This window comes from Pleurodeles waltl, chromosome 9, assembly GCF_031143425.1.
Source record: "Pleurodeles waltl isolate 20211129_DDA chromosome 9, aPleWal1.hap1.20221129, whole genome shotgun sequence".
In the NCBI taxonomy this organism is placed as follows: Eukaryota; Metazoa; Chordata; class Amphibia; order Caudata; family Salamandridae; genus Pleurodeles; species Pleurodeles waltl.
Genome location: NC_090448.1, coordinates 585,538,604 through 585,682,782, shown reverse-complemented (window position 1 = coordinate 585,682,782; position 144,179 = coordinate 585,538,604). Strand labels below are relative to the sequence as shown.

Here is a 144,179-nt window from a genome sequence, read left to right as displayed (position 1 = left end):
ATAAAAGACCTTGGGAAGAGGAAGATGATTCAGACAATGAGGAATTTATGGACAGGTTACTACATGATCGCCCGCTACCTTATGCGGTGAGCGATGGTGCTCATAGCACCAGCATGGATCATGGGAACCAGACGCAGGAAAAGGGAGTTGCTGATACGGTACAGACTAGTGATACAGCTTTGATACAGAATGGTGTCAGTGTACCCACTGCACCAGATATACCGATACAGTTGCAACTTCCACCGCAGATACAGAGAATCTACTCAGACGTTCCAGTACTTGAGACTACTACAAATCTGATAGTGCCGCCAGACCCGATATACACGAAAACAAAGTTAGTACAGATTGAGTCAACTCCAAAATTATTGTCCCAACCGCAACCACAGCTGATACCAGGGTATAACCCAGTAGCGGGTTCACCATTAGTACCTGTCCCGGGTACCTTGGAACAGACTTATGTAGTTACTGCTCCGCGGAGTCTGGGACCAGGTCAGACACCTGCTGCCATATCATTGCCAATCACCGTTGGTCCACCAGTGCCATTGTATGCGCAGGGTAAAACTGGTGTATGTGATCAGGGAGTGATGACTCAAGACGTGATAAGAGGAGGGTCTATGGGAACCCCCCAGGTAATGGCACCAGGAGAACAAGCAGTTGAACAGCCGAGGTCTTTAATGGACCTTAGTCCAGTGGGAGCACCCATCGAAGCAATGCGTTAAGCAGGGTTAGGAGTTTTAACCCCACAGACAAACACCTCACATTCCCCAATGATACATGCAGGGAACATTTCGCTACAGGGTTTCACAGTCCAACAGCTAAATGAATGGTTAGAAAAGACTTATACTTCACAAAAGGCTGCAGTGGTTACAGTCGAACCAGAAAAAGAAAAGCAAGACGAACACCTGAACTTTGTAAGACTAGGGACAGAAGCTGCTGAATTAGTGGAAGGTACAATGGGAGTAAATAGATTGGAGTCATATGCGGAAGCAGAATTAAGATTCTTATGCCCCAAGATTACCAAAGAAGTAGGCAAGGTGCATCAGAAATTAGGGAACCTGGCAGATAAATACATAATTGATATCGGAAATACTAAACATCTGAAAAGAAGTTACAAATTGGATTTTGACTCTAAAGACTTTGAGCACATGAGGTCTGCGGGAATGAAGGCACATTTGAAAGAATTGTTGCAAAGTGCGCAAATTTGGGGTGCACTGGAGAAATGGGAAGGCAGGTGGGCAAAGAAAAGAGATAAGGAAAAGGGTGACAGTCCCGGGTCTAATCAAGCCAAGGCCTCACCCGATCTGGAATCAGTAAAAATATTACCTATGAGAGAGACAGCAGGTGGTGTCTTAGTCCATGTACCGTGGTCCAGAGGAGACATCCTATCTTTTACTAATGATTATCCCAGTTTAAGAGAGAAACGATCGAGTGGTATCAACAAACAGATAGGTTTGTGAAACTTACAAAGTGTCTCTGGGAAGACTTGAATACCTTGTTTGAGATCATTGTTCCGCCTGATTTGTGGCTCGAGTGCAAGAGAGGGGTAGATTGGCCGACGAAGGAGCCGGCAAGAGATAAGGTGACCGGGGCACCCTCTGAAGAGGTGATGAAGTATTATCATAAGGTGATTGAGTTTTTGAAGCAAAAGGTGTCGCCGAAGGTGACTGATTGGCAGAAAATTGACCGGACCTCTCAAAAGGTTAAGGAATCAATACATGCTTACTATGAGAGACTGCTAAAGGCATTCAAACACTATAGTGGTACTGAGACAATTGAACCGAAGGACATGAATCATCTTGTATTTAGGATCGTCGAAGGATTGAGACCAGAAGTTAGCCATATGATTAAGAATCATTTGATTTGTTGGCAAGCAAAGCTGATTGATGAGGTATTGCAGTATGCGAAATACTGTAGTGGTGAGATTGAACTGAAGCAAAAGAAGCTGAAAGAGAAAGTGATGGTGATGCAGATAAGGGCTGCACAGGCAGGAATACAGGGAAACGGAGTTCAACAGATGATACAGCAACAACCGCAAACGAATGGTGTGTTTCAGACACAGCTGAGGGGTCGAGGTCGAGGGTTTGTAAAGTGCGGTCCAGACTTGAATACTGTTGTGGTTCAAAATGACGTACAAGGAGCGAAAAAGATGTCACCATGTCACGCGTGCGGGGGCGTGGGGCACTGGAAACGGGAGTGCCCGAATATGGTGCAGGATGGTGTTGTTCAGCAAAGTGCTAATGTCGATACACTACAAAATGTGCGGGGCCTGAAAATGAGACATCAAAACCCAAATTTTCAGAACAATCTAGTACAAATGCAAGGGGTACAGCCCATGCAACAGATACAAATGCAGCATTTTCAATCAGTGCAAATACAACCAGTACAACAGCAGGTTACTATGGTACCTAGACAGCAAATGCAATTACCAATGGCTCCGATGGGACAGCAACAGGTGATGCTTCCTCAACAGGTCACAGGTCAGGTAACGAGTCAAAATAATACAGTACAACAATTCCCATTACGAGGTGAAAATGGAATGAATGGGGAATGGTCAGACGATTGCTCAGGCAGTGAAGAATGCAGGCTTGCAGCATCCTTAGAGGTGGATCAAAGGGGTCCATATGTGGAAGGGAAGGTGATGGGTTACAAGGTTTCATTTCCGGTTGACACTGGAGCCACATGTTCTACAGTCAGAAGTGCAGAGGTTCCAAAATTGCCCCTTTCAGGGAGTACCATAAGAGTGGTCGGAGTAGCAAACCAGTATCTGACAAACCCGATTACAGATCCAGTGCAGGTTGAGATCGGCAACTTTCAGGGGCTACATAGGTTTGTAGTTTGTGACTCGAGTCCGGTATCCCTACTGGGAAGGGACTTACTGTGCAAGACAAAATGTTCAATTACCTGTTCCAATGACGGAATCGAAGTGCAGACAAATAGTGATGATGAGGGAGATGAAGGACAGTTCTCAGAAGAGAACACAGGAACAGCTAATAAAGATTACCCTTTTTTTACTCTGTTCCCGATGCTTACCTTGATTGATTTACCTGTCGAGTTACAGGGGACGGTAACAGAGAAAGTATGGGACCTGACCGGAAAGGAAGTAGGACTAATAAAAGGGGTAGAACCAGTTAAGGTCCAGATAAAGCCAAATGCGGTATTTCCTCAGGTGCCACGATATCATATGACCCAAGACGTTCTCATCGAAGTGTCACAAATAATTGCAGATTTTCTCAGACAGGGAGTCCTGAAAGAGGTTTTGAGCAGTCCATGTAACTCTCCCATAATGGGTTTAAAGAAGCCCTGTGGGAAAGTTCGAATTGTGCAGGATTTGAGAAAAATAAATGAAATTGTGGTAAAGTGTTGCCCTGTGGTGCTCAATCCAGCAGTAATAATGTTCCAGGTTCCCTGTGATGCTGAATGGTTTACTGTCATAGATCTGTCACAGGCCTTCTTTTCGACACCTCTCCATGAGGATAGCCAATTTTTATTCAGTTTCAAATTCCTGGATAAGGTGTACAGTTGGTGCAGAATTCCTCAAGGGTTTTCTGAGTCACCGTCCATCTTCAATCGATATTGAAAAAGGATTTGGAGTCCCTGGTACTGCCTTTTAATTCGACTCTTGTGCAGTACATTGACGATTTGCTGATTGCATCCAAAACTAGGGACAGTTGTAAATACGATACCATTGCATTACTGAATCATCTGGGAAAAAATGGACATAAGGTGTCACCCAGGAAGCTACAATACTGTCAGAAAGAGGTGAAATACTTAGGGCATTGAATGGAAAGAGGTTCCAGGAGAATATCAAAGGAACGAATAACAGCCATCTTGCCTCCAACGACAAAAAGAGATGTCAGGATGTTTTTGGGAATGGTGGGCTACTGCCGCCAGTGGATACCCAACTTCTCGATCATTTCAAAACCTTTGATAAAACTGACAGGCAAAGAGATCAAGGATGAGCCATATATCATAGCTTTGTCTAAGGAAGAACTTGAGTCATTTATGGAGTTAAGAGAATGCATGTGCAGGGCACCAGCATTAGGAATGCCTGATTATACGAAACCTTTTCTGTTGTTCTGTCATGAACGTGATGCTTGTTCTTTGTCTGTCTTAACACAGGTCCATGGAGATGCAAATCGCCCTGTAGCATATTTTTCAGCTACCTTGGACCCCGTCGCAGCAGCCTTACCGGGTTGTTTGCGCGCAGTTGCAGCAGTTGGTCAGAGCCTTACACAATGTGAAGGCATAGTCATGGAATACCCCCTAACAGTAATGGTTCCGCATTCAGTTGAAATTCTGTTGACTCGAACTAAAACTCAGCACATGACAAATGCTCGTCTCACTAGGTATGAGACAATCATATTGGGGTCACCAAATGTCTCACTCAAGCGGTGTACTGTATTGAACCCGGCAACTTTACTTCCTGTTGAAAACACTGAAATCAACAATGAGGAAGAATTTGAACATGACTGTCTTGAGGTAACTGAGCTATGTACCAAAAGAGATTCTGCTGGAACACTGAGAGCTGGCTATGCGGTATGCACCATAGCTGGTATCATTGAAGCCTCCTGGCTCGAGAGAGTGTTTTCCGCTCAAGTGGCAGAATTAATTGCCCTTACTAAAGCATGCCACGCAGCTGTGAATCTAAGGGTCACTATCTATACCGATAGCAGATACGGATTCGGAATCGTACATGATTTTGTCCAACTTTGGTCACAGAGAGGTTTCATGACCTCTTCTGGTTCTCCTGTGAAAAATGGTGAACAAATAAAGGATTTGTTACATGCAATTCAGTTACATCTTGAAATTGCCGTGGTGAAATGCAATGCTCATATTAGATCACAAGACTTTGTGTCCATGGGAAACGGTTATGCAGATCAAGTCGCAAGGTTTTGCGCACTGAACTGTATATCGTTCAAGGAGCAGTGGGAATTGTTACCGCAAACTGAAAATGACACATGTCTGAACCCTGCATTATGGGTGGTTGACACGTTAGATGAGTTAAAAACATTACAGAGTCATGCAAGCAAAGAGGAAAAACGCTCTTGGCAAAGAATGCAATGTGTACAAAGGGCTGATGATTTGTGGGTCTCAGAGGAAGGAAAACTAGTCTTGCCAAACAGTCTTCTATCTCAGTTTGCCAGACTGTATCATGGACAGGCTCACCTTGGGAGGGATGCAATGATCAGGTCATTTAAAATCGACTGGTTTAATCCAAAATTCAGACATGCTGCCGAGGTCATTTGTCACAGGTGCATCATCTGTCAACAGATGAATGCCGGAAAAGGAATTGTGGTAACTTTGAGCCACATTGGGAGAGCTGGCGGTCCATTCAGCAAAATGCAAATGGACTTCATTGAAATGCCTGTCTGTGGAGGACTAAAGTACGTGTTGGTGATTGTGTGTGTTTTCAGTCACTGGATTGAGGCATACCCCACACGCAGGAATGACAGTCTTACAGTTGCAAAATTACTACTTAGGGAACTGATACCAAGGTTCGGTTTTCCGGTCTCTATAGAGTCAGATAGGGGCAGACACTTCGACAATGAGGTGATTAAACTCCTGTGTGCCGCACTTGACATCGAACAAAAGCTGCATTGTAGTTAGAGCCCCGAAGCATCAGGACTAGGGGCCAGATGTATCAAAAAAATTTGCACTCGCAAACGACAAAATCGGCCGTTTGCGAGTGCAAAATAGTGGTCTGCAATGCATCAAAGGCATTCGCAGACCACAAAATAGAAATCGCAAAAATTGCGATTTTTTGCGTTGCGACCTGGATTTTGCGAATCGCAATTTGCGATTCCCAAAATCCAGGTCGCAAGGAAATTCTGCAAAAAATCGCAAATTGCGATTTTTCACAGAATGGTATTTTGCACATGCAAAATACCATGGTCTGAAACCAGGTGGTAACCTGGTGCAAAATAAAAAAATGCAGCAAAACTGCATTTTTAAATGTAACATGTAAAGCACACATGCCCTTTTGGCATGTGTGTACTTTACATGTTAAAAAAATAATAATTGGGGTGCAGGAGAGGGGGCCTTAGGCCCCCAGCACCCTGCCCTTTTGCATTTCCAAAATTGCGATTTCTGGTTCAGAAATCGCAATTTTGGAAATGCAAAAAATTCGCAGCTATGGGCCAACAGGCCCATAGCTGCGAATGGGGCCAGTATCACAATTTGTGATTCAGTAATTGCATTTGCGATTTTTAAGAAATCGCTATTACCGATTCGTAAATGTGATACATGGCCCTTTGCGAGTCGTAATAGCGATTTCTTAAACATCGCAATTACCTAATCGCAATGGGCCAGAATCATACATCTGGCCCCAATAGAGCAGATGAACGGTACTTTGAAATCAAGAATGGCAAAAATGTGCGCAGCTACCAATATGAAATGGCCAGATGCATTGCCTTTAGTGCTGATGTCAATGAGGAACACCCCTGACAAGAAAACAGGACTGTCCCCCCATGAAATCCTCATGGGTAGAGCTATGAGATTACCTGCAAATGCTCTAATGAATATTACAGATGATATGGTGTTGGACTACTGCAAAAGTTTGGCTGATGTGATTCGCTCTTTCTCTCAGCAGGTGGAAGCTAACACATTGCCACCGATTGGCGATCCAGGCCACTCTCTACAAGCTGGTGACTGGGTGGTTGTCAAGAAGCACGTGAGAAAGTCGTATCTGGAGCCACATTGGAAAGGGCCATATCAAGTAATCTTGACAACTACTACTGCTGTGAAGTGTGCCGGAGTTCCAAACTGGATACATGCCAGTCACACAAAAAGGGTAACGTGTCCTGCTGAAGAGGGACTTGAAGTTTTCGACACAACAGCTTCAGGAAGAGAAGTCTCAGGGCCAGAAAACAGTCAAGAAGGAACTGAGACTGCCGGAGGGCCCACTGAGAACATCCTCATCCCTCAAACAGTGAATGAGTTTGAGAGAGGTGACAGAGTGCCTATCTCAGTAGAGGCAGCAGGAGAACTAAATCAAGGAGAGGTTCTCCCAGAAGTAGACAGATACGGGTTAGAACTCGAACCCGGCACAGACCCAGACGAAGAAGGAGAAGAAGAAGAAGAAGAAGGAGAAATTGTAGAGAGAAATCAGAGCGCGACAGAGTCTCCTGAGCCAGCTGCAGGTCCATCAAGTGAAAACGCCATATCACAAGAGGAGGGTACTATCCAGCGTCCTGAAAAGACACAACGAAAGAAGACGCATATAGGTGATAACTGGCCAGAAAAACCACTCTTCAAGATAAGAGACACATCATGTGAAACAATAACAGAGGAGAACGATACATCCCGAGTAGAAGACCTAAGTGAAGGAGAACAACAAGGTGAACGAAGGCTGAAGAGAAAGAGAGTCGCAAACAGAAGATATACAGGTCCTGAATGGGCGTATGCTACAACATCTGAATGGCAACAAGAATTCCTAGCATTCTGTTTTGATCGAGAAGTACCAGGCCAATACTACGGTACCGGAACAAATCCAAAGAAAACTTGGTTAAAATTGAAAATCTGAAAACTGAAAGAGAGACTTTATAAATTACCGAAAGTGACACTAGAACCGGATTGACTTTTAAGAAACCTGATTATGACAAGCTGCTAACCTGATTTGACAAAGGGGGTCCTGCAGTGAGTGGAGACGCTGTAAATACATGCAGAAAGCAAGAGAATATTCTAAATCATCCTCAAGTTGATTGTTGATCTACTATCTGATTCTATACAGACATGGCTTATAATAGAAGTAGTAACAAGGGAAGTAAGGTGTGTGGTTGGCTAGGACTCATAATAAGTGTTGTGTGTGCAATAATAATTGTGCGAGTGATTGTGGGAATGCCATGGATAGAGAAAGAGACTATCAATGCTACTTCAAAACCTGAAACTACAACACTAACACCGTGGGAAAGATTTGAGCAGGATGCAAGACACTTGCATGAGGGAACTAATTCAAAAGGGGAACTTTCTACTAATGTCTTCTATCGCTTGCTAAATGAGTATGTGGAAACCATGGATGCGAAAGATTGTTATGTGTGTACTAAGATTCCTTCATCTGTGCAGGAGGGAGTTACTTATCATAGCCTCCCTCTAACTTACGGGATTAGTTGCAGCTTGCTACTAACAAGGTTCTATAATCAAGAGCATGTGCAATATTTTTATTCAAATCTGGATGTTGTGTTTTCTTTTGTGCCTGTGATTGAATTTTTGAACAAGTTAGCTAAGGAACATGATATAAAAATAGTTAGAGGATTCTTTGAGCCAATGCTTACATTTGGAACTGCTTACGCACATCGCAATGATTTGACTTGCTTGCTATCACCTGTAGAGAAAAGCTTTTTAGATCACACTGATGATAGACGCAAAGCATTGAAGGAGAGATTAGAAAAAGGGTTCGAAAAACGCACGTATGCAAATGATTATGCTTACACTGCAATCAAAACACAAGGCAAACTAGCTATATATGCATTACATGTAGGTAGGCTTTGTATATATAGGCCAAAATCTGAGCAAGACAATTTATTTGTGGGAACGAGTGAATGCAGACGTGTTTTTGTTTCAGAGTAAATGGACATTTATGTTGAATGGACAGGATCCAGCGATCCCTGGGATCTACTACATCTGTGGGCTAAATGCTTATTACCATCTCCCTAGGGGATGGTATGGGACAAGTTATTTGGGAATAGTTTTCCCAAAGATTTACCAGATTGAAGACTTAAAACAAATACCTAAAACGTCTGAATTACAACATCCTAGGGCTATACTCCTGATGGATACTGAACTTGCTGCAGAAAGAGCTATGACTCTTCAAAATCGGCTTGCTTTAGACATTCTTTTAGCAAAGAGTGGAGGGGTCTGCAAGATGCTCAACGAGCGTCATTGTTGCTCGTTCATTCCGGACAATAGCAAAAAGATTAGAAATATGCTTACTAACCTTACTAGAGATAGTACAGATTTGAAGGATTTGAAGGAACTTGGGGGGTTATTACAACTTTGGAGGAGGTGTTAATCCGTCCCAAAAGTGACGGTAAAGTGACGGATATACCACCAGCCGTATTACAAGTCCATTATATCCTATGGAACTCGTAATACGGCTGGTGGTATATGCGTCACATTTGGGACGGATTAACACCTCCTCCAAAGTTGTAATAACCCCCTATGTGTCTGGGAAAAATTTGGAAAAGGAATTGCCAGAGTTGGGAGCTGGTTTACCAATATTTGGAATGGGGTGCTTGCAAAAATACTAATGGGTCTATTAATTGTTTTGGCCTGTCTATTAGGATTGTTGGGGGCATGCAAAATTAATGGCAAAACCAAGAAAAATTCGACTAAAAGAACCAGAAGAAACGAAGAAAGTGAAAGACAGAAAATGTTCAATGAAATTTGGGAAAGTTCACATAAAGGGCAAGATGTTGAAATGCGCATTATGCGCAAGGTGAAAAATTAAAAGTGAAAGGTCAAAGGGAAAGGTTGGTGTGATGACGAGCGTCATCAGAGGAGGGACTGAGAGAGCGTACTTTAAATATTACATATACTAAAAGTGAAATGCTTATATCAATGCTTAATGATGCTGCATAGAAAACGACAATAATTAGTGTTTTGCTTAAACACGCATCTGAATTACGACTATAATGTGTGGCCACGAATATATATACGTGAACTAATAATGATGAGTAAAACTGTTTATGCTATGGTTTATATTTAACATTTATGATATCGCATTTGTATTAAAAATTTCATAGGCCTTAAGTTAGCGTGAGTTGTAGATTTAGCTGCGTAGCTCTCATATTAAAGCATTTTTCTCTGTTTTTCAGTATGCTGACTCATAAAGGGCCATGACCCTGCATTTGTTCCTTTTCTTCATTTCATGTATCAACCCAGATTCTGTTCTCACCCGCATGCTCGTTGTTTAGTATGAATTCAAATACAAAGTTGAAACAAAAGTAGATTAATGTAATGTACAAGGACGTTTAACCTTGGACAAAGGAAACTCATGACCCGAGAAGACGTGCCAAATGGTGAAGTGCTATGTTCTTATATTTGTGATTCTTGCATTAAGGAAATCTTATCACAGTTGCCATATTGTGACTATGCTCTTATGCTTCTTGGTTTTGACATTGACACTTCTGCTAGTAGATTGGAATCCATAGGGAATAAAATTCATAAAATTCTATCAGAAGGTGTGGATATTCATGGCTGAAAGGTCATGGTTGCGTCGACAATTTGATTAATGACTATAACCAAGGTAAAGTGCATCGTGGTGGTGAATGTTGATGACATTATTGATATATTGCTTGACATATTGATCAGTTATCTCGTCCTACGGTGTCTCACCACTGGGTCACAAGAACAATTGGCCTAAAACAAGTCCTAATGTGTATAAATTAACATAAAAGGATGCGTTAACACTACTAAAGGCTGAGGATCAAATATATTGGGATTTGGCATAGGGCAACACAGCAAGTCACCTTGCTGTGCTGCCCTCCGCCAAAGTGAAAGGACAGGAAAGCACTGTATTGATGCAATACAGTGCATTCATGTCCTTTCCTCCTGTGCTAGTGCCAATTTGGTAGCCTAGCGCCAACACAGACACCCTTGCAACATGGTGCAAGGGTGCCTTTGTTTTCAGCAGGATTGTTTTTGTGAAATAAGGGGCACCATCCTGCACAGAAACAATCCATGGAGATATTTTCCCATTTCTATGTGAGCTGCAGAACTTAACAGACTTCTAAAAGCTTAGCTAGAAATGTATTTTGCCTTTTGCTTACCATTGGCTTTGCAGTTTGTAACTCACATTTTCTAGCTTTATATTTGCTGGCTTTATTTATTTTAGGCTGTCCAGCATTTCTTTGTTGCTCCAGTGGAGCAAAGCTTGTTCATCATCCATCCCTGTATTCTTCCACCAGTCCTAGCTTTATGTAATCCGCTTTAGCTTTTACCTTGTCACATTTGCTGTTCATTCAAAGACAGGGGTCAACTGCCAGGTTCTGTCTTCCAAGGGAGCTTGGTGTTTACTTTTCTTTTTCTGACTTCAAAATGAGAGAATTTATGTGGCATCCATGTTGGATACTGGAAAAGAGAAGGTTTGTTTCTAGCACACAACAAAATTTGAATTTCGGTAAATGAAACTGTGCAAATATTTCAGAATTGATCCGAATTATAAAAGCACAAATGGAGCACATTTTTTTGTAATTCAGAAGTGTGATGGAAACAAGTATTTTAATACAATCAAAACAAATCAGTACACTAGCTGATGCCATTCCCACACATTATCATTTGTGCGAAACTGTATGTGCGCATGTAATTGTCATTGCAATTGAAAGTGTGTTGTCTGTAATGACAGTGAGCTACCACACCATGCATACTATACACTACACTACTTCACTCTACAACTCTCCTCCACTCTGTGCCCCTCCACTCTAAGCCACTCCACTCTACGACACTCTACTCCATGACATGACATTCTACCACACTCCACTCCATGCCATTCTATACCTGCAACTCTACTCCACTCCACACCACTCAACTTTATGACACTCCAATCTACAACACTTTATTCCACTCTACGCCCTCCAATCTATGCTCCTCCACTCCATTCCATGACACTCCTCTCTATGATATTCCACTCTATGACACTTTAGTCTTTTCTACACCTCTCCACTTTCCACCCCTCCACCCCATGACACTACTCCATGACACTTCACCTCTTTGACACTCTACTCCACTCTTCGCCACTCTACTCCACTCTTTGCCACTTCACTCTACATTTTACTCTACACCACTCCACACTACACCACTCTCCTCCAAGCCACTATCTTTTAGCCATGCTGAACAGCAGCCACACTGCTGTAAAATATGTTTAATTCACATTGGCAATGCAAATAGCTGTTGCATAGGCGAGACCAATGGTTGCTATATTTTAGATTTGCATGAATACAGCCAGTACTAACTCTCTGAAGTTAGAGGTAATGCTAGCTCCATTTTTTTCATGTGCAGATGACTCAGTGATCTTATGATCTTACAACAGACTCCATGGGGTGTTCCAAGTATTAGCCTGTCACAACTTGGAAACAAATTAATAAAAAAGAAAGAGAACAAAACAGACTTATTGGTGGGTTGAAGATTGTTAGAACAGATAAGGGCAGAAGGTATGTCTTTCAGGTGGGGTTCAAAGATAAATGTCTAAGGGTTTCTGGATAACAACAATAGGTTTGTGTTGAATTGTAAGTGTTTAGGTACACTGTTCCATAGACATTGTGCTAGGTATAACAATGCATGCCAGGGTTATGATTTTTGACTTTTTCCCTTTGGGTATTCTAGATGTCTTCCTTAAGTGATTGTTTTCCATCCTATTGTTTTCCATTTATTCTTTAATTAGGTGGGTAGATCACAATGAATATCAGTGAGTGGTAACAAACTATTTTGCATGTGACTTTGGCTTCAGGAGGGTGCCAGTAAAGATCTCTCAGGTTGAGGAATGTAGTCTGATTTCTCCACTCTTGAGAAGAATCACACAACTATGTACACAATGGCCATTTGAAGAAAGTGCACATTACAATGCTGCTGGGCAAGGGGGACCCTGCAATGCCCATGCCCCCCTGTGGCTCCCAGCACTGGCTTTCTGCCAGCCTTTCCATGGCAGAGTGACCGCCATGGAAAGGCTGGCAGAAAGCTGAGTTGTAATCAGCACAGCAGTGCTGAGTTCAGCGCCGCTGTGGCTGAGTACAACTCAGACCGCCATTAGCCCATCGAGGACGATGTTGCTGGCGGTGATGGCGGTCCCCTAGTGGGTCCGCACACCAGGGTTGTAATGTGGTGGTTGGACCGCCTGGATTGGGTCAGTCTTACCGTCACCAGGAGTGTGGCAGTCCTCGGACCACCACACTCGTAATGAGACACTAAGTGCCAGGGCCCGAAGTTTTGCTCTGAAGCCCGCAGCTGGAGCTCTCAAATGTCAGGGGTGGCTATTACCAAGCTGCGTAGTCTTGGTCCCACCTCATGGCTCGTTTATTGACCAACAGACACTCCCTGCCCCTTTATTTCACTCTTTCACATTAGTTTTCATCATTGTTTTCTTACCAGGTCATTGTTTTCCGATCCTTCTCCTTCTTTTCCCCTACTGTGTTTCTCCCTCATTTTTTCTGGGTCAAAGTGGGATTGATGTTAAAAAAGAAGTGCTGGTCCCCAAAACAGGGTGCTAAAATTGAGCACTTGTCTAAAGTAGTCATAGGGATGCCCACCTGCAATGTATTCCTGTCGTCTTGTTCTGATCTAAACTAGGTGTGAGCGAGAATCTTGATCTATGTGTTGGTGCTACCTATGAATACTCTCTACACCAAAATATTCCAATATGTTTAGGCATTTTATCCCAGGATACAACAGCAGGTTTAACTTGCCAATATATAACTGGGGATGATTGCAGGAGTGCACAGTTGATTGCCTGGTAATTATCATACTCAGTTAACTCTACACAAACAGGGATTTGATCCTGGGTTAGAATTTTTCAGCTCAGGTATAATCCAGGCCTTAATGAGTCTCTTCTTCCTTTCCTTTAAAATAGCTGCAATATTATGTAGAAGCTTATTAAATTTGCTGAAATAATTTGTGCATGTTTCCAGATATAAGCATGTGAGTCCTTGCAGAAGCCTCAGTTTGCCTCAACTACATGTGTTCTCATCAGCGTCTTGCAAATACTGAGAGTGGGGGGCAGGAAATGGGTGGTGGGTGGATGCATTCATGCAAGGTGAGTGGCAACAGTAAGTAAAAAAAGAAATAGCCACTTACCTTGCTTGTTGCATGACGTCCTCACTCCAGTCGTCCGTTTTCTGCTCTGTCTCCTCTGCAGGCTCCAGCAAATACCCCTAGCCAATCCTGGTGCTGCTTTCATGCTGATAACCAGCATGAAAGCAGCACCAGGATTGGAGGGAGCAGCCTCTCACAGTGCTCTTAGGAGCACTGAAGGGCTAGGCTTTCTCTAACCTAGCAGTCTTAAGTACTAGGTTAGAGAAGTTTAAAGTACACATGTCTGGCTGGCTGTCGCAAAACATCCGGCCAAAGAGACATGCACACTTTAAACAGTGCACAGGCAGCCCAAAACTCCTCCCTGCTGCTGCTGCCACTCAGCAGGCCCCACCCTGCCCTGACACTTCGTTTGTGACCAGTTGAGGAAAAATACAATGGTAATGAATTAACTTCCTTGCCATTTTATTTTCCACCTTTGGGGGCATTTCAGTGGTGTGACGCTCCTCCACTCTAATGGGGAGCTGCCCCTGTGCGTTCTCCATAAATTAATTTGCATTAAATACATAATGAGAATGTCAACAGTACAAGCAGTTGGCTGGACCATGTGCACCCGCACACTCTTGCCACACAGCATGTCCCACACAAGGACATAGCTTAGTCATTGAGGTTCGAGGTGGGGGTGAATCTCAAGTTTCCCAAATAAAAAAGCAGTGGGCTGCAGAGCGGAGGAGTTAGATGCCCATGGTTCAGGATGGACTCTTTCAATGAGGAACAGGGTCAGTACTAATTTGCATTTGGTGTGCCTCTGTGTGGAGTGGCACAGTGAGTGAAAAGCAATGGGGTGGAATGCTACCCAGAGCTATTGCTACTAGTTAGACTATTTGCAAGCATTCATTCCATCATCTTTTGGGTGTTTGTTTGCCAGCAATGGGCCTGAACACCTGAGATTGACACAGCTTTCCAAGCCTGCTACTGCCAATGTTTGAGAATTCTAAAAAGTAGCAAATGTGCTCCTATTCAAGGAGTACTTCTGGGAGCAGATTTACTCATTTTTGTAAACCAGACACAATGTACATTTAAATTTCTCCTCCAAAATATGGATGAGTAAAAACCTCTTACTAAAATCATAATGCAGAGAAAAACGAACACAGACAAGGCAAACCCAACTCAGGGCACCGAGACCCAACTACCAAGTCAAGAATGCATTTGACTATGGTCATGTACAAAACAACCACCGCGAGTCCCTGCCCTGGACAATTTATTTTAACTGTCTGTTCCCTGCACACTTCTTTGTCGCTGTTATGAGAAGTCCATGTAGGTGTCATCATAGTGCATTTAGGCAGGGTTCCGTGTTTCCAATTCTCGCTTTAACCCCAAGATTCAAATTGAGGTGGGCATGCCAGCAAATTAGTAGTGTGAGCTGAGCCAGAGGTGAGCCAACGGTCAGACCTGGTACTAGGAGTCCTTGCACGAGCCAAGCAAGACATATATATTGTGCAACAAAGATAATGTAACAATATGATACAGTCGCCTCAAAGTTCATAAATGTTTATATCTTTAACATGCAGACATTTTACCTTAGAATATATCACTGCTTAGACCGACATTTGTATAAAATACAAGTTTTTAAACCTGAACTCAGAAAGATTAATGGCTAGCTTATCTTCCCCACACCCCGTGAAATGCCATAAGTGGACTAAAAGTCAAGTCAGTACCCATGTAAACCCTAAACATGGCCTGATGTTCTTATTTTAATAAGAGGATATTCTTATCATAAGAGGCATAAGAGGCAATTGTACAGTGCAGAGACTGAACTCAAGTAATTAAAAAATTGCTGTCATACGTGATGATAAACAAAACGAAGGCTCGGTGAAATAAATGTTTGCCTAGGATCACACAGCTTGGACAAGCAGGAAAGTCTTTTGAGTTCAAGTTATCTGGTTTCAGGTTTTGAACTTCAGCCACTCGTTGTATATTATTCTCTCTCTTTTTCTCTCTCTCTTTCTCACCTGTTTTACATCAAAATATATTGTTTTGTCACTTATTCTTGGTGCACGATGATACAAACCACCGACACAGACATGGCAGACCTGACTCAGTGTTCCCAGGCCTAACTACCAAGCAAGGAATGTATTCACACTGGAGGTGGGGGGTGTCATACCCTAAATACCCCCCTTCCATGGAGCTACACCCCTGGTCCCACACTCATTATGGGAATAAACAAATGTTCTGGAGCAACTAGTAATTTATCGCCTGCTCATTCTCTGAAAACGAACAGAGCAAGGATGTTGTTTGACAAAACGTTTACGAGATACGATTGCTGGATCCTATAATGAAATGCTGTTTCTTATCTTTCCTTCTCAGTTCATAAAACCGATGACAACCTAAACTGATGAAGTAGGGACACAATTTATATCCTAATTAGCGGAGAGGCAGGGACCACGTTGCTGGTTTAAACTTACATAGATGCTCACTTTGATAGGGCCTATCTCAAAAAGACATCGTAAATGAACCAGCAGCTCGTTACACAAAGCTGAAGGCACAGCCCTCACTCTTATTGTAGTACTTACGGCTCCCGCAGCTTCTACTTCCACCCCACATCAGTGTCACATTCCTGACTGAAACATTTAAAGCAACATTGCAAGAGGAGCTGTGCCCAGCTAGCTAGCTGATCCTGTAAGGAGCTATAATGACAGAAAGGTGGTGACGCGCAATTTGGGTTTCACTCTTTACTCATCATACATGCGAAATTATATACTTATATTTGATATTATATTTACTGTGTGCGCTGTCATTAACATAAATAAACATTTTAACTATAGTAATGGAAAGTACTCATTGCTGTCAATTCAAATGGATTGAAAGTTCAATGTGTAATTATTGTTCCCATTCTACATTTATATTTTGAGTGTGTGTGGTCAGTAGATGTGCATATTATTGAACTTAAAAGTGCACAGGTACAAGTACATGTATTCGCTTATTAATTGTATTCAAGTTAAGTTAACGTAACTGAATTGAGGCCTTCAGTCTTGGCCTTGCATCGAAATGTATTTTGTTTGGTAGGTAATTTTTCTTGGAAGGTGTACTCTCATGAGCTCATTAGTTACCGAAAGGAGTATTGTTTTAATGTTAGTTTGTCAATAGTGAGATTGCAGAATTGAAATTTTGACAAAGAATTGTAAGGTTCTAACAAGCCTATGACAATCTTTATTCATTCGTACCAGACACTTGGGGGCATATTTATACTCCGTTTGCGCCGAAATTGCGTCGTTTTTTTTGACGCAATTTCAACGCAAAGCTAACTCCATATTTATACTTTGGCGTTAGACGCGTCTAGCGCCAAAGTCCATGGAGTTGGCGTCATTTTTTAGCGTGGACACCTACTTTGCGTTAATTATATGCAAGGTAGGCGTTCCCGTCTAAAAAATCGACTCCGAGGCATGTGCGTGGGATTTATACTCCCGGGCAAAAATCACGCCCGGGAGTGGGCGGGTCAAAAAAATGATGTACGGCCGCTTTTGCGCCGTTTTTTAGCGCCTGCAAAAGGCAGGCGTTAAGGGACCTGTGGGCTCTGAAGGAGCCCAGAGGTGCCCCCCCATGCCCCCAGGGACACCCCCTGTCACCCATGCCCACCCCAGGAGGACACCCAAGGCTGGAGGGACCCATCCCAGGGACATTAAGGTAAGTTCAGGTAAGTGTTTTTTTAATATTTTTTTTGTGGCATAGGGGGCCTGATTTGTGCCCCCCTACATGCCACTATGCCCAATGACCATGCCCAGGGGACAGAAGTCCCCTGGGCATGGCCATTGGGCAAGGGGGCATGACTTCTGTCTTTGCTAAGACAGGAGTCATTTCTATGGGGGTTGGGAGTGGAAAAAAATGGCGCAAATCGGGTTGAGGTGAAAAAATTGCCTCAACCTGACTTGCCCCATTTCTTGACGCCCAAGCTCCATATCCCCCTACGCCGGCGCTGCCTGGTGTACATCGTTTTTTTTAACGCACACCAGACGGCGCCGCGGCTAACGCTGGCTAACGTCATTCAATAAATACGGCGCCCGCATGGTGCTTCAGAATGGCGTTAGCCGGCGCTAATTTTTTTGACACAAAACTGCGTTGGCGCAGTTTTGCGTCAAAAAGTATAAATATGGGCCTAGAGATGTTCAAGGTTGCCCTATCTGTCTGGATTACTGTGGGATGGAAAGACTGGAAGATGTTATAGTTGGAACTAGGCTGAGTGATTTGATTGATTGTTCCTCCAGCTTCTGTTCCTTTAATTAATGTTCTTATTGATATAAGTTTGGGAGAGTCTCTTTATCCTTTGAGGAAAGCAGATTCCCTTTGCTTTAGGAGGCTATAGACCACTCTACGCTTTCTGCTCAGAGTGCAAAGCTTAATGGTAAATACTTGCTCCTTATTGGAAGCCTTCAGATGAGGACTTCATCCTGCTGACACCTTTTCACATTTCTGAACTTTTTGCCCCAATTATCCTTTTTTTTAGATGAGATTTATTTTTAGAACCTTAGAACTCTGGTGTTTAGAAGAGTATGTTCCAGTTCCTCTACAGAACATTATTTCTGGTCTTCAGCCTTTGTATTTTTGTGATTGTGATTCTTCTGTTCCATATCTTATTGAGAGAGAATTTAGTGCAACGTCTTAGCTTGTCATTTATGATTTTGTATCTTTACCTATATTTTGCCGGCATGCATATTGATTGACTGAAATAATTTGGTTAATAAATCTTTGAAAATGGTTTCTGGTCCTTTTTGTGAGGTCGAATGGACTTCATGAGCTGAATGTTAAATTGGTCACTGATTGACTCTCTTTATTTTCAACTACACTTTGAGGTCCATCGAAATAGTGTTCTCATTTATGTGACAAAGTCCGCTCTTGCAAAGGCTACTGTAGTGCTCAAAAAAGTTAGCGAAGCGCAATACATTAGTAAAACAAACTATAGGCCCTATTTAGAGTTGGCGGACAGGATACTCTGTCATAAACATGGAAGATGTCCCATCTGTCATAATACAAGTTCATTATATGTAAATAGCATTTGTAAAATGTCACATTTTGACAGAGTACCTTGTCCGCTAAGCTTTGAGTAAGGCCATTTATTTGGACCTCACACGTACTGAACATGGAAGGCACCTGGGGCATCTGCAATCATCATCATAGGGTTATGGTCTCACAAATTCTTGGTCCTATGTTTTAAGAAGATAGTGTAAGACCACATACTAAAGAGAAGAAGAATGTTCTGACAAATCATGCCATGTGTAAACATTCATTGGCAAAGCCAATAGCTCTGGTTTATTATGAAGGTATGTGTTCTTTGTTGTAACAACAGTATGTTGTTGTGCTATATGTTTGGATGCACAAATAGAAAACACACACAGCGACCCATACACAAAGACATAATGCCAAGGGGCACACACTTGAATGCACAAGAATGCAGTCAAATAATAGGCACACATTCTCATGTAGACATAGGCAGATGTGGGAATGATGCAAGGATGGGGATGGATTGGTGACTTTTGTGGTACGGCTCTGCATTCATACCTGTGATAAGATCAGAATCTATGGGTGATAAGACTATTTTGAATTTTTGAAGCAATTGCATTTATAATTTTTTTGGACAAACAACTAAAGGCCCGATTTAATTCTTGGCAACGAGGGAACTCCATCACAACTGAAGCTGAGTTCCCTTTCTTCAAGTCTATGATCCGCCCACCCAGTTTTGATTCAGGTGGATGATAGTGTGACGCCAGAGGTTAAGATATCTCAACTGTGGTCAAACTTCTCTGATGCACTGACATAGTAAGGACCATCTGAGATTTAGCTTTAGGTCTGCACACCTAATTTAGAAGGGCAGACATTAGCCATTTTTCAATGCTCGACACCACCAGGAAAGATGCCTGGCAGTAACAAGCACTGAAAATGCTCAATGCCTCCCTCACCTTGGAAGGGAATTCTCATGGCAAGGGGGGCACTGTGTTTTTTTTTTATTTGCAAAAATGAAATCCTGCTTTTTGACCGAAAATAAAAAACAATTGCAACTTTGCGATATGGCTCCGTCATCTTTGATGGAGCCACCCAGCAAAGTTACAATGCATTGAGAGGAACAGCCTTAACGGTGGTCTTTTTCAATGCTTGAAATGTCTGAAAGACTGAAGGACATTTCAAAATTTGGTAGTCGGAACTTCCCTCAGAGCGACAGAGTCATTTACTCCATTGCCCTGGTGGAGGACAGGCTGACTGCCTAAATATAAAACGGTCTTTACATTTTTAAACATTCAGAATTTCTGAAAGTAAGGGTCTTTATTAAGAGCCCCTAGTGCCAACTTAGCGCTGCCATAGCATCCTTTTTGACACTATGAGGGAGCTAAAGTGGCTTTTTCCATGCACCACATTTACAAAGTAGCGCAATGCATGCATTGCACCACTTTGAAAAGCCTTGCGCCACATTATGCTTGCGCCAGGCATAATGTATACAAAGGGGGCATTCCGGGACTAGGAGGCCCACAAAAATTGTGCAGTGAAATTCAACAGATTTCACTGTCCCATTTTTGGCATCATTTTTAATGCCTGCTCAGACCAGGCATTGAAAGGACGCTCCCATAGAAACCTATGGGCCGCCTTGCACTTTGCTCCACTAGCATAAACATTTTTGGTGCTAGTGTAGCAAAGCGCCACAATAACCTAAAGAATTTTGACGCTATTGTGCTAACAACCGCCATGGGGCGCCGTTTTATAAATATGGTGCAACCATGGTGGCGTTGGGTTCCGGTTGAGGGGCGCAGAAAAAGTGGCGCATCAGCTCTGATGCATCACTTTTTCTTAAATATGGGCCCAAAAGTCTAACAAACAAAGGTTGTCATATAAATTCCAGAGTGTTATACCCTAAATAGAAGTTCCAAAAATGACCATGCATGGATTGTAAGATTCTGCTGCAGAACCCACTGAGCGATACTGTTGTCTTTCATGCTGCCAATTTGTGTCCCCAAAGCTATGTCCTTTGTGTTATCAGTCCGTCAGCCCAAGCTCTGTTGTTGACACAAGGCACTGGTAATGCGATCATGTTTATGTGTTATCAACAGTGTTTACACAAGGAGCCACTATTACTGCACTCTATTGACCAAAATGTGACTTGCTACTACAGAATTTAGAAAATTTGCCTTGCCAACCTAAACTACAATTCTGTGTGATATTAACTTGGTCCACTGTTAAACATTCTCTACTTCAGTCTAGTTCTCATGGTAGAATACTACCAGCCGTAAATGTATTGCATTTAAAATTTATAACATGATTTTTAGGTAATTATTATGTGTTCAAATGGGCACTCACCTTGCATCACACATGCTCCTAAATTGTTTTTGTTTCAGTGCGTTGCATTTAAAGTGTTAAACAAAGCTCAACATGTGAGAGTAATACCTGCCTTCATACAAAGTAAAATATGTTGCATTAAATAAATACCGCATGTGCATACCCACCTTGAAATGAACCACAAATTAAGTGTCTTTTTCACTGTTATTTTTTTAACATTCCCTATTTAAAAGTCATCAAACTGGGGGTCGAGAGGGAGGAATGACTTCTGCCTGAGAAGGTAGACACCTGACCAAGGATCTTCATATTGCCCTTCCAACAGACAGCTCTCTCCTGATGATAGTTCCTTCTGGGCCATAGGTAATGCTGTGTGAGCTCTCAATTCGGTCTCCACTATAGAAGAATCCTCTCGAAGCTCAGAAGGACGGGCTCTGAGTACTATTGCACCCTGTTGCCCTGCTGGTGCTAGTGCTGGCGGCTGTGGCAATGGCTCTGCTCCTGCTTCTAAGTTGGTGTCCAGGATGCTTTAACTGAACTTGGCCGAAATTCACAAGGATGCTCTTGCATCGGCTGGCTAGTCAGCTTTCAACATCCAGCAGTTGCCCAGGGTGATTGTCTCAACTCACCTGTAGGGCTCTTGAGGACTCTGGTGAGTGTTTTCAAGCAGATTATTCTGAGAGCCAGCTGCAGCCACTCAAGATTTCTAGTTGCATAGATTGTTCCATAGACAAGATCGCCTCCAATAATACAACTTAATAAAGCTGACCCTAATAATGCAATGAAGCAGTAATCAAGGTAAAGAGAATGAGCCCTAAGACCCATCATTTATTACCCCCAGGTCCCACCGTCCTTATCCCCTTCATTACTATATGGAGAGGAATCTCTCTATGACAGAAAAAAAATAACATGAGGAATGATCTAATCCCACCCCTGCCCCCACTGGGGAGTACATAACCATGTACTTATCCAACGTTCCTCCTGTTCTTTTTTTTCTGTCCATGACAGGGTGACGAGGATGAGCTGCTCCTGCAGGGCGTGAGGAGCGTGATGGCTTCCTCCGGCTTGGCGGTGAGGAAGCTGGCTGACGGTGAGCTTCTGCTCATGTGCTTGGCCTTGAAGCAGTGCTGTGTCCTGGAGTTCGGCCGATGGGCTGCTGGGCCGGTCCTATGTTCATGGTTGGGGCGGCTTCAGGCTGCGGAAGTGCGTCCTTTGCTTCCGGGTTTTTGTTTCTTGGCGGCAACATCGCAGTAAAGCTGGTTCTGTGGCCGTAGGGTGCTGGTGAGTGTATTTCTGTTTCTTTTTTTTGGGGGGGGGGGGGGCAATTTTAAATTCACTTGTTGCTGGCTTCTGTTGTTTGGCTGTGCTGAGTGTTTGACTTTGCTATGGGTAAACACACATCCAAGCGGAGGCATGTGGAGGTTTCTCAATCTTCCACTTCTTCTTCCTCTTTTTCCTCCTCTTCCCTTGGGCATGTTCGGAGGAGCAGGAAGCGAAATGATGCCCATCTGCGCATATTGATTCGGGAAACCTTGTTAGAGTTTCAAGCAGTCCCTCCTGTTGTGGTTCTGGCTGGGGAGGCTGCTTCTCCCTCTTCCAGTTAGGAGTTGGAGGGTCCTTCTCAGGAGGAGCAGAAGGCATAAATTTCCAGGGAGTTGTTACCTCCTTTGGTCAAGCATGTTAAAGTGAACATGGACTTTCCAGAGGATGAGGCTCTGGCTCTCTTTTGCGCCAGTTTCAGAGTTCTGTTCCTGTGTATGTGCTTATTCATCCTTGTCTACAGGAGGTGATTAAGCAGGAGCGGAGGGACCCTGACAAGATTCTTCTTCCACTTTTTATGGCTAAGTTGTATCCTTTGCAAGATATGGCCCAGGTATTGCCTGATTTGGTGCCTATTGACTCTTTTGTCACCAGTTTGGTTGGACGCACGTCCTTGGCTGAGGATGCAGTTATTTGGGATGTGTCCCTGAAGAAGGCATATGCTGGGACTCATTTGGCTTTGAGGGCTGGAATTTATGGAACTTACGTTGCTCAATCTTTACTGTCAGATCTCAAAGCCTTGAATAGTGCTCTGGATGGGTCCTCGGGCTGCTCAGGGTTGATGTCCTTTATAGAGGGTCAAGTTGAATTCCTGTTGGATATTTCCTTTGATGTTGTGCAGACATCGGCTCTAGCCGAAGGGGCTTGTGTGTCTGCTAGCAGGAATCTTGTTCTGCAGGATTGGAAAACGGATGCAGCACAAAAGACTTCTGCATTACGGTTTCCTTTCCAGGGCAATGTGTTGTTTGGGGCAGAATTGGAGGTGAAAGTGCATAAACTTTTTAATGAGAAGAAACATTCCTCTTCTTTCCATTCCACTTTGGGAGATCACTGTTTCTTTGGTAATAAATCTCCTGTTCAGGCTCCCTCCAGATGACAGTTTGCGAGATCACAAGGCCGTTTTCCACTGGGCAGGGACAAAAAAGACAAGTCTTCCCCACCTCCTCCTAAGTCTCTGACTATGTGACTGTCTTAGATCTCGGGGGTCGTTTGCAGCATTTTCTTCCAGCATGGAGTCTCACCTCAGATCAATTTTGAGGTGACAAAAAGTTGAATGCTGGTGTTCCGTCACCTCTTTCACCAGTATTTCATGCTCCTCTGCACTGAACCGGCACTTCCTTTTCTTCTTCTCCCTCTCCTGGGTCTTGTCTGGGTCCTCCTGGCTGGTTTCTGGTCTGTTGTAGTCGTCTTGGAGTCTCTCATGGCTTCTGGGATCCATTTTGGGGCTCCTTTGCACGTTTTGTTTGTGCACTTTTCGACGCTATTTCGGCAAAACAAAGGCACGTTTACGGTTTGTGACATCGTAAACCAGATCAAAGTCATTTTCGCTGCGCTAATGTCATTTTTCTTTACGATGTGGCGCAATAGTTTGAGTAAAAAAAAATGACTCTAAGCCATGGTTTGCGCCACAGAGCGTCAAAGTATAAATTTGACGCCCAGGTGGCGCAAAGAAATGGCGTTAGCCGGTGTTCAACTTTTTGATGTCAAAAAGTATAAATATGGCCCTTAGGTCTTCTGTCATTCTGTAGATTGTAGATGCACAAAGACAGACAGACACACACACACATATTACCCCTGGCGTTCGCCACTGGATAGTTATAATTAGGTCAGCTGTTCCACAGGAAAATAGGTTTTTGCGTTGCTAATAAATTTTACCCTGTTTGACGAATCTCTATGAAACTTTCGAAAAAGGTGCTACTTTTTTACTAATTTGCACATGGAAAGTTTTGGGGTGATCTGTCAAGTGGGGGTAGAGAAAAAAGGGAGGTACCAAAACACAAAATCCCCATGCATTTTCCATGCACTTATTTATTTAAGAAAGGCTACAGCAAAAACTGGTGAATGGAATTACACCAAATTTGGCAACAAGCTAGATCTTGGTCCACAGAACAGATTGTGTTTTTGTTGATTTGGTGTAAACCTATTCAGTAGTTTTTGAGAAATTAAGGTTAAAAAACTATTGCCTATCTGGACTGATGGGTCTCCGAGAGACTCAAAAGACTCACAGGAGACCCAATTTTAAAATAGAGCATTGTGATTGGGCCAGTAAGCATTATTTCTCTTCAGTCACCTTGCTCCAGTGAGAGTCAGACTCCTGCAAGAGCAAGTGCTCTGATTGACTGCCAGTAACATCAGAAAAATGTTGTTGGCAGCCATTACAGGGCTCAGGGACTTAATCCCCTTGCACTGAAGTAAAAAATAAAAAGGGTTATAAGGGGCAGAGTATGAATACCGTGAGCCCCTAGGCCCCATGGGAGGGGGCCCAACAGAACAGCTAAAAATTATGTGATCCTGCTAGACTCCCACAGGATCGAAAAAAATTCATAGCAGCTGGATGGCATTTATTAATTAAGAGCGCCGCGGAGCCAACCACCGGGGCCATTTTCAATAAGGGGAGGTGGGTCTGTTTCCCTGCCTGCACTAATGTGGGCAGTGAAACAGATCAAAATATTAATTTGGCCTGGAGGGAGTAGCATTAGCAACGGCTCTCTGTGGTTATGAGCAATGCAGGCTCCTGCAGCATGGAGGGAGCCAGCTGGGGCCACAGGGGCCCTAGGGCTTCTGTCACATCCTCCAACAAGTGTAAACTGATCCCTGTACTTGTCAGGAGTGAGAACATACCTAGTGAGAAGGGTCTTCTGCATGTCAGAATAGGTGAGGTTGTACCCCTTGACCAAAGTTAACAAGGTGTCCCTCCCCTCCTCTGTGAAGTGGTTCCATAATCCTGCTCCCCAATTCTTCTCTGGGACCCCATTCATGTGGATAGATGCCTCAGATCCCTGAAATCACCTCTGTGTATCATCCATCTCCCTTCTTGCACTCCCTTCTGACATTTTTGGGAATGTGTACTATCCTATCTGAGTTCATTGAGGTATTACTGCCACAATTGATGCTATATCGACTCCTCTGATCTAGCTCCTTTACTCTAAGCTCATGGTCTTAGAGCATTTTCTTCTCCTCCATTTGTAGCCTCTCCAACTCTATCTGATGTCTCCGGGAATCTCTCCTGTCTTCTACCTCTTTTGGAGTCAGGCCCTTTGAACCACCACTGCTGCCTGGCACGGAGGGTACCTCCAACCCTAGCAGCTCCTGAACCCCCACCACATCGTCCCTTGGATTTATATCCATGGTCTCCCCAATTGGATCCTCAGATTGCCCACTGGCATTTTAGGTTCCTACCCAGGCCCTCAGCGCCTTTTGTAGATCGTCCTTCCTGGTGCGGCCTCCAACATGGACTTTGAGGCTTTTGCAAACTGACTTCAGTTTCTTCACGGTGTATGTTTCCAACCTATCCTCCTCAAAATCAAAATCCTGGGATATAACTTGTGATGCTCTTGACTGAGACATGATATAGCATGAAGTTCAACTTGAACTCAAGACCGAAAATAGATCAATGGAAAAATGAAAAACACAAAGCCTGTATGAGGTGTTTAGTGGTCTGCGATATGGCAGTAGTGTACACCAGTCACTGTAGGTCACGAACAAATAAAGTCCTATCCCATCGCAGCCACTAATCTTTGGAGTGGAGTCTCTTGTGGGCAGTCAGTTTGCACCCTGTCCAAGTAGGGACCCTCACTCTAGTCAAAATAAGAGAGATACCCAGCTCAGATGATCCCTGCTCCTCCCCCTTGGCAGCTTGGCACGAGCAGTCAGGCGTATCTAAAAACCAATTTGTAAAACATTTGCACATAACACACAGTAGTACAGTGAAAACACTACGAAAGAATACCACACCAGTTTTAGAAAAATAGCCAATGTTTATCTGTGTAAAACAAGACCAAAATGAGAAAAATCCAACATACAGTAATAAAGATTTTGCAAGAATTACCATAAAAATGGAGTTCCCTGAAGTCGATAGGTGAACAACAAAATCAACTGATCAGGCCGACACGGAGTCGAGAGGCAGCTACGGTGTTGGGAAGACCCCCAAACAGTGCCTTGGAAATGCAGGGCATTATGATCCTCACGTTGAGATTGGGAATGTGGCATCGCTGGTGTTCGTTCCAGAGGTCAGTGCAGGGGTCGCCTGGTCCTTGAAGTCACACGCATTGCAGATCAAACTCTGGGCTGATGATGAATTCAGGAGCACTGCTGTTGATGGTGTTGGGCCTGCGGTGCGAAGCGGGATGATGAGACATGCGGTGCCCACAGGTCACGGTGCAGGCAGTGGCTCGGTGATGGCATCCTGTGGTGTCGGTGAGACCAGGGCTGCAGTGTGAAGCAAGGAGGTGCAATGTGGGGTGTCTCCAGGTGGCGGTGCAGTCAGCACCATTGTCGTTGCTGAAGCACTGTCATTGGTAGGCCCAAAGTGATGGTCTGACATGGGGCGGGCTCGGTGCAGCACCCACAGGTCGCGGTGCAAACAAGGGCATCTGTTAATGATGCTGCAGTTGATGGCACTGGCGTCGGTGGGTCGTGGCTGCAGTGTGAGGTGGGATGTGCTTCGTGTACCTCGTGAGCGGTGTCCTCAGGCCACGGGACAGTCAGCTGAGTTGGTGTCAGCGTAGAGTGTCATCGTCGGGAATACCTAGGCTGCAGTGTGAGTGAGGCGATGCCAAGTGCAGGGCCCACAGGTCTCGGGGTGTGCGCAACATACAAAGTATAGTAGTGGCCGGATGGTTCACTACAGTCATCTCTGTTCTGTTTCAATGACAAGAAGTTGGATGTTAGATGCCACACTTGCCAGTGGCAGCACAAGCAGGAGTTGAGGCAAGAGCATGGCAGCCCTTCGGACATTGAGGGTATACTACGGGGAACAGCCTGTCGGGCACAATATGCTGTTGGCTGAGTTTTTAAATGGGAAACTCCAGACTCCCAGAACTGTGAGCATCAGGTTGCACAAGAATAAAGATGAAGCTAATCCCCTAAAGAAGTATCAGACAGTTTTGGCTACAGAAAGGTGTAGGAAAGTACCATCTTGCCTGGCATGTTACCCCCATATTTCACTGTATGTATGCTGTTTTAGTCCTTGTGTCACTGGGACTCTGCCAGGCAGGGCCCCAGTGCTCATAGTATGTGCCCTGTATGTGTTCCCTGTGTGGTGCCTAACTGTATCACTGAGGCTCTGCTAACTAGAACCTCAGTGTTTATGCTCTCTCTGCTTTCCAAATTTGTCACTACAGGCTAGTGACTAAATTTACCAATTCACATTGGCATACTGGTACACCCATATAATTCCCTTGTATATGGTACTGAGGTACCCAGGGTATTAGGGTTCCAGGAGACCCCTATGGGCTGCAGCAATTATTTTGCCAACCACAGGGAGCTCTGACAATTCTTATACAGGCCTGCCACTGCAGCCTGCGTGAAATAACGTCCACGTTATTTCACAGCCATTTACCACTGCACATAAGTAACTTATAAGTCACTTATATGTCTAACCTTCACCTGGTGAAGGTTGGGTGCAAAGTTACTTAGTGTGTGGGCACCCTGGCACTAGCCAAGGTGCCCCCACATCATTCAGGGCAAATTCCCCGGACTTTGTGAGTGCGGGGACACCATTACACGCGTGCACTATACATAGGTTACTACCTATGTATAGCGTCACAATGGTAACTCCGAACATGGCCATGTAACATGTCTAAGATTTCTGGTATTGGGGGGACAATTCCATGATCTCCCGGGTCTCTAGCACAGAACCTGGGTACTGCCAAACTGCCTTTCCGGGGTCTCCAATACAGCTGCTGCGGCTGCCAACCCCTCATACAGGTTTCTGCCCTCCTGGGGTCCAGGCAGCCCTGGCCCAGGAAGGCAGAACAAAGGATTTTCTCTGAGAGAGGGTGTTACACCCTCTCCCTTTGGAAATAGGTGAGAAGGGCTGGGGAGGAATAGCCTCCCCCAGCCTCTGGAAATGCTTTGATGGACACTGATGGTGCCCATCTCTGCACAAGCCAGTCTACATCGGTTCAGGGATCCCCCAGCCCTGCTCTGGCGCGAAACTGGACAAAGGAAAGGGGAGTGACCACTCCCCTGACCAGTACCTCCCAGGGTAATGTGTTGCCCCTAGACCTATGCTTGCCTATTGCAACCTATTGTAATTCTACACTGTTTGCATTACTTTTCTGACTCTTACCTATTTTTGGTTTGTGTACATATAACTTGTGTATATTACTTACCTTCTTACTGAGGGTACTCACTGAGATACTTGTGGCATATTGCCATAAAAATAAAGTACCTTTATTTTTAGTAACTCTGTGGATTGTGTTTTCTTATGATATTGTGCATATGATATAATTGGTATAGTAGGAGCTTTGCATGTCTCCTAGTTCAGCCTAAACTGCTTTGCCATAGCTACCTTCTATCAGCCTAGGCTGCTAGAAACACCTCTCTTCTACTAATAAGGGATAACTGGACCTGGCACAAGGTGTAAGTACCTTTGGTACCCACTACAAGCCAGGCCAGCCTCCTACAAAAGGGACACACTCTCCTATATAGAGAGTAATTTTTGCGCCGGAGCACTGAAATGCAATTTACTGTGCAGGTACTTTGTCGGGGTGCTAAATAAGGAGTCTGGGCAAATGGAAGTGTTAGGGCCAAACTGTTTAACATCCTGCCTTTTTTCCAGGTGAATCAACTACTGCAATAGCAGAGGAGAAAGTGGAAGAATTCCTACATAGATAAAGTGGATTCTCTCATTGAAGCCTTCAGGACCAACAAGCCGAAACAAGCCTTAAATGCCCGAAAATGCATCAAGATGGAAGCGAGACCTTGAGTAAAGGTGTAACAAAAGCAGCTGAGAAAATTATGGAGACCAAAGGTGTTGCAGCCTTGGTCAAGGAGGCTGCACAACATGACGTACAGGAGTTACCCTCTTTTCCCCCCCGCCACGCAGAAGCAGGTAAGCCTGAACATGTCTATAAGTTTGATTACCTTATTTCCTCTGAGGAATTCAAAGCCCTGGAGATGCCATCTGTCCCATTTAGGAACATTGCTCTGAAGATATTAAAACAATTCTAGAAAATAAAAGCCACAGCTTCTTAGTGATGGAAGAGCTACGTTCCATGCCTTTTGATAAAAGGGCTGTGACAATAAAGCTTGTTGCCTGTGGTGTTGCTCTTATTATGTTCAGTTTATAAAAGGTGGTGAAAAGGAAAACTGCTCTTGCATCTGAGTGTCCACATTTCATTGGTGGGAAACTCATGAAAAAATGTACAGTGGTAAGCTACAATGGACATTTGCAGAACATCATTTCGACATCCATGAAGGCCAAAATAACAGTACACGTAATTGCCTTGGCTTTGCATATCAATGACTTCCGGACAGACCTGACCATTTTGCATAGAGATACAAAACTTACTGAAAACAGAATGCTTGAAGGGGCTAAACCAATGGAGCTAAAGAGCTCCAACAAGTAGAGCCCTTTTGGAGGATCTGATGAGGAATACCTCAAACTGGGAATACTGACTATTCCTCATATTTCATACCCCCCAACTGGTGGCAAGCATAAACCCAAATAAATGACATAAGCTTGTTGTGCTGAGTCATTTGTAGAGGTGAGCCAGGAGTGTAGGAAATGGTTTTTTTGATTGGTTAGGGTAAACACCTAAGCTAGGAAGAGCCTGGCACTCTAGTCAGGACAAGTAAATTACTCACCAAATATAACCTGTGCTCACCCTCTGATAGCTTGGTGGAGAACAGACAGACCTATCATCAGAGGCAATGTGTAAATCATTTGCGCTACACACTTACATTAGTGGCACAATCAATACACCACAAAAGAGCCTCCACACAGGATTACGTTAAAATATGCTTCTTATATTGTAAATATATGTCATAGACCAAAACAACATATATCATAAAAAACCTGCACATATTTTGTCGCTACTGAATAGTACTCGTTATCCTGACAGTGCCAGTAGATAAAAAGTTATAACTTTTAACATCAGGGCTTGAAAATGCAGCAGTTTGGTTAGGGAACCATATGAGTCCCCAGGTATCACCATAATCATATAAATCTCAACATGTCGCCATAAATGCTGTGCAGGTAGTACAATACATTAGGCGTACTCATGTATTAGGTGATAGTTTGTAAACATCAACAGAAATTACATGTGTGGTATAAGTACTACTCAGTTATGCAACAATCACAACAGTAATGTTAGGGAGAAATTACAGAAGTCCCTGTAAGCACAGGCTACCACAAGAAGATCACATTTATACTTCGGAAGCGCCCTCCCCTCCCCAGAAATTGTGAAAGTCACCCAAGGCAGGGTCTGCACCAGCATCCCTATTGGGGATCACCCCAAATAGATCTGGCAAAAGGATAAGAAGGAAAAGAAAAACATGCAGGGCTGCCTGCGGGGGAGCACAGGACGGCTCCAAAGTTGGGTTTCTGTACCTGGCGGCCAAAGTGACAGGGAAACTGGCGGACCATGCTGGACTGTCTTCCCATGCAGGCACTAGGCTCTTCTTGCACCAGGGACTCTGAGACGGCCAACACAATCCCTCTCTTGGCCATCTCCTCTTCCAGGTGGGCCTTTTCCTGGGCCTGGTGGCATGTGAGCCCAGTTCTCCACATCCCTGGTAACAGAGGGGCCTCACTAGGGAGAATCAACAATAAGGTAATGTACAAGGAAATGTTGCATCGGACCTGCACCACCCCCTTCCCCGAGCCCTGTATGTTGTGTTTCCCTCACTGAGAGGGGGGAGCACAATCGCAGGGCCCATTTGATGCCACAGCAACACATGCCATTCACAGGGGATTTGGAGTGCTCAACACATGCTGGAGGGTAATAAAGCACTCACCAAGCACTAATCGATAAAAAAACGCTCACCACGAGCTAAGGGGGAATATATCGCTCACCACATGCTAGTTTAAAATTACTTTGAGGCGCGGACTCTGAGTTCCATGACCAATTCTGGGCAGCCAGCAGTTCCAGGAGAACACTGTGGGCACAAAGCAGGGCCGCAGGTCATCTCATCCAGCTAAAGTGTAAAAGTGATAGTGCCTCCTGCCACCCAGCAATCAGCAGACAGCAAGCCTACACAGCAAAGCAGACAGCCGGAATGGATGTTTCTCCTGGCAGCACAGCAGTGTCTAGTTAGACCAGAGTCAGGGAGCAGCTGGCAGCTGGGCAACAAGCAGAAAAGGAATCCAGTGAGTCCTTTAGGCCACCCAGCAATTAGCAGGCAGCATGGCAACAGCAGAAGAGCAGTCTGGATGAGTCCTTTAAGCAGGGCAGCAGTCCTTCTGACAGAGGTTCAGGTCCAGCTCCAAAATTGCTCTGAAAACAGGGGGTCAAAGCCCCTGTACTTAGCCTCAAAACACCTTTGATATAGGGGGTGACTTCAAAGGAAACTCTTTCAAGTGTATTATAGACCCCTTTCAACCCAGCCCTGGCTCCACACATCATTACTGGGTAAATCAGCCCTTTGTGTGAGGGCAGGAAACAACCTATACAGATATAAAATGTGGACAACCTCCCCCTCTCCCAGCTGAGAAAGATCATCAGTAGACAGATGAATACAAATGTATCTCCTGTTACACACACCCAACCATTCCTGTGTTGTGGCTGTCTGAAAAGAATATAGAAATTGTAGCTGTCACTGAGCCCCAGACATGGATTGGGGTCAGGCTGCAAAGCACATAGAGTTATAAGCCTAGAGAAATGCCCACTTTCTAAAAGTCACCTTTCTAAAATAGTAATGTAAATGACAACTATACCAGTAAGCAGAATTTCTCACTACCATTCCAAATATACTAAACATGGAAATGCTACTCCTTTCTGATCAGAAATTAACACTTAAAAGTATGTAAGGGAATTCTCAATGCTGTCCTATGAGAGGAGCAGCCCTCATAGTAGTGAAAAGCGAAATAGGCTGTCACTACTAGGAGACCAAAACATAAGAGTAGATGTTCTACCTCTTACTTACACAGCACCCTGCCCATAGGACTACTTAGGGCCTACCTTAGGGGTAACTAAGGTGTAATAAAAGGAGGGTTTAGGACTTGGCAAGTAGTTTTAAATGGCAAGTCAAGCTGCCAGTAAACTGTGCACGCAGGCCTTGTAGTGGGAGGCCTCAGACAGGTTTGAAAGGCTACTTCTGTGGGTGGCATGATCAGCGCTGCAGGCTCAAAGTAGATTTTAATTTACAGGCCCTGGGTATATGGTATACCACTTTACAAGGGGCTTACAGGCAAATCAAATATGCCAAAGAGGTGTGAGCCGATCATACCATGTTTAGGGTAGAAAGCGCATGCACTTTAGCACTGATTAGTAGTGGTAAGGTGCCCATAGTACTAAAGCCAACAAAAAGAGGGTCAGAAAATAGAAGGAAGGCAAAAGGTTTGGGGTAACCCTGCAAAAAGGGAAAGGTCCAACAAGGAGCAAAAAAGTTTCTTAGGGTGAGATGAGTTCTCTCTATTCCTCCTGCCTACTTTGGAATCAGCTACCCAGCATCTCAGGGGTGAGCCAAATTTGAGCACCTTTAGGAAACATCTCAAAACCTGGCCTTATTCCACCACTTGCTAGTTCGCTCCATTCACTCTTTTCCACATAACAGTTTTTTACAGACTTTAGTGCCAAGAGGCCCTTGGGCATTCGTTGCGCTTTATAAATATTTATTAATATCAATATCAAAGAACACAGGCTGTTGTAATACATGTGAATTTACTGTTAAACAGTCACATTATGCAATGAAGACAATATTAGTCAGTTCCAGTGTCCATGTAAATCAACTGAGACAGATTTACTAAGGGCTGCATTGCCCTTGATTGACGCAAGTGGAATTTACTAAGCCACACAAAAGTCACTTTGCATGGTTCCACTGCCAATATCGCTGCCTTGCATCATTTCGCGGTAGGATGGCACTCCATGGGTGAAGTATGGGTGTTGCCACGCTTCTAACCATGGATTTTGGAACATGTCCAGATTTACAAAAAGTTGTAAACCTGGGAATGCGTCAAAATAGTACACCACCCAAACCACTATGTAACAAGGAGAGATATTTGTAATTCACTTTGTTACTTTCATTCTCTATGTGTGATGTATTCTGCATCACACGTAGAAAAAGGTAAAAGCCTATAAGGATTGTTTTTGGTAAAGGAGATGTCCCTTCCTTCACAAAAATAATCCAGCCTGTAACGCAATCACTCTTGCTCTATGGTGCAAGGGTGTCTGTGTTGGTGCTAGGCATCACACGGTGCGCCAGCCCAAGGAGACAGCAAAAATGTGCCACATCTTTGTAAATATGGATAATTTCTGATGTCCCAATTTCACCCAATGCAGCAAGTGAACCTTGCTGAGCTGTGTTGCCTGAAATGTTAGTAAATCTGACCCCAACTGTTTTGAGCAATTTACTAGAGTCATGGGCATTGATTGGTCAGTAAGATTGAGGGGGTGAGCTTCAGATTTTCCCACAAACAGGCTGGCATTTAACGTTTAATTGCATTATACAACAAGCAGGGCACATGATGAGAGAGGTCCAAGGGGCAGTGGAAAGGAAGAGGAATGTGGATTTGTAGGGATACTAAGAGAGAAAACACAATATTTTGTAAAATAACCAATATTTGTGAGGACTTTCAAAACAGAGAGGGAAAAAGTGTGTGTGGATTTTTGTCTGTGTGTATGTAAAATACTCCTGCTGAAATCTGAAGACATATCACAATACCGACTAAAAACATATGTACCCAACTATTAATCAGAAATGTTATTTATTAGGGAGGTGCAACAACCTACACCCCCCCCCCCGAAGCTACCCCACCGACTAGAATTTGCTGTTAAATGCTGAGGAAAAGTTCAATGTTGCAAAGGACAGACAATGTTTTTTTTTTGTGATGTCGAACATCACAAGATGAGAGGAAAGAAATCCAAGAGACTCCCACAATTGTTAGAGTATTTCTTATTTCTGACATTATTGCTTCAGGCAAAACTATTTCAATTTAGCAGAATGGCTCCCATGTCTTTATTTGCACACCGGGGTACAATTGAGAGGGACTAATCGCTAGTAATCAGTCTTTCCTTTGCCCTAAAAGGGACAGCTAAATGAAAGACCACTTTTCCTCTTGTGGGAAAGCACACAGCCAAGAACATGTCTCATTCTGACTGGGCCTTATCAGTCGTGTAGCAAGGATATCATGGGTTCTGGTGAAAGCAAGGACAATTAACCCTATTTTCACTGGATGGTGAGTAAAAATCAAACGTAATTATGGTTTACAGAGTCCCGAGGATCCCTGGCCGCAGTGCCACTTCCCCTGCTGTGTCTTTGATCAATATGCCTCTGGGCTTCATCAGTGAGGTGCAATTTGAATCTTAAATACTGTCAGCTGTTTCATCAACACTTTATTTTTCACTCTTTTAGCAGTGTTCTCTTGGTGAACTTGCATGATCACATTTCTACTACTCTAGATTTCAGGCACCTCATTGCAGCTTTGCATAGCCTACTTTGCAGTGTTCTTGGTGTGCAGCTGCCTTATGGAGAAGCCAGAATACCACACATCTCTTGTTGATCAGATTTACTTTTTTTTACACTCCCCAAGGTCTACACTGAAATCATGGGAAAGGCATGACCACATTGTCTCTGCTTTTGGTCTGTTTGGGCTTGAAACAGGCCCTCATTACCTAATTTCTTTACTTTGACAGGCACCAAAGTTGTGGTGGCACTTCAAAATCTTAGTTGAACTTTTTCATATTGCATTAACCTAATGGCAGAACTGTATGACCACATTCAAACCCACTTTGCTAAGATAAATTGCATTGGTACTTTCAGTTCCTCAGGACCTGCAGAAATACAAAATAAATTCAGACTGAACAAGATGAAGCCTGGGTAAAATTTAAAGTGCAACTGTGTAATTCTCATCATTTCAAACATTTCATGCTGTGCATGTTATGTGAAAATCCCCCCAAAATTCCATTACGCACCTCCATTCAAGGCAAGATGTGCATGAAAATAACATGAACGGGATGAACGGGAGTGGCTGTCACTTGCATCACTTCTGTTTTTGGAGCTATTTTTCACAGCTAAATAGTAAAGATTACAGTACATTACTGTGAGAAATGTGGTTGTTGGTTGATTGGGGTGAGAGTTCTGGTCAAGCAAGAGTCACAATCCATTTCAAAGTGAACCACAAAACATCAGTGAATTAACCTGCACTTAACCCTAGGTAGCTTGGCACAAACAGCAGCCAGGCTTAACTTTGAGGCAATGTGCAAAGTATTTATGAAGCACATAAACAGTAATTATGTGAAATAACAACACTGCACAAACCCCACACCGATTTATAAAAATAGAGTACATTTTAATAAATTAATACCAAAATGACAAAAATCCATTCAGTAGAACTGGACGTATAAATTTAGTAAAAACTAGAGCCCAAACAATCAAAGAGTCAACAGCGGACATCTAATTGCATGAGACCCAGTCAAAGTCGAAAAATATCGTCGAGCAGGACGGAGCGCAGTTTGCATAAATGAATTGGGTTGGGCCTGGTCAGTGCTCAGCTTCTGACTTTGAAGAAATTTTGAGAAAAATGCTCTGAGAAGGTAAAATTCAGTGGGGCAAGGCTGCATTAAGTGTCCTGGGAGTAAATGTTGTTGCACCTTTCTTCTTAATGGGATTTCTTTAAAGGAAAGACCTGCAGTCGGGTGATAAGAGCATAGATAAGTACATTCCTACTGTGCTTTAAACTGTTCAGCCATTCACATTCACCCAATTCTATCGTTCTCCTTACCTGGATCTTTTGAGAGAGTAGCCTCTCTCTAAGAGAACAATGTTAACTTAATATCTTCTTTTCTCCAGGAGTTAGAGGTTTCTAATTTTCTTTGGAGAACAGTTCAAAACTTTACAAATATACAACCTACTAATGTCTTTTACAGGAAACGAAAACTCCTTCTCAAGGTTCAGTTTTCTCAATCACAATCTCTAGGAATTAGTCTGAGCACTGAGGTTTGTCTCTAAGACTAACAAGTCTGCAAAGCAAAGAGTTCTTGAATATATATGTACATATATATATATTGGCAAGTCTGGAAATCATCCAAAGGATTCCTTACTGCAGTTGCTTGAAGTTCTGTGAAGTTCTGTGAAGCCAAAGTGAATTCTCCTCAGAAAGCCGATAGCCAGTTGTTCAAAGAAGGAAAAAAATCAGCTTCTTCAAAAGGGAAAAAGTAGCTGGTGTGCACACCGTAACAAGAAAAAGAATGAATTACTCAAAACTGGAAGAATTCTCTATGAAACGAAGCGCCTCAGGAACACTGCTCATTCTCCTCAGAATGACTGTTGAAGTGCAGGGCTGGAGGGAAGCTTCAGCACAAGACTAAGGTAGACCTCACAAGGATTTGCGGCCACCATCTTGAGTGGCAGTTAATCCTGAAGAAGCTATTTCTAAGAACAGCCTCCGCAAGAACCACCGGGAGTGAGGATGCCGCTGCAACCAACGTGGGTACAAGGAAAAGGAGAATCGTTTTTGCTGAGGGAAGAACTTAACAACGCTGGCAATAGTTTTCCTGACAATGGGAGAAGCTTCTAGATAGTATCTTTGCCCTAGCTCCAAGCTGGCTGTACTGACAATGTGGAGATTAGAGGTCCTTTGTATGAAGGAAGAGCACTTCTCATTAAGTTGCAATTGGAGCTGTGCTCAGTTCTGTGCCTCATCCTGCCTGCAGATGGCCCATTCAGGCACACCTAATCCCTCTATTGTGTGACTGCCTGGAGAAATGCACAACGTCTGTCATGTGACCGAAGACAGGCTACAGGCATAAAAGAGTTAAGAGCTGAAAAATGCCAACTTTCTAAGAGTGTGATTTTCAAAATTGTAATAAAAACCCAACTTTACCATTAAATAGGGTGTTTCATGAAAATTCCAAAGACATCAAACACAATATAGCCACCTGCTCTCAAGTGGATTACAGCTTAATAAATGTAATAAGGAATCCCCAAAGTTATCCTATGGGAAGGGTAGGCCTCACAATAGTGAAATAAAAATTTAGTAGTTTTTTCACTACCAGAACATGTAAAACGTAGGGAGCATGTCCAAGCTTTTTACACAGCACCCTGACCTATGGGCTATCTTGGACCTGCCTTAAAGGTGACTTATTTGTAATAAAAGGGGAGTTCAAGGCTTGACAAGGGTATTTTAATGACAAGTCAACAAGGTAGTATTAAATTTAAACTGCATTCAGGCTGCAGTGGTAGGCCTGAGCCATGTTTTAAGGTGCTACTTAAGTGGGTCAGAAACAACAAAACAACCTGCCAACTCTATTATTTAACAATGGTAAAACGTGTTTGTGAAATTAGATTTTAGTATATTTGAGGCATAGCTCGAACTGCTTAGAGAGTATTATTTTGCTATATGCATTGATGGTCTGTATTGGTTGAGAATTGAAATGCCTGTCTTAATAGTATATATGTGTGAAACTTAACATGCATATTCTAAAAAAGTGAGAGAAGAAGAGATACATTATGCAATAAATGTTTTATTTTTTCAAAAAAATGTTTCCAGCTGGATGGGTTATTGACTGCGGTGGCTCTTATGTTGTATTTGAAGTATAGATATTGATGAATTATACCATTGTTAAATAATATAGATGGCAGGTTGTTTTGTTGTTTCTGGCATGTTTTCCCTGCTTCTGCCTCACTGCATTTTTACAGTCGGGCCTTTTCTGCTTTGTAGCTACTTAGGAGTGTGCCACCATAAGTGCTGCAGACCCTCTGGTAGCATTTAATTTACAGGCCATGCAAATATGGTATATAACTCTACAAGGGAATTATAAATAAATTAGATATGCCAATTGCATAAAAGCCAATTTAGTCATGTTTTAGGGGAGTGAGCACAAGCACATTATCACTGGTTAGCAGCGGTAAAGTGCACAGAGTCCTAAGGCCAACAAAAATAAGTTCAGGAGCATACAGGAGGAGAGGCAAAAGCTTTGGAGGAAGACCACCCTAAGGCTGACAGGTCTGACAATTACAAAAATCAGTTAATTACACATGATGATTAAAGTAATAATAAAACTGGATGCATGGACACCATTCGAGAGCACAAGTAATTTCATTTGCAACATAGCACTTGAAAGTAAGCATTGAGGGAGCTTTACATATAGAAACTAAGGGTGTTCCACAAATTTTGGACCATGTAATATAATCACAATTCCACCCATTTTTGCCTACTGAATCTATTACCTTGTAACTTTTTTCTTCTCATCATATTTTACATGATGAATGTATTTATTAATGAGTACCACACTTTTTCAAGTAGGGAGGTTCTTGGCTTTGAAGCAATTTCAAGATAACCAATAACAACCAATAATAATTATTGTATTAGGGAAGAAAGGGTTCACACTGTTGGCCTAATTTACGAGGCCCTAGTGACACACTGCGTCACTGGAGCGTCGTTTTTGTTACGCTCTGGTGGCACAGAGTGCCAGCCAATATTCACAAGGCTATGCAAAGCCACCTTGCGTGGCTTTTCGTGGCCTTATAAATATGGACTCCTATCACACATAACACTGCGTGACAGGGGTGTTCCCATGAAACACCTATGGAACCAGAAGGAATCTGATGCATTCACAGATTTACAAATATGGGAATGTGTCAGATTCCTACTCCACCTCAAGTGTGGCATAGGAGTAATGCAGCATGAAGAAATATCTTTATTTCTCCCCATTTTGTCCTCTTTCTATGGGTGCTGCAGAAGAGGAAAACACCTCTTGTGATTGTTTTTGAGCAGGAAGGTGTCCCTTGTGCACAATAACAATGGTCCCCCCACAAAACAGGCACCATGGTGCAAGGGTGGCTGTGTTGGCGCTAGGCAGCAATTTGTGTGCCAGGGAAGGGGTAGAGGACGGAAATGTGCTGTATCTAGTAGATGCAAAATAATCAGCTACTGTCTGATGTGTATTGACATTATAATGTCCCTGCCCATGTGTGCAGAGAGAACAATAAAGTGGTGAAATTTAAATTCCTGCAGTCATGACTTACCTAAAGTCCCATCGAGCAATAGCATCTTGAAGACCTAATGAGGTGAATGCCAAAATTGTTGCAGTTCACATCTGACTCAAAAGCATAACGAAAATGCTCTGTGCATATACAGCTCTACATACTGTAAGGGGCCTGTTTATTAATTCTCAAAAGTGCACAGTGCTTACTTATATTCATGAAGTACATTCCTTTAGCAGGGATGTGGGAACCGCTTTAAACAACAATAGCTTGAAGAACTGGAGAAGTAAATGTCAAGCATTAGCCCGAATATAACCAATGATACAGCCAGTTGATAAGAGTGCTTTGATTCTGACACCAAGTTCATTTTTATCTGTGTGTTTAATATTGCACTACTGTTTCCCTGAATTATCAAACTTCAAGACATTTGTGAAGGCAGATAAAAAAGGAGCTGCGTTTGACAAAGCAATAAATGAGGGCACTGAAATAATAATTTGTTTTCGTTTTAAGCTGACAGTGCGCTGCATTGCAAATCAGCTTCAGACGTTTTAGAACAAACATTTTCAACCTCAATTAACAGGGATTTATTTTGAATATCCAAAAGGTGTTTTCAGGTGCAAATAGTGTGCGGAAGAGGTCTACTTTGCATGGGGTAACCAGATTTTGAAAATCATAAGGCATTGGCAATATCACTAGGTCTGGCTTGAAACGAACATTGTATAGTAATCTGAATCATTAAAGGTAAATAGCATGAAAATAGATATGTATTTGTGTGAAAGCAAATAACTGGAAAATAAAATTGGCATAAGTTAAAAGGTCACTTGATCGTTCCACTAGCCCTCCATGTAGGTTAATGACTGCCTCCCTCCCATCTGTGCTACTGCCATAGAAAAACAACATCTAGTTATCTGACACTTTAATTAGCATCCCAGTGTTCCCGGGTGTGAGCCTGAAAATTCAAGCTTAAGCAGCTGGATGAATAAACAAAATGATCATAGCTGCTTGGAGAACTACTACTATTTGTAGAAGCACCCTCAAAACATGTATTCCTCCATGGCCTCCAACGTGGTGGGGGGAGTCAAAGCCCTTCATTAGTGTTGCTCACATAATTGTCTGATGACAACTGCACTGTCAAGTAAAACCATAAAAACTAGGACATTCCATAAACATAGAGCTAGGACTACAGTTTTGCATTGATCAAAAGACATGTATTGACATATTTGACAGAGCTCACCTCAATGGAAAACACAGACAACAAGGCATTACATGTAGTTAAATGCACCCTTTATACTCGCAGAATTCTGCACTGGAAACACATGAATGCTTGCCTCCATCTGTGTATAGTCGATTTTCTTTGAAAACTGGAACATGAGCTAAATTTACCGAAATCTGCTCAGATACGTGGCAAAAAATCTCATTGTACCAAGAAATCCGGACACTTGGCCACCCGACCATGGCAGCAGCAGTGGATGCACATTTCAGACATACAGGGAAGTTTGCACTGGTGCTACCTAAGTTGTACCTGTGTTGTCTGATGGGAAGTTTGGTGAATACCTTTCCACTATTCTAAATCTAAACTGAAGGGGAAAGAAGCAGTTGAGAGCCCAGAGGTGGAGTGGGAAGTGAAGGTCAAAGGGATTGTATTCCATTGTAGAATCAGGAGGTTGGAGAGTCGTCTATGAAGCACCGAAGAATTTGGGAGTTTCCAGAGGTATGGGGCAATACAGGGTTACAAATACTAGAGGAACAGAGATTCAAGTGGTTAGGTATTTGAAGCCAGGCCCATAGGGCAACCAGTGAACAAAATAAGCCTACCTGACTCAATCAGGAATAAGCCACTGATTTATTTATATCACTTAATTTTACATCACCAACCTATAAGGGAACCCACCTGCCATCACTTGATAACCAAAAGCAGGGAACAAGTCCACAAAAACAGTTTGAGGGATAATTAGTGTGGACCATGTGACACAGTCCCAGGTTTTCATAAGGGATATAGGACAATGTATATATACATTATTATATATCTATATATATATATATATATAGATATATATGTATATATAAGAAAGAAGTGACTCAAACAGATGATCTCACCAAAGAACAAAAATATATTTCTATTACAAGGTTTCAGCTTCCTCCTTCCTCAGGTAGTACAAGATGGTTTGGTCAGTGGCTGCACAGCTGACTGCTGGATTTTCAAAAAGCATCATGAGTGAAGATTCCAATTGGAATGTGGAATCAATGCAGTCCTGAGAACTCTTCAGATATGCAGAAATCAAGTGGTAGTGTCAGTGATGTTCAGTTCATCTGGATGCAGTGATTTTAAACTGTACATCCAGAAATTTTCTTTGATGTCCAGTAGTTCTTCCTTTACAACATGTTCCACAGGGAAAATCTTCAAATCTGATAGTGAATGGTCCACAAGGTTAAAATGATTGGCTACAGGCTGGTCAAGTTTCTTGTTCATTATTGCTGATTTGTGGTTCCTGAATAGTGTACAGAGGTCATTGACTGTTTGGCCTACATATTGTTTTTTACAACTTTGACGTTGGCACTGCATCACATAAATAATGTATGTTGAGCGACATGTGAGATGCTCTCTAATTCCATAGCTCCTTCTTGTAACAGAGCTAGTTACTGATGATGTTTGTAAAAGGTATTCACATGTGATGCACCTTTTAGAATCACAGCAATGAATTCCTGCATTTGTTAAGCTTGCTTAAGTTCAGCTCTCACAATAAGCGATCATAAATTGGGAGCTCTGCGGTAAGCAATGACCTCCATACTGCCAGTGTAAAATCTGGGAAGAGAGATATGTCAATCCCATTGATTACATAGCATGCAAAAGCTCTTTCATGCCTGGTTCTTGTCCCTCTTGTGTGGGGGAGGTGCCCTACGAATCAGTCATGGTGTCACCCTTTGACCAGTCTGTAGCACATGCCAAGACTCAAACTGCAGCTTCGGCTGCATAGCATCTGATTTGCCGATGGTATGCGGAGTACTCAGAGAAGACTGTGCAATCAGTGGTCGCTAGCCTCCTGTGAGCGTCTGGGTTTCCTGGGCACGGACTGCACGTTCCCCGGTGGGCACAGTCGAGCCCACTGTGACTGACCTGGAAGGAATACACGCAGCTGCAGCCACTCTCGGGAGTAACAACGCGGAAGTGAGGAGGGTTTTAAAACCTGTGAGGACCGAGTGACACGAAGAAGAGTTTTCTTCAGGAAGAGACGACGGAGCCGTGCCCCCGAGTTGGCAGAGCAGACTGGAACAGATGCCTTGGGAAGAACGACGCCACGGAGGGACGCCAAGCAAACCCGGAGCGAAACAGGAGGAAGGCGACAGGGAGAAGAGACGGAGCGAACAGACCGGCCACGCTCTGGGAAGAGCGTGGCCCAGGAAGGTACGGAACAAACTCAGGCAGGACACAGGGAAAACAGGGATTTGGATTAATATTGAAAACTGTGGAGGTTTAACCGGGGCACATCTAGAACTATTGATTAAGGTTTAGTTTTTTTTTAATTGTTTTTTGTTTCCTTATAACTGATTCACGGGCACTGGAACAAATTAGAAAAGAGAGAGGTTTTTTTTTGTTTTTTTGTTTAAGGGAAACCAAGGAAAGGAAAGTACCTATATTTATAAATGGAATTACAAGAAAAGGAGAGACCAGACAGATACAATAATATAGAAAAGAGACAGAAGGGCACAGAGAAGTTTTTAAACCAAGGAAAGAAAGAAAGGAAGACGAGAACATCAGGAATAGAGAAAAGTCAGAAAATAGAAAGGAAGAATACTGATGACTTAATAACAAGCATAACAGAGAACAAAAGACCACATCAAGTACAGGAAATAAAAGGACAGAAGGAAAAAGGAAAAGAAGAACAGGTGCAGAAAAGACAGAGAGAGAGAGAGAGGGTAACACCAGTAATACCTACCTCCTAAAACAATCCTTCTATGTTCTTCTTTCCTCCCATATGCCTCCAGAGTCTCCATCTGGGAAAGAAGACAGAACCAAGTAAAGAAGTGGAAGAACAAACAAGAGGAAAGAAAGAAGAACGAAAGAGAAGAAGGAAGGGAAAAGAAACACTGCTAGAATAAAAGACTATCAAAACTATACAAAAAAGAAATAAAGTCCTAAACCACTGTAACGCCTGCCAGCCTCCATTTCTCTGACCCTGTCACACCTCCTGAGCGACTAAAGTTTTGTCCAGTGGGGTGACTGTGAGGTGATAAATAAGATGGGTCCAAGGCCCCTACAGAGGTCACCCTTCTTAGAAGCAGTTCAGCAGCAAATTTGCCTCTAATGTGGACAGTACTCAGAGAGTTATGGTAGTGCTCACTAGTGGTGCCCGGGCAATCACAGAGACACACTTGCCACTCACCACTCAGGGGAGAGTCACTGCACTTGCAGCAGGTATGTTTTCCACTTTCAAGATATTTGTTTGCTATCAGAGGATAAGACTCTCCCCCCAGTGCTGTCAATCAGTATGCTGATCGGATGGTGGCAGCTATCTGCAAACATAGGGCCACATGTACAAATACTTTTTTTGTGGTCCCAAATGGGCCAAATCTGCAAAATGGCCCATTTGCGAAATCAAAAAGGCTTTTTTAGCTGTACAAAGTCCTATATGCAATTTGGGGCCAGATGTACGAAGCTTTTTACCAGTCACAAATGGCCCATTGGGCCGTTTGCGTTTGGTAAAATGCTTTTTGGCATGTACCAACCCTATTTTGCGAGTCATTAATCTATTACCGACTCGCAAAGTAGGGTTTGCGACTCACTATTAGGAAGGGGCGTGCCAAGGGCGTCCCTTCCTAATAGCTAGTCACAATGGTATGTGGGAATGTTTTGCGACTGGGCATGCTCAGTCGCAAAACATTCACAGATTACCACCAACTTCAAGTTGGTGGTAAGCATTCACAAACGGAAAGTGGTCTCCAAAGGACCACTTCCCTTTTGTAAATGTGGGTGTAACCATTTTTTAAGAGCAGGCAGTGGTCCTTCAGACTCCTGCTTAGTCTTAAAAAATGAAAAGAACAATTTTTAGTTTTGTACTGTATCTAGTTTGCCTTTAAGAAAAACGGGCTGCATGATTTTAAAAAAACTGCTTTATTCAAAAAGTAGTCACAGATATGGTGGCCTGCTAACCTCCTGTGAGTGTTGGCCATTCCTAATGGGTTGCAAATTGCGACTAGCCTCATGAATATTAATGAGGCAGGTCCCTTGCAACCCATTTGAGAATCGCAAACAGAGTTTAACACACTGTAGTAAATAGCAGTTTGTGATTTCATCATAGCGAAGCCAACCTTTACAAACGCTTGTAAAACAAATGAATATGTGAAAGGGAGGCTATGGAGAGATGAGGGGCACATTTAATGGGTGGTAGTGAGGAAATCCAAGGAGGAGGTCACGGGGATACGGGGCACCAAAAAAGACTGTCACACAAGGCGCCACCAGTGCTAAAGCAGGCACTGCCCACAGGCACCAGGTCTCCATCACTCCCAACACCCAAAAACCATTACAGGACCCAACCTGCACCTTGTTCTACTGTTTACAATCGAAAGGAACACCACACAGCAAGTGGCACTGACCGATGCCTACTGCTACCTAGATGTGGCCGCAGTTATGATCACAGGGACGCATCTCTGGAACTGTCAACTGCAGTACAATGTTCTCTCTACTCCCGGTTGCAAATGTCTATGGAGTGACTCCAGTGCTCATAAAAGGCATACCCTTCCCAAAAGTACCACTGGAATACCAATTAAGGTGGATAAAATGGGACTGGCCCCTCCAACAGCAAAAGCTTCACACCAATGCATCCATTTTGCACACCGGCTCTCTCGTCTAGGATCTCAGTTTAAATGTCAAGGTTAGTGAGGATCTTCCTCAGCCACTTTTCACGAAGGTACAATCGCATTAACTGCTAGAACTGGGCATGGGACTCTTTTCATCCATGGCTTGATGGAAGCAAATATGAGAGAATTTTGTCTCAATTCACTTTTGCATACAAAAGAACAAATTAAGGCCCGTATTTATACTTTTTGACTCTAAACTGCGCTAACGCAGTTTAGCGGCAAAAATGTTTGCGCCGGCTAACGCCATTCTGAAGCGCCATGCGGGCGCCGTATTTATTGAATGGCGTTAGCCGGCGCAAGCAGACCGGCGCTGCCTGGTGTGTGTGGAAAAAAACCACGTACACCAGGCAGCGCCGGCGTAGGGAAAAATGGCGTTAGGGCGTCTTAAAATGGCGCAAGTCAGGTTGACGCTAAAAAATCGTCTTAACCCGATTTGCGCCATTTTAAACGACGCCCAGACGCCATTTACATGACTCCTGTCTTAGTAAAGACAGGAGTCATGCCCCCTTGCCCAATGGCCATGCCCAGGGGACCTCTGTCCCCTGGGCATGGTCATTGGGCATTGTGGCATGTAGGGGGGCACAAATCAGGCCCCCCTATGCCAATTTTTTTTTTTTTTTAATAAAAAAATTATACTTACCTGAACTTACCTGAATGTCCCTGGGGTGGGTCCCTCCATCCTTGGGTGTCCTCCTGGGGTGGGCAAGGGTGGCAGGGGGGGTCCCTGGGGGCATGGGAGGGCAGCTGTGGGCTCATTTTGAGCCCACAGGTCCCTTAACGCCTGCCCTGACCCAGGCGTTAAAAAGTGGCGCAAATGCGGGGTTTTCTGCCCCGCCAACTCCCGGGCGTGATTTTTGCCCGGGAGTATAAATACGACGCATTTGCGGCGCAGTCATTTTTTTGGACGGGAACGCCTACCTTGCATCTCATTAACGCAAGGAAGGCGTTCACGCTAAAAAATGACGCTCTTTACTCATACTTTGGCGCTAGACGCGTCTAGCGCCAAAGTATAAATATGGCGTTAGTTTTGCGCCGAATTTGCGTCGAAAAAAACGACGCTAATTCGGCGCAAACGGAGTATAAATATGCCCCTAAATATTTTAGCCCAGCCCTATTCAAGGGGCTTAGGGTCAGCTGTACAAAGCAGGTTAGCGGCTGCTTTTGGCACAATTTGCAGTTTGTGACCGCACCAACACTATTCTGCATGTTGGTAACCTGTTACCAACTCACAAAATAGGGTTGGTTACTCGCTATTAGGAAGGGGTGTACCAAGGGCATCCCTTCCTAATAGCTAGTCGCAGGGAGATGTATGATTGTTTTGTGACTGGAAATGTGGTAGCAAATATATTGCAGTTACCACCTACTTCAGGTGCTCACAAGGGACCCCTTTTCTCTTGTGAATGGGGGTGCCAATATTTTTTCTGAGCAGGCAGTGGTCCCACTGAAAAAATGAAAAGGAAACTTTTCATTTTTTTGTAATTTATCCTGTTTTCCTTTAAGGATTACGGACTGCCTTTAAAAAACGGAAAAACTGCTTTATTGAAGAAGCAGTCACAGACATGGTGGTGTGCTGACCCCCGCAGGTCACCATCCCTGTGAGTGCTGGCCATTCACAATAGTTCAAAAAATGCAACCTGCCTCATGCACATTAATGAGGCAGGTCCCTTGCGACTCATTTGCGAATCGCAAACTGGGTTGAAGACACTATTGTACATTAGAGATTGCAACTCGCTATTTGTGAATAACAAAAATTCGCAAACTGTGAGTCACAATCTCTAATGGTCGTACATCTGGCACTTATTTCCCTAATTAAGAGAACAAGGATTCATACCTAGTCGCCTATTAGAAAATGCTGAACTGGTGGTTTTCCAAGAGAAGTTCCTAAAGATGAGAGATTTGGGGAGATTTAAGTCCAAATATCATACCTAATACCATGCCTCAGCAGTCACCAAGACATATGTAGTTGCCATTCTGGTGATGACTCATGCCATTTAGCATTCCTGGAGTTGACAGAGGACAACAAATGGAGGTATACTAGTGCAAGCCTTGTGGGGATTGAGAATTTCCCTATGGTTGCAGTATATGCACCGAACCAGGGACAGGATTGACACTTAATTTAACTGCTAACTAATTTACCTGGCTGAGCTGAAGAATCACTTATCTTGTGGGTAACTTTAACAAAGTAAAGCATTCTGATATGCAAAGTTCAAGGAGAGGAGCCTCATCCTAGAAAGCAGCCTCAAACGAACTTAAAGATACTCAGACAGTCATGGGCCTCCCTGATGTGTGTGGCCCTTTGATTTTCAAGGGGATTCTATGTGCCACATATACGAAGATGGACTAGACTTCCCAACAAAAGTCCTGGGGCAGATACAAAGTGCCCTGGGGGTGCAACAGCCATGTGCACCCCCATTGTAACCCCCAGGGCACTATGGTATTACAGAAGGGGCTGCAGATGCTTGTGCGGGCCTTCCCTCATTGGCATGATAGAGTGGCCCCATGCAAATGAGAGAATCTCTTTGTCTCTGTACCTGCGCCTTAGTATGGGCATGGTGGCACACTGCCAATGGGCCACTAGAGGGAAGCCCTCAGCAGGAGGGGATGGGGGGGCCCATGGACCCCGCCCCAGGCACCCCATTGCAGGTGTGTGCAGTCACTCTTTTCACCTGCCTGAAAGAGAATCTCTCCCCGCTTCAAATTGTAGGCAGCATGCTGCATGCACTGTGAAACATGGAGTGGCTTTGAAGCAGTCGCTCTGTATTTCACTTAAATACACTGCCCTGAGGGCAGCACAAGTTTGTGACCGCCTTGGGAACAATGCATTATTTGCACTGGTGCACAAACAGGGACAGTGTGGCATATGCAAGGACATTATTTAGGGGTCGCCAGGGGTCGCGACTGCGACCCCCAGCTTGACCCTTGTGACCCCTGACACTGCCTCTGCGACCCCTGACCTCAGAAGTCACAAAATCAGTGCCAGGAACACATGGACAGCTCGTCCTTATGGATGTTGCTTGGGGCTCCACTTCCGTGCTTTCAATCAGTTTTTTATTACAGTAATAGTAAATAATATTGCTGTAATAAAAAAAGGAATAGAGTTAGCTGGAATATGAACCTCCTTGGTAGCTGAGGTAAGTAAAAAACACTTTTAAATGTATGCTGTGTGTGTGCTTGCGGGTAAGAGTGTGTATGTGAGAGACAGTGTGTGTATGAGTGAATGTGTGCGTATGTGTAAGCATGTGTGTGTGAGTGAAAGTAAAGATGGAATGTTGCGTGATGTCACTTTCGCTACCCCTGCTATTTTGGTAAATTGACGTCCGTGGGCTTAGGTATAATGTAGCCCCTGGAATACAACTAGAAGACAGATAAAGGAAAGGCCTCTTTTTCAGTTAACATCAGCCGTGGTGATATGTCAGGATAAAGGGCACAAACTGCCTGAGGATGGGTTTTAGGTGGTCAAAATATTACAGGGCAAATTACTAATGTTGGAAATAAACAGATCAGAAAGCTCTACTGACGCCTAAAAGATGAGTATGCAAAAACAGGGTAAGGCACTCAGGATGCTGGTAAATAGGCTGAAAGCAAAAATAGAACTTGGAATGTTGGAATGTTGAGAGCTCTGTTAAAGGCAATGGAGTGGCTTAGGGGCAATAATGACTGGCAGAGCTTTCTGTATCACCAATCAAATATTTTTCTTTCCTTTTCTCCCTCTCCCTCATTTTAGATCCTCACCATTCTAGGGACCTTTATCAATCAGTAAATTCCTTGCTATAATTCTATACTGAACAAATCCTCCTGAGACTAGTGGCAGGGTGGCCAGTTTCAGGATGTGTGGGTCATGGCTATCCACTCCCGAAGAAGCCATGGGGACAGGTCTCACTCAGGAAAGCAGGATAGTTTCACAAGTAGTCTGGAATAACAAGCTTCTAGTAAATCTATGCTCCTACAATAGCCCATGTACATATATCTACAGATATCTGTAGGTGTATCTTCAAGAGCAGCTTTGCAGAAGGCCAAGAGCAGTAGAAACATACCAACACCAGCATGTATAACACGGTGTGTTGACATGCACAGTGGGTAGGTATAAAGGTGATTTGTCACTCCTAACCACACCTTCTCCCAAACCTCGGCTAAAGCACACTGCCACATGCACCTATTTATGTGTTCACATGATGTAGAGATGCAGGTGAAACAACAATGTTAGTAAGTGGAAAATGCACTGGACAATGAGAATGTCTTCAATGGCAAACATTTTAAAAACGTTACCAGTGGTTAGGATGGATTCGGATATTTCCAACCATTTCTTTTGTGCTAAGTGAATCACACAATTTGCCACATCTTGGATGCAGAACTCCCTGTGCCATAGGGATTTAAGCTGTACCTAACCAATAAGGCCTCATAAAGCTAAATAATCAATGGTTGCTTGTGTTCCATTATAGGATGTGGCCTCCTAGTTTGGCTGAGATGTGACTTTTGAGGCAGATCAAAAAGCAATTTGCATAGGGTTGGTCCCTCTCGGTACAGAGGTGAGCTAAAAATATTGGAAAACAATACACCTAGAGTGATACAGATTTACTCAAGCAGGCAAATAGAACACCTGTAACCACGGAACAAAGGAAGAAGAGGCAAGGCACAATCCTGCTTTAGGTCCTAAGAGACTGAGGCCCTCATTACAACCCTGGCGGTAAATCCCGCTTACCGCTGTGCTGGCGGCCGCCAACATACCCGCAGCGGAAATCCGCTACAGGTATTACGACCCACATCTCGTAATCCGCCACAATACAGACACCCACACAAGTTCGGCACACCAAAGGTCAGTGATAAACTGGCAATAGCAAAACCTACACCGTTATGCCAACAGTAATACGCTCACACTATCACAACCCACGAATCAACGCGGCAGTCAATCAACCGCGGTAATCCATTGGTGGTACACACCGCCACGCTCAAAATACACAAACACTTACAAAACACAACCACATTGGACAATTCAAAATACACACACTTGATACACATACACACACCACACCCACACACCCACATTTTCCACAACCCCTTGCAATGACTTTTTTGGAAAAAGCATGGATAGAGAGAATAGCAAACACAACACCAGCATCCACTGGCACATAACACCATCTCTCATACAACATCCACGCACCTCAAAGAACACACCCCAACACAACACATCACACAGCACAACACACATCACCTCACACATCACCCACACCACATTATGGCACCTCAAAGACACCCCAGGTTTTCTGAAGAGGAGCTCAGGGTCATGGTGGAGGAAATCATCCGGGTAGAGCCACAGCAATTCGGATCACAGGTGCTGCAGATGTCCATTGCAAGGAAGATGGAGCTATGGCGGAGAATTGTCGACAGGGTCAACGCAGTTGGGCAGCATCCCAGAACAAGTGATGACATCAGGAAGAGGTGGAACGACCTACGAGGCAAGGTGCGTTCTGTGGTATCCAGACACCAGGTAGCCGTACAGAGGACTGGCGGTGGACCCCCACCCCCTCCCCCACAACTAACAACATGGGAGGAGCAAGTCTTGGCGATTATGCATCCTGAGTGCCTCGCAGGAGTAGCAGGAAGACTGGACTCTGGTAAGTCAAATCTTTACTACTATATCCCCCCCACCCTACCTGCATGCCATCACAAACTCCTATCCCTACACTCATACACATCACCCCAACACCTCACAGATACCCCACTATCACAACCCACACATCCCTATACCAAGCCCTGCATGTAACACCAATGCATGGACACCAATTACAGACCTGCATAGACACCCATCACCAAAGCATGTCCAGTAGAGAGATTCACCCAGGCCACAAAATCACTCCTCACACAAGGGCCCAGGCAATAATGCTAGCACAGGAGTAGAGGGAAACTCACACATTGCACAAGATGGCACACACAGATACAATAACTATGCATTTACACCCCAACAGGACCCCTACCCAACATCACCAGACAGGAGGTGCCAGCCATATCCAGTCCCCCCACAGAAGAGGCCCACAGTGATGACAGCAGCTCTGCACGCCTGGATCAAGATGGCCAGCCCGGCCCATCAGGGACCTCTGGACAGTGGTTCCCCTGCCGCAGTCCCAAACCACCACCGAACCTCCCCCTTCAGGAAACACCACCACAGCACCCACCCAGCGGGCCCATGCCACTGTCCCCAGGACACGTCAATCAGCAGTGTGTCCACCACTACAGGGACCCCAGGCAAACCCACTAACCCAAGACAATCAGGGACCTGGGGTCAGTGGCAGTGGGCACACTGTTCAGGGGACAGAGGCACAGGACAACAGGGAAGCTGGGATGGCTGCTGTGTGACAGGGGGAGGACAGGTCCAGGGAACCAACTCTCCATGAGGCACTCTCCAACATCATGGGAGCATACCACCATTCCCACGCGACCATGGGCACGTTACTAACCAAGTTTCAGGAGACCCAGCGGCTGCAGGAGGAACAGTACCTGGGGATCAGGGAGGACTTGAAGTCCATTAACACCACCCTGGTCACCATTGCAGGGGTGCTAGCAGACATGGCCAACACCATGAGGGAGACAGTGTCACACCACCGGGCCCCTGACACTAGCCGAACGATGAACAGCCCTCCACATCCGCCAGCGCTAGTGGACAGGAGGTCTGCCACAGGACCAACAGGGCACCAGCACCCCACCCCCTGCAGAAGGAGAACCACCCCGCAAACGGTCCCTGCGATCCAGGCACAAGACAGCGAACATTGCAAGACCCCCGCCAGGAAATAAGGGCCATATGTACGAACACATTTTCCCATTGACACAGAATGGGAAAAACCCTTTGCTACATCTGGCCCCAAGACTCTCCTGATTGTCACCCCTCTGTCCCACTATGTCATCCTGTCCTAATTGAATTGCCATTACTCCTCTTCCTATGCCCCCTTGGACAATGCACCTGATACCAATAGACTGGAATCTACCATGGACATTCCTCCACCATCACCCCAGCCCCTTCCACATACCCCTCCACTGATTAGCACTTAAATAAACACCCTTGAATCACAATCTGGAGTCAGTCTGTACTTTCACAAATGTGTTATTACAACCTCCCTGACAAATATCAATGGCAATGTTCATTTGCACATACCAAAGTATGACAGTTGTTGGGCAGTAGTAAACATAGCAGAAGGCAGATTGTGGTACACAGATCTGTGAAAAGGAAAGCCAAAGTGAACTGTCAGGGTCCATACACAGAGGTAAAAAGGCAGATTTATGCAATTTCCTACAGTAGTCTGATATGAAAGGAGCAGTGCCAGTCTCTTACCTGTGTCTCGCTGGAAGTATTGCATGATGATGTTGTTTTGGTTGTCTATATCTTCTTCTTCTGCCTCCTCTGCTTCACTGTCCACAGGCTCCACAGCTGCCACAAGACCAACATCAGGCCCATCCTCCTTCAGAAAAGGAACCTAGCCTCACAAAGCCAGGTTGTGCAACATACAGCATGCCACGATTATCTGGCACACCTTCTTCAGTGAGTAGTATAGGGAGCCACCTGTCAGATGGAGGCACCGGAACCCGGCATTCAGGAGGCTGAAAGTCCACTCAATAATCCTCCTAGTTCGCCCATGCACCTCATTGTAGCATTCCTCTGCCCTTGTCCTGGCATACCTCACTGGGGTCAGTAGCCATGACAAGTTGGGGTAACCAGAGTCACCTTCAAATATCGAGGGGCATCTGTTAGACATACACAAAGCCTTAGGAACTACCCCATACCCACACACCTATTCAAACTATGTGGGGATTTTGGCCTCACCCATTAGCCACACGGTGCCTCTGGAGTTGGCCCATCACATAAGGGATGCTGCTACTCCTCAAAATATAAGCGTCATGCACTGAGCCAGGATACTTGGCATTCACATGGGAGATGTACTGGTCTGCCAAACACACCATCTGCACATTCATGGAATGGTAGCTTTTGCGGTTTCTATACACCTGTTCATCCCTGCGGGGTGGGACAAATGCCACATGTGTTCCATCAGTGGCACCAATGATGTTGGGGATATGTCCCAGGGCATAGAAGTCACCTTTCACTGTGGGCAATCCTCCACCTGGGGGAAGACGATGTAGCTGAGCATGTGTTTCAGCAGGAGAGACAAAACACTGGACAACACATTAGAGAACATTGGCTGAGATATCCCTGATGCCATGGCCACTGTTGTTTGAAAGGAACCACTGGCCAGGAAATGGAGCACTGACAGGACCTGCACTAGAGGGGGGATTCCTGTGGGATGGCGGATAGCTGACATCAGGTCTGGCTCCAACTGGGCACACAGTTTATGGATTGCGGCAAGATCAAGTCTGTAGGTGACAATGATGTATCTGTCTTCCATTGTCGACGGGTCCACCAGGGGTCTGTACACCGGAGGATGACGCCATCTCATCATCTGCCATAGCGGATGTGCCCTATGAAGGAGAAGGGTGAGCAGAGGGTCATATACCACATAGGAAGCACAGGGGTGTTTTGCACTATTGTGATTTCATCTGTGTGTGGCGCTGCTGTCCGTATTCCTGCCCAAAAGTGCTGTGACGTAGTTAGGTGCCCTGCCATGTGCCCCCCTGAAATGGTGGCTGCCTGACCTGTAAGGAGGGACAAGGGGAACTGAGGTAACTGCGCTGGCGTTGTGCAGCGTCGCAATAGGCAGACGAAGACTGCGGCGCAATTCAGCATTGGTTATCATTGGGCCCTATGGCTTCCAGGAGCCAATGACGATGTATGCCAGCGGTGACGGTACGCAGCACCGCGGACGTGACCGCCATTTTCTAACTCTTCACTCAGGAGAGGACCTACACTGCAAGTGCTGCTGTGACCTGAGTCTGGAAGCGACAATGGCTACAGTGTCTGGGGAAAGGGCCCCTGCCTTCACCGCGGAGGAGTTGGATAACCTGGTGGATGGGGTCCTTCCCCAGTACACGCAACTCTACGGTCCTCCAGACAAACAGGTGAGTACACTGTGTCATGGTCGATGTGACATTAATGTATGGAGTGGCATGGATGGAAGATAAATGGGAGGTGGGGGGGCAGCGATGGCCTGCATATGAGGATGGTCAGTGTATGTATTTCAGGGCATGGTTGGGAAGTTGTGGCCAATGAGTAAGATTAACCGGACGGGGGAGTAAAAACCATTCTTACTTTACCTTTCCTGTAGGTCAGCGACCACAAGAAGAAGGGGATTTGGCGTGCCATTGCCAAGGAAGTGCGGACCCTGGGGATCTATCATAGACGGAGCACCCACTGCCGCAAGAGATGGGAGGACCTGCGCTGCTGGAGCAAGAAGACGGTGGAGGCCCAGCTGGGGATGGCCTCCCAACGTAGAAGGGGTGCCCGCTGCACCATGACCCCCCTGATGTTCCGGATCCTGGCAGTGGCATATCCAGAGTTGGATGGGCACTTGAGGGCATCACAGCAGCCACAAGGGGATGAGTACAGTCTCATTCAGCTACCTGCGTGCTTTACAAGGTGTCTGGGTGGAGGAAGTGGGCTGTGGGTTCCCCTAGGCCAGGGCGAACATGGTAGGGTAGGTCCCTTGTTAGGCAGGCTCTGTGGCACTCCAACCCCAATAGTGGTAGTGGCCATCTACAACTAGTCAGCCTCCTATGGGTTCCAGGTGTGCAGCAAATGGGCTTAGGCGTAGTACCCCATGGGCAGGTGATTTACCTAAGAACTGTTAGTGCATGGCCTGGTGCATAGGGCTGCTCCCTGTGTCTTGTGTCCGCCAACGGTAGTGGTGTTGCTGGCATTGACCATGTGTCTCCTCTGTCTTCCCCCCCTTTTTGTTTTGTCACCCTGTCCTTGTATGCATTAGCATCATCTGGCGGAGGAGCAGTGGCACCGGAGAAGGAGGAAGCTGCAACCCACATGGCCCAGGAGGGTGAATGTACGGAGTCTGAAGGCACCAGTGGGATGGAGGGTGACGGGAGCTCCACGACGGGGACAGGAGGGGACACCAGCGACAGCGACTCCTCCTCTGATGGGAGCTCCCTTGCAGTGGCGGGCACCTCTGTGCCCACCGCAACAACAGGTACAGCCGCCACCCCCCCCTACCAGCACCGCCCTCCCAGCAGCCCGTCTGCGTGTTTCCTGTGCCCGCTCACCCAGTAGGGTGGGCATCTCCTTCGACCCAGGCACCTCAGGCCCTGCCCCAGTCAGCCCAGCTGCCTTCGGTGAGGAGGCTATTGACCTCCTGAGATCCCTCACTGTTGTGCATTCAACCATTTTGAATGCCATCCAGGGTGTCGAGAGGCATTTGCAACAAACAAATGCACACCTGGAGGGCATTCACTCTGGGGTGGCGGCCCAACAGAGAACATTTCAGGCTCTGGCCTCAGCACTGATGGCAGCCATTGTCCCTGTGTACAGCCTCCCCCTCCAAACTTCCACTACCCAGACCCAATCCCCTCTAACTCAGCCTATCCCAAGCACACCATCAGACCAGCATGCACACACATCAACACACAAAAGTGTCTCAGGCAAACATAAGCACCACACACCCCATAGGCATTCACACAAGCACCATACCCATGCAGACACAGCAACATCCCCTGCCTCCACTGTGTCCCCCTCCTCCACGTCCTCCACCTCCCTCCCAGTCTCGTCTCCACTCACACCTGCATGCACTACATCCTCAGCCACTACCTCCATTACCAGCACGCCCATCACCACACACTGCTCACATGCAATCACCATCCCCACTACCATGCACACGTCCCCTGTGTCCTCTCCCAGTGTGTCTGTGAGCCCTCCTCCCAAAGTACACAAATGCAGGCACACACCCACTAAACAGCCATCCACCTCACAACAGCCTCCAGCCCATGCACCTTCACCCAAACTCAGCAGACATACACCTCCTACAACCATTACTTCTTCCTACACTCCCAAAACCCCTCCATCTTCCCGTCCCAGTGTGTCTAAAAAACTTACCCTAGCTGCCATTGACTTCTTCCCTACACCTCCCCCCAGTCCTTCCCTCAGGGCCAGGATATCCAGATCCCAGCCCAACACCTCAGCCAGCAAATCCTCATCCAGTGTGGTCCCTGCAAGTCTGGGAACATCAAAGGCGCCACCCATCAGGGCTGCCAGTGTGCCTCCTAGTGAGTCCAAGTACCACCCTATTCCGCCACCTGCCAAGGTAAAGAAGGGGCCTGCATGCCGAAGAGAGAAGCCGCACCAACCACCCGGCAAGGCCTCTTCCAGGACCAAAGAGGACAGTGGCAAAGTCCCAGCAGCGACTTCCAAGGTGGGGGAGGGACACAAGGGCAAAGGGAAGTCAGCTCAGGGCTGACTGGTGTCCCCCCTTCTGCAAGACAGACCAGCAACCTGTATGGCGGTGGGCATCGCCACAACAACGCCACCTGCACCACCACCTGCACCGCCACCTGCACGTCTGCTGCCTCTACTACAGTCACCATCATCATCCCTAGTGGGCACCCTTCCAAGACTGCAGGAGACGGCCTGGTGTCTCCCTCCACAAGTGCAGACACCTGCACCACTGGCAGCATCTCCGCTGCAGCCACCGCCGCAGCCACCGCCACCTGCCCCCGACGTGCCCAGCCAGTGCCCCTACAGCGGACATCAGCAGCATCCCCAGTGGGCAGCCGTCCGAGGCTGCTGGAGATGTCCTGGACCCTGCACACACTACATGAGGCACCACAACGAGCACTGGACTACCAGCAGTTGGCAGGCTAAGTCGCCGCCGGGTGGAGTCTGTCTCTGCCTCCATGGAGTATCATGCTACCTTTTCCCTGAAAATCTCGTGGCTCAGACACCCAGGTGAGGGAATGGGAACTGCCACACTCCAGGTGCGGCATCACTGGGCACCAAGCCCCCTCCAGAACCAGTGGAGAACAGCATCCACAACCTCAGTCCTTGGCCGGATGAAGCACTCTGGGCACCAAGCCCCCTCCAGAACCAGTGGAGAACCGCATCCACAACCCCAGTCCTTGGCAGGATGAAGCACTCTGGGCACCAACCCCCTCCAGAACCAATGGAGAAGCCACCCACTTGAGAGACTGTGGCCTTGCACTCCCCAGGACCAAGCAGTGGGCAAACCACCCACTTGAGAGCCTGTGGCCTTGCACTCCCCAGGACCAAGCAGTGGGCAAACAATGTGTGGGAAATCTGGCCACATGGCGATGAAAAACCACGCTGCGTGGGGTTTGCGTTGTTTTCAGCAGCCGCAAGCGGGTGTTGCCGTGCTTCTCCAGCCGCGATGCAGGTGATGAGTCGATTTCCCAGCCGCAATGCAGGTGGTGGGTTGATTTCAGCCACGAGGCGGGTGGTGCATCGTGTTTACAGCCGCGTTGCATGTGGTGTGTTGAAATTTTCCACTCGCCATCCTGTGCATGGATTTCAGTCCTTTCCAGCTTCACCTTTCAAGGGCCCAGGGACTGGATAGGGCACCACTTGGCAGGGCAGCAGTCTCAGCAGAGAGTCCAGGTGCTGGCAGAGGAAGTCTTTGATGGGCCTGGGACCTCAAAACAGGAGGCAAGCTCAGTCCAAGCCCTTGGAGATTCTTCACAAGCATGAATATACCACACAGTCCAGTCTTTGTCCTCTTTCAGGTAGAAGCAGCAAATGCAGGCCAACTCAGCAAAGCACAGTCACAGGCAAAGGGGCAGTACTCCTTCTCCAGCTCTTCTCCTTGGCAGAGATTCCTCTTGGTTCCAGAAGTATTCTGAAAATCTAGCGTTTTGAGTCTACTTATACCCCTTTCTGTCTTTGAAGTAGGCAAACTTCAAAGGAAAGTCTCTGTTGTTCACAAGATCCTGCCTTGCCTAGGCCTGGCTCCAGACTCACACCAGGGGGTTGGAGACTGCATTGTGTGAGGGCAGGCACAGCCCTTTAAGGTGTGAGTGACCACTCCTCCCTTAACTCTAGCCCAGATGGCCCATCAGGATATGCAGGCTACACCCCAGCTCCCTTTGTGTCACTGTCTAGAGGGACTTCACAAACTGCCCAACTGTCAGTCTGACCCAGACAGGGAATACACAAGCAGACAGAGACACAGAGGCCCATATTACAACCCTGGCAGTCGGTGATAAAGCGGCGGTAATACCGCCAACAGGCCGGCGGTAAAAAACATGGAATTTTGACCAAGGCGGAAACTGCCAACACAGACAGCCACTTTAACACTCCGACCGCCACTGCGGTAGCAACAAGCACCACAGTGGTAACCGCCAACAGCCAGGCGGAACTCAATGTACCGCCCACTGTGTTATGAGAGACCATTCTCCCACCTTTTCCAGGGCGGTACCAACACCATCAAAAGCACGGCGGAAACAGTACACAGAAGGGAAACGACTCACCTCTCGACGCACAAGGAAGAACCACGACGCCATGGAGCCCGAGTTGCACATATTTCCCATCTGGGCTACCTCCTCCTAACCAGGAACACGAACGGCGGCGAAGACGACCACGGTGAGTACCGCACCTAGCACACAAGGGATGGGGAGGAAAAAGAGAGTGACACACACATGCAACATGCAACACCCCCACCCCAACTCCCAACACAATACACACAAACAGATGCAACAACATTACATATCCACCACATAACCCTCAGGAATAACGCAAGGACAACAGGAATTGACTAAAGTGAGTGTAATGTTAACATCTAGATAAATACATCCTTAAAACACAAAACAGTATGTACAATATATACAAATGGAGGGACGATGCCCACTCCAAAATGTGCGTGGCCCACAGGGCCATCACACATAGGCCAAGGACACACTTGACTCCTGCCTCAATACGGAGAGAACATTGCTGGGGCATCAGGTCGAAGATACACAGGCACCTCAGGGGGAAGGGGAATGGGAGGCACCTCAGCCAGGAAATGGTACACCGCCACTGCTCCTGGAGGGGCGACATGCCCTCTGCAATATCCTGGGGAGTGCAAGGTCACAGCCTCTCAAGTGGGCGGTTTGCCCACTGCATGGTCCTGGGGAGTGCAAGGCCACAGTCTCTCAAGTGGGTGGTTTGCCCACTGCATGGTCCTGGGGAGTGCAAACCCACAGTCTCTCAAGTGGGTGGTTTGCCCACTGCTTCGTCCTGGGGAGTGCAAGGCCACAGTCTCTCTAGTGGGTGGTTTTCCCACTGTTTGGTCCTGGGGAGTGCAAAGCCACACTCTCTCAAGTGGGTGTTTGCCCACTGCTGGGTCCTGGGGAGTACAAAGCCACAGTCTCTCTAGTGGATGCCTTCTTCCACTGGTTCGGGAGGGGGCTTTGTGCCCAGTGTGCTTCATCCTGGCAAGGAGGGAGTGAGTGGATGCCTTCTTCCACTGGTTCTGGAGGGGGCCTTGTGCCCAGTGTGCTTCATCCTGGCAAGGAGGGGGTGAGTGGATGCCTTCTTCCACTGGTTCTGGAGGGGTTCTTGTGCCCAGTGTGCTTCATCCTGGCAAGGAGGGAGTGAGTGTATGCCTTCTTCAACTGGTTCTGGAGGGGGCCTTGTGCCCAGTGTGCTTCATCCTGGCAAGGAGGGGGTGAGGGATTCCTTCTTCCACTGGTTCTGGAGGGGGCCTTGTGCCCTGTGATGCAGATCCTGGATGGTGCAAGATCACAGTCTCTCACCTGGGTCACACCTACAGTTGTTGCAGGGGCCAGGACGCACTACAGCCCATGTAGTCACGACTACACACTGCTCAATGGTGGTGACGGCTGCTCAGTGGTGGCAGTTGCAGGGCTGGCGGTGGTGCTGTCAATGGTGGGGGGAGGCTCCAGCCCTTCCCCTGCAGCCTTGGACGGCTGCCCACTGGAGCTTCTGCTGCTGGCAGTGGTGCAGGTGGCGGTGCTGTCAGTAGTGGGGGGAGGCTCCAGCCCTTCCCCTGCAGCCTCGGACGGCTGCCCACTGGGGCTGCTGCTGCTGGCAGTGTTGCTGTTGGCAGTGGTACAGGTGGCGGTGCAGGTGGCGGTGCTGGCCGTGGTGCACGTGGCGGTGCTGTCAGTAGTGAGGGGAGGCTCTATCCCTTCCCCTGCAGCCTAAGACGGCTGAAGTGCCATGGCTGGTGTTGTTTGCCCAGATGCTGCTCCAGCCCCAGACACCAGATCCATCCTGCCTGCGGCATCTGTTCCTTTTACATTGGCCTTAGCAGCTGTTGTTCCCTTCCTGCCCTTGGCAGCTGGTGGTGCCTCCTTGCTTCTGCCAGCTGGTGGTGCCTCCTTGCTAGCTGGTGGTGCCTCCTTGCCCTTGCTAGCTGGTGGTGCCTCCTTGCCCTTGCTGGCTGGTGGTGCCTCCTTCCCCTTGCTGGCTGATGTTCCCTTCCTGCCCTTGCTAGCTGGCAGCCCCTTCTTGCCCTTGGCAGGTGGTGCAGGCACACTGGCAGTGCTGACAGGTGCCTCCTTGGAGGCTCTTACACATGCAGTAGCTGCAGAAACTACAGTGGCCGTGGACTGGGTGGCTGAGGTGCTGGGCTGGGTTCTGCCCACCCTGGCCTGAAGTGAAGGACGGGGGTGGAGGGGCAGGGAATAGGTCAAGGGTGGAGAGGAAAAGCCTTTTAGGGGCACTGGGGCTGGAAGAGGGTAAAGGTTTGGGAGTAGAAGAAGAGGGAGTGGTTGTAGGAGGTGTCTGTCGGCTGTGTTTGGGTGCAGGTGCATGGGCTGGATGCTGTCGTGAGGTGGATGGATGTTGGGTGTCTGAGTGCTTGCGTTTGGTTACTTTGGGAGGAGGGGGCACAGACACAGTTGGAGAGGATATAGGGGACATGTGCATGGATGTGGGGGTGGTGACTGCCAGTGAGGGGAGTGTAGTGATAGGCGTGCTGGTTATGGAGGTAGTGGATGAGGATGTAGTGCATGCAGGTGTGAGTGGAGACGCTACTGGGAGTGAGGTGGATGACGAGGAGGAGGGGGACACAGTGGAGGCAGTGGATGTTGGTGTGTTTGCATTTGGATGGTGCTTGTGTGTGTGCCTGTGGGATGAAGTGTGGTGCTTGTGTTTGCCAGAGCCACTTCTGTGTGTTGATTTGGGTGCATGCAGGTCTGAAGGTATGCTTGGGATAAGCTGGGGTTGAGAGGATTGGGACTGGGTAGAGGGAGTTGGAGGTGGGAGGCTAGAGACAGGGACAATGGCTACCATCAGTGAGTTGGCCAGATCCTGGAATGATCTCTATTGGGCCACCACACCAGAGTGAATGCCCTCCAGGAATGCATTTGTTTGTTGCAAATGCCCTGCTAGACCCTGGATGGCATTCAATATGGTTGACTGCCCCACAGAGAGGGATCTCAGGAGGTCAATAGCCTTCTCACTGTGGACAGCAGGGCTGACTGGGGCAGGGCCTGACGTGCCTGGGGCGAAGGAGATGCCCACCCTTCTGGGTGAGTGGGCATGGGAAACTCGCTGAGGGGCTGCTGGGAGGGTGGTGCTGGTACGGGGGTAGCAGCTGTACCTGTTGTTGGGGTGGGCACAGAGGTGTCCACCACCACTAGGGAGCTTCCATCAGAGAAGGTGTCGCTGTCAGAATTGTCCCCTCCTGTCTCCGTCGTGGTGCTCCCCTCACCCTTCGTCCCACTGGTGCCCTCACCGTCGGTGGATTCGGCTTCCAGGCCCATGTGGGATGCAGCTCTCTCCGTCGTCGGTGCCTCTGCTCCTCAGCCAGATGATGCTAATGCACACAAGGACAGGGTGACAAAACATAAAGAGTGGGGAAGAGACAGAGGATACACTTGGTCAATGCCAGCAACAATACTACCGTTGGTGTACACAACTCACAGGGAACAGCCCTATGCACTAGGCCATGCAATACCAGTTACAATGCTAGTCACCAGGCCATGGGGTGCAATGCCTAACGCCATTAGCTGCACACCTGAACCCCACAGTACCCTGCTCAGTAGCAGATGCCCACTAGCATTATTAGTGTTGGAGTGCATCTGAGCCGGCCCATCATAGAACCTACCCTGCCATGTTCGTCCTAACTAGGGGCACCCACAGACCCACATACCCCACCCAGGTAACACCTCAACACGCGCAAAGTAATGATTCTGAATCTGTACTCACCCCCTTGTGGCTGCTGTGATGCCTTCAAGCGCCCATCTAACTCCGGATAGGCCACTGCCAGGATGCGGAACATCAGGGGGGGTCAGGGTACGACAGGCACCCCTTCCTCATTGGGATGCCATCCCCAGCCGGGCCTCTGCCATCTTCCTTGCCCAGCGGCGCAGATCCTCCCACTGTTTTCGACAGTGGGTGCTCCACCTGTCAAAGACCCCCAGGATCCACACCTCCTTGGCGATGGAGCGCCAAATACCCTATTTCTGATGGGCGCTGACCTGCAGAAAAAGATACATAAGAAAAGGTATTAGTCATACCATCCGGACTGTTACACTCATATCCCACCATATCCCTCCCATCCCCTTACGCACAGACATTGCCCACCAAACATGCAGCACTCTGCCCAGGGCCCCTCAGCCCCCCACCCCCTACATGAGGCTTACACACACAGCGCTCCATACATTCATGTCCCACACATCATGCTCACAGTGTACTCACCTGTTTGTCTAGAGGACCATAAAGAAAAGAGTACTGGGGTAGGACCCCATTTACTAGTCTCTCCAACTCCTCGGAAGTGAAGGCAAGGGCCCTTTCCCCAGCCACTCAAGCCATGGTCTCTTCCAGACACATGTCACAGCAGCACTTGTAGTGTAGGTCCTCTCCTGTTGAAGGTCAGGTAACAAGTGAGTGAACAGATAGAAAATGGCGGTCACCTCTGTGGCAGTGCGTACCGTCACCGATGGCGTACATCACCATTGACTCCTGGAACTCTTAGGCCCCAATCATAACAATGATGTGTTGCACGGCGGTCGTCAACCGCCTCCGCAACGGCGCACGTCAGCGGAATTACCTAATTTCCCTCCTCACAGGTCAGGCGGCCGCCATTTCAGGGGGGAACAGGCCATGACACCTAACTGCGTCACAGAAGACATGGGCACATCAACGGACCTACACGTTCACATACTGTTTCTGTAAAAAAAATGCAAGGCATTTTAATCTGAGGATGTGTTTGAATATGACCCTCTACTGACCGTTTTTCACCCTAGAGTTCAACCGGTGAGGATGAATAGGTGATGGAGACATACCCCTGTGTACAGACCCCTGGTGGACCTGGCGACAATGGAGGACAGGCACATTATCCTAACCTACAGACTTGATAGGGCCACAATCCATGAGCTGTGTGCACAATTGGAGCCAGACCTGATCTCAGCTATCCGCCATCCCACTGGTATCCCCCCTCTTGTGCAGGTCCTGTCAATGCTCCATTTCTTGGCAAGTGGCACCTTCCAAGCGACAGTGGCCATGGCAGCAGGGATGTCACAGCCTATGTTCTCAAACGTGCTGACCAGAGTGTTGTCTGCCCTGATGAAATACATGCACAGCTACATCGTATTCCCCCAGGTGGAGGATTTGGCCATAGTGAAGGCTGACTTCTATGCAATGGGACATATCACCAACATCATTGGTGCTATTGATGGTACACATATTGCCTTTGTCCCCCCTGGAGAAATGAACAGGTGTCCAGAAATCAAAAGAGCTTTCACTCTCTGAATGTGCAGATAGTGTGCCTGGCGGACCAGTACATCTCCAATGTCAATGCAAAGTATCCTGGCTCTGTGCATGATGCCTTTATTTTGAGGAATAGCAGCATTCCATATGTAATGTCTCAACTCCAGAGGCACAGGGTGTGGCTAATAGGTGAGCCCATGGTCCCCACCCAGTGTCTGTTGGTATATGGGTGTGGGTTTGGCCCTAAGGGTGAGTGTCTGGCTAACAGGTATCCCTCCAGATTTACAGGTGACTCTGGTTACCCCAACCTCTCATGGCTACTGACCCCAGTGAGGAATGCCAGGACAAGGGCAGGAGAATGTTACAGGGAGGTACATGGGTAAACAAGGAGGATCATTGAGCGCACCTTTGGCCTCCTGAAGGCCAGATTCCATGCCTCCATCTGACAAGTGGATCCCTGTGCTACTCACCCAAGAAGGTGTGCCAGATCCTCGTTGCATGTTGCATGTTGCACAACCTGGTCTTGAAACGCCAGGTGCCTTTTCTGAAGGAGGATGAGGCTGGAGATGGTCATGTGGCAGCAGTGGAGCCTATGAACAGTGACGAAGAGGAGGCAGAGGAAGAGGATGTGACAACAGAACAACTATAATTTAACAGTACTTCCAGTGACACACAGGTAAGACACTGTAACTTCACCTTCCATTGCAGTTTTGTGTTGGACATTGTACATGGCAGCCTGATTTCCCAAATTCTATGGCCACTTACTGTACCCTTTCGCATCTCTATTTTCAGATATCTGTGCCCCGCTCTGGCTCCTGGTGTGTTTACTGCTGCCCACTGCAGGTCATACCTATGTATATATAAATGTACATTTGAATTTCAATGTTTATAGCTTGTTAAACTAATACATATTTCAATCAATTGACGGACTCCATACTTGTATTAGTTCCAAGGGTGTTTATTTACGTGATAATAAGTGTAGGGGTAATGCAATGGACTGCGTTGATGATGGAGGAATGTCCAGGATAGAGTCCAGTCTATTGGTATCACAGATGCATTGTCCAAGGGGGCATAGGGAGTGGGGCGATGGCAGTTCAAGGTGGACAGGGTGAGAGAGTGGGACACAAGGGTGACATTAAGGGGAGTCTTTTTTCCTGGTGTGGGTCTTGGCAATGTTCTCTGGCTTCTGCCTGGATCACAGGGACCTTTTGCGTGGTGGTTCTCCTTCTGCAGGCGGAGGGGTGCTGGTGGCCTGTTGTTCCTGTGGAGGGGTGTCCTGTCCACTAGCCTCAGTGGAGGTGGAGGGCTTTTCAACGGTGTGGCTAGTGTCAGGGGCCTGTTGGTGTGCCACTGCCTCCATCATGGTGTTGGCCATGTCTGCCAGCACCCCTGCAATGGTGACAAGGGTGGTGTGGATGTCCCACAGGTCCTCCTTGATCCCAGCCGATGGGTCTCCTGCAACTTGACCAGTATCTGGCCCATGGTCTCCTGGGAATGGTGGTATGCTCCCAGGATGCTGGTGAGTGCCTTGTGGGGAGTCGGTTCCCTGGGCCTGTCCGCCCCCTGTCGCACAGCAGTTCTCCCAGCTACCCTATTGTCCTGTGCCTCTGTCCCCTGAACACAGTGCCCACTGCCACTGACCCCAGATCCATGATCGTCCTGTGTTTGTGGGGTTGCCTGGGGTCCCTGTAGTGGTGGACACACTAATGATTGACGTGTCCTGGGGACAGATGGGTGGGCCTGCTGGGTGGGTACTGTGGTGGTATTTCCTGAGGGGGGAGGCTCTGTGGTGGCATGGGACTGTGCCTGGGTCACCGAGTGTCCAGAGAACCCTGATGGGCCAGGTTGCTCATCCTGATCCAGCCGTGCAGAGCTGCTGTCATCACTGTGGGCCTCTTCGGGGGGGACTGGATGTTGCTGGCACCTCCCCTCCTGTGATGTTGTGTGGGGGTCCTGTGGGGATGTAAATGCAGTGTTATTGTTACTCCGTGTGACATCTTGTGCATGGGTATGTTCCCCTCCATGGTTGTTATTACCAAGGCAGCTTTGGCTTGTGTGAGTTGTGATTTGGTTGGCTAAGTGATTGTCACTAGTGTGCATGCTGTGGTGATGGGTGTCCATGCACGTCTGCAATGGGGGTCCATGCATTGGTGTTGCATGCAGGGCTTGGTATATTGGATGGTGGGTTGTGATGGTGGGGTATATGTGAGGTGGTGGAATGATGGGGTGAGGGTACGGGTGGGAGTTTGTGATGGCATGCAGGTAGGGGGGTGAAAGTAGTAAAGATTTGACTTAACAGAGTCTAGTCCTCCTGCTACTCCTGCCAGGCCCTCAGGATGCATGATCGCCAAGACTTGCTCCTCCCATGTTGTTAGTTGTGAGGGAGGAGGTGGGGGTCCACCGCCAGTTCTCTGTACAGCTATCTGGTGTCTTGCTACCATGGAACACACCTTCCCCGTAGGTCATTCCACCTCTTCCTAATGTCATCCCTTGTTCTGGGGTGCTGTCCCATGCCGTTGACCCTGTCCACGACTCTCCGCCAAAGCTCCATCTTCCTAGCAATGGATGTCTGCTGCACCCGTGATCCATATAGCTGTGGCTCTACCCGGATGATTTCCTCCACCAGGACCCTTAGCTCCTCCTCTGAGAACCTGAGTCTTTGTGGTGACATGGGTGTAGTGTGTGTGGTGTGTGTGAGGGTGTGTGGGGTGATGTGTTGGGGTGTGTGCTTTGAAGTGCGTGGATGGTGTGTGGGTGTTGGTGTTCTGTGGCTCTGGTTCTGTGGATGCTCCTGGTGTGGTTCCCTCTCTGTTGTAACTTGTTTGTAGTGGTAAAGGGTTGTGGGTAATGTGGGTGTGTGTTTTATAGTATTGTGGGTGTGGTGTGTGTATGTGTTTCAGGTGTGTGTTGTTTGAATTGTCCAATGTGGTGTTGTTTTGTATGTGTGTGTGTATATTTTGAGCGGGCGGGTATGTACCATTTGGTTTACCGTGGTTGAATGTCCGCTGTGGTGATTCGTGGGTCATAATGCTGTGGGCGTATTTCTGTTGACGTAACGGTGTGGGTTTTGGTACAGCCAGTTTATCACTGACCTTTGGTGTGGCAGACTTCTATGTGTGTCTGTTTAGTGGCAGATTTCTATGTGTAGGTCATAATACGCGTAGCGGTATACCGCTGCAGTCGCGGTATGTTGGTGGCAGTCAGCATGGCGGTAAGCGGCACTTACCGCCAATGTCATAATGGGGGCCAGAATGTTTTAAGCAAGAAAATGTCCAATTTCTAAAAGTGGCATTTTCAAATTGACAACTTAAAAAACAACTTTACCAAAAGATGTACTTTTAAATTGTGAGTTCAGATACCCCAAACTCCATTTCTCTATCTGCTCCCAAAGGGAAACTGCACTTAAAAACATATTTAAAGGCAGCCCCCATGTTAACCTATGTGAGTGATAGGCCTTGCAACAGTGAAAAACAAATTTAGCAGTATTTCACTGTTAGGACATGTAAAACACATCAGCACATGTCCCACCTTTATCATACACTGCACCCTGCCCATGGGGATACCTAGGGCCTACCTTAGGTGTGCCTAGCAGGTAAAAAATGGGAAGATTTGGGCACTTGCCAGTTCAAATTGACAGGTTAAACTGCACACACAGACACTGCAGTGGCAGGTCTGAGCCATGTTTATAGCGCTACAGGCCCTCTAGTAGTGTTTGATTTTCAGGCCCTAGGCACCTCCAGTGCATTTTATTAGGACTTACTAGTAAATCAAATATGTCACTAATGAAAAAAGCCAATTACACATACAATTTACACAGGAAGTACTTGCACTTTAGCACTGGTCAGCAGTGGTGAAGTGCCCAGAGTACCAAAACAAGCAAAAACAAAGTCCAGCACACAGTCAAAACGTGGGAAGCAGAGGCAAAAAAGACAGGGGAGACTACGCTAAGGATGCCACGTCTAACATGTGTCCCCCCAGCTGAAAGTGGGGAGAACTACCCAACCTCATGGGATTTCTCATCACTAAGGCAGAAGAATCTGGACAGACCATCAGCGTTGGCGTATTCTGTTCCAGGGTAAATTCCATTCCCTGAAGGGAGATAGACCACCTCCACAGTTTTGGGTTCTCACCCCTCATCTGCATTAACCATCTGAGGGGCCTGTGGTCTGTCTGAATCCAGAAGTGAGTCCCAAGCAAGTAGGGTCTTATCTTCTTCAGTACCCAGACCACAGCAAAAGCTTCACGCTCAATTGCATTCCACCTACGTTCCCCAGGCAGTACCCTCCTACTAATGAAGGCTACAGGCTGGTCCAGGCCCTCTTCATTTAGTGGTGACAACACTGTTCCCAGACCATGCTCTGTAGCATCTGTCTGCACAACAAATTCTTTAGAGAAGTCATGTTTCTTTAGCATGGGTGCTGTGCACATAGCTGTCTTCATGGCATCAAAAGCTATCTGGCAAGCCTTGGTCCAGATCACCTTTTTGGGTTGCTTCTCTGAGGTTAACTCAGTCAAGGGAGCAACAATAGTGCCATACCCCTTGACAAACCTCCTATAGTAACCTGTGAGACCTAAAAAAGATCTCTCCTTAGTCTGGGTCTTGGGAGGCTTCCAAGCCAGAATGGGTCTTTGGCTGTAGGGGTGCCACCTGGCCACTCCCACCTGGTGTCCCAAGTACACCACAGAATGCTGGCCTATTTGGCACTTACTTGCCTTAATAGTGAGGCCTGTCTTCTGCAGGGAGCCTAACACTTTAAGGAGGTGCTGCAAGTGCTCCTCCCATGTGGAGCTGAACACAGCAAATGCCATCCAGGTAGGCTATAGTGAAGACCTCCAGCCCAGCCAAAACTTAGTTAACCAACCTCTTAAAGGTGGCAGGGGCCTTTTTCATCCCAAAGGGCATCACCCTAAACTGGTAGTGCCCATCTGGGGTAGAAAATGCAGACCTCTCCTTGCCCCCTCAGTCAGAGCAATCTGACAATATACAGAGGTCAGATCAAAAGTACTTAGATATTTGGCAGTCCCTGACCGATCAATGAGCTCATCAGCTTGGGGAATGGGGTGCGCGTCTGTCTTGGGGACCACATTGACACCAGGAGCAGCAGCTTTTGGCACCAAGAACAAAGGAGTGCCCCAAGGGCTACTGGAAAACTCTAAAACCCAGAGAGCTAACATTTTGGATACCTCATCCTTAATGCTGGCTCTAACCTTGTCAGTCACCCTGTAAACTTTATGGGGCATATTTATACTCTGTTTGCACCAAATTAGCATCATTTTTTTTACTCTAATTCGGTGCAAAACTTACTCCATATTTATACTTTGGCGCTAGACCCCTCTATGGAGTTAAAGTCATTTTTTGCACATGGAAACCTACCTTGCCCTAATGAGATGCAAGGTAGGTGTTTCCGTGCATAAAATGACTCTATGGCCTTAACGCTATATTTATACTCCCGGGAGGGGTAAAAAAATGGTGCAAAGCTTTCTTTGCCCCATTTTGTAATGCCTGGGTCAGGGCAGGCGTTAGGGGACCTGTGGGCCCATTTCTATGGTGGAACACCATGGAATAAGCCCGCAGGTGCTCTCCCCAGGCCACAGGGATACCCCCACCCACACCAGACGAACAGGGGAGGATAGGGGACTTCATCCCAGGTAAGTACAGGTGAATATTTTATTTTATTTTTGAAAGTGCCATAGGGTGCAATGGCCATGCCCAGGGGACCCTGGTCCCCTGTGCTAGCCTTTGGGGTGGTGGGCATGACCAATGTCTTTTCTAAGACAGGAGTCATGTGGTTTGGATGGTTTTGCGTCAGAAAGTGACTCTAGGCAGGTTAGAGTCATTTTTTTTTTTACTCTAACCTGCTTAACATAATTTTTTGGTGCAAAACCCCCTTCTTCCATACCAACATCCTCACCCGACTAACGTCATTTTTTTTTTACACTAGCCTACCCTTTACACCGGCTTGCACCATTCCATAAATATGGTGCTCGGCTGGTGCACAGAAATGGTGCAAGCCGGTGATAAACTTTTTGGAGCAAAACTGCATTTGTGCAGTTTTGCCCCAAAAAGTATAAATCAGGGCCTATGTTTCACAGGTGGACTGTTCCCAATGTCCACATCATGTATGCACAAGTGCTTGACCCCATGGATCAAGGAAATAAGGGAGACAAACTGTCCCAACACTTGGTGACAGTCCCTTTGCTGTTCTAGAGTCCGTGAGGAGGAGAAGTTCACACCCTCCACTGAACCATCCTTCTCTTTGGCAGACAGGAGGTCAGAAAGAGGCTCACTCTCTTCTTCCACCCCTTCATCCGTTGCCAGAAGCATAGTTACCTCTGTCCTCTGAAAGTGAGGCTTGATGCAGTTCACATGTAGGACTCTCAAAGTGTTCCTAGGAGTCAGCAAGTTCACCAGATAGCTGACATCACTCTTGCGCTCCACCACTTTAAAAGGCCCAGTCCACTTGTCCTGGAGAGTGTGAGGCTCCACTGGGGCGATCAGCCACACTTTTTGTCCAGGATAAAACACAACCAGAGTGGCATTGTGGTCAGACCAGCTTTTCATATCTTCCTGACTTGCCTCAAGGTTCTCTTGAGTGAGCTTACTGAAGCGGGCAGTCTGGTTCCTAAAAGCCAGCATGTTACTGAATACATCCTGGGGAGGCTTACTGGAGGCTTTCTCCAAGCCTTCCCTAACCAGACTCAAAGGTCCCCTCACAGGGTGGCCATACAACAACTCAAAAGGGCTAAATCAAAGACCCTTTTGTGGCACCTCTATGTACGCGAACAGAAGGCATGGCAAGAGTACGTCCCACTTATGCCTCAAGGGCTCTGACAGGCCCAATATCATGCCCTTCAAGGTGCGATTGAATCTCTCAACCAGACCGTTACCTTAGGGATGGTAAGGAGTGAGAAACTTGTAAGTATCCCACACCCTTTCCATAGAGACTTCATATATGTAGGTATGAAGTTGATACCCCTATCAGACACCACTTCCTTGGGTAACTCCATGTGGTTAAAACCACAGGGGTAGTGATTGATATCAAAGGAATGGCTTCCGGGTACCGGGTGGCATGGTCCACCAAGACCATGATGAACCTGTTGCCCATGGCTGTTTTGGGATCCAGAGGCCCCAAAATGTCAATACCAATGCTTTCAAAGGGGGTGCTGACATCAGGAAAAGGTTGGAGGGGAGCCTTACATTTCCTCCCACTCTTGCCACTTGCCTGACAAGTTTGGCAAGACCTACAGTTTGCATCTGAGTGCCTCCCGATTGGGGCCAGTAAAAGTGGGTGACAAGCCTCTCAAAGGTCTTGTGCAGCCCCAAATGTCCAGCTAAAGGCACATCATGAGCCAGACCGAGTAGGAAGGCTCTGAAGTATTGGGGTACCACCAGCACAAGGGCTGCCCCAAGCTCAGCAACCTTTGGCTCACTTCATAGGAGGCCTTCCTCCCAGTAGATCAAGTGTGTCCCAGACTCTTTGCCAGATGCCTGGTCTGCAGCCTGCTGCCGCAAGCCCTCCAGTGTAGGGCATGTCTTCTGTGCCTCACAGAATGCTTCCCTGGTGGGTCTCCTTTCCTGCTGCCACTGACTCAGCTCAGGGACCTCCTCCAGTTCAGCCACCTGTGCACCTGTAGGCTCAAGGGCCTCTCCCTCAGGTTCAGCCTCCTCCCGGACTGTGCAAACTTCTCGGATTGGTTTCCCAAGTCCCTTGCCCTTTCTCCTTCTGGCAGACACCTGGGCCACTCTGTCAGGCTACAGGGCCTCCTGATCACCCTGGCAGGCTGCCATTGACCTGGTGGACACACAAACGCACCCAGGCAGACCCAACATCTCCAAGTGAGACCTGTGTTCCACCTCCTTCCAAGGGAAATCCTCCAAGTCATTGCCAAGCACAGAAATAACAGACATGGTTGGACTTGCAGCTACCCTCAAGGAACCTGAGACCCCCCCCCACTCAATGGGAACCTGCACACTTTGCACATGCACTCAGAGTTGTCTACCGCAACTACTTGGTGAACTGCAGGGGGAACTACCTGCTCCTCAGATATCAGGTGACTGCTCACGCTAGTCACACTGGCTCCTGTGTCTTTCAGAGCCTCTACCCTCTGTCCATTGATGGTCATCCATTGCCTGTACATTTTAGTGTTCTCAGGCACAAGGGTCCTCTGGACCATCTCACTGTTCCCTAGTGAGGCCAGGATCATCTCAGCTGGCTCCCCCTTGGAACCAACTTCTCCGCAACAGCAACACTGGCCAAACCCTGTGACAGAGTACCAGTGGGTGCCAATGTCCCCTCCGGACATTTGGGATTCCCACCTCTTATGACCCACCTGATCACATGTAGGTTTCCCTGTAGAGACCCATGATTTCTTTTCAACTGGGGGCTGATACTCTTTATTGAACTCCCCCTGTTTACCCTTACCCCCCCTTACACTTCGTCTGATGGGGAACCTGCCCACCCTTGGCATGGTCTCCTCCATACCTCTTCTGGACCCTGGTGCTTTCCCACCAGTCTGCTTCCTGAGTAAGCTTTTGGGGTCAGTCAGCTTGCTGTCAATTAGGTGCTGGCCCAGCCCTAGAAAACAAAGACTGTACAAGTTCTCCAAAGCAACTAAGTTGTAAAGCCCCTCATAAGCTGTTACCTTACTGCCCTTCACCCAACCATCCAGTGACCTGCAAAAAGAGTCCACACACTCCAACCAGGTTTGGGATTCCTGTTTTTTGTAGGACCTAAACTTGTCCTTGTACTGCTCAGGAGTGAGACCATATCTTGTGAGTAGGGCATCCTTCATGATAGAGTAGGTGAATCTCTGCTGATCCCCCAAGGATGTCAGAGTGTACATCCCCTCTACATCAAAGTGCTTCTACAGACCTGCCATCCAATGTGCTTCAGGGACCATGTTCTTGTGGAGAGCAGACACATACCCCTTGAACCACAGATAGATATCAACTTCCCTCTTGTAATCCTTCACCAGATCTTTAGGAATGTGCACCCTCCTCTCAGGCTGTACTAAGGTACTGCTGCCACCATCTCTACTAGACAGGCTCCTCTGATCCAGCTCCCCTAAAGTGAGCTCATGCACCATGAGCATAATGTTTTTCTTCAATGGCCAGCCTCCTCTCTTCCATCTATATCTTAAGCTTCTCTAACTCAAACTGGCGCACCCTCCCTGCCTGTCTGTCCTGCAACTCCTCAGGAGTCAGGCCCTTGGATGACACACTGCTACCTGCCCTAGAGACCCTCCCCCAGGCATAACAGGTACATTCACTACAAAACCTGGATTACTCTGTACCTTCTCACCCTCATATTCCTCCTCTGTGTGCCACACAGCCTCCTTGGCTGCCACCCAGGCCCTCAATGCCTTTTGCAGCTCCTCCTTTCTGGCAGAGCTCCTGACTGGGCAGGCAAGCTCTTTACACAACTGCTTCAGTTGAGCATCTGTATAATCATCTATTTTCTCCAACTCAAAAACAGCCTTTGTAGCCACAGCTGTTGCATCCCCAGATTGAGACATGTTGGTATGGTTCACTCAAAAATGCAAAGTTCCACAAATAACAGAGAGTTCCCAGGAGAAGTTAAAAGAAATCACAAAAAATGGAAGCAGAGGAAGTCCAAAAAGAGAAAAAGCAAAAACAAGTAGTATGTGGTCACGTAATGGTTTCCACTCAAAAAAAGTAGTGTACACTTAATCACTGTATATCAAGAACAAATACAAGTTCAATCCTCACCGCTGGTCACCAATGTTAGAAAAGGGGTCACTGGTTGTCAGTCAGTTTGCACTGTGTCTAAGCAGGGACCCTCACTTTATTCAGGGAACTGGAGATACACACTTAGCGAACCCGTGCTCACCCCATTGGTAGCTTGGCACGAGCAGGCAGGCTTATCTCAAAGGCAATGCGTAAAGTATTTGTACCATCACACACAGTAATACAGTGAAACCACCTCAAAATAGACACCACACTAGTTTAGAACAATAGGCTATATTTATCTAAATCTAACAAGACCAAAACGACAAAAATCCAACTTACACAAGTCAAGTTATGAATTTTTAAAGTAAAAAGAGTGTTTCTCCATGGAAAACAATGGGAACAGTGTTGTTACACAAAATACCTGGTTTGCGTAAAAACAAAAGCCGTGCCGACAAGCGTGCGTGAAAAAAGTCAGAGATACATTGTTTTTTCACTTGCAAGTGAGGCCGTGTATCGTTTTCCGGATGGGGCACTTCGGGTCTGTGCTGCTTTATGCTGGTTTTGATGCCCAGCGATGATGCGTGAGAAATCCGGCCACATGGTGATGGAAAACCAGGATGCATGGTGTCACAGCACCAGGTAACTTATAAGGCACCTACATGTCTAACCTTCAGTCCTGAAGGCTAGGTGCAAAGTTACTGTGTGTGAGGGCACCCCTGTACTAGCAGAGGTGTCCCCACGTTGTCAAGGAACGATTTCCTGGATTTCATGAGTGCGGGGACGCCATTATAAGTGAGCACTACATATAGGTCAACACATAAATATAGCTTCACATGGGTAACCCCAAATATGGCCATGTAAGGTGTCCAAGATTGAGAAATTGTACCCCCAATCTTATTCTGGAATTGGGGGGACAATTCCATGCACCCTGGGGGCTCCACCATGGGCCCCCAGTACCGCCAAATCAGCTCTCTGAGGTTTCCACTGCAGTCCCAGCTGCTGCCACCTCACAGACAGGAGCTGCTCAATCCCAGGAAGGCAGAACAATGCATATCCTTTTTTGAGAGGGGGGTTACACCCTCTCCCTTTGGAAATAGGTGTTACAGGCATGGGAGGGGTATTCTCCCAGAGCCTCTGGAAATGCATTGAAGGGCACAAACGGTGCCCTCTTTGCATAATGCATTCTACACCGGTTTGGGGACCCCCAGTCCCTGCTCTGATGTGACACTGGCAAAGGAAAGGGGAGGGACCACTCCCCTGTCCATCACCACCTCAGGGGTGATGCCCAGAGCTCCTCCACAGTGTCCCTGGGTTTCGCCATTTTGTTTTCAGGATGATCAGAGAGCTCTGGGAGCATCTGAGTGGCCAGTGCCAGCAGGTGACATCAGAGGCCCACCCTGATAGGTGCTTACCTGGTTAGGTGACCAATCCCCCTCTTAGGGCTTTTTAGGGTCTCTCCTCTGGATGTTTCCTCGGATTCGGTTTTACAAGACTCCAGCAGGAATCCTCTGCAACCCCTGCTTCACCTTCTACCAATGGATCAACCGCAGAACTGCTACAGGAACTCTACAATTGCAACAAAGTATCCAAGAAGGCTACTGCAACTCTGTAACTTCAGCTCCTGCCAGCAACTGCAACAGTTTCCAGGTCGTGCACGCTCCGAGGACTGCCTGTCTTCATCCTGCACCAGAAGGACCAAAGGAATCTCCCATGGAGTGTCGGAGTCACTTCTCTGCTTCAGCAGGCACCTCTCTGCAGGGACGACTGGTACTCTCGGTCCCCTCTCTTGACGCAGTGTGTGGATCCTGGATCATAGGTAATGGACTGAAATGACCCTGACTGTCCAAAGGTCCAGATGTCCAAATTTGGTGGAGGTAAGAACTTGCCTCCCCGAGCCAGACAGTACCCCTGTGCACCGTGTATTTTGCAGCTCCTAGGGCTTCTCCGCACTTCTCCAAGTAATCCTTCATGCTCAGCGTAGCCCAGATCCCCAGCACTCTATCATGTGATGTTCATCTCCCTGAGTTTTTCTCCGGCAGCGTGGGATCCCTTTGTGTAGTGCTGCAACAACTGCAATTTACAACTCCTTTGTCCCCATGTCCTGAGACTCCTGTGGGTGTTGCCTGGTCTTCTGAGGGCTCTCTGAAGTGATGAGGTCCCCCTCTATCTCCAAGGCCTGAGTTAAGACCCGAAGGTCCTTACTGGGTCCACATAGCACCTTTTCCCGCCAAACGCGTCTTTTGCGTGAGCCAAGGCTTGTTGGCGGAATCCAATGATGAAAAACAGCAGGCATATATCTATTTGATGTGGGACATCTCTTGCACCAAGCAGGAACCCGCAGCTGTCTTCTTTGGTGCATTTCTGACTTTTTCTTCTAACCGGAGAATCCACTTTTGCACATTCATCCGTGTTAGCAGGGGCTCCTGTTACTCATGGACTCTTCATCTGTTCTTGGACTTGCTCTCCTCTCTTCACATGCCTTCAGGTCCAGGAATCCATTGTTGTTGTCTTGCAGGTTTGCTTGTTTTTTGCATAATTCCTTACCATGATTTCTAGAGTGTTCTGAGGAAACTTGCTGTACTTTGCTCCTGTTTTCCTGGGCTCTGGATAGGGGTACTTTACTTACCTTTGGTGTTTTCTTACACTCCTAGTGCCCCTCTACACACTACTCTTGTCTTGGTGGGAAACCGACATTCGCATTCCACTATTTTAGTATACGGTTTGTGTTCCCCCTAGGCCCCTTGTAATCTATGGTGATTTGCACTATTTGCACTATTCTATGACTGTTTACTTACCTGATTTTCTTTACTAGTGTATATTTTATGTATAATACTTACCTCCTAAGGGTATATAGCCTCTGAGATATTTTTGGCTTGTGTCACTTAAAGTACCTTTATTTTTGGTAACACTGAGTATTGTCTTTCTTGTGTGTAAGTACTGTGTGACTACAATGGTATTGCAAGAGCTTTGCATATCTCCTAGTTCAGCCTTGGCTGCTCTGCCCACAGCTACCTCTAGACAGCCTGGCTTCTAGACACCGCCTACATTTCACTAATAATGGATAACTGGACCTGGTATAGGGTGTAAGTACCTTAGGTACCCACTACAAACCAGGCCAGCCTCCTACACCATGAGACTTCAAAACAGGAGGGAAAGCTCATTCCAAGCCCTTGTAGATTCTTCTAAATTAGGGATATACCACAAAGTCCAGTCTTTGTCTTCTTTCAGGCAGAAGCAGCACCAGCAGGCCCACCTAGAAAAGCACAGTCACAGGCAAACGGGCAGTACTCTTCCTACAGCTCTTCAGCTCTTCTCCTTGTCAGAGGTTCCTCTTGGTTCCAGAAGTAATCTGAAAATCTGGGGTTTTGGGTCCAATACTTCTTTGAAGTAGGCAACCTTCAAAGGAAAGTCTCTGTTGTTCACAAGATCCTGCCTTGTCCAGGCCTGGCTCCAGACTCACACCTGGGAGTTGGAGACTGTACTGTGCGAGAGCAGGCACAGCCTTTTCTGGTGTATGTGACCACTCCTCCCTCCACTCTAACCCAGATGGTCCATCAGGATATGAAGGCTAAACTCCAGCTCCCTTTGTGTCATTGTCTAGAGGGGATTCACAAACAGCTCACCTGTCAGTCTGACCCAGACAGGAAATACAGAAGCAGATAGAGTCACAGAATGGTTTAAGCAAGAAAATGCACACTTTCTAAAAGTGCATTTTCTAACTGACAAGTTAAAAACCAACTTTACCAAAAGATATATTTTTAAATTGTGAGTTCAGAGACCCCAAACTCCACACCTCTATCTGCTCCCAAATTTCACTTAAAAATATTTAAAGACTGCCCCTATGTTAACCTATGAGAGAGATAGGCCTTGCAATAGTGAAAAACAAATTTAGCAGTATTTCACTGTTAGGAAATGTAAAACACATCAGCACATGTCCCACTTTTATCAAACACTGCACCCTGCCCACGGGGCTGCCTAGGCCCTACTTTAGGGGTGCCTTACATGTATACAAAGGGAAGGTTGCAGCCTGGCAAGTGGGTACACTTGCCGGGTCGAATTGTCAGGTTAAACTGCAAACACAGACACTGCAGTGGCAGGTCTGAGCCATGTTTACAGGGCTACTCATGTGGATGGCACAACCACAGCTGCAGGCCCACTACTAGCATTTGATTTACAGCCACTGTGCGCCTCTAGTGCACTTTACTAGGGACTTACTAGTAAGTCAAATATGTCACTAAATCACAACTGAGAGTACGGGGTTCTTGTAACGAAGGTGGGTCGGTAGTGTATCAATTGTAACACTGGACCACTTGTGACCCTCAACTAGAGGCGAAGTGTGGGTGAACTGTGGTGTGATGTGTGGTCTGAAGGGGGGATTTCCTTTACGGACTAGGTGGTCTCACACACTATATAGTGTCATGCTTCATCATATGACCACCTAGCCCCACCCAGGTAGGACAGTACCACCTGGGCGGACTCAACCTCACTGTTAAAGGAACAGGAGGGAGTGCGTAAATTAATTTTTGTTCTGGAAAAAAGGGATCCCGCTATGCTAGGAAATAAAAACACCTACTCAGATACCCATGTGAATTTTAATAGAGGGTTCTGTGTGGTGTGTTTAAAAAGAAGACTTGGGAACCAGTGTGAGAGCAACGACTCACAAGGTCATCTATCTAAAGGAAGTAGCCGACATGTTTCTGCCCTTGAAAATGAGCTCTGGAAGGTCTCTGGGCATTCATCAGGGAGTTGGATCCCTGTTGCATATGCTTAGTGAGCGCTGCATAAATAATAACACTTAAAAAGGGAAGGAGGGGCCTACCTTTACCAAGGGAATACCTGGGGAGGACCTACAGTAAATGGGATAAAACAGACCAAAAATGACAGTGATAAGGTAATTCACAGCAAACCACAGCACATGTGACGCAATACATGCAAGACGCAGGAGTTCTGGTTGCATTTAGACATAAAATTTGCATCAATACTGGCTTTGCGCGCAGATATGTGGAGGACAACAAGCACCCTAACAGCAGAGGCAAGTGGCCTCTGGTATCCTGGAGAGGGAGCGTCCCCTTATAGTCAGACACTAAGGTTCAAGGAGAAAGAAAGAAGGGAAGAACCCATATGAAGGTAGACAGAGCAATACAAAAAGGACAGGTCTCAAGTGAGTAGAGGGCTCAGCCCTGGGGGGGGGAGGGGGGAAGGGAGGAAGGGGAAAGGGGAAGAGGGGCAACTATCGGGGTCCAAAAAATGAAATGGCCCGAGTGACTTAACCTAGAATAATGGCAGGGAGAAGCAGAGACAAGCAACACAAGCAACTAAGATGACTAAAAAGGGAGGCTGAAACAGGGGAGACAGTAAGGATGGAGAAATAAACAGGCAAAACGTGGGAGGAAATTAATAAGAGAAAGTGTAGGTGGAAGGGAGAGATGATAGAGGGAAATCTAAATTAGAAAGGAGAAGAAAGCCAGGAATGGGGAAAGAACAAGAAAGAAAAAAGAAAAAAGAAAAGAAAGAAAGAAAAAGGAAGAAGAGAAGAAGAAAGACCAGGAGAGAAAAAGAAGCAATGTGAAAAAGAAGGGAGAGAAAGAAAGAAAGAAATGAGAGAAAGAGAGAAGTCTCTTATCTGTGAATCCAACGCAGGCTGACTCACTGCATCAAAGGTGGGCGCTCTCTCTGCGCCTATACCGACCTCTCCTCAGGACCACTTGAGTGAAGTGGCCTGGTTGAGGTGGGTAGATATAGTAGTAATAATTAGGTGAGATGAGCTCCAGATGCTGGCAATCACCGTCGCGACCCGGGTGCGGGCCGTGAATGGAAGCGGAAGTGCATATGACGTTCCTTTGTTGTCGGATGTTCGTAAAGTCTGGCATGGCCGAACCCGGTGGTGCCGAGGTCCGGGAGCGGCTCTGCGCACTGAGGGAGCGCCCAAATATGACGCTATCCCTCGGCGCATGCAGGAGGAATAGTGGAATGGCCGACCTCGGTAAAAACGCCATAATGGGCGGCCGAGGATCGGAAGCACCCTGCGTGCGGGGATGGCGCTGGAGAGTGACGCCCTTCCCGCACGGGACGCCGGGAAACGTAGTTTTCCGGCGGGGGTGCAGGGTGAGCACGGAGATCGGGAGATCCCCGGCTGCCTATAGATTATAGTGGGGGAGAAGGAGAGAAAGAGAAGATGGAAGGGTAGGGAGGAAGGGGGAGGCGGGGAGGGAGTGGGGGAAAAAAAGAGAGAAAAAGAAAAGAAAAAGAAGAAAAGAAGGGGGGGAGAAATGGAGAGCGGGGGGGAAGAGAAACGGATGCTGAAGGACGATGGAAGGGGGGGGAGGAAAAGGAAAGTTAAAATTAAAGGGCCAGAGGGAAGGGAACTAATGAGAACCTAAAGGGGTGGGAGGGGGGGCGAAGGGAAAAAGGGAAAAGACACAGCAGAGGAGTGAGAAGGGAAAGAGAAAGAGGTGAAGAGAGAAAAAGGAGAAAAGAGAAAGAAGAAAAACGAAGAACAAAAAGCAAAAACCAAAAGACAAAAAACAAAAAAGCACAAGACACAGAGCAAAACAAACAACAACAACCAACACATGACAGAGGCAAAACGAACGGAAAAGGAAAGAAAAAATAAAGAGGGAAAGTCAAAGGGGGGGGTTGTTTGGGGGGGAAAAGAGGGAAAAAGGGGAAAAGGGGAGGGAAAAGAGGAAATGGGAGGGATAAGGGGGGGGAAAAGCAAGAGAGTGAGGATAATTTAAGACGAGAGGGAAGGGGAAAAAAAGAGAGGAATGGGGGCAAGAGATGCCCAACCAAGGGGGAGAGAAATAGAAACAACAGTACTAGACAGGCGGAGGGAGGAGAAGGGGGAAGTAGAGAGGGCATGTACAGAGGGAAGGTGCGAGGGGAGGCGAAGGACGTATGGAGGGTTCAAGTTTGGAGAGAGAACCAAGGTATCTCATCATTTAGTCCAGCCGTGTCGGTGTGTAACCTCCATATCCAGTGTTGTTCAGCCCTAAACAGTTTTTCTGACATGTTGGGGGTTGAAGGAAGAAATTGTTCCAGGACCGTCCATGACATGTCATCCGGGGAGTGATTTTTTAACAGGAAGTGGCTAGTAAGTTTCATTGCATCGCGTTTGCACCGAATCGTGCTTCTGTGCTCACAGATTCTGGTGCTGACCTTTCTCGTGGTCATCCCCACATATTTGAGTAGGCAGGGGCATTTGATTAGATAGACTACGTTCTTACTGTTACAATTCGTAAGTGATTTTTGCACCCATGAGGTTTTGAGGTCAAGGTTGATGGTGGTAGATCTGTGGGTGAAGCGGCATACGCTGCAGTTGCCGCACGGATAGTAACCTGCAGGGGGGGCCATCTGCCAGATGCTTCTCTCTGGGTCTTGTATGGACCACCATGTCGCGTATATTGCTTGCTCTCTTATATGCATGCAATGGTGGTTCAAAGGGTAAACCGCCTGATGTAAGGATTTTCCAATTGTCTTTTACAATCTTCTGGATTTCATTGGATAAGGGATTAAACGTGGTAACACACACGATCTTCTCCAAATCTGGTTTCAGTGCTCGGGGCTGCAACAACTGGTCCCTATTATTATTGCGTGCTCTTTTTCGAGCCCAACTGACCAGGTGTGGGGGATAGTCCTTGGTGTATAACTTGGTGGTTAATTTGTCTGCATGTTTGCGGTAATCGACCATGGATGAGCAGTTCCGTCTTAATCGTAGGAACTGTCCAACTGGGAGGTTATCTCTTAGAGCTCGTGGGTGGAAGCTCTGGTATTGTAACAGGTTGTTGCAATCCGTCGGTTTATAGCACACTTCTGTGGCCAGACCGCCATCATGTTCATAGATGAGTAGGTCGAGAAAAGGTAGTTTTTTGTCACCTATGTTCATCGTGAAAGTTAGGAAGGGGTTGGCTCCGTTGAGCCAGACAGCGAACGCAAGGGCCTCTTCCTTATTACCAGTCCATATCAGCAGTATGTCATTGATGTATCGTTTCCAGAGCTTAATCTGGTCTCGGTAGGGGTTATCCTCATGTAAGACCACATGTCTTTCGAAGTGGTCGACGTATAGACATGCTAAACTTGGGGCGAATGTGCTGCCCATAGATGTACCTTGTGTCTGCAAAAAGAAGCTCTCTTCAAATTTGAAGCAGTTTCTAGTGAGAGCGAGGTGTGCTAGGTCCAGTATGAAACCAGGGGGGGTTTGGGATTCATCCATATGTAGTTCCAGAAGGTTGCTTATCACTTCCAGGGTGGCCTCTTGGGGGATGTTTGTGTATAGAGATTCCACATCGAGAGTGATAAGGAGCTCCTTTGACTTGTCAAAGGATATAGATTCCAGTAAGAGGAGGACATGAGTGGTGTCCTTAAGGTAGGTCGGGATTCTTTTGACTAACGGTTGTAGGAAGAAATCCATGAATTTTGACAAGGGCTCTAGTGCTGAGCCTATCCCGGAAACTATAGGTCTTCCGGGGGGAGGGATCTTTTCTTTATGTACTTTTGGTAAGATATAAAAGTACGGGATTTTTGGATTGGTCTGTATCAGGAAAGTTGCCTCGTGGTCTGTGAGCCAGTTGTTCTCCTTCCCTTTTGATACTAGGAAAGCGATTTCTTCTTGGATATCTGCTGTCGGATCACGTGCCAGACGCTTATAATGTCTAGTGTTACCCAGAAGTCACTCACATTCGTCTCTAAACATTTTTTGTGGGAGAATCACCGTGGACCCGCCTTTGTCTGCTGGTTTTATGATGATATTTGGGTCGGCTGTAAGGCTCTTGAGTGACTCTATTTCGACTTTGCTCATATTGTGGAATACTTTGTTGGATCCCTCAGTAAGCCCATTGATCTTAAGGGATACTGACTTCTCGAAAGCCAGCACCTCGGGGGGCATTTGCCCTGCTGTGGGACAAAAGGTGGATTTGGGGCGAAGTCCTGTATTTTGTGCAGGAGTCTCATATTCCTTCCCAAGGAAGAAGGTTTTTAGGCGGATCTTACGAAACAGACCCGCTAATTCTGTTCTGGTTCTAAACAGATCCACTTTTGGGGTAGGCACGAAATTCAGACCTTTATTTAATGCTCGAGTTTCGGTTTGGCTTAGTGTCCGGTCGCTTAGGTTAATAATGTTGACTATTTTGTCCAAGCCAAGTTTCACTATGTCTTGCTTGTCCCTGGGATGGCCTCCCTGTGTGTTGGGTTTTCCATGGTATCCTCTTTTGGGCGCCACTGTACTTCTTTTCTCCTCCCTTTGCCCCTCCCGTGACCACTGTCTAAAAAAGGGTGTGAGGGGTCGGAGAAGGACCATTGGGCAGGGTGCTGTAAGTAGGGTGCTTGGTATTGTGTAGGGGGGCCATACTGGTTAGGCCAGCCCCATTGTTGGTTAAAGTATGGGGGGCATGGGGGTGGCATGGGTGGGTAGTTCCATCCACCCCGACGTTGCCCACGTCGTCCGCGGCGTTGTCGTGTATTCCCTGACGAGTTGCTATCACTCTCTGAGCTGATGTTACTGCCTGAGGAAATATCAGATGTGTTAATGGGGTGTTTTGCTACATAGTCGGGTTTGGTGTAGGGGTATATCTTTTCTAGGGAAAACCGATTCAGGTCTTTTTGAAATTTTGCTATTTTTTGCTGAGTTAGGTATTCTTTATATTCATTCATATTTCTATTTACCTCCTCCAGTTTCTTTTTGAAGGAGAGAATACTCACACCTGACTTCAGATTATTTTCACTGGTTTTTATCTGAATCAGTAGGGTTTCGGATAACCTAGTGGCAGTTTTTATAATTAGTATCAGCCAGTCACGTGTACATTTCCACGCTATAAGCGACCAATCTTTACGAAACTCAAGATCGTCTAGGAATATGCATGGTTAATTGGTGACAAGTAGTCCGTTCGGTGCAGAATTACTGCGGAGGTCTTCCGTGAGGACAGCTCCGTGCAGTATGGTCTTAACCTGGGAGCGTTTCAATTCCACTAGGGTGTCCTAGTCTCCAAGCTGGGACAAACTCTTTGACAAAGCCGTGTCCCCAAGGAGCGAGGGGGCTGCGAGGATAGCTGATACTTCCTCGTCGTTAAAGGAGAGGCCTTCTGCCATGGTGTGACGGAGACGGGGGGGTTTGTATTTTAGAAAGATGGGGGAAACAAAGAAAGGGGGGGAGAGAGAACCTTAAGCACTGAGGGACGCAAGGCAAGACTAAAGTGCTTGCTCGAAGGAGATAGGAACTCTCGCAGCCAGGAGGCTGCTCTACTATAACACTACACTAAGAGAGAGTATACGGGAGAAAGGGGGACAGAGGAAAAACACAACCGTACTCAACTCCCGAAAACAATACTAAATCACTACTGAGAGTATGGGGTTCTTGTAACGAAGGTGGGTCGGTAGTGTATCAATTGTAACACTGGACCACTCATGACCCTCAACCAGAGGCGAAGTGTGGGTGAACTGTGGTGTGATGTGTGGTCTGAAGGGGGGATTTCCTTTACGAACTAGGTGGTCTCACACACTATATAGTGTCATGCTTCATCATATGACCACCTAGCCCCACCCAGGTAGGACAGTACCACCTGGGCGGACTCAACCTCACTGTTAAAGGAACAGGAGGGAGTGCGTAAATTAATTTTTGTTCTGGAAAAAAGGGATCCAGCTATGCTAGGAAATAAAAACACCTACTCAGATACCCATGTGAATTTTAATAGAGGGTTCTGTGTGGTGTGTTTAAAAAGAAGACTGGGGAACCAGTGTGAGAGCAATGACTCACAAGGTCACCTATCTAAAGGAAGTAGCCGACATGTTTCTGCCCTTGAAAATGAGCTCGGGAAGGTCTCTGGGCATTCATCAGGGCGTTGGATCCCTGTTGCATATGCTTAGTGAGCGCTGCATAAATAATAACACTTAAAAAGGGAAGGATGGGCCTACCTTTACCAAGGGAATACCTGGGGAGGAACTACAGTAAATGGGATAAAACAGACCAAAAATGACAGTGATAAGGTAATTCACAGCAAACCACAGCACACGTGACGTAATACATGTAAGACGCAGGAGTTCTGGTTGCAGTTAGACATAAAATTCGCATCAATACTGGCTTTGCGCACAGATATGTGGAGGACAACAAGCAAGGGAAGGGAATTTCTTACCCTAACAGCAGAGGCTAGTGGCCTCTGGTATCCTGGAGAGGGAGCGTCCCTTTATAGTCAGACTCTAAGGTTCAAGGAGAAAGAAAGAAGGGAAGAACCCATATGAAGGTAGACAGAGCAATACAAAAAGGACAGGTCTCAAGTGAGTAGAGGGCTCAGCCCTGGGGGGGGGGGATGGGGGGGGAAGGGGGAAAGGGGAAGAGGGGCAACTATCGGGGTCCAGAAAATGAAATGGCCCGAGTGACTTAACCTAGAATAAAGGCAGGGAGAAGCAGAGACAAGCAACACAAGCAACTAAGATGACTAAAAAGGGAGGCTGAAACAGGGGAGACAGTAAGGATGGAGAAATAAAAAGGCAAAACGTGGGAGGAAATTAATAAGAGAAAGTGTAGGTGGAAGGGAGAGATGATAGAGGGAAGTCTAAATTAGAAAGGTGGAAGAAAGCCAGGAATGGGGAAAGAACAAGAACGAAAAAAGAAAAAAGAAAAGAAAGAAAGAAAAAGGAAGAAGAGAAGAAGAAAGACCAGGAGAGAAAAAGAAGCAATGTGAAAAAGAAGGGAGAGAAAGAAAGAAAGAAATGAGAGAAAGAGAGAAGTCTCTTATCTGTGAATCCAACGCAGGCTGACTCACTGCATCAAAGGTGGGCGCTCTCTGTGCGCCTATACCGACCTCTCCTCAGGACCGCTTGAGTGAAGTGGCCTGGTTGAGGTGGGTAGATATAGTGGTAATAATTAGGTGAGATGAGCTCCAGCTGCTGGCAATCACCGTCGCGACCCGGGTGCGGGCCGTGAATGGAAGCGGAAGTGCATATGACGTTCCTTTGTTGTCGGATGTTCGTAAAGTCTGGCATGGCCGAACCCGGTGGTGCCGAGGTCCGGGAGCGGCTCTGCGCGCCGAGGGAGCGCCCAAATATGACGCTATCCCTCGCGTATGCAGGAGGAATAGTGGAATGGCCGACCTCGGTAAAAACGCCATAATGGGCGGCCGAGGATCGGAAGCACCCTGCATGCGGGGATGGCGCTGGAGAGTGACGCCCTTCCCGCACGGGACGCCGGGAAACGTAGTTTTCCGGCGGGGGTGCAGGGTGAGCACGGGGATCGGGAGATCCCCGGCTGCCTATAGATTATAGTGGGGGAGAAGGAGAGAAAGAGAAGATGGAAGGGAAGGGGGAGGGGGGAGGCGGGGAGGGAGTGGGGGAAAAAAAGAGAGAAAAAGAAAAGAAGGGGGGGAGAAATGGAGAGCGGGGGGAAGAGAAACGGATGCTGAAGGACGATGGAAGGGGGGGGAGGAAAAGGAAAGTTAAAATTAAAGGGCCAGAGGGAAGGGAACTAATGAGAACCTAAAGGGGTGGGAGGGCAGGCGAAGGGAAAAAAGGAAAAGACACAGCAGAGGAGTGAGGAGGGAAAGAGAAAGAGGTGAAGAGAGAAAAAGGAGAAAAGAGAAAGAAGAAAAACGAAGAACAAAAAGCAAAAACCAAAAGACAAAAAACAACAAAGCACACGACACAGAGCAAAACAAACAACAACAACCAACACATGACAGAGGCAAAACGAACGGAAAAGGAAAGAAAAAATAGAGAGGGAAAGTCAAAGGGGAGGGTTGGTTGGGGGGGGGAAGAGGGAAAAAGGGGAGGGAAAAGAGGAAATGGGAGGGATAAGGGGGGGGAAAAGCAAGAGAGTGAGGATAATTTAAGACGAGAGGGAAGGGGAAAAAAAGAGAGGAATGGGGGCAAGAGATGCCCAACCAAGGGGGAGAGAAATAGAAACAACAGTACTAGACAGGCGGAGGGAGGAGAAGGGGGAAGTAGAGAGGGCATGTACAGAGGGAAGGTGCGAGGGGAGGCGAAGGACGTATGGAGGGTTCAAGTTTGGAGAGAGAACCAAGGTATCTCATCATTTAGTCCAGCCGTGTCGGTGTGTAACCTCCATATCCAGCGTTGTTCAGCCCTGAACAGTTTTTCTGACATGTTGGGGGTTGAAGGAAGAAATTGTTCCAGGACCGTCCACGACATGTCATCCGGGGAGTGATTTTTTAACAGGAAGTCACTAGTAAGTTTTGTTGCATCGCGTTTGCACCAAATTGACAAATATGTCAACCATGGAAAAGCCAATTACACATACAATTTACACAGGGAGCACTTGCACTTTAGCACTAGTCAACAATGGACAGTGCCCAGAGTACCAATGCCAGCAAAAACAAAGTCCAGCGCACAGTCACAACATGGGAAGCACAGGCAAAAAGACATGGGAGACCATGCCAAGGATGCCAGGTCTAACAGTGGCTTCTCTACCACTGTCATACTCAGATATGGGGGATAATGTCTTCCAGGGGGATCCTGAAAGGCGATTGGAGCTTATCCTGCTGTGCTCTAAAATAGAACATTAGTAGCGTAGTTACAGTGTGGTGGGACTTTTCTTGTGTTTCACTTTTCTTGTCACCATTGTGCCTCTAGTATGTTTCATCATCCTAATTATTGCATTTCATGTTATTTTATCTGAAACGCAGTTGATTCAGAAAATGTTATTGAACCACTCCCTGCTTCTGTTTGTCTTTGCATGTGTGAGACGATGGTAAGTGAGAGAAAATGAAATGATCTAATCCACTATAATTTCCCTTAGAAGTCACAATGTCATGCGGCTGGTTGCCACAGATCACCGCTGCCCTTGGGCATAGGTGAGGCACTGCTGACTGGCTGGAAACGGATTAGTCTGACAGTTATCACATGGTGTGGGAATGCACTCAGTTCCCCACAATGAAGGTGATGCTGCTACCCAAATCCAGTAGCTTCAATTGTACAATAAGAGCCAACGCCATAGTTCTGTGTGGTTTTTCCTGTGAGAACGCCTGCCCTGCATACATTATACCTGGCGCAGGCATAATGTGACGCAGGGCTTTACAATCTGACGCATTGGGCCCAATGTGTCAGTTTGTAAATATGGAGCAGTGTAGTGCACTGATAGTACCACTGCTGCATCAAAAAAAATGACACAGTAGTGGCGCAAAGGGCTTGTAAATGAGGCACTAAGGCGGTCATTCTGAATGACTGGCTTTCCCGCTGGGCCGGCGGGCGACCGCCAAAAGCCCGCCCGCCGGCCCAGCGGGAAAGCCCCTGCAACAAGGATGCCGGCTCCGAATGGAGCCGGCGGAGTTGCAGGGGTGCGACGGGTGCAGTGGCACCCGTCGCGATTTTCACTGTCTGCTAAGCAGACAGTGAAAATCTTCGTGGGGCCCTGTTAGGGGGCCCCTGCACTGCCCATGCCAGTGGCATGGGCAGTGCAGGGGCCCCCAGGGGCCCCACGACACCTGTTCCCGCCATCCTGTTCCTGGCGGTAAGAACCGCCAGAAACAGGGTGGCGGAAGGGGGTCGGAATCCCCATGGCGGCGGAGGAATCCTTGGGCCAGGGGAAAACCGGAGGGAAACCACCGGTTCCCCTTTTCTGACCGCGGCTTTACCGCCGCGGTCAGAATAGCCCAGGAAGCACCACCAGCCTGTTGGCGGTGCTTCCGCGGTCCCCGGCTCTGGCGGTCATGGACCCCCAGGGTCAGAATGACCCCTTAAGTGCCTAATTTATACTTTTTTAGCACTGCATTTGCGTCATTTTTTTATGCAAAAGTGGCACAAACTTACAAAATATAATGTAATTTTGTAACTTTGCGCCACTTTTGCGTCAAAAAATAACGCCAATGTGGTGCTAAAAAAGTATAACTATGGGCCTAAGTGCTCTGGATGCAATCAAAGGATGTGGACAGGTCTGTGATGGCCAGATGTAAAGAATCTCCATGGACCTCGCACACCAAAGGATAAAGATTAAGGCACTGATTTAACTTCCCCCAATCCTGTTTAATGCAATATTGTGACCTGCAAGAATTTTTTATGAGGTGGACAGATTTAGACCAATAACATATTTACAATACATTAAACATCCACAATTATTTTAAAAATAAATTAAATAAATATAATAAAAATGCTCTTCAAAGAAATATTGGTACAAGAATAACGCTATTAAAATAGCGTCAAAGGATTATGATTTTTTAGAGGAAGAATGAGATCTGTGCAGCAAAGATTGCGTTTTTTCAAAACCTTGGTGACTACAGCGAGGCATCATCTTGAGCATAAAGATGATTTCGATATAATGTCATTAAATTCTCTTCTGCGGCATTAAAGTACTTGCTGAACCTGCAGTTCAGCTGAGTAGAACCTTCCAAGCTGGCAATCATAGCTTGAAAGCAGGTTCTTATTTTCAGTGAGTTAAAAAGTGATTTAAAAAAAATCAGTTCGATCATCTTTGAATTTCCGGGCAAGTGCATAAGAAGTACAATGATAATGATTGACGTATGTGATTGTTTTCTGAAAGCGTTTTCATCCTCAATCAAAGAGACTTTTTTAGATATTCTGTTGCTGACCTTTTTCAATAATTTGTGGCTTATTGTTCCAGACCTCAGGTCTTGCAAACCCGGCGTTTTTAATAAAGTATTATGTAGCTCATAGCCATTGATTTTACCCGGGCTGGTATTGTTTGCTATTTCCAGCCATGTGCAAAAGCCTTTAATATTAAAACTGGAATTTCTCATTTGTGCATTAATTAGATGAGGCTAATTGTCTTATGATCTGTCAGAATTTGAGCCTCATCTGACTTTGGGAGGTGTTTGGTGGGAGGCAGAAGGTGTTCCTATATAATCTTTCTGTGGTGATGTTCAGCAACCAGTTTGTATTACTTGGGTGTGCAGTCAGAATAAAGGTTGAAGCTGGTTCCAATTTGCATTTAATTGTTTTCGAGAGTGACTCTAAAACAGATCTAAGTAATTCAGAATATAGAACTGTGAATGCATATATATATATATATATATATATATATATATATATATATATATATATATATATATGTGTGTGTGTATTTACCTTGTGCTCTTTTAATAAAAATCGTTGCTTGAACATCATCCGTAGATATTTGTACAAATTTACAGTTTTGACTTTTTGATTGTTTATAAATCAGGCCCGTGTTTTTTTATCCTACCATCATGATATCGGTTTTCTCCAAATTAATCTTTAGGTTGATGTTGCCACAGTAAATTCCAAATTGGTCCAATAATCATTGTAAACCAATAGTAGTTTTACTCATTAGGAGAGTATTATACGCATATTGTCGGATGCGTAGAAGATTTTTTTCACCACCTTTGATGAATTAGGAGCCTTATTTATACTTTTTGGTGCAAAACTGCACTAAGGCAGTTTTGCCCCAAAAAGTTTTGCACCGGCTTGCACCATTTTTTAGCACCAGCTGTGCACCATATTTATGGAATGGTGCAAGCCGGTGCAAAGGGTAGGCTAGCTTTAAAAAAAATGACGTTAGGCAGTTTTGAGTCAAAATAAATGATTCTGACCAGATTAGCATCATTTTTTGACGCTAAGGGGCATATTTATACTCTGTTTGCACGGAATAAGCATCATTTTTTTTTTACTCTAATTCAGTGCAAAACTAACTCCATATTTATACTTTCGTGCTAGACCCGTCTAGCACCAAATTTATGGAGTTAAAGTCATTTTTGGGAAGTGGAAACCTACCTTGCCTTAATGAGATGCAAGGTAGGCGTTCCCGTGCAAAAAAATGACTCTATGGCCTTAACACCATATTTATACTCCCATGTAAAAATGGTGCAAGGGAGGGAGGAGGAGTGAAAAAATGGGGCAAAGCTTGCTTTGCCCCATTTTTTAAGACCTGGGTCAGGGCAGGTGTTAGGGGACCTGTGGCCCTATTTCCATGGTGGAACACCATAGAATAAGTCCAGAGGTGCCCTCCCTAGGCCCTAGGGGCACCCCCACCCACACTAGAGGGACTGAGAGGATGGGGGACCCCATCCCAGGTAAGTACAGGTAAGTGCATTTTATTTTTGAAAGAGCCATAGGGGGCCCTGAAATGGGCCCCCATACATGGCACCGGGTGCAATGGCCATGCCCAGGGGACACCTGTCCTCTGTGCTGGCCAGTGGGGTGGTGGGCATGACTCCTGCCTTTTCTAAGGCAGGAGTCATGTGGCATGGTAGGTTTAGCACCATAAAATGACGTTAATCTGGTTAGAGTCATTTTTTTTTACTCTAACCTGCCTAAAGCCATTTTTTGGTGCTATACCCTCTTCTTCTATACTGCCAGCCCCACCCGACTAAAGTCATTTTTTAAAACTCTAGCCTACCCTTTGCACCGGCTTGCACCATTCCATAAATATGGTGCCCGGCTGGTGCACAGAAATGGTGCAAGCCGGTGCTAAACTTTTTGGTGCAAAACTGAGTTAGTGCAGTTTTGCAGCAAAAAGTATAAATAAGGGCCAATATTTTGTACGTTTGCGCCACTTTTGTGTCATAAAATGACGTTAATGCGGTGCAAAAAAAGTTTAAATCAGGGCCGTGGTGCTAGATGGGTCTAGCACCAAAGTATAAATATGGAGTTAGTTTTGCACCGAATTAGAGTTAAAAAAAAATTACACTAATTCGGTGCAAACAGAGTATAAATATGCCGCAGAGTATAAATATGCCCCTAAATATGGCGTTAAGGCCATAGAGTCATTTTTTGCATGGGAACGCCTACCTTGCATCTCATTAAGGCAAAGTAGGTCTCCACTTTCAAAAAATGACTTTAACTCCATAAATTTAGTGCTAGAGGGGTCTAGCACCAAAGTATAAATATGGAGTTAGTTTTGCACCGAATTAGAGTTGAAAAAAATGACACTAATTCGGTGCAAACAGAGTATAAATATGCCCCTAGATTTCACCTTTTCCAGGGCATAGGTTAGGTCTGTGGTGAAAAAAGAGCCAATATGCAGACTTCTTTAGGTATGCCTTTGCCTGGTATTTTTGCATGTTTTTAGTATACTTAAAATCCTGGAATCTAAGGGCCATATTTATACTGTTTTAGTGCCGCATTTGCGTCATTGTTTGACGCAAAAGCGGCACAAACTTACAAAATATCATTGTATTTTGTAAGTTTACACCGCTTTTGCGTCAAAAAATGACCAAAATGCGGCTCTAAAAAGTATAAATATGGGCCTAAATGTCCACCACTCCCCATGTTTCCTGGAAACATAGAATGTCAAATGCCGCAAAGTATTTTAATTCCACAAGTATGTTATGCCCACAGTCCCAAGACTGGAGATGTACCATGACATTCTTACCACAATTTTGCCAGAAGAGTCAATTCAAGATTACAAATTAAAGAAACTCCTGGACTTTTTGTAATACGTCCCCTGACACCAAAATATATTCCATAATACAAGAAGCTCCTCCAGCAGAGTAAAAGAGTCTTACAATGTTCCTAAAACATAAACTGTGTCCACATATGCCCTGTCTAAGTTTACATTTAGCACAAATACATATGAAGGCATAGTTTTTCGACTAAACCAATTAAATAATGTCACTAAACAATAATAATCCTTAAGCAGACAACAGCACTTTTTGCTGCAATAATCCAGTGTTCAATATACAAACAATTAAGTGCCAGGGCTCAAGGTATTTAATGGAAAGTCACTGGAAGCAGTGCATCATGCCTACGCTGCCAAAGGCTAGTGTTACTTTTACCCAGTACCATGACACTTCAAAAACATGAAAATATGAATTATTCTGTCACCAAAGCTGTAGGTAGGCCTGCACAAGGTATTGTCTGTCATTTTAATTTTCTTGAGAATTAATTTTGAAATGAGCTGCTGATGTGATCTGCTCATTAAAAAGGCACACCAGTGCCAACATATGGTTAATTCTCAGCAATAAGTGCAGGTGTTGAGAAACATGTGCCCAGCATCAGCAAGCACAGGTACAAATTAAGCACTACATTACTTATACATCACTTAAAATCATTTCATGCAGTAACAAACATGAATAGGACCCACCTGTCCCTCCTTTCTCCTAATGGTACTGAGGCTCACCCTTGGCTCATCTTCTTTGGCTAAACTCTTTTTGAGAGGGTCCTACAAGCATGCGTGCTGTAAAAGCAAGGGTATTTTGAAATCTAATGGTAGAAACTTAAGGCCTGATTTAGAACTCTGTAGATGGGTTAGTCCATTACAAAGGTGATGGATATCCCGTCTGCAGAAATCTAAATCCCATAGGATAGACCGGAATTTAGATTTCAGGGGTTGGGAAATCTGTTACCATTGTGACAGAGTAACCTGTCCGCCCGCTGAGTTCTAAATCAGGCCCTTAATGTCAGACCTACACAGTATTCTCCGCCTTTTGTAATGTGACCACAGTCTCTAGGAATCACTGTTCCCTTTGAGCACAGTCACTCTATATTAAAACACTGAATTATCTATTAGCTGAGGGAGTGGTGGGTACTCATCTTTCTTGTGAAATTTATGTAAATCATGCAGCTATTCTTTTGGTAAATGGCTGCAATAATGTTCTATGTAAATCTAGAAAGGTTGCTCGTGTACCACAATGAAGCTGAATGGACCATATGGTGTATATACCCTGATAACCAATAATACATTGCCCATGTGTTGCTTAGTCATTGCTAGGTGTAGCCATCGAGTATGGATCCAAATGGCTGGTTAGCAGCCCATGCCCTGCACTCTGAGCCTAACTCTGTGGACCACTGATTCTCACTTGTTCCCCAGTCACACCTGAGTGTAGGTTATAGACAGGGCCATTGGAAGTAAGTGGTAGCGGAGGAAAAAACTATAGAGCAGGGTGGACTAAATTATGTGACAAAAAAGGCACATTTTGTGATAGTATTACTTCCTTATTGTTTCATTTTTTCATTTGTTAATATTGTCTGGACAGAGGTTTCACCCACCCCATTAGTACTGATATAACGTCCAAAAACAGCAATAAGGAACAAACAGATGCCTAGCCAACCTACAAAGAGCTTTCCACTGCGCAGCAACATGTGTTGCTGTGTTTAGTAACTTTTGATTAGATTGAGCTAGAAACATTTTTTTTCATTAGAATGAGCAGATTTTGAACGAAATTATGGATTATGTGGCATATACGGTAAATCCATAGTTAGGCCTAAAACGCTACTGCTGCAAAATCACATAATTCTACTGGCTCTGACTATAAAGTACTTTTTCATGGAACACATAATTATTAAATGCCCAAAGCTGATCCTTACTTTATCCTAGGTTGCCCTGACCAAGCACAATAGGTCCGTTCCTTCTGCCATAAATGCCCACATTTTCCCTGGCACTGCAAAATCATCATGGCAAAGCAGTGAACTTTCCTCTTCAAGGTGGACATTTGGCCCTGGCTTCATGCCTTCTAACCTACTGAATCTGTGTATTTTGTTTGCCCCTTTTGCCAAGTATTTGATGTGACCAAATGACACTAGCAGCCAATACTTAGTGATTCTTGAATAGTCCTGATTGGATGGACTCATGATCATCCATCGCATTTGCCTTTATACAGTCCATGACTGTAGACGCCCACCCACTTGTTACAGGGATACTATAGTGGCATATAATATGACTACCTGTTTCCTGTGGAAGCTGTATAGTGTGCCTGAATACATCCACCATGATTGACTGCATCCCTTGCCTACATGTCGGTATCCTCATCCCTGAAGGAACTGAACAGACCATCCCCCGTAATTGCATAACTGTGTCCTTTGCATACTCTTGACTGCACCACTCCCTTCCATGAGTGGAGTCTTAAATGTCCATGCTGTAATGTGGGGCCCTAGGCCCTCATGCTAATTAATGAGGGGACGCAGACACGGTGGTAGGGTGGTACTGAACTGGGCTCAGGCATGTGCGCCCGGCCCCTTTTATTGGCAGGGTCACCTGACTGGTGACGCCTGTGTTGGGTGGGTGTGGGTTACATATGTAAGACCAGCCCTCAGCAGAGTGGCTGGCAGAAAGACTAGAACGAGTCCAGCTGGACTCTACATCCCTCCCAAACTTTATTGAGGAACCAAACAAAAGTCCAACCTGTAAAAGAAACAATAACAAAGCACCACAATCAGTCTCTCGGCCTCGAAAAGGCAGACTTCAGAATTGCAGTGGACATGGTGCAGCTGGGAGCACCCGGACACCTCCGCACGAGTCCATAATTTAACCAGGTACAGCTGGGCACGAACACAGTGTGGATGAAGTCCAGATACTTCAGTCGCTTGTCCACGACCTCACAGTTCGCTGGATATTGTCGATCCGGTCTTGCCTGAGCTCATGTGGTCAAAGTCTATTTACAGTTTCTGATGCAGGTGCATCTGGAGCAGTGGGGAGTCCACTGTACACAGTTCTGGACGGCATTCTGACTCTGGAGATTGTCTACCTCCTAAGACTGCAGATGACGTGACGGCCTGGGGCACCTGGGAGTCCAGCGGCAGAGCAGCGGCAGTCTTCCCTCTCGTGCCAGACCTCCATCAAGCAGGAGTCTCCTTGAGGCCCTTTCACGGGCTTCCACGGGACTGTGTGGACTGTGCTTGCCTATCTCAGGTCCAGCAAAGACGTCTCAGAGGAACAGCCTACAGGACCACATCCTAGTCTCGCATGGAGCCACAAGGGTTGTTGATGCAGGGTCCGCTTGCTCGAGCCATCCGGATTCAGGTGCTCTGGCCATAGTGCAAAGTCTTCAGGTGACCAGTCTCTCGATATGAGACCTCTGTGCTTCCGGATGCCTGACGTGGAGCTGTCTCAGATGCATTCTCTCTCAGCGATATTCCGCTGTCACAGGAATTTGTTGGAGGCCCTTGTCCCTGGATTGCGGCGGGACTGCGTGGGCTGTGCGGGCCAACGTCGGCCACGCTAAAGGAGTCTCTCTGAACTCCCAACAGGGCCACGTCCTAGTCTTGTGCAACCCCAAGGGTTGGTGGTCCAAATGATCTGGTCTGCTCTCACTGGCAGGCGTCTGGTTCACGGAGCTCATGGCAGGTGTTCAGATGATAAGTTTCTACGTTGCCAGACATGCCTTGTCAGCGTCGGTTCTTGTTGCTGACTGTCTCCACTCAGGTGGTGCTGTGCTCCTCCTTCGATGATTGGGCGATGCACCTCATCATGATGATGATGTTTTTCATCCTTTTGCAGATCAAAAAGGTGGCGGCGGCTTCGTCAGCGGAAGGACCACTTGATGGACATAGTGGCCACGGCGGGTCTTGTGTGGCCAAGCAGCCGGTGACAGGTGACAGGACGGTCGTACTGGGAAGCGTGGGGGACCACCCGCATCGCTGTCTTCAGTGACGTCTGCTCACCCCGGTGACTGTACCTCCTCATCTGCTCGCACGAGTCCTCAGTTGTGTCACTCTACTTCCTTCCACTTTCACACCTGCGATGGAGTTGATCTGTGGTGTGACCGGTCTGTCACACTCCTCTCCTCATTTCTTGTTGGCATTGTGCCACACTCTCTTCTCCCTAGTGTGGCGTCGTGCCACAGGTCACATGTTGCGGCACATGGACCTTGCGCTGCACCTCTGCTGGTACATCTTCCTCTTTGTCCTCGACGTGGCGTGGTGCCACGGGTCGCATGCTGCTTCACACGGACCTATCACTGCACCTTCGCTGGTGCATCTTCCTCTTCGTCCTCGATGTGGTGTTGTGCCACTGGTCGCATGCCACGTCACATGGACCTATCACTGCACCTCCTCTGTTGCATCTTGCTCGGTCGCAGCCTCTCACAGGCTAAGTCCTGCGGGTAGGACATGATCTGCTCTTCAGGCAGACCTCTCCCGGTCTGGTCCGTTCCCGGATCCTCTTGGTGGACCTCTCTCTGGCAGGAGGGTCCCCGCTCTCTTCCTCCTTCTCTTCACTCGATGGCGCCATTCTTGCGCCTCGTGGCTGCGCTGTTACGGTGCTCACTCCTGCCATCTGCTCTGGCAGGGTCGGTCAGTTCAGATGACCTGCTCACTGATGGGCCAACAGTGGCCATCTTCCATCGCTGCGCGGCCAGCTGACATGGCCTCTTTTCCCGTGCGTTACGTCACGCTCTCGGGTACTCTCTCCATCTTCACGGACTTTACCCATGTCGTCACATTCTCTGGCGCAGCTCTCTGTGCACGCTGCGCACGTGTCAGTCTCTTTTTTTTTTCTGGGCGTCCTGTGGCAACACCTGGCATGTCCCTTTCTTGTCCTGCGGTGATGTCCATCACTGCTGGGGCATGTGGCGGTCTTTCGGCAGTGGCGGCGGACGGCCACCAGGGGCTGCGCAGACCATGCACGCTTTCTTCGTACCTCACGTGGCACTTGCATCAGTTTCTCACTGTTGCAGCTTGGCTGGGACAGCTGCAGTCTTCTTCTTCCCTTTTCCAGCGTCGCCCGCGTCGCTTTCTTCTTCCTCGCTGTTTCCGTCTTCTGCGCCATTTCTGTCCACAGGTGTACTCTTGGTTTGGAGCAGTCACTTTCTGAAGGTGCTGCTGTAAACTTGCCTTCATCCAAGCTTGTTTTCCCTTTAAAACAGAAATAGGGTGCAATACCAACTCTGGCCACTGGATGCCAGTAGTGCACTTTTTTTTTCTAGCTTCAAGACAGTCTTATCTTTTACCGGCCTCGTTTATTTCAACAGATGCCGGTGAGGGGGGCATGCTGCTGGGAGGACTTCGTCATGCTGGTGGGGGCTGCAGGTAAGTTCAATTTTATTTATGTTTTCTCTTCTCACCCTTTTCTCTTCCTCTTTTTTTTTTCTTCGGTTCACTTTTTTTCTTCTAAAACTGCACAGCCTCGTTTGAAGAGGCGTGCAGATGGCACGAATTTTAGTGAGGGGGTTGGGGGCTCCGGGTACTGTTTTTTTTTTTTCTTTCTAGGTGCGTGTGAGCACCTCACTTCTTTATTCAGTTGCTGGGAGGTGGGGGCGCGGCCCTGGGCATCTGGTGCGTGTCTGCACCATGTTATTTCCAATTATTTCGGTGCGTGTCTGCACCTCATGCTTGAATTCCTGCTGGGACAAAGGGGAGGGGCAGCCCCTGGGCATTTTCGTTTCGTTTGTGGTGCATGCCAAACCATCAGGGTCCTTATGTTGCGGCTGCAGCAGTCCTCCGTGCTGCGGCCGTTTTCCAGCATTTTTGTGGTGGGGGCGGCCCTGGGCATTTTCTTAGGTGCGCGAGAGCACCATTCTTCAAATGAAAAGGGGCGACCGGCCCCAGCCACACTTTGGCACCTTCTCACGGTGCACGGCGCGCGACAGTGCCACTTTAAAAGTAAAAGTGGGAAAACGCCCCGGTAATTTTCTTTTTGTCCTCGGTGCCGATCGCACCATGTCCATCACACGCGGCCGCAGCTGCAGCTGCATGACACGCTGCGGACCGCGCTTGTTTTCTTGGGGTGGGGGTGGGCGACCGGCTCCAGGCATGGTTCGGCGCCCTCTCCTTTTTCACCGTAAGCGGCACGCATTCTTTCATAGAGGCAACCAGTCCCGGCCAGTGTTGGCACTTTCTCTCCTCTTTTACACGGCGCGCAACAGCGCCTTTTGCCCCTGTGTTGCGCGGACCTCGCAGCCCTGCGGGCCGCACTCTACCCGACTCTGGGGGGGGCGGGCTCAGGTCAATTTCTTCGGGGGGGCCTCACAGCGCTTTACTTATGTTCCGCAACGCAGCCGTTTTGGCAGCGCTGCAGGATGCGATCATCGACAGCACTCACCCCCTTCTTTCGCACCGATGGGGCTGAGGCTGCGACGGCCTCACTTCTCCTCTTCCCCAAGTTGAGTCCATGTCTGCGACCACGTGGGGTTTCAGATCCCACTCGTCGCCAATGTAATGTGGGGCCCTAGGCCCTCATGCTAATTAATGAGGGGACGCAGACACGGTGGTAGGGTGGTACTGAACTGGACTCAGGCACGTGCGCCCGGCCCCTTTTATTGGCAGGGTCACCTGACTGGTGACGCCTGTGTTGGGTGGGTGTGGGTTACATATGTAAGACCAGCCCTCAGCAGAGTGGCTGGCAGAAAGACTAGAACGAGTCCAGCTGGACTCTACACATGCGGGCACACTTAAGTGTCCACTCAGGCACAATCAGGCATCAGCAACAATAACAAGTATTTGCATCGCAGTGGGTCTTGCGTTTGCTTGACTTAGAGCTGTTAGTATTGTAAATTCCTGACTGGACTTTAGTTGCCACATAAATTGAAAATGAAAAATAAAACAGTTCACAGAAGCAAGTCAATTCGAAGCCCCACAGCTGCCATAAGCTTGAGAATGAGAATTATTGGCTTTCTGCGTGAATGTCTAGAAAACATCACGTCTGGGATGAAAAGCAAACCGAAACCAGAGGAGGGCCCATCACATGCTGTAACAGGAGGAAGCGTGACGTAGTGTGATGGGCAACAAAAATTTTCACTAAGTGAAATCACCTGGGAAGGAACTCAGCACACAAAGGAGGGACATTTCACAAAATGCTCCAATAAAAATGAAGCATTTAAGACAAGCACAACAAATAATGAATATCATGAGTGGGCGTGGTTAAAAGCCCACAGAGAGATTACAACAGGCCAGAGCACTTGCGCTCGACCCTAAAAAGTAATGCTTGTGCTCTATCCCTCACATCTCTTTATCCCATTACAAGTTAAGAACATGACTCAGGGCACTCAGGACTGACACTAAACATCTTCCATATAAACTTCCCTTCAACTTTCCAACTTCGGATCTGGGGAACAAGGTTCGAGTCTCGGAATGGGCTCAAAATCCTGTGATTCTGGGCAAATTTCTTAACTCCCTGTTCCTACAAAAAAATTATTGAGTCCTTATGTAATGTAACTGGTACTCAGATAAAGTGCTACAATATCTTCGGGTCGAGCTCGCGCTATATTAGACTGCAAAAATAAAGAAAGAAATAATCAACTCCTGCGACACGGTTTTGTACGCTACCCATATGCTAATGCGCTTCAGTGCCTCGTCACAGGGGTAGGAAACTTTCTATACGCACCGACGCAAAAGAGACAATATATACTTCGCAATAACACCGCCACGCCATGTCGGCCATGCTGGACTCCCCCCCAGTGGCATGTGTCGCAGCATTCCTTAACCCTCGTTCACCTTTGCCGCCCCTCGTTGCTAAGCGTAATGAAACATTCTGAAACGGATTATTCCTAGCAGAACAAGAAAGGGAACGGAATTCAAAGGCACAGAAAATGTCTCACAGGAAAAGGAGGTGGGGGACGGGGGACTCTTGTGACCTGCTATTACCACTCTAATTAAGCAGAAAGAGGGCGATTAAAAAGCTCTAATGTTTATGCACTTGCTTTGTTTATCCGTGAGTTAATTCAGATTGTGTTCCCGCTGCTTCCCGCCACCGCCTTGTGGAAATCCATTAGTCGCACAGCTGAATAGACTCACATCTTGTTCACACTAATAACTAATATATCTGTGACATCGCTCGGAGGAGAGAGGGCTTCGCCAGGAGGAAAGTGCTCGGTAAATGCTTATCCAGGCTAAGAAATCTTCATATCAGTTATTATTCATATCTGCATACGCGAATTATTAACTGCTCTACAAACCGCCACCACCCCTTCCTCAAACCTACACATCTCGGCAATAGAACAGACATATGGTACAAACTACACCACTACCAACAATTAGGGGTGACAACATGTTGGTCTATAAAAAAATAGGTCATTTACATCGGTCCTTAAACATGAAAACAAGTACATAAAACCTGGCTCGATACTATGCCATGGACGTCATTTCACCAAGATGCCAGGGGTAGAGGAAGTGAAAACACACGCCTTTTGTCCTCCACTTTCACTCACACACATACTTACACATTCACACAAATTTGCACTTACATAAATACACACCCGCAAGCACGCACTCAAAAAAACATAACTTTTTATTTACCTCAGCTGCCATGGAAGGGCATATGCCAGCTAACTGTACTCCATTTTTATTACACCAATAGGGAATAATGTATTATTATGCACTATTAGTGTAATAGAAAATTGACAGAAAACAAAGAGAGTGGAGCCTCAGCTGATGTCCATAATGACAAGCTGCACCCCTGTTCCTGGCACTGAATTTGCCACCTCTGAGGCTAGGGGTGGCAAAGGCAGTGCTAGGGGTAGCAGAGGGCAAGCCAGCGGTCACAGCTGCTACCCCTGGTGACGTATAAATGTCGTCTATGTACTATACTGTTTTAGACCCAGGCATGGACATAAGATAGGGGTCGGCAGGGGTCGCAACTGCGATCACTGGCTTGCTCCTTGCGACCCTGACACTGTCTTTGTGACCCCTGGCCTCAGAGGAGGCAAAATCAGTGGCAGAAAAAAAAAGAATCGCAATTTGCTGGAATATGCCCTTCCCTGGTGGCTGGGATATGTAAAAAATGATTTTAAATATATGTTGTGTGCATGCCTTGGGATGCGAGTGTGTTTAAGTGAAAGCGAGAATGCATATGTGTAAACGTGTGTATGTGTAAGTATGCAAGTGTGAGTGAAAGTAAAACTGTAAAAGTTAAATGGTGTGTGATGTCACCTCCACTACACCTGACATTTTGATGAGTTGACATTCATTGACCCCGGTTTCCATTTTAAACTCTAAAAATAGTAATATTTTTGTATACAGCGTTTTCAGAGCACATTTTTTTGTAAGCTTTATCCAAATGCGATGATACTTTCGCTACAGCACAGGCTGGTCAAAGTTTGGACTCTGAGGGGCTCCTATGACGATGCTGGTGGGCCTAGAAGTAACACTGTGATCTAGATAATAGCAAAAGAGAAGCTCCGTGGGCAACTCTATCGTAAAGGCTTCTGGGATCCAAACAATTTAGGAGGGGCGTCCTTGGGCCCAGTCCTAATTTGTAAAAATAAGTGCAGTGTCCCAAACTATTTCTGAAGATCCCATTGCTGCTATTACAAAATGTCAGGGTTGCCAAACACCAAGGTTTCATTGTCTCAGTTCCATCACATGCTTCTTTCTTTCACTGCAAAAAGAACAGATGATGGACCGAATGCATAATGCTGTCAAATATTCACCCCTGGTCACAGATCTAGGCTTAAGTCCATTGTTTTTTTGCTCACTATGCCATTCCAGTTTTGACCCATCCATATGCAAATCAATCTTGACCCTGCACCCCATGGGGACAGTCCTGCCCAAACTGCGAGGCCAGCTTCTCCCTGGACTAGAAATAGGTATCCTGGGACTGGTTTCAGGGTATTACCCCTCGTCACCCATGCTAGCCTGAATCCAGTGGCATAGGGAGCATGGGATCCACATATGTGCATACCCTTCCCACTTAGGGTGACAAATGCAAAAAGAACAGATGATGGACAGAATGCTGAATAATGTTAAACATTCACCCCCAGTCACAGATGTGGGCCTAAGTCCATCGCGTTCTTCCACAGCGCTACACACTTCCTGTCTTTATTTCAGTCTTGCAGATTCTTTTTATCTTTACTTTCAGCCATTGTTATTGTTTCCTATATTTTGCTGTCTCCCTTTTCTCCTTTTTTGTCTTTTCTTCCTTTTTTTCTTTCTTGCTCTGGCTCAAAGTCTCTTGTTCTGGGTCAGAGACTGATGACAGACACATATATGCCAATAGACGAGATTCAGGAAGAAGACCCTGGATTTTTAAAGCCTATATTAACTTTATTTTAGCTGCCTCCAGCTTAAAATTGCCTCTGCTTCAATATAAATCAATGGTGAAAATACATCACCTCATTTTTTTCAAAAAGTCCTACTTTCCAGGTTTGAATGTTGGCATGTACGTGAATAATAAATCATGGTCCCGAAAATGAGCATCAGTGCCCAACACCTGCAAAAACTGGTACTGCTTGGCCCACCCGATATTGTAGCATTCTTCACAGACAACACTCGCAGTTGAAGGAGCATGCACAAGACTAAGCTGTGACAGTGTAACACGTGTCTGACGAGGTCTGGAAGGTACCAACTGCAATTGGCACTGTTGGTCAAAAGCACCCCACAAAAGGACACATTTTTAACAAGTGTGTCATAGTTACGCAACATGGCACTAAATTGTCTTCACTCTCCATGTTGAACAAATTTCATCTAAGGCCAAAGAATAGTTGCAAAGGTATATAATGAACAACATCCCCATATTGTTAACAATAAAGACTAATCTTTTTTCTTTCCATTTTGAATATGAAGGAAATAAAAATTTTCAAACCAGAAATAACACTTTCCTACGATCATAACCATATCAGGAGCAACAATGTGCTATCCTTGAAGCAATGGAGTGTTATGTGAAAAATACCAGCACTCCCTTGAGCTAACAACAGAGTTGCCTGCACACGCAGCAAGTCAGCATTTTTGTATGCCGATTTGTACCAGAAGGACAACACCCTCTGGTACAAATGTTTATGCGAAAACAGCCAAAGAAGGACAAGCCACATTAGATGTGTGCTTTCACACAAAGCACACATGTAGGCTCAGATTTACTAACACTATGCACAGGTATGCATTACTCTTGTACTGCAGTCCTAGAGGAAAGTGTTGTGCTGGTGTTTACTTTGCAATGCAAATCCGGATTTGCATTGGGAAACTGACAAAGTAACACAAGTTGCAGTGTGCTGCTTTGCACTACTTTGTGTTAAGGGAGCATTCAATGGGAGGTACATTCCATGGGAGGTACATGAGCATTACCATGCAACCAGTCATGTCTTTTGAGGAAAATCCCTATCTACTAACAGTTGTAGATTGGGATTTATGCCAAAACCTTAGGCTTTCTCCAGATAGGCGTAACAGATGAGAAAGTGGGTTCAGTAATAAAGTGTAGTTTGTGCACAGGATGGGCCCACTTCATTACAAAACCTATGCTTAGCATAACACACACACTCTTGCATCACAGTGCAGGGGTGTAGGCGCATGCCCATTTAAAGTGCACCACCACTGAAGGAGAGGAAATCTACGCCTTATCTTAGTAGACATTGTGCTGTTTTCACTCCCCTTTTGATGCAACACAACACAATAACTTTAGCTGCTGCACTGTGTCCCATCATATTTTATTAAATTTCCCCAGTAATGCATAAGTGTCATACTGGGAAAAAAACATTGCCTCCTCATTTGCAGCTTGTATCACTTTGCTTTAGGTTTTGATCTAACCATAATGGCCAGGTAAAGGCATTATGGTTGGCAGTCTTTGGGAGTTTACGTAGGTCTGCCCCAGTGCTTAATTTGATCCAATAGCTGCAGGTGGGGCTCACTGGCACTCGTGTTGATAATTGGTACCTATTTTTCCTCCACAAACTTTTATCTAGAACAAAAACGAGAAAGACACCAAATGAGGAAAGAAGGAGGAAGTGAAAGATGGAAACACAGTGAAAAATTACAAAGCAAGGCTGAAAGAATGTGTGAGAAAGAGATAAAATGGCAAACATTGTCTGATGCCGAATTAAAGAGATTTAAGGTGGAATTAAGACTATGTAGCTTGGCACTCCAACCTTCGATAGCACTAGCTGCTGTTGAATAAAACACCGGCCCTGGCCTGGCACTTAGGGGGTCATTCTGACCCCTGCCGGCGGCGGATGCCGCCGGCCGGCAGGAACCGCCAGAAGACCGTACCGCGGTCAAAAGACAGCGGCGGTCATTCTGAGTTTCCCGCTGGGCTGGCTGGCGACCGCCAGAAGGCCGCCCGCCCGCCCGCCCAGCGGGAAACCCCCTTCCACGAGGATGCCGGCTCCTTTCTGACCGCGGCTTTACCGCCGCGGTCAGAATGCCCCCGGAAGCACCGCCAGCCTGTTGGCGGTGCTTCCGCGGTCGTTGGCCCTGGCGGTCCATGACCGCCAGGGTCAGAATGACCCCCTTATTCTGTTACAAATGAAGCACTGACCACCCCAGACTTATCCTCCTTGTCTGAATTAGCAAACTACAAACCCCTCAAAGTACAAAGCAGTTTGGCACTGCGTAAGAGTCAACTTTCAGAGCAACGAATATAGTACTGTTCGAAAGGTGGTTAGGAGCTCTGTTTTTGCGGTTTTGTACTGGAAAGCATGCATTCCACTATGAAAGCACTCACACAAATACATGGTATATTGTGGCCCATGTGGACAGCTTTTATGTCGGGAGTTCATAGTGGAATCTCAACATAATATAGCAGATTCAATCATAGCAATGTTCACCTTGTCTCCATTCAAATATCTTTTCAAGTACATTGAATAACCAACACTATTATCCAAAGTAAAAATACAAAATGTAATAGCATCATGTATTGCTTTTGCCTTTATAACTTAATCAATGTGGTGCTGCAGTGTTTACATGCAGTTGAACCACCTATATCGCGTGCCTACAGCAATGAAGGTGTTTCAAGTAAAAATAAGTTTTAGGAATATAATAGATTTGGAGTTTGCTGCCAGCCTTTTGGCTTTGTCAATGGTTGTTTTGTTTTGTCATGGTTTGTACAAAATGTTATTGTTGGGGAAGCTGCTGTGCCCACATCAAACTATCAAAATAGTTAAAATAATAAAATATTTATATTCAGTTTTTAGCAGTCCCTGTCACTGAAAGGAGCAAGTATATTTGTGAAAATGCAGTGTGAACGGCTAGAATGTTGATTACCCATGGATAATAATAAACTCCGTTTTCCCATTCAGAATACCCTATTTCTGGCATCCATATTATTGACATTGCTCTTAGCATGGCCTGCAAGTCCTGAAATGGTATTTTTTTGTAGGACAAAGTGAATGTGACATCACCCTCCCTTCTGTATGTGATTATGAGAGTGGCTTCTTATATTCTGAACTAATGCAGTAAATTTAAACAACACAGAACTTACTTTGTTGAAACAGAGCACATGCATAGCTGCCAAGAGACTGCTCAGGAACCTGTTTCCCTGCCTACATTATCCCTGTCATGCGTCACACTCCCAGAAAATTTCCTAATCATAAAAAATACCTTGAGCTATTTCAGAACCTTCATATTTTCTTTGCAATCCTGTTACCAATGCATGGGACTGAACTATCCCTCTGGGAAAGTCAAGCTGTTAATAAGGTTTTGGAAGAGGTAGCTGATTCCTCCTGGGACTCTTCCTGATGGCCCACACACCTGGGACTTAAGCCCACCCACACTGACCACTCCAACAAACCTCGGCATCATCTTGGACAACAGACTCACAATGATCAAACAAGTAAACGCCGTCACCCCCTCCTGCTATTTCAACCTACGTATGTTCCACAAAAAATTCCAAAGGCTCCCCAAAGACATTAGATGAATCGCCACCTAGTCCCTCATCACCAGCAGGATTGACTACAGCAACACACTCTATGCCAGCATTAAGAATCAACTCATACATACACTCCTCACCACCCAGAAAGCCACCGCCAAATACATCGTCAAGATCTCCCGCAGCATACATATCACACCCCACCTCAGAGTTACACTGGCTACTAATTCAGAAGTGATGCCAATTCAACCTGCTCACCCACGCATGCAAAACCCTCCACAACATCAGACCTGCCTACCTCAACCACTGCCTCAATTTCCACCAACCCACCAAGCAACCTTGCTGAACCATGCTCCACCTGTTGCCAATACCCTGCATCCACAGGAGCAAATCAGGAGGACGCTCCTTCTCCTGAATCACCACCAAATCCTGGAACGACCTTCTACACCACATTAGGACCTGCCCATCCCTACTCGAGTTCCACATGAAGTTTAAGACTTGGCTATTCAATTAGGTGCCCAATCAATCTATTAATATGCTTAAGTGCCTAGATACCCCTTGGGTGAGAAGTGTGCTACATAAATACGCATAACATGACAATGCCACCGCATTCGCTTTAGTGCATATATCAGATTAGCTAGTGAACCAGAGAAGCGCAATATTGCTGAACATGATAGCTCTGGATTTCGACCTTGTTGCCAAAGGTGGGCTGTGCAGAATGTAGTTCCTTTTACCCTAATACCTCCCACAACATCCACAAGCCAAAGGATAACGTTAGAGGCAGTGTGAATGAGCTAATTACTTTGATTTTGTTTGAGAAACTATTTGGTCCAGGTTCGAGGGCATTTTTGGAAGAGGAAGAATTAAGGGGCATATTTCTACTCCGTCTGCGCCGATTGTGCGTCAAAAATTTTGACGCACAATCAGCGCAAACATTGCCCCGTATTTAAACTTTGACGCCCAAGCCCGCGGACGACAAAATTCCGCTGTGTGCGTAATATTTTGGATGTGGCAACCCGCCTTGCATTAATTATACGCAAGGTAGGCGTTCCCGTCCAAAAAATGGCTTAAAGGGCCATGCGTCGTATTTATGCTTTTGGGCAAAAATGACGCACTGCTGGGAGGCGGAGCCAGAAAATGACGTACAGCCCGATTTGCGTAAAAAATTAACGCCTGGGTCAGGGCAGGCGTTAAAATGGGGCAAACACACCTGTATTTAAATGGTATGCCTTGTGCCACCTGCTGCAACTGAACACCTCTACTGCAACAAGAAGCACACACATTCCATCAACGTGCAGGCCATAGTCGATCACCAGGGATTGATCACCAACATCATGGCTAAATATCCTGGGAGTGTCCATGAATCATACATCTTCCGTCACTGCACCATCAATGAACACTTTCAGGATGGACGGTATGGCAATGGACTACTTGTTGGTAAGTACAAAAACCTACCTATATACACACTGCATAGCAACCCTCTAGAACACACAACACATACACCACAACAGCAACATGTGAACAGGAACACACTGAGGTCGTGACATCGCTAGCCATGTTTCTTAAGTCACCATTGAACCTGTCACACATCGGAAATTACGGAACAGCCTAATGTTAAGACGTCAATGAGTGTGGTTGCCTAAATGTACCTTGCAAATTGTAAGTGTCCCAATGACCTTTACATTAATCCATTGCATAAGTTTCAAGGTATGGGATGTCCAGGGTACTTTGATATGAACGTGTTTACAACACTTTCAATTTTAACTGTGCATGGAACTATCATCTCACCCCCAGTGAAGACACACGGACACCTGTATCACAGGTCACAATGCTAGGGAGGGCACACTGTACTGCAAATCCCAAAACATACTGCTGACAAACGGTTAGCAGACAAACACTCGTTCAGCCAAGGAAACAACACAATGCAGATGGTACAGCCTACCAGCATAGGATGCCACATTAGTACACAAAAGAGTCACAGACAACAAAAGACAACTACTGCCATGAAAGGTCTTTTAAATAGTGCCAGCTACATCAACATGATCCCATTCATTTTCTCTTGCAGCTGATCAGGGGTATGGCATCCAGCCATGGATTATGACACAATTTGGCAACCCAAGTACTGCTGCAGAGCGTGCATACAACGACGCCCATAGGAGGACACGCAGCATTGTCGAGCGGACCTTCGGCATCCTCAAGTCAAGGTTCCGCTGCCTCGACATCACTGGTGGTAGCCTCCTATATTCCCCTGAGATGGTCTGTAGGATCATCCTCACATGTGCAATATTGCACAACATTTATATCTAAAGAAACATTCCCCTCCTGGAACCAGAGCCACACATGCCTGAAGAGGAGGAAGAGGAGGATGCTGGCCTGCAACAGGAGGGGGAACTACAGAACACAGCCGCTGGTATACACAGGTGGCAACAGATTGTAAATAATCTCTTCTGAATATGATCACCTTCACCACTTTAGTTAACGAATTGAAATAAACACCTGTTCTAATCACCATATCATGGTCTGGCTATTCCATTTTGCACACCTTCATTTCTACTTATCAGAATAAGAGTGTTGCCTCATGGAGCATTGCTGAGATACTGAGTAGGACACAGAACATCCCAGAGCTAATGTGATGCCTAACATACAATGATCACATACACACACACTCTTAATGACATATATCATGTACATATCTCCTTTGAAGGCCAATAGCAGAGGACCACAACTATTTCACACATACATGTTGAAAGCAAGGTCCAACGCAGCATATGGCACACAACTAAGACACCATCACTCAATAAGGGGGAAACAAGCCTCATACATGAGGCAGTCAATGTGCTTTGGCATCAGTAACAGGAATGCCTGACCAGACCCTTGACAGCAGTAAGTCCAACTGCATCCAATATTTGCAAGGACTATCTGTGACTAGAGTTCCCTAGAAGCAGAACATAGACAGCACAAGTGCCACACATATGACATGCATTGCGCACATGACATTCCATGTACATGTCAGCTCATTTCCTAACTCATGACACACCCATGCACCTGGCCACAACCCACCTGTCGGAAGAGGTCCCTGGAATACTAAGATGTGTACCCTGATATTACCTCCTCTACACACACAGACCAACATTAGCAAACCAGTGTGCTACACCCTTTCCTATGGTATGCCATTGTCATAGAACATCTGACTGCAAGGACGTCAGGTCAATTTATACACTGTCTCCTAGTTTCAAAGGCCTTTTAGCACATGTAGATTGCTTCCCCTTGTGAAAATGTCTGTTGGCCCTTAGAATGCAAGTCTCACCTACAGGACTGTGAGAAACAGATGCAGCCCACACCTGTGATCACCTCCATGCACACCACCCATTTCAAAAAGCACTGCCCCTGATGATGCCTGGAACAGCATAGGAGTTGCCATTATGTCAAATACACTGTCAAGCATTAATACTAATTAAGCCGTGTAACACAGCCCTTGGGTTCATTTGTCACCTTCAAAAACACAGGACGTACACAGTTTGACATGTCAACTGTCTAGTTTGTCTTTAAAACAGTCTCAATCAGACCACTGATTACGTAACTTGTCAAGTAACTGGATCCTGAATCACCTTGCATTCTGTCAGCCTGACTGGCAACTGTCTGTGCGTCACACTAAAGTATCCCTGTGTCTACATATGTACCACACTTGCGTTAGCAAACCTCTCATTGATCAGGGGGCATTGGGCATGGGCGTCTTCCATGCATACCCAAATACATTATATAGCATCATCTGCCTTTTAACTGTACCATTTGAGTTACATCCTCTTGGAAAAGCAAAATTCATGGCCCATCCCTTGTCTGGGTTGCATTTATGCATGAATGACAAAGTGTGACAGTGTCCCAGGGCCGTAGGCAGGGATTGGGTACGGGGCGTTCAGCACAACCAGCAACCTCTGATAATGTCCATGAATAATACACAAATGTCAGGACCCTGACAGTACACACACAGCATCACAGTGCGCACAACATAGTGATGGGCCGTGTGTGGTGAATAGCTGCGAGAATAATCAGCACAGAGGCTATGATGTTCCCAGATGCAGTGGGAAGTGCAGAGGCCAACCTGTGTACAATGTTGTAATGACACCTGCCGGAACATGACACCTGAGACATTATCTCACTCAGCACACCAAGGTTGCTCTGTTGACTGTCTCATTACACGTCTTTAGTGACAGGGTGGGACCAACCACATGTTGGTTCACATGTCCACATCTACTTTACTCACATTGATCAACCAAGGATACTCAGTAGATACAGGAAAAGCTGCCACTGACTCATGATGAGTCCTGTACCGAACTGTGACAAATTACACCCCTAACAATCTACAGGATCATCATTGGACCACACACATGAACAAGACACCTATGTGCAACTGATCACTGGAAATAAGTGGACACGTGCTGTCTTGTATGCTGGTCTACCAAAGTCACTTGATAGTTGGGGCTCACTTCTATGGCCTCAACTGTGGTGTCATCATACATATGAGATTCACTCTTGTCTGTCTGTGCAAACAACATGGTACCCACTTCCTCAATGCATGTGTATGACTCACTGTGGGATTCTCCAAGTAGTGCCTAGAAAGCTCTTACCAATACTCTAGGACATAGGATGTAGAAAATGTGGACCATTGACATGAACAAGCGTCTGCCATCCATCTGGTGCATGCTATGTAACATGTGGTGTCTACATGACCCTAAAACTTGGAAGTATACTTTACGGGTGTTGTTACATGTATGACTAACACATGCCCTCGCTCATTTTCAATTTGACTTGCATCTAAGGATTAGACACATGGAAGTCACATTCATACAACCATAAGTACAATTATGTTTCATGTGATACACACACACTTGGTCAACCAACACATTAGTTGTCAAAGCACACACTTGGAGCCAAAGGCATTTAGGTATTGTACATATGTGCGTCACATTGCTATGCTCTCCTTATGCCAAACATGCACAAATTGTGCAACACATATATGTAGGCCACACTTATGACCATCTATTGCGTCAGCCAACTGTAAAAATACTTTGAAGGGTGTAGTGGATCATGTTCCGCTGCAGTATGATGTCACACATGTGAACATACACCATCAACACCATACTGTCTTCAATTAGCTAATCTCTGATGTGTTCCAAATGTAAAATAACCAAAAAACAAGTAAAAATGCCCCAAACCAGTTAATGCACTGTAATTTTGACGTCCCTAGTGTTGTGCGTCATTTTTTGACAAACAAAACTGTATTTGCGTCATTTTTTTGGACGCACAGGAGTTAAATTTAGCCCGCATCCAGATATTTGCACAGTCCATGTATCATTATGCGGATGCGGGCTAATAATCACGTCTGTGAGTCAAAATAAATGACGCAAATACAGTTTTGGTAAACAAAAAATGACACATAACGCGAAAAAGGTGGGACTTTTCATACAGGAAGTGATGTAATAGGATATCCTGTTTACAGATCATGTACAGTGGGTGTACTTTCACTTTCACTTTGCAGTCTATGATCCTTCTAGACTGTGTGGCTGTATAGAGAGTGTTGTCCTGAGATTTTGTGCTGTTTTTGTCCTGTGTGCTATCTGTAATGTCCATTTGTGAAATAAATATTGTTTGTGTATACTGTAGTACTGTGTTTTGTCTACATTTGTCCATTTATCTTGTGTTTTTCTTGTTTGTGGGAGTCTGTCGTGGGTAGTGTTAGTTTGGGGACAGTTGGGCTCTTTTAGTGTTTAGGTTTACTTTTTTTTTGTCTTTGTACCCCTACTTTCCCCCTTTTCCCCTTTCTATTTCTTTTACCCCTATTCCATATCATCACTTATAAGTATGTCTGGTAGGCCACGTCTTGGCAGGATGGGGGAAGAGGAGTTGGGGGGCTTCATCTGGATGGTGACGCATTTCTTGCCGCTCATGATCCAGGCAGGGGGCAGGGTGATACAGGGGTATCCGACAGAGGTGCGCAGAATCCGGTGGGGAAAGGTGCTGCATCACCTGCAGCGTGTGTATGCCAGCCAGAGGAGTGACCACCAGCTGAAGCACCGGTGGGCTGGCCTCATCACCAGGGAGCAGGATCTCTTGGACCACCTGGGAATCATGATTGGTGGCACAGTTGGTGAGTACGAGTTATGTTAATGTGCACGATTAAATGCTCTGTTGTGACATCAGGGGATTAGTGCAATGTCTGCCAGCTAACTTGCTGACTGTGTGTAATGCTGGGGTAATATAAGGGGATCATTGATGCACTATGGCAAGGATCACAATTGCTAGCTGTCAGGTAGCACATGCTCAGAAAACTTACAGGTTACTTTTCCATGAAGGAAATTGGTGCAGCCTTTTTGTCAGAACAGCTAACAAAATATGAGCCAATCATGTCTATATAGGGTACTATTGACAGAGAAGTACAGATGTACCAACATTTAGGCCAACTATGTTGACGCAATTGCTAGACTGACTTTAGAATCACTACATGATGCTGAAAATGAGTGCTGCCTTCACGTAAATTGATAATAGCAAAGTTGCTCAGACATATTTCTCATGTGAGTCTGGTGAGTGTGGAAGGAAAGCGTTCACAGAAGTACTATGAATGTGTGGGATTATTGTGTTCCTTGATCTTTTTGGATACATGTCAGTTCTTGATTTGAAAACATCGTGAAAAGGTGTAAGGTGCCCTCAGCTAACATCTTAAGATGTTTGTTGGAATTAGTTCAGCCACAATCCAAGTATGGATGGCAGTCCAAGTGTATGCACATGGCCTCACATCTCCATGGTTGGTGCAAATCACCATAGCTGGGCCACATCAATTGACTATACTGTAACAACAGGATGGCTTACAAAAGTCCCTGCCCCTCCCTCTGTACATTGGGCCTGTGTGCAATAAATGTGTCATGGCCACAAGGCATGTTTGACTGGTAATGCAGTCCTCAAGTAACCAGGCTTTGGATGTCTCTCTTGGATGCACATGATGAGATGATTACACTCCATATTTTTTAGTGCTCACCAATTATGGGGCATGTTTGCAACCACATGATAGTTAGGGCCAATGTATGTGTGCAGATATGTGTGTAACTGTCACAGGAGACCCATGCTTTGTACAAGTTGGCCGTGATATATCAGATCCAGTCCCATCATGTCTGAATGGCTGCCATTTCATTATTAAACCTACACATTGTAAATGTTTATGAAATTGTTGCGCTGTGCACAGATTTTGAGCACATTTCTTCCTTCCATACCTTACAGGTGGACCGGCACCCTACACTGTGGGAGAGGTGGTGACATTTGAGGACATTTGAGGACCCCGACCACTCCAGTAAGTATTGATATGTCTGTTATGTGTTGTGTTTGCTGGTTATGGACTCGTGTGAGTTGGACGCATAGCAAGGTGTGATGCGTTGGGCAAGCTTGTCTCTTGTTCCATGAGTGGGAATGCAGTTCTCACATGTTTTGAGTTTGCCAATGTGTATCCAATGGTATCATGTAGGGATTGTAGAACATCCCTGTAGGCCCCACTGTGAGTACATGGGATAGTCATGTGTATGACACTTGTATCACCAAGAGTCGCAATGGAAGTCAGCCCCAATTTAGTCAGCCAGTCAGACCCACATTCTCTAAGATTGGTAGAGCTAATAGCTTTCCAATAGACATCGGCATCTGCTTCCCTATTTACCTACATTATTTTGAAACAGTAGGTAGAACCTCCTCGCAGCATGTACTTCCACATGTGGTGCAACAAGTCTGTGGAACCTGAGTGCAATGGCCTAGGTGTGCATGCAATTCATGATCATGGGTGTTCTAGCAACTCTGTGTCTGATGTAAGTCAGGCCTCACTGGAAGTATATGTTGTGTACTAAGTTCTGCATTTCCTGACATATCTGACCCTATGAGTGCTCTAGGGTTTGCTGACTCCTAATTGTAGATAGATCTTACCTGTGGTGTGTCTGTGGAGACAAACATGTGTGGAGCGTCCTATACACTCCTCGGTGTACATGTTGTTGGCAAATTATAGTTGTGTATCCACCGCCCCCCCTCAAACACGCCCATGGGTTTGTGAATGGGGTACCTAGTACTGATGCTACGAGTATGTTACACATACATGTGAATAAGTGACGGTTTGGTTGCATACTAGTATACACACTCAGGTTTGGCACTTGGTACTATACTGGCAAGTCCAGTTACAACTTGCAGACCATGTGGCTTTAGTTTTGCTTTCCGTACACTGACATTTGTAGCCCAGCTCTTGGCAGAGGATACGCAGCATGATTCTTAGATGATAACTGTCAGAACTCAGATTGCAAATCAAAGCCAGTTATTACCCATCTTGTAGGTTATGGATGTGCTTTGTGTGATGTGACCTTTGTAGTCTGGCCTGCCATATACTTCCTCAGGGACATTCAATGCTCTGTATTGTGATATGAGCTGTTACAAGTACAGTAGATGTAATGTCTGATTAACTTGCTGTGCCATTTCACACAATGCAGTTACTAATGTAGAATATCTGCATTTGTCTTCACAGCTGTTAACATGACTCCAGACCAGGTCCTTGAATTTCAGCGCTGGGCCATGCGGTATCAGCACATCCTGCTGGTGGAGTTGGGGTTCCGGAGGATGGCCCCGCGATATCGCCATGAACGGGCCTCCGGGGCATGGTGAGCCTTCCCACAGGGTGGGCCTACTTTGCCCACCACAGCCACCACCAGCACAACTACCAATCAGAGCCAGGTGGCCCCACCCACAGCTGCCACTGTTGGTCCAACACCTGCTGGACTTCCTGGCCCCAGCATTGCCACCGGTGCAGGACAGCCCACTAGCCCTGGCACCAAACCCACACAGACCTTCTCCACCGGTACCCAGACTGCCACTGCTCCATCTGTTGACCCTGCAGCCTTCAACACCTGAGCCGGGACGTGCGGCACATTAACCGGTGGGTCAAGGACATTAAGTGGACCCTCCGGAGGGCCAACCTCTAGACACTTTTTTTGATGGACATGATTCCCTCCCCTACCTCCTCTTTCCTTGTTCTTATAGTTAGTGGGCTTAGGGGGCTTAGTGTTAGGTTAGTATAGGCTGTTAGTTTAGTTAGTGTTGGTGTGTGGTGTGTGGGGGGTCCTCATTCTTTATATTTTTACTTATTAAGTGTGTGGGTGGGTGGGTGGGGGGCTATGCTGGGGTTCTTGTGTGTTAAAAAAAAAAACATTAAAAAGAAAAATACCAAAAAAATATACATTTGTTTAGGATAGTATAGTATGTGTTTAGGTTAGTATGTGTTGTCCTCCATGTGTCCCGACTCATAAGGGGGGTGGGGGGTAGATGTTTAGAACGTTTCATTACATGTGATAAGTAAGTGTAGCTTAGGTTAGTTAGGGACAGTTGGGGGTAATGAGTAGTCAGGGTAGATCAGTTTCCTCATCTGTGGTTAGCATTTAATAAATATTTGGTTACCCCTTAATAGTATATGTTGAATGGTACTTGATCATGGGTTTGGATTCAGTGTACATCAATTTGGTACTATAACATCTGTGTCCTATGCTACAAACAAATCCCAACTGAGCTGTACGATTGGCAGCTAGCCCAGAGCTACCTTGCAAAGTTTTGACCCTTTGTTGCAACCACCAATCACAGTTACTATGGATCCCAATGTGTTTCTGTTGATAAGTGTGTTTTCAAAGTCACTAACAGTGCTTCCAGACTTGATATTGGGGAAACAATTTTAGGTCTGACTGCAGTGTGATGATCATGCACACCCTTATAAGATGAGTTCTCATTGGCAATCTTGTATTCTTGTCTTCATGACCCTCATACATCATTTGTGACACAGTTCGGCATGATTACCTATTTGTATGTTAACCTTCATTTGTGCAGTTTTTTTTGTGTTTACTTAGATTAGTGTGGCATGTTTATTGTCTTATTTTTGCATGTTTACAACATTTTGCGGCCACTATTTGATAACTTAGTTATCCCCTGAGGAAGCATTCTTCTGTCCAACACAGCATGGTGGTGTTAGGTTTCTCACTTCATCCCATTTGTCCCTCAGGAAGGGCAGAGTATGATGCAATCATGGGCACTGTGCAGAATTCTCTGACTACATATTATCAGGACAGTTGTATTGACAAGCTACGTAATTTGACAGTAGGCACATTTCAGTTATCTACTTCACAGTTGATATGTCACATTACCCAGAGACAGATTTGTTGTGTAAGTGCTATTTATTGAAAAGTGCTGTAGTGCTATCTGTACATTGTCCATGATTGTGAGTCCATTATAGTGACATTTTAAATTGGGGTCCAACACAAGGGGTTACGGAAATGCTTTTGACATGCTGGGGTTGATGTTTCAGACAGTGCAGAGGGACAGGATTTGGCAATGAGTAGGAGAGAGACAATCACTGGGCTGGGTGACAAGATATACAGTGGTTTGCAAAACAGTGCTCGAGTAAAGTTGTTGCAAGACTGGCATGTTACAATGCGCAGGACCTTGGTAAATGTGGGCCATGTGGCAGGGACTAGTGCTTCCGGGTCATTTTCCTTGTGAATGTGATCTGTTCCATGTCTTCTTCTTCTGATGTGTGTGTTGCCTCCTCTGTTCTTGGTGGTGGTGGTTGTGAAGGGACAACACACACCTCAGTGTTAGAAGACGTGGAATCAGACATCCCGGTCGCTGCTCCCAATGAAGGTCTTAAGGGCAGTACTGCAGCAAGGAGGGTCTGCTGGTTCTTGAGCATAACAGCCACATCACGATGGTAGGCAGCTAGGTCGGTCTTGAGGGAGTCATGATTGCATTTGTGCATGCAATGGAAGGTTTGGAGTGCGAGGTGTTGTGGCAACTCCCTTACTACAGTGCTGAATTCCTTGACAGTTTCTTGTAGTCCTTGCAGTATGGATGTTAGGGCTTGCATAGCTGCTGCCTGATCTGCAGATGACCTCATGCACGAACACACCTCCTTGGCCAGCTCCTGCTGTACTCCAACTACAGTTCTCTCAAAGCTGGTGCCAGTGTCGTCTAAGTCCTCAGCTGTATTGGAGCTGGCAGGTCTTACAATTGGGGTGGTGGGTGGATCCTCTGCGATGGCTGCTTGTTCTGTGCTCCTCCTTGTGACTGAAGGTGGGGTCTGGAGGGTTTCAAGGACCTTTTGGATAGTCTCCTGGGGAATGTTTATCGGCTCGTCATCCATGTCATCAGGGAAATCTGGGACAGGCATATCGGCAGGAGATCCATCTTCCTCTGCAATGAAACAGGGTACAATTAGTGTGTCTGTGTTGTGGCAATTTTGATGTGACGTGCCTGCCTTTTGATGAATTCACTTTGTGATCTTTTTTTGTGTTAATTTCTCCAGTCCTTCAGATGGGCATTCTTCCAGGCCTATGGCCCACCTGTGTATCACATGTATGTTATTGAGTTATCAGACCTGTCAGCCTCATCGCCTCTAGGTGTTGATTTATGCCAAATAGAGAATTGCCACCTTCTTTTCCTACTCGACCCTCCGTGTACATCCATTCTCATGGTGAGACCTTTCACTGGCTGTGGGTGTACTGATGGCCCTGGCAGCACACTTAACAATCTGGACCTGCCCCAATCTCTGATCGTTCACATCCACTTAAATGTCATTGACATGTGGCATAACCTATGCATGGCAATGTTTGATCCGATATGGATGTTGACATTGTTAATGTGTCCTGCTGATGTTGGGGAATGTGTGTTACATTGGATTGCCCTGATAGTCGTATCAGTGTCCTATTTCATCCTCTGACTGTGCAGGTGTATTTCAGTGACCAGTTACATGTGTCCCCTCCTCAATGCTGTTGTCTGAGCAGTATGACATTTGGGATGTTGCCTTGTTACCCAGGCACAGGATGGCCCTGACATATGCAGCATGGGTGTGTCCTTAGTGCTGTGTAGCTCCTATTGTTGTTTACATTGGCTGATGTTTGCGACAACTATGGGCATTGACATTTGAGAGTACTGGGGCCTTTGTCTTGTTTCTGGGGATTGTTGCAGTTGTCATCCTCACCCCCTAATTTAGGTGTGTATGATCCATGGGGAGGTTACTGCCATTGGCTACTTGAGCTGCACACAGAGCAGAGGTGGTAGTGGCAACTGTTGTCGCAGTTACATTCCAGTTGTCGGTATGGCTAGAGGATTGCTAATAGGGCCCTAGTTAATGTAGGAGGTATGTTGGTTGACGTGTGCCAGGATGTCAGTTTGATGTAGTGGCCTTCCCTCCTTGCGTGGCTTTCCCTTTGCTCCATCGTTAGCATGACAGCATGCCCCCATGGGACTGTTGTTGGTGTTGTGTAATGGTGTGCCCCAGGTCTTCTCAGAACGGGCCATGCCCCCCTGCCATGCCCCTTTACCCATGCCACTCCATGTATTAGATGACTTCCATGCATTTAGTGGTCGGTATCCCTCCCCGGTTGTAGATGACATTATTGTATTTTAATTCCTGCATGTGCGTTGTCTCCTGGTAGTCTGCGCTGTCCTGTCCTTGAATCCCTGTGACGATCTCCTCAGGGATGACGGCTGCGACCATCTCCTCCATGTGGTCCAGGGCCTCCTGGTGTGCTGGACTCCCACCTCCAGTCTGCAGTGCTGCCTTCCTGTTCCTGGCCATCTTTTCCTTGGTCCTGCGCTTGCAGTCATGCCAGCGTTTCTTGCACTTAATGACTGTTCTGCGTACTTCAGCCACACTGTTAATCTTGTCGACAATTTGTTGCCATGTGGCCTCTCTCCTACTGATTGGCAACTTTGATGTGACAAACAGTTGGTGCTGGTGTTCCGTCACCTCTTTAACCAGAATTTCCTGCTCCTCTGCACTAAAGCGACACTTTCTTTTCTTCTTAAAAGTGTCCTAGTTCTTGTGTGGGTCCTCCTGGCTGGTTCCTGGTCTGCTGTCATCTTCCTGGGGTCTGTAGTGGCATCTGGGATCCATTTTGGCTCTCCTCTGGTGAAATGGCTGTGTTCGCAGTTTTTTTTTTACGCTATTGCGTAAAACAAAACGGCGCATATCCGGTTTGCGGTGTCGTAAATCGACCCACAGTCATTTCCGCCACTTTAACGTAGTTTTTCTTTACGACTTGACGCCGCGGTGTGCGTCAAAAATAATGACTCCCACCTGTTGTTTGCGCAGCCGTGCGTCAAAGTATAAATATGAAGCCCGCACGGCGCACCAAAATGGCGTTAGCCGGCGGTAATATTTTTGACGCAAAACTGCGCCGGCGCAGTTTTGCGTCAATAAGTATAAATATGGGCCTAAGTTTCCTGAAGCTTGTGCTAAGTGATTTAACTCTCCATCATGTTTATTTACGTCCACATAAGAATCTGAATGAGTTCTATTCACCGTGTCGCCAATAATAAAGGCTCTGTCATTTCTTTTCTCTCGGCTGTTGCTGAAGATGATGATAGACCTGATGGCGATTTTACATTTACGATTGAAAGGTGCCTTGATGATTAACTGAATGAGGAAGTAAATAGGTTGAGGTTCATGAATATGACAAAGGTGTCACACCATAAGAGTGGTTTGAGAAAGTGCACAGAAGTGATTCGAAGTCGCCTTAACAGATGACTCCATGCTGATTAATTTGCAGTCATTTTACATGCCTGTATTGTTAGTATAGCTTGTATTGCTTTCTCACCTCTGACGTACTTAGCCCCACTCGTATGCTTGGCACCGCCAAGCGAAGATTCAAAAGTGAACAGTTTACTGTCTGGAAGTTTACATTTCTTTTATCTTTTGAAGGTCTTTATCCATTCTTCTCATGAGAATGAATTGCATCTACGATCTGAGTTTCGGTTTTTGGGTTGTTTATTCCCACTTGAAATATGTATTAGGAAAACCCCCCAAAAATTAATGCTAATTGGTGAGAGGTTATCATTAGATGTTCACAGCTAATGGCGGGAAAATGCTGCTGCGTTACATAGCTTGATTTACTGAATTCATTTGTGCAGACTGCGCGGAGGCACGTAAGGAGCCCAGTACTCCATCTTATTTTTGACATGCTTATTCTGCCGGCTGCATTAAAGCCTTTAAGGAAAGCTGCCTGACTGTAACTACATTCCTGGCTGTTAGCATTACTAAGCAAAATATCTTTCTTAAGTGCGTTGTGCATTAACCTTCTGTGCTTCAGATTTCCCTTCCTGGCTACGCACAAGCACTCATACACAACCCATTCTGACAGCGTGTCCGACACCACAAGGGACATAGGGGGTCATTCCGACCCGGGGACGGAGGAAGCACCGCCAACAGGCTGGCGGTGCTTCAGGGGCAATTCTGACCGCGGCGGTAAAGCCGCGGTCAGAAAAGGGGAACCGCCGGTTTCCCGCCGGTTTTCCCCTGCCCCAGAGAATCCTCCACGGCGGCGCTGCAAGCAGCGCCGCCATGGGGATTCCGACCCCCTTCCCGCCATCCTGGTCCTGGCGGTAAAAACCGCCAGGAACAGGATGGCGGGAACGGGGGTCGTGGGGCCCCTGGGGGCCCCTGCACTGCCCATGCCACAGGCATGGGAAGTGCAGGGGTCCCCTAACAGGGCCCCATTAAGATTTTCAGTGTCTGCAAAGCAGACACTGAAAATCGCGACAGTGCCACTGCACCCGTCGCACACCAGCAACTCCGCCGGCTCCATTCGGAGCCGGCTTCATCGTTGCTGGGGCTTTCCCGCTGGGCGGGCGGGCGGGCGGCCTTTTGGCGGTCGCCCGCCTGCCCAGCGGGAAAGTCAAAATGACCGCGGTACGGTCTTTTGGCGGTCTCCGCCCGGCGGGTCGGAAGGACCCCCATAGTGCTGGACCACTTGAGGCCAACAGCATGCTTCTACATTTCCTGTTTTAAGATAACTAATGCGCCGGAAAGTCCCAGAATGGATTGACTGTTAAAAATGCAGAGTTTAGTGTGTGTGTGTGTGTGTGTGTGCTGGGGGGAGGGGTGGCGGGGAGGGGGGATATGTCATGAGTCCTCTTGTTAGCTATATTGCATACATGACAATAGCCGGTGCTTTAAATGGGCAGGCACTCTCCGGTACTGAGTACCTGCACTTCTTTAATTTGAAATGCAGAGTACCTGCACTTCTCAGCACTGCTGAAATACATTTAACAGAAGAGTACCGGCACTTCTCTGGAACATACAGGTACTGTAAAGAGTGAGTACCTGCACCTCTAGATTTCCATTTAAAGCAATGACAATAGCTTCCATGCACCTGATGAGGTGGGTCAGGGCAGGGCCGGACTAGCAGTAGCAGGATCCCCAGGAGGCTGGAAGTGTGGGGACCAGTTTTGAAGTGGTGGGGGCTGGATTTGTCACTGGGGCCGGTTTTGCGGCAGTGGTGTAATATCGGCCTCCAGTAAAAAAATCAGTACTACTTCACTTGGACCCCCCACCAGGGGGCTGGTCTGACAAAATTGCCAGGGCTGCTTTCGGTTTTCGGCATAGCAAAAAAGTTTAATGTACTGCCCCTAAAATACGTGCACATTATTTACTAAGACTCTACCAATGTTTCCAGAAATATTATGTTATAGTGCAAGCAGGGCTCAGGAGAGGGGCTTAAGGGGCAACTGAAAGGGAAAGAAATGTGGATTAGTAGGGGTACTAAGTGAGAGAAAGCAAATTATTTTATGAAATAACCATAATTTGTGAATTCTTTCCAAACCGAGAAAGGGAGTGTGTGTATTTTTTTCCTGTGTGTGTAAAAAGTCCTGGTGAAATCCGACAGACACCATACCATACCTGACTGAAAGCACCTGTACCAAACTATTTATCACAAAATACATTTCTTAGGTGAGGCTAGCACCCCAGACACCCCTCCTGATGCTATGCTCCTGCATGTATAGCTCAGCCCGTGTGTGTGCTGGTCAGGGTCTGGACTGGAAACCTCTGCAATGCCTGTTGATGTCACAGAAAAGAAAATTGCATTCTGTGTGGAAGTATCCCTGACTGCACATGCCCTTTACTGTCAGGGCTCTGGTAAGGACATCACCAGCTGAAAGTAAGAGCAGCAGTAGCAGACTGCAGGCGCACATGTACTTCCTCATTCAGGAATAGAGGTGGGCGAGCCAACAAATTAACAGGGCGAACCGAGCCAAGGGTCTGCCTCAGATCTAACAGCCTGTGCACAAGCCGAACCTTGAAAATGTTTCCAATGTAAATCATACAACACACATTACATAAATATGATGACGTTTCTAGAAAAGTTTTAAAAACTGTATTTATTTAATATGTGGAAGCTTTGACATCAATATGTCACATTATCGCTCTGCGCTGAGAAGTACTTATTAAAAGTGTTAATTTTTAAATGTGAACTATTTATGAACTACGAGGCAAAATAGTTGTCAGGTGCAGCCTGTCCTGGCTTAGATTATTATAGGACAACATCATAGTCCATTAAGTCAAACAAAATAGGTTTTTGTACACCCAGTTTTCTGAACTCACATATTTGAAAGTTCTTTCATGCACTATAATGAAAAAAAATAGTTTTGGTGAAATAAAATATTTGCCTAAGATCACGCAACTTAAGCGAGGAAGCTGCGATTTATCCAGGTTTTCCGAACTCCCTTTGTGCAAATCAGTCAGTAAATGTGTGTCATTTGTCTGTCCTTATGGTAAGGCTTTGTTTTTACCTTTGTGCATTTCTACGCAGTTTTTATATAGTGAGAACTTAAAGCATGTTACATGAGTACCAGTTGCATTACACATTCACTTTTTATAGACATGGGAGATTAATTGATTTGTACAGAATCACAGGATGTTGCACCGAAGCCGAGACTTGAACATGGCTCCCTTGTTCTGAAGTTGGCAGCTCTTACTGTAACACTACATCCTGGGTGGAGGGAGGGAGGCAGGCAGAAACTACATGAAAACTTGGCTCATGATGGGCTCAAGGTTTCACCAGTACCTCAGGCTGAGCCAGAGTCAGGCTTTAGGCTCAAGCATGGCTCGATAGTTCGGTGGCTCACCCACCTCTAGTCAGGAACAAGTGCTGGTGAAAAAAACATGCAATAAGTAAAAACAATCTTTTAAAAATCTGAAGCCAATTATTTCAGGGAAGGAGATAAAAATATGACTGGCTGACCACCAGGGATCCCACTGTGATAATTGCCCCACCCTTTGATCCATAGCTAGTCATTAGAGCCGTGTAAAACCAACGTATATACCAAAGGTCTGATTCTCAAAGGGGAACTTACACTTTTGTGTAAGTCTACTATTTGTTTGGTATTCACAAACTATGGTTTTAATTTTATTAATAGTAATTTTGCAACTGCGGAGACTTTACAGTTGGGGTGGGTAACTCTACTGATAAAAGGATAGGACAGGGCTACCTTTATATGTGTGGAGTCTCCACCATGAGTTTGGAGACTCTGCAGTGTCAAATTTCTATTAGTAAAATTAAAGGTGTGGTTTGTGAACACAAAAAATAGTACAGTTACACAAAGGTTTAAGTTTACCTTTGTGAACCAGGCCCCATGTGTCAGGTCATCCTCAGGTGAACGGATGTCTCTCTGTTTCCTCACCCTTTCCATACATGAGTGGGAGGAAGTAACCAATGTATGAATATACGTAACACAAAGTCCCTCAGCCAAAGAAAGAGAATTGTCAAGTTGGTGGAAGACAAATGACAGCAGCCCCGTAATTCCTCACATACCAAGGGTATGAGAGAAATGCATGTCTTTGATGTGCGGCGCCTGCCCTCTCAAGCTGCATTTTCAGACCTGTTATGACAAGGGCCACTGGAATTATGCGATTTAGCAGTAGCAGCATTTTCCACATAATTATGGATTTGCCATATTTGCCACCTATCTATCCCCTGCTGCATAATCTGCAGATTTCAACAAAAAATAGTTTCAAACTCAAAAGGATCAAAAGTTTGAGTCACAAAATTCAAAGCACATGTGTTTCTGTGCAGTGGTAGACTCTTTGTAAAGGTTGACTGGTCACCTTTCTGTTGCTTTTTACTTTATTTGGGCATCAAACTGGTACTAATGAGGTGAATCCTTTTTTCCAGATAGTGTTAACTTGCGTACAAATGCACAATAGTGAGGCAACACTATATAAAATTTGCAACATTGAGCTGCATAATTTTCCTTTTCTTGCAACATAACTTAGTCAACTGTTGCACAATTTGGTCCTTTCCCGTTTTCATAGTTTTAGTGGCCCTGGTTAAGACAAAGTTCAGTGCTTGAATTCCCACTTGATTAATGTGTCTAAAACAACACATAAAATAGGTTGGCCCTAATACATTCATTATCACCTTTACCTGTCTTCTTCGTTCTACTCATAACTTGAGATTTAAACTTCCACCCGGACAGGGTCCCTAGTTTTTCTTAACAATACTCCTCCCTTGTAGCTATAATTACTCCTTTAGCTTGAACCCTGTGGGCCAGATTTACAAGGCCCTAGTGCCACTGGTGTGTCACTTTTAGTGATGCTTCAGTGGCGCTATTCACTACACCATATCTACAAGGAGGCATTAAGCCAATATTTGTGGCTTATCTCCTCCTTGTAAATATGGGCTCTTCGGTGCAGTTTTCTATGACAGAGGGCGTGCAATGGGCGTTGCTGTGGGGTTCCCACCACAACACCAATTGCTTTTGACGCTGCCCCAGATTTATGAGAAATCGTAAATATGTGGCACCGCCAAAAACTAACGCCACCCATAGGGTGGCATTAGCATGGCGCAAAGAGGAGGAATACTTTTATTCATCCTCGTTTTTGCTTTTTCTATGTGTGCTGCGTTCTGCAGCACATTGAGAAAGAGCTAAAGGCCATGAAAGATTGTTTATGTACAAGATGGTGTCCCTTCCTGCACATAAACAATCACACCTTCCTGCACATAAACAATCACACCCCTTAACACAGACCCCCTTGCGCTATAGCGCAAGGATGCCTGCATTGGTACTGGCAGCTAAATTTAGCACCAACGCAGGGGGAAACACAGGGGTGCACCGTATTTTTGTAAATACGGTGCATCCCTCCATTTCAAAAGTGGAGCACCGCGATGCTGCAAATTTTGTTGCAGTGCTGCACCACTTTTTTGTAAATCTGGGCACTTCTTGTTTTTGTCGGTCTCCTTCAGAGATGAGTTCACTATGCTCCCTTCTGATATGGAATAAAGCTATCACAGTGCTGTGGTTGGTATGGCTTCCAGGCTCCTCTTGATATGGGTGACTTGTGTTCTTACTGCTTTGTACAACTTCATGCTTTAGGACTAGTACAAAGAGTGCAGATGAGGTGTTAATGTCCCGAATATGTGCCTGCAATATCCATTATTCTGTGTCTAGGCTTCCTTGTCCTAGCCATTTGTTCCTGCCCTGTGTTGGCTTAGCCTCCGCCTTTAGGCTTACTACTTAAAGGAAGTATTTAGGTTATAGAAGGAAGTTATAGCCAAGCGGAGAAGGGGCATTAAACAAAGAAGGCAAATGAATTGACTTTCTACAGGTGAATATTGATCTCATGGTTTAGACCTGGGAAGAGGAAGCCTAGAATTCAACTACTGATAATTGCTTGCAAATAATTAGGAGATTGTTTAAGAAAACAAAAGTCTTCTTGCTAGTTAAGCCCTAGCTCAATATTACTGCACTCCACTGGGTCTTCAAAGGCAGGGCCAGCCTTCTGTTGTGTTAAGTGTTACATCAAGGACCATAGCTACGGATACTCCGCAAAACCATTTTTGAATCACGCTATTTCATGTCCCTGTTGGTCAAGTAATGATAGCTTAAAGCACTGTTTACCACTGTATTATGAATGCAGGATTCTAGAGGTGGTAATGTGTGAAAAGAACGTTTGTACATATTTGTGTGTGGCACTTTCTTGTAGTGGTGATGTGCTCTGTTGTTTGTTGTGCTGTTGTGTACTTGTGGTGAATTATTGCAGTTTGATTTTGTTGTGTTGGGGTCTGTTTTGATTGTTATGATGTGCCCTCTTATGTTTTAATTGTATTGTTAGGTTGCCTTGCGTATGCTATTTTTTCAGATTCTGTTTACTTCACATATGTCAACACATGCTTCTACATCTCCAGCCTAAAGCTGGACATGTACATCCCTTGAGAGTTTGTGTGATAAGCAACCATTTACCATTGTCTAACGTGGTAAAAATGAACCTCTCCATCTTGTCAACTACTAAGACAACAGTCAGCAAAAAAAACGGCAAAGACTATGAGGTCGATTATGACTTCGGCGGACAGAAAAGTCCATGTGCCAAAATCCCGACGGGCACGTTGTAGCCAGTGCGGCTGCCTCCCCGCGGGCCCCATTATGAGTTTCCTGCTGGGTCAGCGAGCGGAAGCAGAGGGGCATATTTATACTCTTTTTGCACCGAATTAGCGTCATTTTTTTAAACTCTAATTTGGTGTAAAACTAACTCCATATTTATACTTTGGTGCTAGACCCGTCTAGCACCAAATTTATGGAGTTAAAGTCATTTTCTGGAAGTGGAGACCTACCTTGCCTTAATGAGATGCAAGGTAGGCGTTCCCATGCAAAACCAAACAAGTGCCTTCACTGTAGATTTCTCAGGTGAGGGAAGGCACTCACTGCTTTCTCAAAGACAATTAATTTACCCTTCTTCAAGCCCTGTTGGCTCCTCTCTCATAAAGAACATGACCCCAGAAAAGACCAGTGTCGATCTAGTGGGTGAAACTGGGGGGCTCATTTTCAAGCCCCTTGTGCTGCTGTAGCGTAATTATTTTTATAACGCTACAGTGGCGCAGAACAGTCCCCCACTCCACTTCCACTTTTTCACAAGTGAGAAATCTGACATCAACAACAGTTGCCAAGTATATATTACAAAAAGGTTACACAGGGGAGGCTCCTAGTCAGCCAACGGTTACTTAGCAAGACAGATTACACCCCACTTAACCAATTGACATATACACGTGTTCCATATTGGGAGCCACCCCTCAAAACACCCAACTTCTAACATATGATCTCTCCCTGCTCCTAAGGTCTTAGATGTGGGCTTGCATCTAGGTTCATGAGTTTCATAAGTTTATTTTTCCCACTGCTGGGTGTTTTCATGAACTAATGCAGTGCTGCTGTCCTCAGTTGTCATTGGGCCCCCTCGGCTGTGCCTTGTGCGAAAGGGAAGACTATTGGACACTTTTGCCCCAGGCTCATTGTGTAGCTAGTAAAATCTGAGATCCTAGTTTGTGGCTGGGTGACAGGCCTTTGAACCTTCTTTCATTGGTGTTCTCGCGCAATATTGAGTTTTAAATGTTGTCCTGCCAAATAATCATATCCAGAATATATTACATATTGGCAGTCACCACTGTGAAGTTATGATGAGGCCAGAGTTTTCACAGAAAAGGCAGTTATTGGTTCATTGATAACTTATGCACCATTTAACAAATCTGAACCAAACTTTATGAACTAAGAAGTTCATCCACGTTGGCTCTTTTGTGGAACGTTTTGTGCTAATCCATCAGGCAGGGGCCAGAAAAAGGCCAGGGTCCCAAATATGTGAATTCCCATTTTAATTACCTTAGGAAAATTGGATCTCTGACCCAGATCAAATGTCTGATCCAATTCCCTCAAATTTGGCAAAAAGGTAAAACACTACTCGAAAAGCATGCTTTTTGGGCTTTGGTGTGAATCTGTTTTTCAGAAATTAACACTTAAAAAGGTGATTGGGGTAGGTATGATGGGGTTAACGTAGGTAAAAAGTTAAAGATATCTCTATCACTGGTGTCTAGATATGCTCTGGTTGGCCCATTCAAAGCGGATGGTCAGAACCTGATTGACTGGCCTCAACATGAATACATTGTGCCAGCCAATTCTGGCTTTTGCGACTTGGGGACATATTTACAAGTCCCATGGCTCACAGTAGCACAGCAAGTGACCTTGCTGCATTGCCCTGCAACACATGGAAAGGGAAGAAATGCACCATGTCTACAAGATATGGTGCATTTCTGTCCTTTACCCATGTGCTGGCGCACAACTTGCTGCCTAGCACCAATGCAAGCACTCATGGGGCAAGGGTGTCTGCATTGTCAGGAGGATTATTTTTCTGCAAGAAGATGCACCTTCCTGCACAAAAACAATCCTGTGAGGCATTGTCCACTTTCTATGTGTGCTACTGAATGCAGCACACATAGAAAGAGGAAACAATGAGGAGAAATAAAGATATTTCTCTTTCTTGCGCCTGCCCTGGGGAGACATACAGTTTTGATGCATTCCCATATTTACAGATGCATTTAAATCTAAGAATGGGTCAAAACCCTTGGGTGTTGCATTGGGCCACCCACCGCAATGCGCATGGTATGCCTTCCTGGCGCAGTGTAAGGCCACGCAGCAACGCAAAGTGGTATTGTATGGCTTTGTAGATATGGACCTCCACTATGCACCATGGGTGTGTCACAAAAAGTGACACACCGGCAGCGCAGAGGGCTTGAAAATATGCTTCTAGGTCCCAGAGTCAATGGCCACATGAGGGGTAAGGCCAGCCTGCTCTGACCCCAGGGCCAAAAAAAAATATTTCAGGTAGTGGGGACTGTGATATCAGTACCCAGAGTGGCATCCCTTGTTATCCTGTAGTAGCATTAATGCAGTCTCATGATCACATTTTAAAAACAATGGGAAGGGTTTGGTCATAAACCAGACTCAGTGGCCAACCACCTTTGTGCAACCAAAGAAATTGCACAGTGGTATTGGCTGCCTACAGTGAGTTCAGTGCAGGGCCAACACGCTGTTGCGCGTGGCTGATGATTATGTACACAGGGGAAGTTAGATATGCACTGGGGTTTAGGTGCAGGGCCTAGTCAATGGCCAGGTGATGTGGTCATTTACTACTGTGCATGACCAAAGACCATGAGGCATATTTAATCTCTGTTTGCACTGAATTTGCTATATTTTGTTATGCAAATTCAGGGCAAACTTACCCCCATATTTATATTTTGACGCTAGACCCATCTAGCGTCAAAATATAGGAGTTAACGTCATTTTTTGGATGCATGAAACCACCTTGCGTTAATGTAATGCAAGGTAGGCGTTCCCGTCCAAAAAATGACTCTAAGCCCCTAGCGCCATATTTAGCCCCCTGTGCAAAAATGATGCAGAGGTGGGAAGCGGCCCCAAAAAATGACGTTAACCCCATTTTGCATCAGATTTTAATGCCTGGGTCTGACCAGGCGTTAAAATGAGGCACACACACCACTATACAGGGAAAACTCACAGACGGAACACTTGCTACCTCCAGAACATGGAAGTCATACTGCTCCAGCTAGGCACACGCCTCAGACGTCCACAATGACAGCTGCTCCCCCCACCGCCATAACATCAACCCAAAATACCACAACGGCACCCACAAAGGCATCGCAGGAGGCAGGAGAGGATATTTTGGCAGAGGACAACTCTCCTTGGCCTCAGGGAGCAAGACATCATCAGGACTTACGGTCTCAACCGGGAGTCAATTCTACGCCTGCTGAACCAGGTTGCACCAGACATTACAACAAGGCTGCAAACTCCCTACAACATACCACCCATCACAAAGCTCCCCACTGTTCTGCATATGCTGGCTTCTGGATCCTTTCATACAACAGGCGCACTAGTGGCTGGTGTCTACCAGCCATCAATATCTGTTTACCTGCCTAAGGTCCTAGATGCCATCATCAGCCTCACACCCCACAACATCTGCTTCCCAAATACCCAGCAACTGCAGCCGGAGACCAAGCAAGGATTCTATCTGATGCTGGGTTTCTGCATGTTTTGGGTGCAATGAACTGCACCCATGTGTGACTGGTGCCACCTGCAGCTATGGAACACCTATACAGGAACCGCAAGCACACACATTTGGTAAATGTGCAGGCCATTTTGGACAACCATGGGCTCCTCACCAACATCTCAGCCAAGTACCCCGACAGTGTCCATGATGCTTACATATTCTGGCACTCCACCATCAACGAGCGGTTCCAGGATGGTCAATATGGCAAAGGCCTACTTGTCGGTAAGTTAACCAACCAATCAATACACACACAACACACCAACCCTGTAGGACAGACAACATATACACCACAACAAAGACGCAAGGTACCACAGACGTTCTGGCAACAACACATATGCAACATGCCACAGTACACCACAATGATTCAACATCACATGCGCAGACACCCACATGTACCTGACACAGCCAAAAACTAACAGCCACACCACATGAAGGACAGGAAGAGCTATGTTAGCTTTGCATGCAGAATAAGACCACAAACCACTACAAGTGTCCACTGGTTGACTACTAAGTATACTTCACACACATAAGACCAAACCATCAATAGTTCTGCCATGTCAATGGCCTATGGCATGAGCATGTAAAAAAAGTCACTTCTAGGCACATCCCAACCTCATTCATGGTGTGTAAGACTCAGGCACAATCCACATCAAATGACACCCAAGTGGTCCAACCACAACTACATCCCATCTACACATGCCTGACATACCTGTAGGCTGCACAGACATCTGTCAAATGCATCCTATTGCACACATCCGAAGAATAATGTACCTGCTGTTGTTGATAATGGGGCAGAATCATGTGAAATGGTGCCACAACTACTCAACTGACACCCCACATGCCCCACTTAGCGCCCCATAACACCGTCATGTCTGTACATTAGACTAACAATAGTACACCATGGCGCAGATTCACTGCTAAACTGGAATGTACATGGATGCCATGGTAGACCCCTGTAGGAGTATGGAGGACATGAGTGGCCATACATGCACGGTACTAGGTGACCGTTCAGAAATATAGCAGGGCCCCTCCTAAAGTCTGAACTGTGCATGTGTAGTAAGTCTAGTTGAAAATCCAATTACTAAGAAGATACAACATACACTGGTACCAAATGTGATCATCATGCTAATGATACACACGCTTGGATACCTGGACACTCATGAGTTTGTTGTCCGGCAGAGGCCGCTTGTTAACCTTCTACCAGAGTTAGACCACCATAGTGGTCTAAACTTAGCTAGCCCAATTAGGAGTTCACTGCTGGGCCTGTAAGTGGAAACATAATTTTCTGTATGCTGGCCCAGCTGTGAAGAGGGCCAAAACATTGCAGCTGGTTTGTAAGTGATCCGGCTGCAATGTGACGTTGTGGTGGGTGCAGCACCATCGGTAGTGGTTATTACTGCATGTAATTTGTGCATTGGAAAGGGCTACAGGTCTGTCCATGTGGGACCCAGCACTGCCCAGGTCAAGTGCATGGCCAGTGCAGGGACCTCCAGGGGGCACCTGACACACCCATTCTGCCAGCCCTCACATGGTGGTGGAACTGCCATGAAAAGGCTGGCAGATTTAGGAGTCCAAATCTGGGGGGCTGCGCTGCTTGCAGCGCTGCCCTGGCAGATTGAGATGGCTGGGACTGCCAGGCAGCTGGGTGGTGGCAACCTGGCAACATTGGTGGTCCAAATGTGGTGGGTCCACCACAGTCATAATGTGGGGGTCATACTGCCACGACCACAGCGGTCCAACTGCCACTGTGAGTCCAGCATACTTGAGAACACCAGATTTGTAATGAGGGCCATGATGGTTGATACAACCACCATCTGCCACTAAGGCCCACTAAGTGTTGCACTGCATGCGTAATGTCACATGCCTATATCGATGGAATAGGCTGGTTTCGTAGGTCATTATGCTGGTCACACATCTGACACCACTGTGCTGCAAGGAAGTGATAGCCTCCATCTAATTTGAGGACCCTGCTACTTAAATGGACTACACAAAACATGTTACATACATGATGAGCACACATATTGGAATCCAGATGGTCACATACAGGTCCTTGAGTCAGTACCCAAGAATGACATGCACATCATCACAGTCAAATTGAACCATATTATATGACCTGGAACATACACAACACCACAAACACCTCTGAGTCACCACTCAAACTGCAAACATCTACTGCCATGGAATATTCATGGTCCCTCTCAACTCTTCACTAAGTTTCTCCCTCTTATCTTTGCATCTGACCAAGGTTATGGCATAGAGCAGTGGATCATGACCCCATTTGCAAATCAAGATACCAATGAACAGCATGCCTACAATTAAGCACACCAGAAAACATGCAATGCGATGGAGAGGAGCTTTGGCCTTCTCCAGTCCCGGTTCAGGTGCCTGGACATGACAGGAGGAAGCCTCCTGTATGCTTCTCCGCTGGTATGAAAGATCATACTGGTATGTGCTATCCTGCACAACATGTGTGTCAGAAACAATATCCCCTGGGATGGACAAGTAGATGTCCACAATGAGGAGGAGGAGGATGATGGGGATGAGGACCTTGAGGAGGACCAACCAAACACAGCGGCAGGAGTCCACAGGAGACAGAAAATTATTGACAACTTTTATACAAAGTCAACCAAAAATGTACTCTGTAAATACCTCAAATGAATTTTGTTCAACAACATGATTCCATGTCACATATCAGTGACGCCCATATCCCTGGCATGTGACTTCTGAAGGCCAAGATCCATGCACCGCTACATATATTGTTACATCATGTGGGCAATGTGCTATTTCATGGAACATTTACCAACACAACACCATCCCAAAAAAGGTAGCATGCAAGGGGGCCACACATAAGGTAGGGGCTGTCAGGAAATGGAGGTAAAGTAATGTCAGAACTGAACACTGCCTCAACACTATGTGAGAGGTACTTGGCCTGCACCGTACATGTGAGTCAAGGGGGGACATCATAGGTAACATTTCTTGTTCAGTAATTGCTCATTGTAATTAGCCAATGTTGGAAGCTGAGCCTGCACAGTGTGTTCATGGGAATATGTACTGGCACTACAATAGGCCACATCACTGACACATGGAGGACTGTAAATCATGTATGGCACGTACACATTGGCTGGGGAAGGGTCAATGGCTTGGCAGTGACATAAAGCAGCTAGGGGTGTTGAATCCACATAAAAATACATTACAGATTGTATGGTCTATGATTTTCAATGGGAGAGTGCATCTGCCAAATGACAGTCGGTCCGGAATGTAGGCAGAGTGTGTGACACACCCATCTACATAGGATGCACACCTGTCACACAAATAGGCTTGATTCATACATGCCCACTGCAAATAATGAGAAATACATGTAGACTAATGTATGGGTGTCCATCCTAGGTAGCAACGGGTATGCCATTGTCCACAATTAATGACCTGTGTCTGAATAACTACACAGTATGCCCCGTATAACAACATTACACAGCACATAGCAATACAAATCACTCATTGTCACTTACATGACAGATCCATTGCATGAAACCAAATTTAACTAACTTGCTCATACATTAAATGGTCTCCTATATCACAATCATGTGTGGCATGTGTGAACATGTACAGCATTCTCCTATACAGTCAGGGACCCACATTACACTGAGTGGGAGTAGACACAGCCATATCTTCATCATCTGGCAAAGGATGAATACAGCAATAAGGAGATTATACACCTCAACATCAGTCAGCCATGGTAAGAATCAGCTAGGTTGTGGCATGCTGGGAAAATTACATTGCCATGTTCAACGGTGGATGTGGATGGACAGCTCTGAGATACCCACAAATTCATGCTAATAAAACATGCCATGTCACGTGGAGATTAGTTAATTGCTGTGGCATGTGCAATGTCATGTGTGTCTGACACTCATTCCATCTCACTAATATCGCCAATGGGACATTGACTACTGAGTTGACAGTTGTAGGAGAAGGGAATAGTTCCACATTACACAAGTCACATGTAGTATCCTGTCCCGATATTACCTGACAAAGATTGCTGTAGAAGTTGTGTACAAGGTGCTAGCAGACAAAAGACTGGGAGCAAAGGAGGACACAAACATACCTCGCCAGTCATGGCAGACAAAAGGGATAATGACCAGACAAAAACCAAACAGATACTGTAAGACACCAATGTCTACATGTCAAACTCTAACTGATGCACAGAGAGGGTGGGCACTTTAGTACATGACCCAGACATGTTTGCCACCACCATACCATGGTAATTGCCCTTTGCATGGTACCAGTACAGGAGACAGTCACATACAACTTAATCTTAATCATTTAATTTGTGCAACCTTTACGTCACACCAGTCATGCAACCCCTAGCAGGCTGAACATGGACACAACTTTGGACTCCTAAATACCCATACATGTCCTACATGTGTAAGCAGAGGACCTCTGTACCTGAGAGGGGAAGGCTGACATCTCATACTGCATTGGAATTAATCACAATCAGGTCTTTATGTCCACATTTGTGCATGTTTCCGTCCAGTAGGGAGTGTTTACAGGCTGGAAATTAGCTATCATAAATGGTAGAAATACCAGCTCAATAAACCAATGCACCACTGCTCTGACAACATCAACGTATGGTAGTGTCAGATGCTTGATGCACATGCACAATGGGTAGATTGAAGTGGACCACCATCCACCTGCAACTCCACATGCAACCATGGGTTTGTGTTGCCACACAAACTCACAAATGGATGTAGATGGGTAGGCCTGCCATCTATGCTACACTGCAACACTGCAACGCAGTGTTACGGCATTGTCTGTGACAGTCATGACTGACATGATGTTGACAGATCAGAAAACACATATGGAGGCAGGAACACATATCCCAAAGACCTCTGCACACATGTACCACCATAATGGACCAGCCATGGTAATGTGAATGGATTCACTATAAAAGCTAACCTAGCAGCAATATAATGGCATAGGTGTCACAACACCTGTGAGAGTGTGAATGTACCCATCAATTGTGTACTAAGGCACATTACATATGTGCCAGTGATGTGAATACACAGAAAAGAGTTAAAAGGACAACTTCCGTCTATGCAGTAAGATGGCAATGTGAGCTTGCACATCCCCTTGACGCAGCAATGGTGTGACGTATGACAGAAACAACACCACACATGTCCACACATATCCATACAGATACATGGCATATAGCATTCTTCACCAACACACGTGTCAATGACATCTGCAGCAACTAAGATGCATAGGAAAATACATGCCACATGTGTAGGTATCCTATAACTAGTTAATTATGAAACGTAACCAGTGAGTAGGTACACATGCACATTCAACTTGACAGAGGCTACGTGATGTCAGTGCAGTCCCAGTCCACTGCATACTCTGAGTATAAAATGTAATGGTTAACACGTGCCTTAGCATGTGTATGACATAGGGCCTAAATAAAAATATGTTTGTAGGTATGTAGACATATATTGCCCACAGACATAACTATGTACACCACATGCTACTCACTGGTCATAATTATATGTGAACACATGACACACATGTGCCAACATACATGTGAACACAGTGGAGGAGTGGAGGACATATATGCACAAAGTATGAGTGAGTGCCTACAGCTGAGTCATGAAGACACGTATTGGTTGCACATATCAATGACAGCGCAATGACATTTATGCATAGACTTGCACATGTAGCCAAAAAACATATACCATATAGTAGAACAGGTCATGTAAAATGTGAAATGACTCAGGGTGCATTCAAGGGCTACAATGGAAAAAAGACGCTATTTCGATATGTGTAAAGAAATTACGCTAATGCATCAACACCGCAATGTAGCAAAAATGACGCCTGAGCGGCGATTTAACTTTATCACTGCACCATGAGGAAAAATCGACGCATTACACTCGTGCGTGAAAAAAAACGCGCATGCTGCTGAAAACACGACACACATGCCCAGGAAGTGATGTACAAGGATTTCCTGCTTGCAAGCATGGTACAGTAAGTGTAGTTTCACTTTCACTACACAGTCTGTTCGATTGTGACTGTATGTGGTTGTGTTTCAGAAGTGTTGGTGGATTTGTGGTATGTTTGGAGGTCTTTTTGTGTCCTTTGTTTTGTGTCCTGTGTTTTTGGTGTATAAATTGTCTGTTTACTTGTATTTGTATTATTGTTTTTTGTCATTGTATTGTGGAGTGTCTGGGTAGTTTAGTTGTTGGGGTAGTTTTGGGAGTTTGGGGTAGATGTTGGGTTTAAGTTTCCTTTATTATATATTTTTTGGATGATGTCCTGTACCCTTTTATCATATGTCTGGGAGGGGTAGGATGGGGAGAATGTCTCCTGATGAACTGGGGGGGGATCATCTGGTTGGTGTCCCATTACCTGCCCCTCATGCTGCAACTCAGTGCCCGGGTGATCCTGAGCTACCCCACCGAGGCAAGGCGGCTGCAGTGAGGCAAGGTTGTGTATCATCTGGCGAGGATATTCAAGACCGGGCGCAATGAGCACTAGCTCAAGCATCGGTGGGCAGATCTGGTGGCAAGGGAGCAGGATCTGCTGGATCATTTGGGAATCGAAATCAACTGACCTGTTGGTAAGCCTCCCATTTCCATACAATTGGCTGCATTTAGCATTTGACTGACAGTTACAGATATGTCTGAGTGCTGCCTGTAATGGTTATGAACATGTCATATGCAACCTGTACGAGGACTCTGTCCCACTTGAGGCCCACAGATCAAATGTTGCACAATTTAGACAATGCAGGACACATGTATGATGAACACTGCATAACCATCACAAAGGGGCATATGTGAGTGCCCCTAGCGCAACCTTGGCGCTGCCATAGTGTCATGTGATTGATGGTAAGGTGGCGCTAACCTGCCATTTACCCCGTGTAGTCTGTACAAAGTGGCGCAATGCATGCATTGCACCACTTATGCAAGGCTTGACACACATCATGGCTGTGCCAGCCATAAGGTATGTAAGGGGGACGTTCTGGCATAAAGGGGTCATCCATATTAGCAAAAAGAAGTCAATGAGACTGCTGCACCCCATTTGTGGCAGATTTCCTAACGCCTGCTCTTTGCTGCCTTTAAACATAAGCTCCCATCATGATCAATGGGCCTCTGCTAATCCTGGAAAGTGCCAGACTAGTGTCAAACAATTTTGACCCTACTCCCCCTAACTACCACCATGGTGCGCAGTCTATTGGAGACGGTGCACACATGGTGGTATCAGGAGTGCACTAGGGCCCGCACTTCAACAGGCCCAGCACTAGGTGCTGTGCCACTTCCATATCTATGGCCCCAGGTATAGTGATGCATGAACAGTACATCTTTCTACTTATACAGCTAGGACTGATGCCTGTACCATTAAACAGGCATGAAAGGGTGTGTAAAAATTGGTTAGGGAGGGAAAAATCCAGACCTCAGTGTCACAACAAACGTTCCAAAGTATGAATTCCAAACACTCTGTAGGGCTGCTGAGTGAAGGTGAGAAATGTGTGCATAGAAATGTTTGAGAAGGGCCCCTATGTACTCAGCAGGAGTTTCTGTGATCTGTAGCATCTCCTGCTGTGTGCATCATTGGCCTTCACATGAAAAGATGATGTTTGCCCACACTGCCAGAATGCTGTGACTTAATAATGACTACGCACACACATGGATGTGAGCAAGAGGTGCTGCAATACTGTAGTCCTATCGGTCTCTTGGTTTCGTTTTGCAAGGCCATGTTAGGGAGCCTGACCATGCACTGGTCCAGACTACTGGCAGTTCCATTTGACCTGTGCATTGTGTATTACAGTCAGCCTAATACAGTGAACTATGTTGTCCATTTACATTAACTAGGATTTACACTAAGCAATGTTCTACATTCATGTCTCACAGGTGGACCTGTTATCTACTCCAGGGCTTGGTATGAGTCAGTCAGAAAAGTTGAATGCAATGAGTGATGTGGTTTTCTGAACCAGTGATAAGAAATCATAGTAGGATGGATGGTGACATCATGGGGCATATGTAAGAGGACCACGCAACACTGAGGCCTCTTTTTTTGAGAGGCTCCGGGGATGCTAAGCCCTGCACCATGTATACATAGTAGGCTTAGTACACATTTTGTGGCTTCACATCAGCTTGTCAATACGGCACCTTCACATGCAGTACTTTGCGTGGAAGGAGCGTGAAATGGGTGTTGCAGTGGCTGTGCCTTAGCAACACCCATGCCAATTATACGGTGTCCCAGACCTACACATTTCCTTACACTAGAGGCTGCAGCAAATCCTGCAAACACACCAAGGTGTGGCTTTAGCAGGCCACAACAGGGTAACAGATATGTTGCTTTGCCTTCCACACTTTGCTCTTTCAATGGGTGCTGCATTTGGCAGCACAGATCAAAAGTGCAAAGTCCCTTTGTAGATTTCGTTTGTGTAGGAAGGTGTCCCTCCATGTACAATGACTATCTCCCCCTGAATGCAACCAGCTAAGCACCATGGGGTAAGGGTGGCTAGTTCCAATACTGTAAGCAATATTATTTACAGCGTAGGTGACAACACAGTGGTGTCCCCGCTCCTATTCAATACGGTGCCTCCATGCGTTGTGAATTTGTCAGAGTGCTGCGCTGACAATTGTCCATCTGCATGGTGCTCCCTCACATTCCCATCATGTATGTTGTTGGGCTATGCAATGAGATTGGCTTGCATGTAGTTATAAGGGAAACGTGAGCTGGCATGGTATTGTGTGTAAAAGGATTAGTAATGACTGACCACATATTTATGGATGTCTGCCATCATAAGTCACAGGCCAGCTGTATATGTACATAGCATGCCTCTTGTTCAAAAGCTTGTCACAGCACCAAATCCGCAATGTGTGCCACACATAGCTCACACTTGATGACAAGATGGCACAGATGTTGTGTCCAACTGCATTACTCTCTAGGGGATTCTGTGGGAGACATACACATACCAGACGTGACACAGTACCCTCCAGAGATGATGAGGTAGTGGTACAGCAAGAAGCCATAATGTTCTGAACTGCAGTAATCAGTGTACACAATGTGTGGACAACTCCACTCAAGATGTTTCAGGTCAAAGTCTATTAATCTCCTAATACCAGATGTCAGCAGGGTAACCACTATGATGCAGCCACCATGTAAATTGTGACTGATGTAGGTCACATCACAGATGCATAAGTAGGCAATGCTGTGTGTGTAGCTGGTGCTATGAGGATATCTGACATGCATCTGCTGATGATGTGAGACGCTCCTGGATACAGTTGAAGCGCACCAAGCTGTGACACAATTGCTGTGGCCTTCAGGGCATCCATGCAGCCATCATGTCTGTGCAATTGAACACATGTAGCACTACATGGCACAGAATAGGGGGCTCCAGTGCTGTAACATCTTGACAATAGTGAATCTGCAGGTCAGGGTTTGCCCACCCTTTCTCATATCAAGGTAGCATCAGTTGTACAAGGATGGGAGATGCATCTGGGCCCCAGCTATGTAGGCTCAGGCCAGGTTTTACACATGAACATATGAATGTAGGTGTACTACAACATAGAATACCAGCTTTGTAGTTGGCAGCCCCTCCTGACAATTGGCCCACTCCTACAATTCATGATGGGTGCTCAGGCCTCGAGGCATCACCAGGGGTGTTGAGCTGATGGATTGCATGCCCAACCCACCTTCAGCTCAGGGAGACAGGAAATCCATACTTGTTGAGACACGTGATGCTCAAAGTGTAGATGAGAGTGATGCTGAGCGGTCCATTGTTAGTTCCTATCAGCTGTGGCCCCTCTTGATTTCCAATGGATTGACATCATCCCACTGACATGTACAAGATACTGGTGATGTATTGTCGGATATAGAGGCAGATGAGGTGCAATACATTTTTTTTTGGCATGTGTCTAGGACTATGGCCATCATTACAACCTTAGTGGGCGGCGGAGGCCGCCTGCCAAGGTTGAACCGCCGAGCGGCCACCTATGCGGCTGAAAACCTACCAGCCGCAGTACAACATCCTCGCTGGGCCGGCGGGGATGTCGGCTGTAACATTGCAGCCAGCTCCTGATGGAGCCGGCGGTGTTGCGGCCGTGCAACAGATGCAGCTGCACCCGTCGCGCTTTTAACTGTCTGCTGCTCTGACAGTGAAAAGTAGGGTGGGGCTGTACCTGGGGGCCCCTGCACTGCCCATGCCAACGATGTCGGGAAACCGCCTGTCCCGGCGGTGTGACCGCGGCGCTACCGCCGCGGTCAAAATATGGCAAATTGTACCACCAGCCTGTTGGCAGTACAATCGCCAAAACAACCCTGGCAGTCTTTGACCGCCAGGGTTGTAAAGAGGGCCTATATGTGTAATCAGCTGTAGCAGTGCAAGTTACAAATCTGTACATACTCCACCCAATGCTTATGCTGATGGTTGCATGTCCTCATTTTGCAGCTGCCAACATGACCAATGAGTAAAGGCATCAGTTCAACCGCAGGTCAGAATGTTACCACCACATCCTTGAGGTGCACTCCGGTTACAGCTGCATGGCGCGCCATTTCCATTCCAAGAAAGCATCGGAGGAATGGTGTGCATTCCCACATGGGAGACCCACTCACCCACCCAAGACAAAGGATGGAGCAGGAACATCTACAATGCAGGGGCTCCCAGCTGCATCCACCCCATCCACATCTAAAGCACCAGTTGCCACCCCCTCACCAGTTTTGCCACCAGCAGCTGCTGGGCCATCACAATTGGAACAGGACTTACATAGGGACCTCACCCTGATACTCCAGCATTTGGACAGGTTGGAGGAGGCACTAGCAGAGGACCGCAAACTCCACAAGTACATTAAAAAGAAGGTCAAGAAGTCATGCAAATGACTTTAGACTGTGATGGACCACCTCACAGTTACTTCCCCTCCCTTTTAAAGTTGTACCATATTTTAGTTTGGGTTTATGTAGTTACTGGTAGGTAAGTGTTGTGTAGCCATTAGTTAGCATAAGTGAAGTTGGGGGTGGGTTTCTATTCTTAGGTTTTTATAAGTGGGTTGATGGGTGGGGGATCATGTAGGGGGTTTATATGTGTTTTTATGAAAAATAATTTAAAAATAGGATTAGTCAGTACATGTGGTCATAGTAATTGTTGTCCTTCTTGTTTCTTGTTTCTTAAGGGAGGGCGGTCGGGGGGACAATGTTTAGAGTGTGGTGTTTAATATGTAAGTTAAGTTTAGCATAGGTTAGATAGTTTAGTTGTCTGATAAGTATAGTTAGAATAGGTTAGTTTAGGATAGGGTAGATTTTAGTTGTTTTTTCTTGATCCTTTTTATAATAAATATCCTGTTATCATTGCAAACAGTTTGTGTAATTAGTGTGAGTCTCATGGTTCTTCCCATGTGTGTACGGCTGAAATTGGGGAAATGGCCTATGGAATCCGTCCTGCCTACATAAGCCTCATTTAGCATGTGTAATCCCTATTGACAATGGAGCTGTCACATTGACTGCAACATCACATCTACTAGTCCATGCATCTGCCATCCAGTGTACCCACCACTCATGATGATTATGTATACTTTGTGTTAGACAGGTAGGTCTTGTACTTCAGCTGTCTGTGTTGGGGTCCAGTAGTAGGAATATTGAGAACTGTGGGACATCTGACAACAGCCACAATTGGAACTCTATCCTGCAAAACTGACCGGTGGCCATCACTAATGCGGTTAGTTACCTCTGCACCACACCAATGAATTCTTCTGGTACTCACAACTCACGATATTGCCCTAGATTTGCTTTTCAGCCATACCTGCCATATATGGTGTGGGAATCATATGTGTGTCCTTTATTTGTGACATACTCAGTGAATTGCTTGTAGTGATGAGACCAGCATACACATTTGTCATATTAGGAAACTTGCGTGTAGCTTTGTGCCCCCACAGTCTGCACTCTTGTACTGATATTCTGTGACCAATGACATGGATTTGCACATTGCAATCATCTAGCTGAGTCGATGGATCACAATAGACGTAGACATGCTAACTGTGTAAAAGGTGTTTATTTACAAGTGGAAGTGTTGTAGTGAGATATTTACAATATCCAGGTCAGTGACCCCATTTGTGAAATCGATACATTTGTGATACAATACAAGTCCAGGGTTGAGGGACATATCTTGGGACATGCTTCGGAGTAGTTTTGATAAGTGTGGAGGAACAATAATTGCTAATTGGTAAGTGAGAGACAATGACAGTGCATAGCAGACAGGTCAACAGTGTATGAGTGCATATATCCTACTGTGATAACACTGGCATGATCTTTAGCACAGATCTAAGTAGAACACTGCCCATGTGGCATAGGCTGGAACTACCAGGTACTCCTCTGAGTAAAGGTGATGTGTTCCACATCTTCATCCTCCGATGTGTGTGGTGTCTCCTGTGCCATTGGTGGTGGTGGTGGGATGGTAGAGGGGGCCACACACACTTCAGTGGTTGAAGATGTGGAATCTGAATTCCCGGCAGCTGCCATTTGTAGTATAACATATGGCATCACTGTAACAAGGAGGAACTGCAGATTTTTCAGGATAGCATCAATATCCCGGTGGTAGGCAGCCATGTCTGCCCTGAGGGAGGCCACTTCACACTGAATGGAGTCCAGCTTGTTCTCAATCATGCTGCTGTCAGTTTCGGAGGGCAGTTGTGTGGCCTCTCCCTCATGGCAGCGGCTATGTCCCTCACACACTGCTGGACTCCATGCAGTAGGGAGTGTGTGCCTCGACTGGCAGCTTTGTGTTCATTAGCCATCATGAGGCATGTGCGCATTCCCTCTAGGCTGGCTGCCATGAGCTCCATCCCCACCCACACCTGCTTGGCCAGCTCCCTCTGGACTCCTCCCACTGTCCTCTGAAAGCTTGTCCCTGGGTCCTCGGAGCAATGGCTGTTGCAGTGGTCAAGCCACACCAACACACATTGCAATATGTCCCTGTCCCAGTTTTATGTGTTTTTCATACACCAGTGCGGCACCTAAACTGTACACCTCGCCAGGGATGGCATTACCAAGGTGCTATATTGTTGTTTACTTGGATTGCTCCTCATGTTGATGTATGTGTGCTACATTGCACAGCGTACATGGACCTAGAGGATTGCCCTTTCAGTTTCTGGTTGTGCTGGAAGGTGCTCCATCCTACACAACTATGATCCCCCCCTTAAAGCAGCCATCCTTGCACTATGGTGCAAGAGATGCAGCATTGTGGCAGTGCAGCTAATTTGACACTGGCACAGAGGTGGACCCAAGGATGGCCAGCATGGGTATCATTTGTTGATGTGAACATCATTTTCTACATGACAGTGCCTGATGCCACAAAGTAATGGACGTAGCTAGTTGACTTATGTTGAACGTAGCTCAGGGCCTCAAGCTAGTTTGATGGAGATTTTGCAGGTAGTTGTACTCGTGCATACGTGGACCTTCATTACAAGTCTGACAGTCCTATGACCACCGGTCTGCCATTGGCAATATGACCACAACCAACAGCGCAGGTGGAAGTGGTTTATGTTGTCCATGTGGAATGCCCCATGGGCCGATGGCCTTGCACTGGCAGGTTGCAGGCAGCTTACAGACTGGCAATGCCACCTGTCTTGTGACACCAGACCAGCATTATGATCAGCGCTACCTCCAGGTATGTTCCTGCTTTTCTGCCAGCCTTTGCATGGCGGTCTAACCCCGATGCAAAGGTTGGTGGTATCATGGTGCGGTGTGCCCCTGAGTGCCCCTGCACAGCCCATGCACTTAGAATGGGCAGTGCATGGGACCCCACGCCCAGGCCCTTTGCGCTTTCCACTGCTTGGTTTCCAGTGATAAGAGAAGCGTGTGCTTTCACACCCAATGCATTCCAAGATTGGAGCTGGCTCTATTTGAACCATCAACAATGTAGTGGTGACTGCCCCACAGAGTTGACATGAGGAGACAGATTTCCACCCTCCATCCCAGTGTGCTACTCATACTGCCAACTACAGAGGGTACACTGCACTAGCAGTCTTGTGAACCCCAGACTTGCCCATACACCTTCCCCCGCCCGTCAATGTGAAATTGTACACCATGATGTTCACAGACATACACCATATGCTTTATTTGTGTGATTGTTTCACCATTCCTATGTGGCTCACATGGTTGTGTCAGAGTTGCTTTGGGCTCAGCCTGTATGTGTTGAGACCGCAGATTGCAATCTGTAGTGCATATTTTCTCCTGTGTCTGAGTTCTGATCAGCGTCAATATGTGTGACTCCACATTGCACCAGGTTACTTACACTGGGTAGTGCTATGTTTCCTGTGATACAGGACCACCCTGCAATTCCCCCAGCAGCTGCACCGATTACTTTTCCCTGCACCCAGAGAGGGATCCGCATAACGGGTTACAGTCAAGTTTGCAGCGTTAACATCAGTTTGCCTTACGACAGGGCGCAAGGGTTAACGTCAAGTTTTTTTACTCTAATCAGTTTTTAGCGCCATCCAGCGTCATAGTATAAATATGACGCCCGGGTGGCCCTAAAAAATCTCACAAGCCAGCGCTAAACATTTTGACAGAAAACTGAGTTTGCGCAATTTTGCATCAAAAACTATAAATCTGCCCCCATGTGCGACAAATGTGCAAAGAACAGACAATGGATGGAATGCTGAACAATGTCAAACATTCACCCCAGTCACAGATCTGGGCCTAAACCCATCATTTTTGTTTTGGGTCGTCATGCCATTCTAGTTTGAACCCAACGATATGCAAATCAGTCTTAACCCTGCTCCCT

General features: G+C 46.2%; 1 pseudogene; it reads left to right on the top strand.

Annotated features, from left to right (window-relative positions):
- The first annotated feature begins 27,308 nt into the window (after positions 1-27,308).
- On the top strand, positions 27,309-29,666 carry LOC138259706 (DNA-directed RNA polymerase I subunit RPA49-like; annotated as a pseudogene).
- Positions 29,667-144,179: the final 114,513 nt, after the last annotated feature.